The sequence below is a fragment of the Malaya genurostris genome, chromosome 2, assembly GCF_030247185.1.
Source record: "Malaya genurostris strain Urasoe2022 chromosome 2, Malgen_1.1, whole genome shotgun sequence".
Taxonomy (NCBI): domain Eukaryota; kingdom Metazoa; phylum Arthropoda; class Insecta; order Diptera; family Culicidae; genus Malaya; species Malaya genurostris.
Window position 1 is genome coordinate 213,147,981 of NC_080571.1, and position 144,179 is coordinate 213,292,159.

Here is a 144,179-nt window from a genome sequence, read left to right on the forward strand (position 1 = left end):
GGGAACCAGGAGCACCATGTCCATCTTTATGGGTACCAATCCCAAAGAGCTTAAGTTCCTGAATCCAACAGTGCTAAAATTACTTCAATCGGTTGAAAAATGCTCAACTTACAGCGATTTAAAAAAATGGGTACCCGGGTACCCATTCGGGTGGTTAAAGGTGTTTTTTTTTTCGAGTGCACAACGGTTAATGAATCATCGTTGAAAATGTTTCATTTTTGACGCTTGAATACGTCGGTCTTAGAACACGTAAGTTTGTTTGGTCATCAACCAATGAATCCCGTAAATTAGATGACTGGCCAGTTCTAACAAACTCGATAAAGTTTCACCTATAAAATACAATCTAAAAATTACAATGTCATGTACCATTCGAATCAGATCGTCGAGATAGCATAATGTTTCTCTGTGAGTATGTACACTCTTAGAAAAAATGAAATTTACGCTTGACGTAAATTCAAACATGCCATACTTTCTTCGGTGATGACACAATATTACATCTACTAACATGTAAAAATAAACTTGTTTATATCGATATTAAACGACTTTATATCGATGTAAGCTTAAGCTACATTAACTGTGAAGTTACTGATATGACTTATCTTTACATGTTTTTAATCGTGAATGTAAGTGAATCGCGACACTCCAGTGTGTACACACCAAAAAAAAATGAATAGTACAGGCGACATAATTCCTCATATGATGTAATTCATAAAGACCTAATTTGACAAATGACAGAAAATTTCATTTGAAATGATTTAATATTAGATTATCATGAATTTTACTTGTTTTCAACTGTAACTTGCATTTTGCTTTCAGGTACTACTATATGCATTTAAATACACCTTTTACCAGCCAAGCAGATGTGTGCTTCTGTGGCTCGGTCGGTTAACAAACGTACTTTGTGATGCAATGATTCTCGGTTCAAGTCGCGCGTCGGTTTCCATCAGTATAATTTTTTTTCATTTCAATGAATTTCATGTTACGGAAATTAAGACACAATATTGAACACATGTGAACTGAGACGCTCCATTTATGTGCATCTAATAAGATGTAAAATCACAGGGTTTTTTCGAAGTGTGTATCTTATTAGATGTAAAATCACAAGTATTTCTCAACCTGTGTACGCCACTGTGAAACTACAGCGCAGTCGGGTTGAGTAAAAAATGCTATATCGGCGTCATGAACAGGATCATCTATTTAGATGCCAGCAGTAAAAACTTTGTCACATTACAGCCAAACTGAAAGCTATTTACACGACCAGCTGTACCCAGAAAGCTATGAGAATTTATTTTGAAAATTAACGAACCGCCTCCGATTGCACCTGCTCGGGTAGTCGCCGGGATGCGGAGATTTAGCGACCGATAAGCATGTTCGTGCCGGTTACAAATCAGTCAGTCGTCTCTTAACGGTCTAGCGGCCTAGTTGTCGGCTGTAAACATTTCACCCGCTTCGAATAAAAATAAACATCGCGATTTTTTTTTCTAGAGTCAAAAAGCTTGAGAAAACAACAATACAAGGTCTCGCATGAATATTAGTATCATTGAATTCGATTTGCACGCGCGCGAATATTCGTCCTTGATGGATACTGGATACAACAATCCATGCTCGTCGCCCCGAAGGTGAGGCTGTGCAGCATCATCAACATCGCCATCATCATCATCATCACCATCATCATCGCCATCATCGACGTCGTCGTCGTCGTCGTCGTCGTTTGTGACAAGCACCGCACAGGATCCCCGTGAGAAGGTTCGACTTGAAAACAGGAGATACGTGCTGACCGTGCTACTAGGAGGACACACTTTTCACGATCTCTGCTGCGGAAAAGCAGAAAACTTGACCCATTGGAAAAGTGCAGTTTAAATAGTGTTCCAAGTGTGACATGTTGTGTATTCCGTGAAGATAACAGTGCTCTACAAGAGTTCGATAAAATTTACTTCGGAGGAGCAGTGTATCTGCAGGAAAAATGATGCTGAAGAAAAATCTTCTCTGCTGGTTGCTCCTGTCAGCCATATTGGTTAAAACGGGTGAGCCTTTTTTCGTCAATATCGGAAGTGGTGTAATGGGGGGAACTGGTGATGGGCGGTACAGCATCGTGGTGAGCAGTGGATGCTTCCGTGTAGCCTTTTTTGTGGTAGAATGGGATGTTTATGTTCAGTTCGTGTCTGATTCGGACTCGGTACCATGTGATGCGCGAACAAGGCAGACTTTCAGGCGCTCCAGGTCGTGTCGGACAGCTGATTTTGAAATGTTTACGTTTCAGCCATGGTATTGCAGAATCAAGGATGTGGGAAAGGCCAACATTGCACCATTTGATGATGACTGATGCCTGAAGTATTTCACTGTCATCGTCTGGTACCCTATCGTGCATAAACCGGCGACCGACGGTAATAATGCGCTTGAGCATTGAGGAAAGTGTGAATAACTTGGACTCGGCCGTAGCAGAGCTGGTAGAACGGAAAATATGTCACTGTGCAACTCTTCAATAAACTCTAGTTCTTGTTAGCTGGCGTCCTTGCACGTGATTTGAAAGTGGAGCGCGTGAAAGTGAAAATTCTAGGAAGTAGTGTTTATAATTTACACTTAGTTGATGCTGTTGAATAATTTATGCTTGTTTTTGTATGAGAAGATGAGAAAATGAATAATGTATGATGCAGTTTTTATTTTATATGAAAACCTAGTTAATTGCATAATCGCACACTCAGTCAATATTTGCTTGTACATGCTTGAACAACAGGAAAAGATGTGTTTTTTTTATGTAATGTTTTTTGTTCGATATGGTACACTGACCGGTTGTCGCAATCAAATTCTCAACCTTCAGAAGGTAGAAAATTGAACAAGCTTTCGGATTCACGATAGAAAATTCGAGCCGCTATCACTGCAAATTTGTATTTGTCAATTGCAATAGAACTTTTTTCAATTATTGATACACAACTCTTCTAATATCTGTTCTATCACCCCCATAGCGAATATTTCTTTGTTTTGTGTGAACCAAACAAAAAAGAAACAAGTGATACCAATACTTAAAGTTCTTCTGACAAATTGTGAATTCGAATCGGGTTGTTGCGCCTTTCTATCTATTCATGCGATGTTTAACTGACTCTTATAAAATGCAAGTGAAGAAAATATTTCACAATAGTTTTGAGAACCGCAAAAATCTGCATTCCAAAGCATATCAACCTAGATGAGGTGAAAAGTTATCTTCCCGGAAGTGAACGAAATGTTTCTTTCAGCTCGAATACACTTATTCCAGTGAATTTCCAATTTTATGATCCCATCCGAAAAACAATTTTCCGGAAGGACCGTGAAATACCTGTCCGCGGTATCGATGGAATCCTCGCGCGAATAGTTTTTTTTTTCTATTGATGAGTCATCTTTTGAAGCTGGAGAATAGATAATAGTCCGAGAGAGCGAAATCGGTCGAATAAATTAGTTGGGGAAGTCTTGTGATGGTAAATGTTTTTTTTCCAAGTGAATTTGTTCTGCAGCAAATTCAATCTTCGATCACCCCACTCGTCATTTATGTTTTTGCTTTTCTTATATAGAATTAATATGGAATCACTGTAGAGCCTGTGAATTAAGAAGCGCAAGACCGAGTGTCATATAGCATACGAATCAGTTCATAGACATCACAAAATTTGTGTGAGTGTGTGTGTGTATCTATGTGTTTGCTTATGTGGAACAAATACGTATTCGATGCCCTCGGAGATAGTTTAACCGATTTTTTTTTAAACTTAAGTTCGTATGAAAGATCTTATGGTCCTATAGAAAGCTATTGATTTTGATCTGAATCCGGCTTCTGGGTTCGGAATCACAGGATAAATAATAGGAAAACTTCAGTTTTGAAAGCTCTGAAAACAGAAAAATCAAATCCTGTGAACTAGACATACACCCTCATTCTTGTTTACGGCCGTATGCGATACGTTCGAAAGTATAGCAAATTCGTATTCCCGTTTACGTTCGAATCAACCACACTTTTAAACATCGTACATGCATAAAAACAACGCCCATCCAACTTTAAATTATCAGTTCTGGTACAGATTTGAGTTGTAAAAGAAAATCTTAGATATCATTTGTTATTTGACTTGTTTTTTTCACTGATTTTGTATCATCATGTTTGCTTACGTTCGTATCGACCATACGACGAACACATGCTTTCGAACGAATGCGAACAAGCCATTCTTGTTTTCACTCGAACGTTTACGTACGCGATTCCTGTGCAAAAGAAGGGTCGGTAGCGCAGGTAGTTTTTTAAGGAAGATTCCAAGCATCAAGGAAGTGACGAATGCTACATAATAAATAAATATCGTACTCAGGACCAATTTTATTCAAGTCGGTAAATGATATTTTCAAATTAAACTTCGTGCAAAGTAAAAAAAAGCATTTGAAATAGCAGTCCGATCAGTAGTATCTGCGAAAAATATGTTGCATTTTTCTTGCAATTTTGTCATGTTTTCGATAGCCTACATATTTATTTCATTGGTAAATTCATGCATTTAATATAAAATAAAGCATGTTTACCCATGGCGTATTTTCCATAAAGTACTTAATAGATGCAAAATTGATGCGTAAAAACTTTGAACCTCGCATATATTCAAAGGCTCCCCACAAAAAAACAGCATTTTACTATACTGCTATGCTTTCTAAATGATTTATGCAAAACACAAATTTATGATTTGATTACAAATCACCTTTAGATTCGAAAACAATTTTGTTTGAGATCGGTTAAACTTTTTTCAATGTGTTCGAACGGTTGATTCGCAACATTAAACTGACGAATCGAAACCACGGCATTTCGTCTATTCGTCCGTAAACGGGAATGGGACATTTCGTTCGTACGAATGATGTTCGAATACACGTTTCGTTTGAAACTAAAATGGCATACATTCTAGCGTTTCGCATATGGTTAATCACATGAATTGGACTGATTACATCAAGGCTTAGCATTTATTTTAAGAAGTTTACTGATATTTGAATATTTGTGGCAAACGAGTCGCGTTCGAATTCATTCGAGTGAAAACAAGAATGACTTATTCGTATTCGTTCGAAAGTACCCGTTCGTCGTATTGCGGATACGGACGTAAACAAGAATGAGGGTGATAGAATCCTTTAATTTTATGGGTTTAAAACTTAAAAAACATTATTTATAACGACGACGCATAAACAGTGAAAATTGTTCTAAATTTGACTCATAATTTTTAAATTTGCCATATAACACTTGCTATGTTGTTACTGGCACAACGAACTTTATTGTTTTTATTCAAGGGTCAATGAGAAATATTTTGAATAACTCCACAGTAATTTTTACGATTTAATAATTTTAGAGATATGGTATCACAATCCCAGAAAACTGACGCACTCAATATGTTCCCTGGCGTGTTATATTGGATGCAGAACTCATAAACAAATTCACTAAAGCCAAACATGCTTCCAAAGTGCACTCGCGTTATACGTTTGGTGCGGTACTCAGTGACACAATAATTTTGTTATTTGAATAATCTCGTCGTATACGTTTGGTACTAATCCTTGTGGCATCTGCTAGTTCGCACACCTTCTTTTCCACTATACCAACACAATTTCATGGAGCCATTTTTGATATTGTCTTGATTGACTCCGTTGGATTTCATTGGTAGTGGAGTATCGCAACCAATATTTCACATTATAATCTAAAAGAATACTAGCTAATAATCCTATAATATCCACATTATCTATCAAGCTTTGTTAATCTTTTTTGACGTACGACTACGTCTTTCTTTAGTATGTTCACCTGGGTGAATTTTCAAAATTTCACAACACGAAAGTGTAACGAAATTACTCCAGATTTGTTTCCTTAATAACTTTTTTTCCTGTTTGAGTATATTCTCTAATTTTTTCGCGAAACGAATGGAAAAAGATGTAAGATTGTTGTTAATATCACGTTTATTACGAAAACATTGAAAAAATAGGTCCAAACACGGAAAAATAAAATTAACCGAATCTATAAATGGACCCTGTTGCACGTTTGCTAGCTTCAGTCTATGATAATCCAGAGACACATCGAGTGCGCAGGCTGCCATTTACGCGAAGACAGTGGAACTACACCCAGCATTAATCAATTGGTGCTTCTGTCAATAGTGAATATAAGGTTCCGTTCCTCAAGTCTGAATGCAGAAAAAAACATATAATTATTTTTTTTTAATTTTAACATCTGCTGTTGGACATACGCAGTTTCGCTTCAAATAAAAGTCCAGCTTCTGGTCGTTTGCAATGGAGGAAAAGAGAACGAAAAGTGGAAAACGAAGGGGAACACTATACAAAATCAGCCGTTCTAATAGCTCTAAATGTTATCTAAAGAATTATTAAGGATACCTTCTTTGCAAATCAAAGATAAAAATCATCAGTTTAGTGCAAATCTAGAATATTTGATAAGTGGTGCACTTTTTGCTGTGCGAAATTCATACCAAACAAACGCCAGCATACGGCATATAAATATCGTAGATAATACTACCTTCTGAAAGCCTGAAATGAATCACGCAAATACGTCATTCAGCGTGCGAGTAACAGAAAAAAATACTTTCAATCGGCCCAAAAAATGAACAATGATAATCTGAAACGAAGTATTCGACCTTAAAATTCTATACGTTGGTATTTTTGTAGCCGTTAGAACCGCTCTTTTGATCTGTTGATCTATTATGTCCATTGTTAGGATCTATCATGGTCACAATGTTATCGACAGTTCTAAGGACCATAAATGATAGTGTTATAATCCGCAATTACGGTCAAATCATTTAGTTGGAAACCATTTTAAGTATCTTTTCATAGAATCAAGTAAAGAGTTATTTGGATTTCCTCATATCCATTAATTTGATTTTATAAAATCGATTTTCAACCAGAATAAGTGTCGTTACTAATCCATACGACGTCAAAACTTCATGGGTGCCACGACTCGGTCTGGAACGTTAGCGCTATAGAAAAGGGCACACAAGCATGTGGCAGATTTACTTTGTACGCCGTTCGCCATTTGTTCGAAATTTTTTAGTGGAAATAATAGTCAACTGTGTTGAAAGTTTGAGAAATGGTCACCTTCGGTTCTTTTCAAAATCCAAAGTATTTCACAAAGAACTAATAAAATTTTACTTGAAAAGGATGATGAATGATGTTATTGAACTATTTTAAGACTGTTTAGCAGTATCTTCGAGGTGTGTTTTCTTTATTAGCAAAACTTTTATTTCATTCACTGTAGAACGACTATTGTAGCCATAGAAATTCATGGCGAACGAACTGGTGAGCTGAGCTGAACTTCTGAAATGCGCTAAGATAAAGTAGACCTGTACCGGAAGTTCGTTGCTGACTGGACGAGTAAAAATTCTCAATAAACAACTGCGCGTTCTCATTACTTACCCGCAATAATTGAAGAATATTTGGTTCATTCTTCATTGTTTTGTCTTTCTCGTATAGAAAGGCTATATAATCGCTGTGAAAACCGACATTTGAATCGAATTTCTTATATCATTCGACACAGCTCGACGAACTGAGCAAATGTCTGTGTGTGCGTGACAAATATTGTTACTTTTCTCGGAGATGACTGAATCGATCTTTTTCAAACTTAGATTCAAATGAAAGGTATCATGGTCTCACACAAAGTTTCTGAATTTCATTTGGATCAGACTTTCGGTTCCGGAATTACAGGATGATAAAGACTGTCCCAGAAAGTATGGACGCACTTTGATTTCACTGTAAATAATTCACAAATGTTAGATATTCAAATTTTATTCGATATACTGATAATATTAGACTACAAAAACAAAATATTATTCTCAACATTTGCTACTTAGCCATTGTAGATTAGCTGGCGCACCTTCTTGCCATCGTTCCTCATTAAATTCCGTACAGACTTCTTGGCGACAAGTTTTGACACTTTTTCCAATCTTTTTCGAACTGTTGAATGGTTTCGGCTGCCGAGACATCTTTCCTAAGATGTGCCTTCGTTTATGCCCAAAATCCCTCAATTGGTCGAAGTTGTGGGCAATTTGGTGGATTTATGTCTTTTGGGACGAAAGTGACATTTTTGGTAGTATACAATTCTACCGTTGATTTCGAGTAGTGGCAAGAAGAAAGATCCGGTCAGAAGACAACATGATCCTTGTGGCTTCGAATCATGGGTAGAAGTCGTTTTTGTAAACATTCCTGGATGTATATTTCGCTGTTCATGGAAGCAGTGGTGATGAAGGGTTTCGAAATCTTACCGCAACTACAAATTGCTTGCCAGACCATAGCTTGCTTACCAAATTTTTCGACTTCAATCGATGGCTCGGACTGGTTTAACACTTGCCCTTCTCGCACCGTATAATATTGTGGTCCCGGCAAGAATTTGTAATCGAGTTTCACGTTGGTTTCGTGGTCCATGATTGTGCAGCTCAAATTTCCAGCAAGAATCGTATTGTACAGCTTTCGAACCCTCGGCCTGATCGATGCTTCTTGTTTCGGACTACGTTTTGGTTGTTTCTGCTTCTTATAGGTTCGAAGATTCAAACGTTTTTCTTTTTTTTTAAATAACTATTTATTGGAATATGAGTTTACATTAAATTATGAATACTTAAAATTGGGTGTTCAGCCACAAGTGGTGACTTTTCAGCCCTATTATATACATGATTTGGCTATTACCATGAGGACATCATTTGCTTCCGCAATTCTGAGATTTTTGTGTAGGGAAATTTCTAAACCTACTTGTATTGTGTAATTGGGAAAAGGAATTTATATACTAACTTACTAACTAATACAGAGAGCGAATCGAAAATTCAATTGAAGATTGCATCGATTTTGTCGGAATTCAAACGTTCTTTAGCACGAAGAACATTTGACTTCGAAGTGCCCACTTTTTTGGCCACATCCCGAACTAAAACCTCCTTCTTTTTCTCGAACGCCTTCAGTATACGTTTATCCAACTGAGGGTTAGCAGGACCTTTTTTCGACCTGTTTCGGTTTATCCTCACCGAACTTCCTAATTGCATTTCGCACGGCTTATTCCCTTACTCCTTCCATTTGTGCTATCTTTCTCAGTGACAGTCCGCGTTCTGTACACCATTTGTACACAATTTTTCGACGTTGTTCTGCTGAAAGTCCACGCATTTCGAAACAAACTAATGGAAACGAATAAACAACTGCACAAGTGGTTAGAGAAGAGTGTAAACAACAGGACGCAGCCATACAAATTGACAGATTCTGAACCATTGCGAAATGGCAGCGGTTTTTACTTGCGTCCATACTTTCTGGGACAGTCTTTATGCATTAAAAAAGTGAAAATAATGTCTCATTTTTCTTGGAGATGGCTCAACCTATTTTCACAAATTTAGATTCAAGGTAGGGTGCTTAGCATTAGCGTTGGAGGCTGCCCATGTGTTGCTACTCCGTTCTTGATCAGAACCAATTAAGCATGCAAAATGTTTTTCTGAAACAACTTGCTTGGGAATATCACATAGTTTCACATTTTGTTAACTGTATTGATTCCTGCAGGCAGATCAATATCGACGCCGCAGAATGCAGATCTACTTGGGAAGGAAGGATTGTTAGTTCAATGCATGTTGCTACTACAAACCGAGATATCCAACGTTCGGTTCCGGAAGAACCGAAGAATAGTAATCAAATGTGTAATGGAGCTAAGTTCATTTTCTCACATGTTTACTAACTTAAATTGAAATGTAGTGTATCAATATAGTAGTATTAGGTACAGAAATCATCAAAACAATTTCCTAAACTTTTTCAAATTGTAGAATTTCTGCTGTAATGTATAGGAGAAAATGAAAATGAGAAAGGCATTATTACACCACTAGGTGGGTTGAAACAGGTTTTTGTTTTGGTCTTGGTTTTGGTCTTATTGCCTTTGTTGGTTGTGTTGGAGTCAGTGCAGTAAAATTTCATTTCCGAATCAAATTGTTTGATGAAAATGAAATTTCTGACCTTTTATTGTCAGTATATTCCAAAACGTTCAATTGACTTTTGTTGTCATTCTTAAATAAGATCCACTGTAAGGATTAATTGTCAATTGGGTTTTGCACGAACATTGCACAACCCCACGTGATTCACTGAATGATTTGTTTACGTGTTCAGTAGCTGTAATATTTCAACTTTTTATGTCATTTGTACTGTAGTTGCAAAAGGCTTGGTTAGACAAATTTCAATTGATTTTGGTTGAAGGTGTTTTTCAGAAGTTTCCATACAAAGCTTGCCATATTAAGAAACCTGCTAGGGAGTGTATCGAAAATAAGCTATCCTCAAAATTTTCTTTCAAATTATTATAATAAACGATATTTTATTCAAACTAAAAATTGATTCTTTATTGTACGAGGTTAAACTTGAGCATAATGAAAACCGGATGAAATTTAAGTTATTCCTTCACGAAAAATTTTTCGAACTTTTCGTCGAACGCTCTCCATCAAGTTCCGGACAAGTGTTGCATCGCATTTTTTGGACACTTGAGCCTCGCATCGCATTTTTTGAACTCCTGCATGTTCCCAGCTGCCTGACCAGTCTTCTTGAAGACCCTCTTCACGATTGCCCAGTAACGTTCGATGGGTCGAAGCTGAGAGCAATTTGGTGGATTGATATTTTTCTCAACGAGATTTATACCCTTTTCCGCAAGCAAATTGAGAGTGGTTTTGACATACTGGTGTACTATGCTTTTTATATAAAGGCAGCAATCTCTTCTGGAAACACTCAGATCGATAGATTTCTGCACTTTTAGTTCCGGTAGTGTAAAAAATGGTTGACTTCAAACCACAGGAACATATTGCTTGCCATACCAGTACATTTCGACCGAATTTCTCCACTTGAATCGACCTGTCCGCATCGCTCACATCCTCCCCAATGACGACAGTAAAGTATTGTGGACCGGGAAGGGTTTTTGAGTCCTCCTTTGCATAAGTCTCATCGTCCATCAAAACGCATGCATCCGGACACTGAAAAAAGGCGCGAATACAATTTCCGGGCCCTTGTTGTTGTTCGCTTCTTCTGTTCTACACTTTGTTTCGAGATAGGTCTTCAGGCGATTTCGCCTCTTGATACGCTGGATCAGCCAAACGCCAGAAATTTATGAAAACGAAAATGTGTTTGATCCAGAATAAATAATGAAGCAATCGACTTGATAACTCGCATTTGCAACACACGTACGTTATTTTGGATCGAAAACGTATTGAAAAACGTTCTTATGATTTACTGTAGGGCGAACCCCGCATCGATTGTGATTAATCCTAATTGCGGAATCATCATATTGTTTTGTTCTGAATTTAAATTAAATTGCTATTTTTTTCGTTAAAAGACTGTTACGGATAAATGGTTCTATCGAAATTATGGTTTAGTTTACTTTTCAACCATATGCGAATACTACAGCACTGTATTTGACCATTTATGAGAATGCCTAATTCCGTACTTAGAGTGCATATCTGGTTTTGATTTCTCTACCGTTTCGTTTTCGACTCGTCAGTGCATAACAGTTTATGTTGAACTGTTATATCACGTAGATGTAGATTAGGGAGTTTTCACTTGGCATTTTTTGCCTTTCTCATATAGAAAAGGTATACAATCACTGCGAAAAGCGATTATTGAACTGAGGCCCGGTGGGCCTACTCGCATGATAATCCGGGTTGGTGGTTCAATGCGTAGAACGCGTGTCTTACAAGACAGTTGACAGATGTTCAATCTCCGACCTTGAAGTATTCTTTGAATCGACTGCGAAGTCTGTTGAAACAGAAAGACCAAATTCCACAAAAGGAATGTAATGCCAAGAGGTCGACTTTAGCAAACAAGCAAACTATAGTATAATAAGGGTACGATAAAATGCACATTTTGAAAAATATTGAATTTCTCAAGCAGTATGCATTGGGTGTTTTATTATGATGGGGTGGTTTATACTTCTTAACCCTTAATCCGTAAGCATGAAATTCATTTTGAATCAAATGTCGAATCCTTTCTAACGTTGAACGTCAGAAGATGAAAACTTACAATTTTTTACTCAAAAGGCGTTTATAATGCGTGTTTGATGGGCATGACGTTTAATTCGAATAAAAAACAACAAAAACAAAAACTACGTAGAAATGGTAATAAAGTGTTTCGTTTTGCTATTATCACATGACAAATTAAATTTTTTGTGTAAAAATATATCCAACCTAAATCAGCACACGATATTTTCTCTCTACAGTTCACATCGTTTATGCAGATCCCACGACAATCTCAGCACGTAGATCAAGGGAAAATCTAAAATCAAAACTCGAACGACTAGAGACGTTACGCTGCGATGTAGATCAACACAACCTTTCAAGCACGACGGGGAAAATCGCAGACAATGAGTCTGCCAGTCTACGGAACAAATCGGTTAACCATGTTCGAAGCGGATACAACCGGTATGACAAGGTGGCACGACTCGGTGCTCCTCTCGTCAAAAGTGCGTACTATCGGAGCTTGCGCTTCCACGATCGTAGACGATGCCTCCGCGTCTAGTCGTATCGAGACTAGTTGGAGCCGAAATAATGCATCTCAACGTCTTCGAGGATGAGTTCGTACCCCGCATGATCGCAACCGTCTGCCGGAATGCAACAAAGTGCACGACCGGTAACCAAAAATAAACCTTTCGTTCGTTTTCACGTTCTGGCAACCGGCCGTATAGTCATCGTGAGTTGTTGTCAGCTCAGGTCCTCCCGACTACCCGAGCGGTGACAATTTATGCGAGGCGAGGAAAAATCCCTCTAGTTCAGCTGCACAACAACGTGTTCGCGAAGCCAGACACCGCGACTAGACAAATTTGGCGCGTCGAAAAGTTATAAATTTAAATTTAAAATGCGGTTACACCGTTCGGGAAATACCCGCCGGAATGTCTGGAACGGTGACATATTTAGTATCGAGGATATTATCGGAAGAGGAATTAGCATGGTATCAGTCACGATTTGCGATGTGTTACAAACGTATTGAATAGGATTTGGCCATCTGTTTGTACAAAAAAAGTAAAATTTTGAACATTTATGGCTAGTCTAAATAATAAAGCCTAAAGTCGTTTTTGGTGATGGCTCAGATGCTTTGATGGCAATTCATCGAAAAGGCAAGAGTTTTCCCATTTTCGTATCTGTCAACATTGATAATTTTAATGATTACGAAAGATCAGATTGAAAATATTAACATTTCTATCAACTGTCCGAATGAGATATAGTTTTGATTTCGTTTGAGCACCTGTTTGTGAAAATTCTTTTTCATTATCTCGGAGAAATCGAAGTGAATTCAGTTATTTTTTTAGTTCTTACCAATCATTTCCAGGGACCTTTCATTTGAATGTTAGTTTCCATTTTTATCACATCCAACCTCAGTGCTCCGGAAATCGATGTCAGATTCATACATAGTTCAATAGCAAGGTATGGAGCTATGTGTCCTTGTATATAAATATTATTATTATTATTATTATTATTATTATTATTATTATTATTATTATTATTATTATTATTATTATTATTATTATTATTATTATTATTATTATTATTATTATTATTATTATTATTATTATTATTATTATTATTATTATTAATATTAATATTATTACTATTATTATTATTATTATTATTATATCATGGTAATACCTAGTTATGGTAATTTCCCCAGGAGGTATAAATCTAAGCTTGCGATAATCGGTTAATTGTTTTTTTACTCAGTTACTCCCGAACCGAAAGTCGGATCTGATAAATATTCGAACTTAATAGCAGAAAATGGAACCTTTCAATTAAATTAAGGTTTATAAAAATTTGTGCAGCGTTCTCTGAGAGCGAGAAATTGGTGTGTACTTCTTTGAATTTAATTGCACATTTTGATCCGTTAATCCGAAACCGATGATCAGATCAGATAAATTGGTGTTAAAGCGCACATGATTGATTGAAATTTATTTTACGTTTTACCTTCGACTCACCAGTGCATTAGCAGATTATGTTGGACTGCTAATGCCACCTCGCGAATCAACATAATCCGCTAAGCAGGCGTAAAGTCATTGTTATTTGCAACGCACTTGTTTGCACCGACGCACAGTGTTTCGAATCAATAAAAACGTGGACATAAATCAGTAGCTGCCAAACCGTTCTTTTAATGCATATAGTTGCTTTTAAGATTTTTTTACAAATATATACAGCGTAATTTGATACTATCCCTCAATTGTTCATGGCCTACTTTGACAAAAAATATAACCATAACTTTTTTTTCTTCTACAAAGTTTTAGAACTATTGAAAATGATTTACTTTGTCAAATATACCAAAAGGTCGCACCGTTTCGGATATACAAAGCGTTTTCATGACAACCCCCATCAGTTTTTTTATTCATAACTTGTCTCGAGTTACTTTTTTATGCATACTTTGTTTGGAATAATTGAAGAAAATAAAAAATCCCATATTTTTGTTGAAGGTAGTGCATAGGTTTGTTGTTTCCTTGCAAAGTTAAACATCAGTTTACCTTTTTTTACATATGATAAAACCTTACACCGAAGCGAAATATGCATCTTTATGCAGCTGATTATTACAAAATTTATAGGAAAAGATATGCTCAATAACCTTAAAAAAATCCTAAGTGGAACTCGATGGAACTTTTTTAGGCCTTTTTAAAGTTAGTTTTAGTTATTGAATTATGAGAACCCCCTTAAAACTAGTTTTCTAATCATAACTTGTTTCAAATTAGTTTTACTTTATTTGGAATGATTGTAGAAAAATGATTGTAATGCATAGATTTATTCTTTTCTGGAAAAGTTATACGTCATTTTACCTATTTTTACCTAGGAAACCTTGTACTGAAGCGAAATATGCAATTTAATGCAGCAAACTTTCACAACACTTTCAAAGACTGGCCCAGAAAGTATGGTTCAGAATCTGTCAATTTGTATGACTGCGTCCTGTTGTTTACACTCTTCTCTAACAACTGGTGCAGTTGTTTATTCGTTTTCATTAGTTTGTTTCGAAATGCGTGGACTTTTGGCAGAGCAATGTCGAAAAATTGTGTACAAATGGTGCACAGAAGACGGACTGTCACTAAGAAAGATAGCAAACATGGAAGGAGTAAGTGAAAAAGTCGTGCGAAATGCAAATGGGTCGAAAAAAGGTCCTGCTAACCCTCAGTTGGATAAACGTAAACTGAATACGTTCGAGCAAAAGAAGGAGGTTTCAGTTCGGGATGTGGCCGAAAAAGGGCACTTCGAAGTCAAATGTTCTTCGTGCTAAAGAACGTTTGAATCTTCGAACCTAGTGTTAGACCAGTCCGAGACATGAATCCACCAAATTGAAGAATTTTGGGCATTAACGAAGGCACATCTTAGGAAACATGTCTCGGCAGCCGAAACCATTCAACAGTTCGAAAAAGATTGGAAAAAGTGTCAAAACTTGTCGCCAAGAAGTCTGTACGGAATTTAATGAGAAAAGTTCGCAAGAAGGTGCGCCAGCTAGTCTACAATGACTAAGTAGCAAATGTTGAGAATAATATTTTGTTGTTGTAGTCTAATATTATCAGTATATCGAATAAAATTCGAATATCTAACACTTGTGAATTATTCACAGCGAAATCAAAGTGCGTCCATACTTTCTGGGATAGTCTTTATAGGAAAATATATGCCTAATCCAATTTATTTTCCTATGAGAATATCCTGAGTACTATTCGTGTGACTCATTTTCACTGTGGCCATGCTGAAACCATGAATGGTTAAGAAACGGAGGGCGTCGCGCGTCTACTAATTTTGTAACTCGCTTTTGCAGTGAGCGTAGAACTGTGCAATTCGCTCCTGAACTATTCCAGTGAATCGAATCTTTGAAGTGAGCTCACAGCTCTTTTTTAAAGAACCGCAGCTCACCAGTTCACCGCACTGGTAAGCAGGGATGCCAGGTTCACAGATTAATCTGTGTTTCACAGATTTTCAACCTTTCAACAGATTTCTGAAAATAGTCACAGATTTACACAGATTCTGAAATCGATCATAGATTTTAAAAATTGATTACAGCTTAGCACAAAAAATTACAGAGTGGTAGGAAATTGTGAGAGTTTTTGGATGTCACTGATTTTTGAAAAAATGACCTGGCATCCCTGCTGGTAAGGTGAAAACAAGCTACGAGCTGAACGGATCTTCGGCTCTTGAAAAGCGCGTTATAAATGAGAAGAAATGTGTACATGAGCTTTTGTTCGTTCTTCCAAATGTTTATCTATCCTTCTTTAACAGATTGAATAAGCCATTGTCAATAAGAAATCTTACCTCTCACTCAGTGGGCTAAGGTACATTCAGGGATACCACTTTTATAGATATTTTCAAATATGACATAATAAAAATTCGCAGACAAGTTAGTTCGCATAGCATTGTTCTTTGTGCATCAATGATTTCGATCATGCATATGAAAGAAAAAGTAAGAAGTAAGTAAGAAAAACGGCGGAGGAAGGAGTAAGAAAAACGGCGCAAAAAAACGGCACTCGAGACAAACCTTCAGTTCAATCCAATTTATTTTCACTATGGCCATGCTGATGAGCTGATGAGCTGATACATTGAATCAATTCCCTTTAGTGAGCTGATCGGTTCGGAGCTGCTCACCGGTATGAGCTGCTTCGCACATCTCTAAGTGAGCGTCGCACGATCAACATATCGTCTTAAAAAACGTGTTGCTTCGTGATAACTCAATTTATTTACACTTTTGTAAATTGAATCTCTTCGTAAAGGTTTATAGTTTTATAATACTTTTTCATATTTAGTTTGGAAAACATTTTTCCATTTTTTTAACATGTGTTGAAATTTTGATAATTTTTCGGATTTTCAATATTTAAAACTAACTTTGAAAAGGCCTAAAAAATGCATCGAGTTTCACTTAGATATTTTCTAATATTGTTAATTGTCAAAAAGTAAACAAAATAATTGAGCTTGTTTATTCGTATTTATGCGCACTTTGTAGTAGATACTTAGGTAATAGAGGTAGATTCTACGTAGATAAAACCAAACAAAACCGACTTTAAAATAAAGTGAATATATCTCAAAAAATATTTTTTTACATTATTTATATCTTCAGCAAAAATACTTCAAATGTTTTTTTTTCTTCAAAATGAGATAGAGAAAAATCTTGTAAAACTTTTTCGAAGACACGTTAGCTCTTAAAAATCAGTGAAAGTCAGTACTGACTTTTGACCGCCTTTTTCCAGTTTTGGACCACTGTGCGACGTGCGACGTGCGTATCTTTCGGCACGTCGGAAAAGGCATTTCAATAAGGTATGCTTGTAGTGCGCTGGGTAAAACGTTCTGCGGAGGAGAAAATGAATGAAACGATCAATTTTTGCACGCTAAATCGAAACTGTTGTTTAAGCATTATGAGGACGAATACGCGTCAAATTCTCTTCTTTGATTTAAGAAGGAAGTAAGGGATAATTTGAATCAAAAAACACTTTTTTGTAATTTTTTACGGAGACACAGCTTAAGCAAATTTATTCAAACCTTTGTTACATTATAAAGCATCATTTGAAGAATATTTAGTTAAATTTCCATATATTAATACTGTAGTAACAGAGTATATTCCAAAACCTCTTTTGAAAATCAGGTTTCGCGGTGAACACGATAACTCGGCGTAGAATTATCTGAAATCAAAAATGTTCTTAATTTTACTTAAAGTACGAGTTATTTCTTCCTCCTCCGTCGTTCTCAAATTATTAATTTGATTTTTTAACAGTTCGTGGCATATTTAAGCAAAAAAAAAACGCTATGCTAAATTTTCAGCCAATTTCGTGGTGCAAAACTACCATAATATGAAAATGGAAAAAAAATCAAAAACGTTGGGGAGGCATTTTATACCAAGAAAGTATGTTCGAAGTTTGAAAAGAATCGTATACAGTATATTTTACAGGATCGTGTTAACGGACTTCGAAAAATTGGTTTTCAGAAAAACGCGTTTAAATATTTTTCCTCAAAAAGTGTACGAAAAATATTTTTGATAACTTACACTCAATTTTGACACAATATTATTGAAATGTTAAACTTCAAGAAAATGTCAACAAAACGATTTTCCGAAACTGTTTCATCTCATATTCCTTAAAATTTAAACATCTATTGGTGTTCATATTTCTGATGGTATGGATCAACAGTTATATTGATACGTTAAGTGTAACAAGAGATATTTATCATTGCCGTTTCAACCTTCCGAGCGAACGGACGTGCTTTGTGTTTACTGCGAAAAAAACCAGTGCCGTGTGTGATAACGTGACCGGACGATCAAAACTAGATTATATCGCTATTGTGTAATAGACAATAGTGCTTTTTTCTGTGAGAGGTTTTTTGTACATTATACACTGAAGCAGTGCATTGTTGTGAGCGGACGATCGAAACAGTACCGTTAGCCGGTGATTGTTTGATCGATCAAGGCCAGATTTCAGTGGCCATTGTGATTATACTGTGCGGATTATAAGTGAGTGTGCTTTTTCCTCTCGGAGGTTTTTTGCACACCCTCGAAGCGGCGATACGCCGATCGACGAGGGCTTGGCCTTGGTGGCCCCCGTTGGATTAAAAGTTAAGTACTATTATTTTGTATATTTTTTTTTCTTCTTCATTCGACCGTTCATTCCCCCCCCCTCCGAATCATTTATTTCTGCGCGGAGGTAGCTCCGCGACATGTCAAATTCGAATCCCGACCCCTCCGTTCTCGATGATCAGATGGAGACTTCTGTTGGCAGCAGTAAGTCTCGCATAAAGAGTTATCCCGATGGGCTTGCACTCTCGGCCGGGCCTTACTCGGTTTATTTCCGGACCAAGGCTAAAGAAAAAAAATTGAATGTTTTGAAAATATCGCGGGATCTGTCCTCGCGATACAATACTATAAAAAGTATTGATAAAATACGCCCAGATAAGCTCAGGGTTCTGCTCACCAGCTCAAAGCAGGCTAATGAGCTCGTTCAAAATGATCATTTTACGCGGGAGTACCGCGTCTACGTGCCAGCTCGCGAAGTAGAAATCGACGGTGTGGTCACCGATTCGAGTTTGACTTGCGAGGACGTTCTTAAGTACGGGGCGGGTTGTTTTAAAGACCCCTCACTTAAGAATGTCAAGATACTGGATTGCAAGCGATTGCATTCAGTATCGATCGCCGGGGATGGAACAAAGTCCTATCCCCAATCAGACTCTTATCGAGTGACCTTCGCCGGTTCTGCTTTGCCCAACTACATCCTCTTGGACCGGGTTCGTTTGCCTGTTCGCCTATTCGTACCCCGAGTAATGAACTGTACTAATTGCAAACAATTGGGGCATACAGCTTCTCATTGCTGCAATAAGCCCCGGTGTGCTAACTGTGGGGAGGCTCATGCGGATGGCTCTTGCGGTAAGAATGCTGAAAAGTGTCTCTACTGCAAGGAGGGTCCGCATGACCTAATGGCATGTCCTGCGTATAAGCTGCGAGGAGATCGGATGAAGCGTTCCCTGAAGGAACACTCCAAGCGTTCCTTTGCCGAGATGCTTAAGAGTGCCACCCCTCCTAAACTGACAACGAACCCATATGCCTGCTTGTCAACTGACGAGAGCGATTCTGACGACCCTTTGGAAGGTCCATCATCGGCGGTCCCTCATAGCTGTAGGAAAAGAATAAATAAATCCTCTCATAAGCTACCTAGTAAGGGTTCGAAGGTGTCTTCCGAAGGGCTTCGAAAAGTTACAGCTAACGGGAATCGGGACACAACACCGAAGCAAAAAGCTCCTGGTCTCGGAAAACTCAATTCCCACGACTTCCCGGGACTATAAAATCCCCAAGCGTCCCTGAAAATCTACCAGAGAACCAACTAGGTGCTGGACTTATCAAGTTCTCTGATGTTGTGGACTGGATTTTTACAACTTTCAATATTTCAGACCCTCTTAGAAGCATTTTAATTGCTTTCATGCCAACAGTAAAAACATATTTGAAGCAGTTGACTGCAAATTGGCCCCTTATCTCAGCGATTGTATCCTTCGATGGCTAAATCATCCACCGAGGTCACGGATCTAATCACTGTTTTACAGTGGAATTGCAGAAGTATCATCCCAAAAATAGATTCTTTTAAATTTCTAGTAAATAATCTGAAATGTGACGCATTTGCATTGTGCGAAACTTGGCTAACTTCTGAAATATCCTTAAACTTCCACGATTTTAACATTATTCGCCTGGATCGAGATGATCCCTATGGAGGAGTACTTTTAGGGATCAAAAAGTGCTATTCTTTTTATCGAATTAACCTCCCCTCGATACCAGGTATTGAAGTTGTCGCATGTCATGTTACAATCAAAGGTAAGGACCTTTGTATTGCTTCCATCTACATTCCCCCTAGAGCCTTGGTTGGGCATCGGCGGCTCAGTAATATCATAGAGCTCCTTCCCGCACCGACGTTGGTTTTAGGAGACTTTAACTCACACGGTACGGGATGGGGTTGTCTTCACGACGATAACAGATCAGCTATGATCCATGATATTTGCGACAACTTCAATATGACAATCTTGAATACGGGAGAAATGACACGGATTCCTGCACCACCAGCAAGACCAAGTGCGCTGGATTTATCCCTTTGCTCGACATCGCTACGGTTGGATTGCACGTGGGAGGTAATTCCTGATCCCCACGGTAGCGACCATCTACCGATCGTAATATCAATCACCAGCGGCTCAAAACCATCGAAGACAATCAATGTTTCGTATGACCTCACACGAAATATTGATTGGAATAACTATGCGACCGTGATATCTGAGAAACTTGAAAGAACTCAACAACTTCCTCCGGAGGAAGAGTACACGTTTTTGGCTGGCTTGATTCTCGACACCGCGACTCAAGCTCAGACGAAACGTGTACCCGGCGCGAAAACTAACATCCGTCCTCCCAACCCGTGGTGGGACAAAGAGTGCACAAATTTAAACGCGGAGAGAGCCTCCGCGTATAAAGTATTTAGAAAAAATGGAACACCTGATAATTACCGGAATTACGCGGCGTTAGACGTTAAAACTAAGAACTTGATTAGAGCTAAGAAACGCGGTTACTGGCGTCGGTTCGTAGACGGCCTAACAAAAGAAACATCTATGAGCACTCTTTGGAACACAGCCCGACGAATGCGCAATCATAACACAACGAATGAAAGCGAAGAATATTCTAACCGCTGGATATTCGATTTCGCTAAAAAAGTATGTCCAGACTCTGTTCCGGAACAGAAGATCACCCGCGCCGCGACACCAAATACAAACGAAACACCGTTTTCGATGGTAGAGCTCTCACTTGCGCTCTTGTCATGTAACAATAAAGCCCCGGGATTAGACAGAATAAAATTCAACTTGTTGAAAAATCTGCCTGACCCCGCCTAAAGGCGCTTGCTGAGTTTATTCAATAAGTTCCTTGAGGACAACATTGTTCCACATGACTGGAGACAAGTGAAAGTGATATCCATTCAAAAACCAGGAAAACCAGCCTCCGATCACAATTCGTATCGGCCGATTGCTATGCTTTCCTGTATCCGGAAATTGTTCGAAAAAATGATTCTGTTTCGTCTAGACAATTGGGTCGAGACTAATGGCTTACTTTCAGATACACAATTTGGTTTCCGCAGGGGCAAAGAAACGAACGATTGTCTTGCGTTGCTCTCAACCGAAATTCAAATGGCATTTGCTCGTAAGGAACAAATGGCGTCAGTTTTCCTAGACATCAAGGGGGCTTTTGACTCAGTTTCTATAAATATCCTATCTGAGAAGTTGCATCAGCATGGTCTTTCACCAATTTTGAATAACTTTTTGTACAATCTATTGTCAGAGAAATACATGTATTTCGCGCATGGTGATTTGTCGACAATACGATTCAGTTACATGGGTCTTCCTCAGGGCTCATGCTTAAGCCCCCTTTTATACAATTTTTACGTAAACGACATCGATAAATGTATCAACACATCTTGCACGCTGAGACAACTTGCCGACGACAGCGTTGTGTCCATTATAGGACCCAAAGCTGGCGATCTGCAAGGGCCGTTACAAGATACTCTTGCCAGCTTATCCACATGGGCTCTTCAAATGGGTATCGAGTTCTCTACGGAGAAAACTGAGCTGGTTGTATTTTCAAGGAAGCGAGAACTAGCACAACTACAGCTTCAACTAGGGGGTGAAAACATAGCTCAGGTCTTCACATTCAAATATCTCGGGGTCTGGTTCGACTCCAAAGGCACCTGGGGATGTCACATTAGGTATCTGAAACAAAAATGCCAGCAGAGAATCAATTTTCTTCGTACAATAACCGGAACTTGGTGGGGTGCCCACCCAGGAGACCTGATCAGGCTGTACCAAACAACGATATTGTCCGTTATGGAATATGGATGCTTCTGCTTCCGATCCGCCGCGAACACCCATTTCATTAAGCTGGAAAGAATTCAGTATCGTTGTTTGCGTATTGCCTTGGGTTGCATGCAATCAACTCATACGATGAGTCTTGAAGTGTTGGCGGGCGTCTTACCGTTGAAAAACCGGTTCTGGGATCTCTCATATCGCTTGCTCATTCGATGCGACATTTTGAATCCTCTGGTGATTGAAAACTTCGAAAGGTTAGTTGAGCTTAATTCTCAAACCCGTTTTATGTCCTTGTATTTTGATTACATGGCTCAGAATATTAATCCTTCTTCGTTTGCTTCCAACCGTGCTCATTTCTTGGATACTTCTGATTCTACTGTGTTTTTCGACACATCCATGAGAGAAGAGATTCGTGGAATTCCGGAACACGTACGCCCTCGAGTGGCCCCTAATATATTTTATAATAAATTTAGAACAGTCAACTGTGAAAAGGTATTTTACACTGATGGATCAAACATCGACAGGTCCACAGGCTTCGGCATCTTCAATCAAAACATCACCGCTTCTTACAAACTCAGTGATCCGGCTTCAGTTTACGTCGCAGAATTAGCTGCTATTCAGTACACCCTCGAGATCATTGAAACATTGCCCAAAGACCATTACGTCATTGTCACGGACAGTCTAAGTTCAATAGAAGCTCTCCGGGCAATGAAGCCAGGAAAGTATCCCCCATATTTCCTGGGGAAAATACGGGAACACTTGCGAACTTTATCTGAACGGTCTTATTCAATATCGTTAGTCTGGGTCCCTTCGCATTGTTCCATTCCGGGCAATGAAAAGGCAGACTCATTGGCTAAAGTGGGCGCATTAGAAGGTGATATTTATGAAAGACCAATCTGCTTCAATGAATTTTTCAGTATCTCTCGTCAGAAAACTCTCGAAAGTTGGCAAACTTCATGGAGCAATGACGAACTGGGACGATGGCTACACTCCATTATCCCTAAGGTATCGACGAAACCTTGGTTCAAGGGGATGAACGTGAGTCGTGATTTCATTCGCGTTATGTCACGACTCATGTCAAATCACTATACATTCAACGCACATCTCCGGCGTATCGGGATCGTGGAGAACGGGCTCTGCACCTGTGGCGACGGTTATCAGGACATCGAGCATGTCGTGTGGTCGTGCGTAGAGTATCGCGACGCCAGATCGGAGCTATTGGAATCCCTCAGGGCCCGAGGTAGACCGACTGAGGTTCCGGTTCGGGATGTGTTGGCGAGTCGGGATAGTTCATATATGCTTCTGATATACCAGTTCCTCAAACACATTAATATACAAGTGTAATCTGTTACATCTTGCTTAGAAAGTTCCTCCTATTTATCGACGTTATTTCAACTGTGGCTAAGAATTATTTTCACCTGCAGGTTCGACACTAACTTCCGCCGATTACCCCGAGTCCTCTTCTGTCCACCATCTTCATCGCAACTAACAAGATCTTTTTGCTGTCACTAACCTTCTCGCTTCCCCCCTCCCCGTCTCTTCTCCATCTCGATGTCAACTAATTAGATCTCTGTCGTTCTTAGTCATTTCGTTCCCATATCCCCATTTTACTTCGTTTTCCGCAATATTTACTTCTCTATATTTTTCGTTATATTTACATCACCATCATCGCCCACGGAAGGTCGCTCTAGTCATGCGGGCCACCCGCCGGGTATTCGTAGCCTGGGGGTGTTTCCCGCGGACCCACACGGACCGAGGGATGCGGCCAACGTCATCTGGAAGACTCATGATATATTCCATCCACCGGCCGGTGCCGATCGCCAGCTGAAGGTTGGATCTGCCAAAGTCGACCACTGCGACCCCAATACAACATTATCCAATCATACTATCCTAGTTTTAAATTAGTCGTTAATAAAATTAGAAAAAGTCCTTGGCACCTTAGAGCTAAAGCAGTGTGCCTTAAAAATAATTATATTATTGAATAAAAAAAAAAAAAAAAGAGATATTTATGTATGTATGTCTGTGTATGTTTGTATGTGTGAAGCCACCATCAGTTCAAGGCATTACCAGTCTATGCGGGTAGACTTACAGTAGATCCGAATTAGATTATCAGATAGCTTTCATATAACCGTTGTTAAGAAGGCCAAAATGGATTTTGTGGACCCGGCGCCTTCCAGCAAGAACATCCAGCCATATAATGAAGAATATCGCTATAGCAGCTTAAAGGCACCTAATGGTTTGTTTGTTAGATGGGTGCGTCTTATTCATTTCAGACCTTCAGGGAGAAACACAAAGCTTCCCCCACGTGACTAAGGTTGGCAATCCACTGCATCACCCAGTCATTCACTAGTAAGATACCCTGATGCACTCCTTGCCCCTCCCCGTTAACGATATATTTGAGCATAATACAATGTAATATAATATAATATAATATAATATAATAAAATATAATATAATATAATATAATATAATATAATATAATATAATATAATATAATATAATATAATATAATATAATATAATATAATATAATATAATATAATATAATATAATATAATATAATATAATATAATATAATATAATATAATATTATATAATATAATATAATATAATATGATATAACATAACAGAAGATAATATATGAAATAATATGCTATGATACAATGTATAACAGTTGAAGTCGCAGTGTAAGTTAGGCTCTTCTTTCGTCGCAGTACTGCAGGAAATATAATATTTATTTTTTAACACTCCGAATACCAAGGGGATAAAAAAGTGGGAACGCTAATTTTGACTGACTATATCTTAGCCATTTTTGGATCGATTTCAAAACTTTTTTTACCATTAGGAAGATAAATTCATTCGAAATAAAATCCATTTGAAACGAAGGAAAACCGAATATTTTATTCAAAGTTATTATAAAAAGTTCAAACTAGAGTGCCTATAACCAGAGTGACGACATCTCATCCGTAATTTTGGCAACAATTCAAAACATTCCATTAGCTCTACATTGAATTGACAGGTCGTTTGCTCGTTTGGAACTGGGAGCTGTCATTCGAAACGAACAGCTGTCGCCACTCTGATTATAGTCACTCTAGTTCAAACTAAAGTCTGTTGAAAAAAGTGGGAACGCTTATTTTGTCTGGTCATATATCAGCTGTTAGAAGTCCGATTTTGAAAATTTGTTTATCATCAGACAGATACGTCAATCACAACATAAATGGAACAGAAAATTTTTCAATTACACTTTGTTAATGAAAGTTATGATCAAAAACGTAACCAAAAGTCCAAGCATAAATTATCGAAAACTTCGTATTTTCGACAAAACTCTAAATTCAAAGCGACGACATATGCATTTTTATATATCAATAGATTGCATTGGACATTAGCTATATGTTTCAGAAGAAATCAATTTAAATTTCACTGAAAATGTCTAAAAAAATTCGATATGTTCACAGAAAGTTTAGAATATTAGAAGTATTCGGAGAATGCTAAATACAACTAAGCATTTTTGTAAACCAATCGATTGAACTTAATACCAGCTAGATTGTACGAGAAAAAATAGTTCTCAAATGGGTGTTCGTTTTGATGTACGTAAATTTACCTGTTTCTGATCTCAATCGATTGATGAACACAAAAGCTTGGATGTTTTCTTTGCATTCCTCGTTAAGTTCCAATTACTGTTAAGATTTGAAAATGTAAGTAAAAATATCGAGTTTTTATTAGATTTTTGGTATATATAACACATGGATGGAAACAATATTTTTTTTGCAAAATTTTTTTTTATTCATCAACATAATCACCTTTTAGGGTTATACAATGGTTCCAACGTTTTTCCAATTTTTCAATACCATGTTTATAAAAAAATTTATCTTTCGCTTCAAAATAAGCTTCAGTTTCAGCGATGACCTCCTCATTTGAGCCCAATCTTTTTCCCTGGAGCATTTTTTTAAGATCACCGAAGAGCCAGTAGTCACTGGGGGCTAAATCTGGCAAGTATGGGGGGTGGGGAAGCAGATCAAAGCCCAATTCGTTCAATTTCGCCATTGTTTTCATCGACTTGTGGCAGGGTGCATTGTCTTGATGAAAAAGGATTTTTTTCCCTGCATGTGCGGTCGTTTTTTTGCGATTTCCTCCTTCAAACGCACCAGTAAGTCAATATAATAATCACTGTTGATCGATTTACCTTTTACGAGGTAGTCAATAAAATTAACGCCATGCGTATCCCAAAAAACTGACGCCATGATTTGCTAGCTGACTGCTGCGTTTTCGGACGCTTCGGACGGCTTTCGCCAGCTGTGCGCTACTCAGATGACTGCCGCTTCGACTCAGGAGTGTAGTGATGTATCCATGTTTCGTCCATGGTCACGTAACGACGCAAGAAATCTTTTTTGTTGCGAGTAAATAGCGATAAACTGCTTTCTGAATCATCGACTCGTTGCTGTTTTTGTTCCGTCGAAAGCAATCGCGGCACCCACTTGGAAAAAACTTTTTTCATGCTCAATTTTTCATGAACGATAGTAAATACACTTTCATATGATATCTGTGTCATCTCGGCAATCTCACGAAGCTTCGCTTTACGATCTTTCATTATAATTTTTGTCACTTCACTCACATTTTCCGGTACGACCACGTTTAAACTCGGCGAACCACCGACAAATCGTTGCTTTTGATGGACAAAAGTCCGGATAACATTTTTCAATCCATTGTTTCGCTTGCACGGTGTTTTACCCATTAAAAACAATGTTTTATCAAAACACGAAACTCGGTTTTTTCCATTTTTTAAACAAACTACAAAACGACTTTACTCCAACCTCGATAACTCAGCTGTTTCTGGTCGGATCGACTTAAAATTTTGACCCGTTTCAAGCAAAGGTTAGTACTCTAGAAAGACGTGATTACTGGTTTACTACGAGTGCCATCTCTGCTTTAGTCTCGGGACTTATTGATCCATGTGTTAGAATCATTTTATTCTACAAATTTTGGCTAATATCAAATTCAATCTACATAAAAGATCATGTATGTTTGTTTCACATTTTCCAATACATTAAATTCAAAAACTGACACGAAAATGTAGATTTTTTGAGATTGTGATGTAAATGTAGGATTTTACTCCTGAAATTTTACACTTTACTAAGTTCATTGAGTTGGTAAGCAAGATTTCTTAGACGTGCACTTACGTATAATCCACGTAAGTGCCTACTACTTCTACAATTTTGAAAACTTCTGTGAAAATTTCGATATTTTTGAGATTTTTGGTTAATATATAACATAAATTATTGATTTTTTTGCTAAAAGTAAATTTATTCGGTTGGTACACGAACATTCTTGAATACGTGCTTAGCTGAGTCACAAAAAATTTCCAGATTCAAAATTTTCTGTAAAAATACAAAATTTCATTCTTCGAATAAAAAAATTTCTGTGAAAATATCGTATTATAAATATCGATACATTTTCAGTAAAGTCCTAAAACATATAGCTGATGTCAAATGCAATCTATTCGTATATAAAAAAGCATATGTCGTCGTTTTGAATTTAGAGATTTGTCGAAAATACGAAGTTTTCGATAATTTATGTTTGAACTTTTGGTTACGTTTTTGATCATAACTTTCATTAACAAAGTGTAATTGAAAAATTTTCTGTTCCATTTATGTTGTGATTGACGTATCCGTCTAATGATAATGACCAGACAAAGTAAGCGTTCCCACTTTTTTCAACAGACTTTAGTTTGAACTTTTTATAATAACTTTGAATAGAATATTCGGTTTTCCATCGTTTTAAATGGATTTTATTTCGAATGAATTTATCTTTCTAATGGTAGAAACAGTTTTGAAATCGGCCCAAAATGGCTAAGGTATAGTCAGTCAAAATTAGCGTTCCCACTTTTCATAATAATAATAATAATAATAATAATAATAATAATAATAATAATAATAATAATAATAATAATAATAATGATAATAATAATAATAATAATAATAATAATAATAATAATAATAATAATAATAATAATAATAATAATAATAATAATAATAATAATAATAATAATAATAATAATAATAATAATAATAATAATAATAATAATAATAATAATAATAATAATAGTAATAATATTAATAATAATAACAACAATATCTAGTACAATGTAATATAATTCAATTCAATATATAACAAATAATGCAACAAACAACAGAACCACATGTTGCAATATGCTATGATGAATATTGCATTCTAGGATGGGCTTCAAACTACAAGCCATTTCGCATCCTCTCATTATAACGCTACTAACGCATAAGGCGATAGCACCCAGTCGACGCCGTTCTATTGACCAAATGTCATCATAGACGCTCGGGGAGGCATGAGATAGGAACTTGTGAGGACTTAGTTATCTCACCATTTGAGGACTAAGTGTAACAATAAATATTTATGATCAAAAACTCACCATTCTCTCTGAGAGCAACCTTTGAAACCATGAAACATATCTTCTTTTCTTTTTTACCAAAATAAGTTGGTGTAGATGGATTGAATCCAATACCTAATTATACTCGGTTGAAGCATTTGTATGTTTCCTTTTTCTTGAAGGTTTGTTTGTCGTCCAGATTAGGCATAAGTGAGTTTAACACCAAAAGTTGATTTTTATATACTATGTATATAAACAAGACAGCCAATTTTTTAAATAGGCCCTACTTTTCTGTAGATGACACGGTTGTAATGTAAACATATTGTTTTGGCTGCGACACTACTTGTTCGAGAAAAAATAATCTTACCACAGTGCGATTTTTGTATAAATAAATCGAAAATCTCGACGGCTGCTAAATTAGATCATCGCTCCCGCCATAATACTAGTACACACCCTACTCATCACCGATTGGTTGATTCGAATCGTGCTGTTTGTTCACAATACGTTAATGTCTTGTATCTGCCCTCGGTCCTTCACCGCCACAGCCTACTGCATTCCAACATCGGTTGCTACCGAGACGGATGACGACAACGACTCTGAGTGGGACGAAGAAGACGAATCGTCCGAAGCAGATGACGACGGGCGGGTCTACAAGAATCCAAGGAATTCGCCCTCGACCGAGTGTCCACGAGACGAGGAGCAGGCCACACTTTTGGTAAGGAATTTATTGCAGTTTGTTTCATTGCAGTTCCATTAGGGTGGTAAATGGTAAAATCGATACAGTGTGAAAGTAAGATCGTGTCTGAGATTTCTGTTTTCTAAATCAAACGAAAAATAGAATTTCACTGAATTCAATCACTTGTATCGTTTAACCACCCTAATACAAAATGAATGATTTAAACACAAATATTTTAATCTGTACTTTCGTTTGTTTCAGGGACAAAAATGTCTGAGGAAATGTTCATCAGACGAAGACTGCAAGAGTAAGAAAAAGAAATGCCTGTGCGATGGTGCATGCGGAATGTCTTGCATCAAGCCGGATCGCGAGTGTCCCGCATTGGATCAGCCACCGACGGGGGCCGTCACCGTGTCTGGCAATCACTTCGGATCACGTGCTGTCTATACCTGTCCCCATGGGTACCATGTGGTGGGACTGCAAAGCCGGTTGTGCCAAGCGGATGGAACATGGGCTGGAAGTGAACCGATTTGCAAACAGAATAGTTAGTTTTTTTAATGTTCATTTAAAATATTGGATACCAACTCGTTCCTATCATTCCAGTCTATTGTCTTCAGCCACCGATTATCGAACATGCGCGCCACTCGGCCCTTCCAGAACAGGCAACCTTCGATTTGGACTCGACCGTTCAGTACCATTGCCATAATGGCTATGCCACTGCAGGGTTTCCACGAGCGAAGTGTTTGGCTGTAGATGGCCAGGCCAGCTGGTATGGTCCGGACATTTCCTGTGAACGTACGTTGCTAGAGTTTGCATTTATCGAACGAACAGTAGTAACTTAGCTCCATCTGTGATTTTAGCTCGTTCCTGTGGTCAACCACCGGATCCAGCTCACGGGTGGCATTCCGGTGAAAGCTACACATTTGGTGGGAAAGTTACGTACCACTGCGGTGATGGATATGAGCTAGTCGGCAAAGCTGAACGGTACTGCCAAGCAGACGGATCGTGGACCCCAAAGGAACTGCCGACTTGTGTTTGTGAGTATTATTCTACGCAAAATTCTCTCCTTAATCTTTTTCTAAAAGAGGTTGAATGATGAGGCATATTCATGCTGGAATACGATGAAATACGATATGGAATACGATATGTAACTCTCCGGGTACGATCCCTGTGCTTCGAAACGCTAAATCTTGATGTTATTGCACAAAATGTTGGTAATACATGACTAATATTTCAATGTTTCAATATAATAAATTATTGAAATATGCTCTAAATGGGACTGATATGCGGGTACTGGAGTTGAAATTTTCTCACTTTTTTCCAGAACGAATTCACAATTTCTATTGAATTTTCTGAAATTATATTAAGGATAGCGTATTCATTAATTAATATGCAAAGCCGTGGTGTTACATTTCTTATGTTGAATTTGGCATTTTGTTTTAACAGACTTCGCAAGCTGATTCAAAGCGTACATAACCTTTGCATGGATGGTACGACGACACTAAGAATCCTTCCAGATCGGGGCTCGAACATTCGATAACTGGCTTGTAAGACCAGCACCCTATGCATTGAACCACCAACCCAGATATTCATCTATTCATTTTTCAAGCTAACTCAAAAATGACGAAATCAATATGGGAATGATCTGCGAGAATGGGCAGTGAATCAGAATCTCAAATAATTTTCGATTATAGGGGATTCGGTTGCCGGCATCCCACTGTAACTTTTGACAGAAAACAGATTGCGTCATTCCGACAAATGTCATCTGTGTTAAATAGTAGCACGTTCATTTTGTGCCGAATGCCAAAGCAATCAGACGCTTGTACTTTTTGCTGTGCTTAAAACAAATTTTAATTGCGTGAAAATCAACATAAAAGTTTTTTATGACTTTTTTTATAGTATCATAAATTGAAAAGCATCAATCAAAAAGGTGAGTGGATTGAATATTTATGAAAAATCGGTGAAATCGATCTATTTCGTGATTTAATACCGGATGCTATCAACACTCTCGCTACCAAAGTTTTCTTTCGTCATTTTTAAAATGTCTACCGATTTCGGTTACCGGCAGCCCTAAATCGCGAAAAATTGTCATTGATATGCAGAGATGCCAAGTATGCAAATTTGTCTGTAAATTATCAAACTTCTTAGGTAACATCAGACCCTGTCAGCTTGAAGCGATATCAATCTTCAGTTCACCAACGCCATCGCACGGCATCACATTCAACATATCATGTCAATTGTATGAGTGCGCAGTGCTGCTGTTTTGGCGCGCACGAATTTGACATTTCTCTCCCCTACTTCTATGTACGAGATTCGATGCGGACTCGCCTGAGGGCACCATGCATGCAAAAAAGGATGTTGCCAATGATTTGTTCGGGAAATGTGAGAGCTGGATATCTTGTTAATATGATGTCTTTGGTAACATGTAAACCTTTTTTCGTCTAAAGACTTTTTAGAGACTTTTGAAACTTCGATTGTTTGCAGGCATTCGTCAGAAATTACAGACTTTTGAAATTTGGCGCAATCTTTTCGATTTTCTAGCTAAAATTATTGTATTACCTGGCATCTCGGGTGATATGCACGTGGACAACTTGACGGCTTCAATACATCCGTCATATAAGTAAAAACTTTGGTTCTCTGGTTCTGTTAGCCATGGCGACTTCAAACAAATCGTCCAAGTCAAGGAAAATGAGCTTTAATGTACTGATTAATGCCATTAAACGTTGCTTAGGGGCTGTCCATAAAAGACGTCACGCCGCAAGGGGGAGGGGGATGTTTCATAAAACGTGTCCTTTTGTGACAGGGGGAAGGGGAGGAGGTTTTTAGAATGTGACGTCCAATATTTTCAATGAGCGCGTTTTTGAAATACCTAATTATATTACTGCTTTGCCCTATTTCCTGAAAAAATCTCCACAATAAACGTTTACATTGTATAGGAAAGCGTGTATTTGTTGATGTAAAAGCTTCTTCTTGTAAATTCGGAAATGAATGATGCAGAAAATCATTTCTGTCGTGATCAGCAATAGTGCACGGAGGATAAATTAGCGAAATTAATAAATTTTGCCTAATATGAGTAAATAAGAAAAAGATGCCTTCAAACGGTTTAACTTAAGTTATGCACTGACAATTTTTTCAGTAATTTGATTTTCTATCACTTATAATAGTATATCATAAGAATTTCTCTTATATGATTCTGATGCAGTTTATTCAATTGTACTCCATTTGAAAAAGGGCGGGAGATTAACGATTTCAGACGTAGATCATGTCATGTCTTATCTTGATCATATGTGATTTCCCTCCACCAACATCAAAGCTTTTCGAATCATCCAATGATTGAACTTACATAAATCAAGAATAATTTAAGCTCAAAATCACTACCCATTGTGTGACGGAAGATCAGTACCGATATTGATCGATGTGATTTAAAATTCACTGATCAACTAATCTTGAAAAGATTCTTCGGCAATGATCTCGTTTTGATGAGGTTTTGGTCTTTATTTTCTCAGCCCAGTATGCTATTCTAAGGAAATATTATTCTTTACCTAAAACAATAATATATCTGTGTACTGTACCCCTAGGAGGAATAAAACAGATGATTTAAATGTTTCATCAATTCCAACCAAATACTTTTGTTAATTTGTATAATTGATTTTGTAGTTTTAGGGATATTTTTTAATCTAATGACAGCATGTAATAAATCTATTTTTCCCTCATATTTGTATGATTTATCATACATATTGAGACGAATTTTTTTAATTTTGAATTCGTGACATGTGACATAGGGGTGTGGGGGGCCTTTGCTTCTGTGACAAAGGGGGGATGGGGAGTCAAAAATCGTCAAAAAAGCGTGACGTCTTTTATGGACAGCCCCTTAGTGGATAAGAAGCCAATAAACTCGACTGTAGCTACGTATTCAATCCCGCGAAGCCGGTGGATGATCGGCCAAATCAACTCAAAGGCGCCACCATCCAAATCATTGGCTAAGCGAGCCAAGACGAAGTCACCATCAATGAAGACTTTTGTCCAAAAAGCCTCCGAAAAGAATGAATTCCGTTTTTGCTTTGAATAATGACAGTTTTTACTTATACTTTTCCATTTTTATAGAAATTTCTTGGGGTGCGAACCGGTAAACGAATTCCTATTTTGAAATGGCCCAAAATTTATCGCTTTACTAAATTGATAATAAAGATTTTTCAATCGATTGAATTAACTTAGTTTTTTATTCAGTTGTTAGCTAGGGACTTTAGCTTCCCATTGATGTAGGTATGTTTGCATAATGTGCACTTAGTCAGAAGTTATAAGCTTAAAAGAAAAGGGTGCCGGTAACCGAACACTCTCCCTTTACTAAGAAGCAATCGCGAAGATTTTTTAACATTCCCCACGCAAAATGGATTTATTGCATATACGGAAGATTTATTTATTTCATAATAATTGTTAGTGATTCGAGATTTACCTGCAAAAGTAACTGCGTTATGATTGAATGCATAATTTTCATGCAGAAGAACCAGTTTACTAAAGCTATTTCTATTACTTTTTGCATACCATTTACAGCATTATACGAATCGTGTAAAATGAAAGATTTTTTTTTCAAATTCCAAGCAAGATTGCTTCAATGTCTTGAATAACGTGTCCAAGGTCTCACCGAAGAAACCGTAGATTCTAAGGTCACATATGGAAAGAATGACAGGTTCAAAGGTCACTCGAACATCTGATCTTGTTATACTTCTTCGTCATGCAATTCTAAAAAATATCCCGCATCCAGTATGTGTATTCTGTTTCGCTATTTGCGACCGTATGAAAGTACTCTATTGAACTGCCTCATTTTTGTTGATTTGTTAAGATGTAAATCACGACAAACCAGTCTGGCTTTTATCAGTACCTAACGGAAAACAGATTGAAAAAAATTAAGAATTAATAATTGATGAGAGTAAAATTATCCTAAAAGACTTGGCATTACATATCTATTGTGGAATTTGGCCTTTCTGTTGCAACAGACTTCGTAGTCGATTCTTGGCGTACAGAATCATTGCATGACTAGTACTACGATCCTGTTGACTCTAATACCGTTTTCGTTTTTGAACCTACACGCGGGCGACTCTGACTCCGAGTAAAACGAACACGTGTTACGCGTCCTAAACAACAACTCATAGAAAAAAGAAAAAAATAAACAAACTCGCATGTACATCGTGGTGCGACCCGAGAAAATTTTCTGAGCGAAACTCCGCGATTGGAGTCCGATCTAGAGCGACCCCAGGTTGCTAAAACAAACATCTCAAAAGTTGTTTGAGCGACTCTGGGTCAGCTCTCGGGCTGCTCTGATCAATTAACGAAAACGGTATAAGAATCCATTCAGGTCGAGATCCGAACATACTACAACTGGCTTGTAAGACCAACATCCGTTTACCAAATGAACTATTATGGCCACAACTCAAAAAGCAACTCAATTGAAAACAATTCTAACAAGGTAACACTTAACGCACGCAGTCTTTAATCTAACTCATCATATTTTCCACATTCGGTAATGATATGTAAAATATTTGGAATTTTTTTCTGGAAACATTCCAATTCAGTGTTTTATCAATTTTTTCGCCTTTGTTATTTTGAAAAGTTATACAAGAATGTGCATTTAATTTTCTCCGAGATGGCTGGATCGATTTTCACAAACTTAAATTCAAATGAAAGGTCTGATGATCCCATGGCTTGCTATTAAATTTTATTCAGATCGAACTTCTGGTTCGGGAGAAACGCACTCGATTTTCTCAGAGGCCGCTCACAGATTTTTTTAACATAGATATAAATGAATATATTATTTACTATATACTCCCATATCTTGCTATTTAATTTCATCCGGATCCTACTTCCGGTTTTGAAATAATGAGCTAAAATGTGCAAAAAATTGAAACAACTGTGCATTCGATTTTCTCAGAGACTGCTCGACCAATTTTTACATGCTTAGGTTCATATAAAAGATCTTCAACTCCTGTAGAACCGTCTCGAATTTTAATCAGATATGGATTCCACTTCCGAAACTACAGGGTTTTCAAATTTCTAGAGTTTTATACATGACAATTTTTTCAATTGTGCAGATCTTAAGTTAGTGACTAAACACATTCATATAGGGATTTTCATTTCCGCTTCCTAAAGCACCAGAGAAATTCCGGAAATAATTCCAATTTCAAAGAATCGGCTAGACCGATTTTCACTAACTTAGATTTGAATGAATGGTGTTTTAGTCCCAAACGCTGATGTAGAATTGTATTGGGCTTCCGGTTTCCGTTTTCGGAATTACAGGGTGAAATGTGCATGTAATTGTGACCCGTCATTCTGAGAAACGTTGCCTAAAACGGAAAAACTCTTTTAAATTTGGCTCAAAACTGCTTAAATTTGTTGTTCATGTTAGTCGCTGGCCAAACGAAGTGATTTCGGATATACCGATTCCTAGTTTCCGGTTTCAGAAGTTCCGGAAGTAGTGGTCAAATCAGCTCTTTTAAATTTGGCTTGAAGCTGCTTCAATTTGTAGTTAATGATAGTCGCTGACCAATCGAAACAAATCCGGATATACCGGTTTCAGTTGTAGGTTTCAAAAGTTCCGGAAGTAACGGTCAAAAACCCAAAGACTCTCTTTATGTTCTCAGAAACGGCTAAATCAATATCAACAAACTTGGACTTAAATGAAAGGTTTTACGGTCTCATAGACTGATATTGACTTTTGTTTGGATGCGACATCCGGTGTATAAGATTTTAAAACGTAAAAAAGCGACAATACAATAAACCGAATAATTTTTCTAAGTTTGGCTCAGAAATGTTGATAAATTGAGAAAATTATGCCAGTTTATGCCCAAATAAACTTTTTTGTTCTAACATTTAGGGGTTTTTTGGTTTGTGCAAAAAAAGCACATATTTTGTTTCAAGTTTCTTTGCGTTTCGCCTTCGGCTCGTCAGTGCTTAAAGCAGTTCAAATTGAACTGTCATCTCCGCCTAGTAGTTCAATTTGAACCGCTAAGCAAAGCCTACAAAAGTTGTTTATATTCATGATTCAAAGTAAAGCTGAAAGCTGGATTCTCGAAAATCCGAGACGACATAATCTAATGATACTATTCTAGTTTTAAGTTAGTCGTTAATTAAGATTAGAAAATACCTTTGGCATCTTAGAGCTTAAGCAGTGTGCCTAAAAATATATTACATTATTGAATAAAAAAAACATGTTACATGAAAAAGGACCACTAGCTGGATTTAAACAAGTTTATCTATCTATATATATATTAAAATGCAGAGATCATTCTTTGTAGTCGCATCACTTAAGAACGGATGTACGGATTTACATGATTCTTTTTTTGTTTGATCAGTTTATACCTCCACCGGGTTTGTACATAAAAAAAATTAGAGAAATCCACCGGAAAAGTGGGAAAAATCCATAAAGTTGTTTTGTATGGAAAATGGAATTTTCCGTTGAAAAAGTCGCCTATGCTTGCTAGATCATCGGAAGGTGTTTGGCGTTGCTTAATGTTGTTAAAGTTGCTTAATGCCGTTTTTCATTGAAAAACACTGATGGCGTGGACTGCTCTGATTTTGCACTTTTGAGCAGAAATTCAGTATTCTGACGGTGTTTTATTGCCATTTCTGCTCGAAAGTGCAAAACCAGAGCAATCCATCAGTGTTTTTCAATGAAAAACGCCATAAGTGTTTGGCTGTCGAAGGAACGAATACTAGATCGTTGAAATAATCTTTTGGCGCGCAACGAGTTGTTTTGTGTGAAGTTTTCACATGCATACTTGATTCATATGATTCGTCATTCCGAGCCACGTGCTTAACTGCGTATTAACATTATTGCTTGCCGAATAATTTAATGATGGAACGCATATGAGTGTTCTAGCTATATCGTAAACAGGATCAAAAGTTCTGATATTGTTTTCCAGCAGATGCATTGTGATTAATGTTGGCCATCGTAGGCGTGAGTTGAACAAATCACATTATAGAACGATTAAAGATAGGATTCTGCTGTTTAAATAATGAGAGCAAACAAAGTGGTTTCCCTTGCATTTAGCATCCTGAAGTGCGTTCAATTGCATCGGGTAAATTCTGGTGGATTGGAATCCATTAGTTGTGAGATTTTATGCATTGACTCGAACGATAAGCTCCTCATGTTCACTTCGCTATAACAGCAGAATTGCACGTTATTTTCATACAAAACTTTCTGATATAGATTCTCAGTACCGAACTCCACCATTCGTTAATTGTATTTTGGGGTACTAAACGAAATGATGTGGTGTCGACTAATGCGACGACTATTGATACAACTATTAAACGAATGCAGTGTTCATGTAAAAGTTTATGGATACAATATTTAAAGGAACTTTAACTTGAACTTTCGAATGTCCAAGAATTATTCATTTTATCTTTCGATTTTTTAACAATATCAAACTAACTAGAGATTGTGAGAGGATACAGAATATGAAAAAAGCCATAGTACTCAAGGAAGAGTAAGGATTTGAAGATAAAGTGCGGAGAAGTTCGACGTAACAAGGTTCATTTAAGTGAGCAAAAGGTTTCTCGCATCTAAACTTTTACCTTCGAACTAAGCAATGCGAATCATCCGAGTCTCTGATATTTCAGTAATTTACTAAATAATTACTGACTGATCAGAAGTCATAAATTAAAAGTAAGAAAAAATTTTTATCGCTAAATTGTTAACGAATAATGGTTCCTGTGATTGTCACGCTACGAACATTCATCAAACACGACTAAATAATATCATCAGTGACGAACTACAAGTCGCGAGGGCAGCTTTTGTGAATTTGCGGAATCAATTTAAAGTAGTTATCTTTGTTATTTTTGCTTCACTTTTTATCCCATATGTCGAAACCATTAGTTTGAGAGAGATCTACAATCGTTGTTCGATGCACTGACTCAAAAGATGATATGATGACATTAACAGCATAAGACCTTTGACAATTTTACTGGCCGAAAATATAAATTCAAAAAAAAATCGGGCGAAACGAAGTTCGACGGGTCAGCTAGTATTTAATAAAATGATAATTTGAGCTTTCGAATGTTCAATAATTTCTCATTTCATCACTAAATTGTTAATCGAAAATTGATCCTGTGATTGTCATGCTACGAACATTCATCAAACAAGATTAAGTAATATCATCAGACTAGCGGTGAAGCAGCTAATGGACAACCGCTCAAAACAGGTTTATTCCTTCCGATAATCCAGTATTATTTACCATTAAATATTTTAACGTCTTCAGTCTACAATTAAACCTTACAATGATAAACAACAAGTCGCTTTTGGAAATTTACGGAATCAATTTCAAGTATTCATCTTGGTCATCTCTGCTCCATATGTCAAAACAATTAGTCTAATGTTCTACAAACAATCTCCGCGAAACAGCCATTGTTAAAAAACGCAATGGCAGTTTTCTCCACTATTGCTTGATGAATCGAAGAAAACATCAGTTTATTCAGAAAAAATGTGCCAAATAAATTTATATTTCTGTTTTGGATTTCTGCCCGAAGACAGCGAAGAAAACTGCTTTTGCGTTTTGCAACAATGGCTGTTTTCCTGAAAAGGTAAATTGCTCCATAAGAGAAATCATCAATCTCTGTTCAATGCACTGACTCAAAGGATAAGATGACGATGGGTGCATCCACTTAATTTTTCCGTAACAAAATCTTTTCACATGTTCATAATAATTTTGTATGATATTTTTTTTTCGGGCCGAAGTTAATGTGTTGGATACGAATTCGTCGCAATTCTTTTATTTTAGGCTAAATAATCAGTGAAATAATGGAATAAAACATTTCCGTTTGACAATTCTGCTGTCAGGGAAGATAAATTTAACAAAAAAATTCAAGCGAGACGAAGTTCGACGGGTCAGCTAGTTATTATTATTATTTGGCGGTTCAATGCATAAGGCCATCGTCCAAGTACCATGCGCGCGGGTGGTTTTAGGAAATTTTCGATGGAAATTTAGAAAAAATTGATAAAACCAAAAACATACAGACCTTTGAAATACTTTTATCTATCTACAGGGTGAAAATGGCTGGAAAATTCGAAGGATTTTCCGAGTCTTATCGAAAATAGCACTGAAAAAATGAGCTTTTTTAGTAATTTTTCAAAATTATTTGAAAAAATAATTCGATGGAATGAAATTTTTTTTTTCAAAACAACCTTATGCTGGCAACAAGGATCACATTCGGAAACATTTTTGGAAAACCTTTTCATGCTTTTCATGGAAAATCAATGAATTTCATATAACCGATTTCGTGGAAATTTTTGAATCTATGGATTATCTATGAAAAGCGTGAAAAGGTTTTCCAAAAATGTGTCCGAATGTAATCTTTGTATCCACCAGATAATTGTGAAAGATCACAAAAACACTCATTTTTCAGAGCTATTTTTGATAAGATTCGGAAAATCTTCCGAATTTTCCAGCTATTTTCACCCTGTAGATAGATAAAGTATTTCAAAGGTCTGTATGTTTTTGGTTTTGGCAAATTTTTCAAAATTTCCATCGCAAATTTCCTAAAACCACCCGCGCGCATGGTACTTGGACGATGGCCATAATCAGTTATCGTATGTTCGAGCCTCGATCTGGAAGGGATCTTAGTGTGAGTAGGACCGTATCACCACCCATGCAATGGTTCTGTACGTTATGAATCGGCTGCGAAGTCTGTTGAAACATAAGGTAAAATTCCCCAAAAGGAATGTAATACCAAGACTTTTACTTTGGCTGTATTTAGTGCCGCCTTTTAACTTTTTGATTGTTTACCATGCGGACTTAATATTTAAAAGCAGCTTCTTCGTTATGAGCAACATATTCTCGTAAAGTTTTTATGTGCCATGTCAGCATTTCTTATGACACCTTAATCGCCCCTCTCAACTTGCTTAAAAGTTGTAATATTGTTTTAGGTTGATCGTCACCTAAAGTTAACGAAAAAGCTCTATCGTTACCAAGTAAACGTTTTCCGTCTTTTGCTTAAATGCTTTCTCTAATGATCATTCAACCTCTTTGTTCAACTGTTACTGTTGTTATTATGTTCATTTCATATGTTCGTATGTTTTCCCCTTCAAGCCGCACCAACTATCGAGTAATTGAGTAACCTGTTTAGAACTAAAAGACACTACTTTCGCTCCGAGCGAGAACCAATCCTAAATGTTAGGGGCTTCAAATGCATTGTTGTGACGCTTGGGCAAACAAAGATACTATGCAGTGAATTTGTAGACAAATCTAGATATTTAACAAAGTAATTCAGGTGTTGTGAATCTAATGAGTAGAGAAAACTTTTCGCATTCCACTAGCTAAGAATGATATATACAATGAATCTAGATATTCACTATTCTGCTCGATCGAGTCCTTAGAAATGTTACAGAAGAAAACTGTAGTGTAGCATTTGAAATTTGGAAATGAAAAAATATGTCGGTTTTCTAACGTGCTACCGTATTATCTATTCAGTAGAGCAAACAGAAAAAATGTACGCAAATGTGACATTGATTAGTGTAATAAATTCATTGCCGCAATCTCTAATACTTGTTTCATTTTCATTTTGTTTTCCGTCGGCTCGTCTTTTATTGGCACATCATGTTCGACTGAGAGTTTCATGAGCAACAGTCACTAAACGAAATAAAACTACTAAAAAAAAAACAAAATGCAATCAATGAGAAGAAGAATGCAAAATGAATAACGTTGGCGAGTATTAGCGATTAGCGGTGGTGAAGATTGGTTGATTAGTCAAGTGGGAAGTATTGCTGTACTGGTTAGGATTCCTTACGCGACTCGGTTGCAGTGGTGTTGGCTTTCTTTTACCGATCGGAGCTTTACGGGATTCTGCTCTTTCCATTTTGCAATCTTCTTCTCTATATGTTTGTTTTCGGTTTGACGTTTTTTGAAGTATCACAATCCTTATATGCGCCGAATCCAATTTATTCCACCTGTAATCGTTGGCGTCTTTTTGAAAATAACGAGTAAATTTAAAAGGTTGATAAATCTGACTGGCAAACTATAATATGTATATGTATATGGCATCATTTATAATATGTATATGTTGAGGTGTGTCTAATGACCATATTTCAATGATACTTGTTTAATCTATTCGGTACAAAAATAAATGTTTTGACGTTGTCTGCACTCGGCTTCTAGTCTGATTTTTATCGTACGAAGCTCTCTGATATTCCAAATCGAACCAATACTTCCGCTGGTTGCCAGTAGGATATTTAACACATCTGTGGTTAGCCCGAATAGAAATAGTTTAGAATGCTCAACGCCCCAAATTCATAAATTAGTTGAATTTGCGAGCAGTTTTCTGTGGGCTTTTGTATGTTCAAACTAAAGTAACATTTTTTTTGTTGACTTATCATTCATTGCTATTCATCTATGCGGGCTGTGAAATCTGCAGCCACAAAGAGTATGGCGACAAAAGTTTTCGATTTAAATCGATGTCTCGGACTGGTTAAATCCTTTCCATTTTCGTTCCGTACAATATGGTGGCTCTTCATCATTCAGTAATAGCCGAGAAGGTTGTGTATAGAAGCGTACAGTTTAATAACGCTGGTTGGTTTACACGCGTTAAATACGACAACGGTTGAACTACAGGTAGAGACCTGTTGGCAGCAGCCGTTAAAACGTATAGTCGTGCTGCATAAGAGAGCCCTAGTGCTGGGCCAAGCTGGTGAAGGAAACAACAAAGGGCGTTTCCCAAACTCTACCCAGGCCGCAATATACAGCCACAAGTGCTGAGCAGGAGAGTGCAAAGGCACATCGAAGAGGAAGAGTGCAAAGGCACATAGAAGCAGGAGAGTGCAAAGGCACACCGGTGCGAAGGCACTTCGGTGCAGAAGCATATCGGTGCGGAGCACTAGGAAGAAGGAGACAAGACAACTCGGTCTTTCCACTGCCATACAACACGCAGGTATACACCGGTGACCTGCGCTGGTTACAGCTGGCGAAGACGAAAGCAAATCGGAATTCGAGTGGTGCTGGATGTCAGGTAGCAGTAGCATCACATCCAACAATCAGCATCCAACAAGAACATCTAGAGCAACGAGGATCTACACGGCAGTGCAACGGAGATAGACAACAATTTCAAGGTAGAAGTTTTTTCTTTTCCTTTTGATTGAGTACTGTGTAGTGTTGGTTTCAAATTTTATTTTAAAGTTTAGTTAAAAATTTTAATGTAATGGATGAATCCATGGACGTAAATCCTAGCATGAATCCGATACCCCCACGAACGAAAAAATATCAGGAGAGCTCTTCTGGGCCTTGGATAGTCTTTTTTAGACGTATATCAAAGCCATTAAACATTTTTCAAATTAATAAAGGTTTGACATCACGATACTCTTCAATCAAAGAGATCATAAAAGTAAATAACGATAAAATTCGTGTTGTGGTAAATAATTTGAAACACGCGAATGATATTGTCTCTTCGGAACATTTCAATAAAGAGTATAAAGTTTACATACCCTCCAAAGATGTCGAAATTGACGGTGTTGTTACCGAAGCGAGTCTTTCGGTAGATGATTCACTCAAGCATGGTGTTGGTCGTTTCAAGAACTCTATGCTTGAGGGTGTGAAAATACTGGAGTGCAAACAACTGTACTCAGTAGTTCATGAAGAGGAAAAAAAAGTTTATCGCCCATCAGACTCGTTTCGAGTGACATTTGCCGGGTCTGCGTTGCCGTCCCATGTCTATGTCGATAAAATTCGCCTCCCTGTTCGGCTTTTTGTTCCAAATGTAATGAATTGTACGAACTGCAAAAAATTCGGCCACACAGCTACTTACTGTAGTAATAAACCAAAATGTATTAAGTGTGAAGGGCCTCATAAAGATAATGATTGCAACAAGGAAATTGAAAAATGTATTTATTGTGGGAATAGTCCTCATGATGATATTTCAGTATGCACTGCATTTAAAGTGCACAAAGACAAAATTAAGCTTTCTTTAAAAGCACGGTCTAAGCGCACATATGCAGAAATGCTTAAAACGGTCATTGATGTCCCCCCTTTGGAAACCGAAAACGGGTTTTCAAATCTAGAGGAACCAGAGGACTCTGACTCTGACGAAAATAGTGAAGGTAATTCGTTTATCACTACCCAAGGGTCAGTTAAGAGAAAGAAGTCTTCCTCCAAATTACCAAGAAAGACACCTAAAATTTCATCTTCAAAAAAAGATCCCCGTGTTAAACAAAAAAAGTCAAAACCAAAGACTGTGCCTCCTGGTTTGTCAAATTCACAAACCAATCCAGGATCTAGTACAGAAAAAGATAATAATCCAGTGGGCTCCATTTCACAGCCACCAACAGGATTACTGAAGTTTTCGGAAATTGTTGAATGGATTTTCTCAGCATTCAATATATCTGAACCCTTAAAGACCCTCATAATGGCATTCCTTCCAATAGCTAGAACCTTTTTGAAGCAGTTATCAGCTCAATGGCCAATTGTCTCAGGTTTTGTATCTTTTGATGGATAATTTATCACCCGTCGCAAATGATACAATCACTGTCCTGCAGTGGAATTGTCGAAGCATCATGCCAAAACTTGATTCATTTAAAATATTATTGCATAGTCAAAAATGTGATGTATTTGCTTTATGCGAAACATGGCTTACTTCAAACATAGCTTTAAATTTTAATGATTTTAACATTATACGTCTCGATAGAGACTCTCCGTATGGTGGAGTGCTTTTGGGAATTAAGAAATGCTATTCCTTTTATAGATTAAACATCCCTTCAACTTCTAGTATAGAAGTTGTTGCTTGCCAAATAAACATTAAAGGCAAAGATGTTTGCATAGCTTCGGTTTATATTCCTCCAAAAGCACAAGTTGGACAGCAACAGCTTAATGAAATGGTTGAAGCCCTTCCTGCACCACGATTGATTCTGGGGGATTTAAATTCGCACGGTATTATGTGGGGTTCCGTTTACAATGATAGCAGATCATCTTTAATACAAAACATTTGTGACAATTTTAGCATGACGGTATTAAATATGGGTAGCATGACACGGATCCCAAGACCTCCGGCACGCCCAAGTGCATTAGATCTATCTCTTTGCTCAACATCAATTCGACTAGATTGCACCTGGAAAATACTGCCTGATTTACACGGTAGCGATCATCTACCAATCATCATCTCAATTAGCAGTAGCAATTGCATTGCTACTTCCGCTAGTATTCCATATGATTTGACAAAAAATATCGACTGGATTAAATACCAAAGTAGTATCTCTAGTATTTTGAATTCAATGGAAGAGCTCCCTCCACTTGAAGAATATGACTTCCTCATTTGTTCGATTCTGGAAGCAGCAGAACAATCCCAAACTAAACGCTTTCCTGGGCCAACGATTAACAGAAGGCCTCCCAACCCCTGGTGGGACAAAGAGTGCTCAGAGGCTAAACTCGCAAAACAAAATGCTTGCAAGACGTTTCTAAAACGGGGAGGAGGAACTCCTCAGAATTTTGAAAAACTTATGGTTTTAGAAACCAAGTACAAGAGCATACTTCGAGCCAAAAAATGTAGCTATTGGAGACATTTTGTCGAAGGTTTGTCAAGAGATACCTCAATGAGCACTCTTTGGAACACGGCCAGACGAATGAGGAATCGTAACGTGGGCAATGAGAGTGATGAATACTCGAACCGATGGATATTTGACTTTGCTAGGAAAGTTTGCCCAGATTCTGTTCCTACGCAGAGCATTATACGGGAATCTCCTCCAAATAATGGTTTTATTAATAACCCATTTTCAATTATGGAATTTTCTATAGCACTCTTGTCTTGTAACAATAACGCTCCAGGGTTGGACAGAATTAAATTCAACTTGGTGAAGAATCTGCCCAACCTCGCAAAAAGACGTTTGTTGGAATTGTTCAACAAGTTTCTTGAGCAAAATATTGTTCCACCTGACTGGAGACAAGTGAAAGTTATCGCCATTCAAAAACCGGGGAAACCAGCTTCCAATCACAACTCATATAGACCCATTGCGATGTTGTCCTGCATCAGAAAATTGTTCGAAAAAATTATTCTACGACGTCTCGACACTTGGGTCGAGACGAACGGTTTGTTGTCAGATACTCAGTTTGGCTTCCGTAGAAATAAAGGGACGAATGATTGCCTTGCATTACTTTCGTCTGACATCCAAATTGCCTTCGCTCAAAAGCAACAAATGGCATCTGTATTTTTAGACATTAAAGGAGCATTTGATTCAGTTTCCATTGATGTTCTTTCAGACAAGCTTCACCAAAATGGACTCCCAGCGGTTATAAATAATTATTTGCACAACCTTTTGTCAGAGAAACACATGCATTTTTCACATGGCGATTTGGCAACACTCAGAAATAGTTACATGGGTCTCCCGCAAGGCTCATGCCTCAGTCCGCTCCTCTATAATTTTTACGTAAATGACATTGACAGCTGTCTAGTAACCCCATGCACACTAAGACAATTGGCAGATGATGGCGTGGTTTCAGTTACTGGACCCAAAGCTATTGATCTGCATAAATCATTGCAAGATACCTTAGATAACTTGTCCGATTGGGCTGTTCATCTTGGTATCGAATTCTCTGCGGAGAAAACAGAGTTAGTCGTCTTTTCAAGAAAGCATGATCCCGCGCAGCTTCAGCTTCATATGATGGGAAGAATGATCCAACAGGTTTTAACTTTTAAATACCTCGGGGTGTGGTTCGATTCCAAATGCACGTGGGGAGGACACATTAGGTTTCTGATAACAAAATGCCAACAAAGAGTAAATTTTCTTCGAACAATAACAGGATCTTGGTGGGGTGCTCATCCGGAAGATCTAATAAAATTGTATCAGACAACGATACTTTCAGTGATGGAATATGGATGCGTTTGCTTTCGTTCCGCTGCAAACTCTCATATTATCAAACTGGAGCGAATTCAGTATCGTTGTTTGCGAATTGCTTTAGGGTGCATGCATTCGACACATACAATGAGTCTTGAAGTTCTGGCGGGAGTTCTTCCATTAAAAGATCGATTTTGGGAGCTTTCATCACGCCTGCTAATAAGATGTGAGGTGCTGAATCCCATGGTAATTAATAATTTCGAACGACTAGTCGAGCTTCGATCTCAAACAAAATTCATGACAGTATATTTTAACCATATGTCACAGGAAATCAACCCTTCAAGATATATTCCTATCCGTGTCAGCCTCCTAAATGTCCCTGACTCAACTTTATTTTTCGATACATCCATGCAGCGCGAAGTGCGTGGAATCCCGGATCATCTACGTTCGACGGAAATCCCAAAAATATTTTCAAGTAAGTTCAGGCATATTGACTCTGAGAAAATGTTTTACACGGACGGATCGCGAATTGAAGAAGCGACAGGGTTTGGTATGTTCAACAATAATGTTTCGGCCTCATTTAGGCTTCAAGAACCTGCATCTGTTTATATAGCAGAGCTAGCAGCAGTTCATTATAGTTTGAGTGTAATCGTCACATTAATTCCAAACCATTATTTCCTCTTCACAGATAGTCTGAGTGCAATTGAAGCCATTCGCTCAAACATGACTGGCAAGACTGAACCGTTTTTCCTGGGCAAAATAAAACAGTGCCTGAACGACATATTGAACAATAATTATCTAATCACTATAGTCTGGGTCCCGGCTCATTGCTCCATTCCTGGCAATGAAAGAGCCGATATTTTAGCCAAACGTGGTGCTATTGAGGGTGAAATTTATGAGAGACCAATTGCTTTCAACGAATTCTATAGCTCGTCTCGCCAAAGAACACTTGCCAGCTGGCAAGCTTCTTGGGATAAAGATGATCTGGGTCGGTGGATGCACTCAATTATTCCGAAAATATCGACAAAGGCATGGTTCAGGGGACTGGATGTGAGTAGAGATTTCATTCGTGTGATGTCCAGACTCATGTCCAATCACTACACGTTAGATGCACATCTCCTTCGAATTGGGCTCTCCGAGACTAATCATTGTGCTTGTGGCGAAGGTTATCGAGATATTGATCATGTCGTTTGGACATGCGTGGAGTATCGTGATGTCAGATCTCAACTAATAAATTCTTTGCGTACCCAAGGTAGACTATCCAATATCCCAGTTCGAGACATTCTTGCTTGTCGTGACCTTTCATACATGAAACTTATTTATCATTTCATAAAGAAAACTGGAGTTTCAATTTAATAAAGGCCCCTTTCAAGACTTAGTTCTGATCCCAGCTGCGTCCATGAGTTCAACCAATAGCTAAATTAGAATAAAAATAATGTAATGATACAAACAAACTCGAAACAGTTTATGAAATTATTAACAAAATGTCTGAAAATAACAGCTTATTTTATAATTTATAGAAGTTAATCGTTTGGTTCAAATAATATTTCCGAGTAGATTTCATAATTAATGACGAGTTACCTAAGATGATATTTAAGTAATAAGAGAATATGTTTTAATAAATGCAAAACGTTGTGACTATGTTAGAATTAAATTAGGATAAGAATATTATGTAAAAGTGATGCTACGGCGAAGAAAAACTTATATAAACTGCCTTAAGAAATAAACGTATTTATGAAAAAAAAATATGGTGGCTCCAGCAAGAATTTGTTAACGGATTTCACGTAGGTTGTGTCATCCATGATTCTGATGTTTGAATTTCCAGAAAGCATATCGCATCGTACAACTTTCGAACTCTGAGCCTAATCGATGCTTCTTAGGAATGCATTCTGACTACATCTGTTTCTTATAGGTACAAAAATTCAGCGTTCTTTAGAACGCAGAACATTTGATTTCGAAGAACCAACTTTTTTGACAACTTTTCGCACTGAAATTTTCTTCTTCTGTTTGAACGGTTTTCGCACACGTTTTTGCAAATGGGGGTTAGCAGAATCTTTTAACAGATATCCGGTTTATATTCAAAGTTGTCATCTTTTTTGAACTTGCTGTTTGCTCTTCGCACGACTTTTAAGACTAATTCACGTAAAATGCCTCGAGCGTGCGTACTTGAAAATCTCTCATATCTTAGCTCACAATTCGATATATTCGTGTTGTCACTTCTAGACTATCAGGAATCAGAATCAGAACAAATTGGCTCAAATGGCACGTTCCCCTTGATATTTGGAGATTTGTGCCTTGCCATCAATTTGTTTTTAGCATAATTTTCCCGATATATAAGAGGGAAGGATTGAAAGGAAATTGTAAGGGTTGGACTAGGAGGATGGGAAAAATTGACGACACAAAAACACATAAAAGCAAAAGTAAATTCTGCACCCCTAAGGGATGCCGAACAATCTGCTGAGGATCACATTTAGTGGAAGCAGAAGTAAATTCTGAACCTCTACGAGGTCCCGAACAGTCTGCTGTTAATAAAACCTCCAACCCCCGAGAGGATTTAGAGATCTTACAAAAGCGACACCATTCTGCACTCCCGGAAGAATGCAGAACGATTCGCAGTATGTAAGAGCAGAAGTAAACTCGGTACCCCCAAAGGATGCCAAACAATCTGCTAAACCTTATTTAAGGTGAATACAGAAGGGATTCATTCACTCCAGGAAGAACGATGAACCCTTCTGACTATAGCTCCTTACCACATTGGGTGAGAAACGAGAGAATATTCTTCAATTTTAGCTCCGCATACACAGACTCAACCATGTATGGAGAACCAAAAACCCGGATACGTAGCTGTGTCAATGCGGGACAATTACATATCAGATGATATGAAGTACCATAATCGCATTCACACAAATCACACGAATAATACTCAGCACGTTGAATAGTAGCCATGTGATAATTGAGTTTGCAATGTCCAGTCAGAGCTCTGATTAGAATACTGCAATGATGCTTGGAGAAATGCAGTAGACACTTTGACATTTTCAGATTTAAATCTGGTAGAAATGCTTTTGTCTGAGCGCAAGTTTGCAAGCTGCGCCAGTAGCTGGCATGTTTGGATGCAGCCCAAGAACGAATCTTGTGCTTTATCCAACTAGTTGAAAGTGGTAAAGTTGGTTCAGGACCAACGAAATCATTCGTTGCACCAGCTCTAGCCAACTCATCAGCCCATTCATTTCCAGTAATACCAGAATGGCCGGGTACCCATAAGAAGTAAACAGCATTTGAAATGATGAGGTCTTCAATTTGAGTTCGACATGCGATCACTAGATTCGACCGTGAGTCATTCGAACTGAGTGCTTTTAAGGCTGCCTGACTGTTGGAACAAAAATAAATTCGTTTACCACAGATCCTCTGCTGAAGTGCCGATTGTACTCCACACAGAATCGCGTAGATTTCTGCTTGGAACACAGTACAGTATCTACCAAGTGAATGAGACTGCTCCAGCCTCATTTCACGACAGTAGACACCAGCACCAGCACGACCATTCAACAGAGAACCGTCCGTATAACAAACTATGTGTTCATCAAGTTGTCGTTCCAGACAACCAGACAACCATTCCTCACGAAGAGGATAGCTCACATTGAATGTTTTGAAAGGAAAACTGCATGTGAGAGTTAGGTCACTAGGAGCGAGTAAATACTCATCCCACGTAACCATTTGAGACCACAAGCGAGTGGGGCTAGTAGCATAGTTTATAGGGTTACTGTTCCAAAGCCCTGTAACCTTAAGACGGTATGCACAAGATAATGCTTCTTGTTTTAGGAACACATGTAGTGGTTTAATGCACAGTAGCGCCTCTAGAGCAGCAGTAGGAGTTGTCGTGAATGCTCCTGTCATCGCCATTAGGACCATCCTTTGGAGATGATTTAGCTTTGACTGAACTGTCGCGACTTCTCCTTTCTGCCACCATACAAGACATCCATATGCTAAAATTGGTCTAACAATAGTTGTGTAGATCCAATGAATATATCTGGGTTTGAGTCCCCATGATTTTCCAAAAGCTCGTCTGCATTGGCCGAAAGCCATGCAAGCTCTTTTAATTCTGAAGTCAATGTGAGCAGACCAATTCAGTTTTGAGTCAAGAATAACCCCGACGTATTTAGCTTGTTCGACCACAGCCACATCTGAACCAAAGAACTGCAACGGACGAGCTCCTGTGATTATCCCACGATGAGTGAAAAGCACCATTGATGTTTTGCCCGGATTTATAGATAATCCAACCTGACAACACCATTGTTCAACAGATCGCAGGGCTTGCTGCATTAAATCGAAGAGAGTGTTAATGCTTATACCGGTCATCAATATATGATAATCGTCGGCAAAACCATAAGTCGGAAATCCAAGGTTATTAAGTTTCCTTAACAAACCATCAGCGACTAGGTTCCATAAAAGTGGGGATAGTACACCACCTTGAGGACACCCACAAACACTCAGTTTTCTAATCTCTGCTTGCCGAAGCGATGAACAAAGAAGTCGATTGCTAAGCATTGCGTGTATCCAATTTGTGATACTTGAAGATATGCCATGACCAAGGGCTGCTTCCAGAATTGAATTGAAAGACACGTTATCAAAAGCACCTTCAATATCTAGGAAAAGAGTTCGTGCTCGCATCTCAGCCAACGCAGTCGAAAATCGTTTGCGGTCGAAGCAAAAGAAACAAAGACAAACAGTGCAGTGAACAATAGAGTGTACGGAATGGTCAAATACGATTTAACAAAGCCTAAAACTTGGCCAACAAGGCCAAATTCAATTTGTATAGATTTCAAGCGTTGCAAAGTTAGACCAGCAGCAAATGAAATTGAAATCTTACTTAAAGAACGAATGCATCTAGACGCTAATAATGTAACTGAGATTCAATTCAACAAGGCGTCTAACTGTGTGTACATTATGTTTAAACGTGAAAGCGATGCAATTGCATTCGCTTCGGTTAACAACGAGGTGCACAGCGTTGAGTGTGACAACATTAAATACAAAATTCCTGTGCACATGGTGGACAATGCCATACAAGTACGCGTGCATGACCTTCCCCCGCAGTCCACCGATGAGTATGTTCGGGAAAGTATGTCGCAGTACGGTGAAGTTCTTTCCATCGAAAGGGAAGTATGGCAGAATTTTTTTCCGGGTATCCGGAATGGCGTGCGAGAGGTACGTATGCAACTACGTAAAGCAATTCCATCTTACATCATTTGTAATCAAGACGGGAAACATCCGTGTAAAACGCTGATTACGTATGAAAATCAACTGGTTACATGTCAGTTTTGTGAACAACCTGCACACTACGGTAAACCTTGCACTGAAACTGCGAAAAGAACATCTTCAACAAAAGACAAGGTCAACCGTTCAACAACGAAAACTAGTGAGCGTAGTACTCCTGTTTCACCATCAAACCAACCAACAACTGCAACCAATGTACAACAAGGCGCTCCTACAGCAACTAGCAACGAGCTCAAGACTGCGAACAACAAGGAAAACGAAAAGAAGACGGAAATCAACAACAAAACAACCGATGCGGCAATGGAGGACGAGACGAGCCACGAACAAAGTGCCCCTCAACCCTCGCGGAAGGGAAATGGAAGCTCTTCTCCTCCTAGAAAAAGAGTGACAACGAGATCCACTTCGAAAAATTATTTATTTAAAAAATCGGCTAATTCGGCCACGTAAAGCTTGTACGCAAATAGGCCTGAATAAAAAACATCTTTTAAATAAAAAAAAAAATATCTAGGAAAACTCCCAAGCAAGATTGCTTTTGTGAGAAAGCTTTTTCAATGTTGTACACAACATCATGTAACAGGGTTGTAGTGGACTTTCCACGTTGGTAAGCATGTTGCATTCCATGTAGCGGATGCACACCCAAACTAACATTCCTGATATAGTGATCTACTATGCGAATCTACTGTTTTAAGAAGAAATGAGCTTAGACTGATAGGCCTGAAACTCTTCGCTTCCTCATAAGTGTCGCGACCGCCTTTGGGAATAAATTTGACAATTATTTCCTGCCAAGCTCTTTGAATATATCCTGTCGCAAGACTAAAAGTAAGTATTTTTTTCAAAACATGTTTGAAATGTTCATACCCTTTCTGCAGTAACACTGGGAAAACTCCATCCTTTCCAGGAGACTTGTAAGGAGCAAAACTCTCAACTGCCCATTTGACCGATTCAATCGTCACAACGCTTCGAGCAAGGGCCCAAGAATCGTAACTACCTGAAAAAGTCTCGGGAAGAGCTGTCGGTGATGGATCCATACATCCTGGAAAGTGAGTGTTAAAAAGATAGTGAAGTACATCACCTTCATCAGACAAGTGTTCACCATCTGAAGTTCTTAAGAAACTGACATTAAAGTCCTTAGACTTCGAAAGTAACTTATTTAATCTGCTAGCCTCGTTGGGACTAGAGACATTTGTGCAGAGGCTTTACCAACCACTTCGCTCAGACGATCGAAGAGCATTTTTGTAAGCCCTTCGAGCCGACACGAATGCCTCCGACCCATCTCTGCGTCGGTGGTTCCAAGCTCTTCTGCATAGTTTCCTTAGTCTAGCAAGTTCAGCATTCCACCAAGGAGTTCCTCTAGTAGCTCGCACAATCCGAAGTGGACAAGCCTCTTCATATGCTGCAACTATGAGTGAGTTTGTCTCGTCGACAACATTTTCCAAATCATTTGGTGTTTCAATTGTTGGTTGGTACCCGTAAAATCTAGTCGCCAAGCCCTCTTCATAGAGGTCCCAGTTTGTAGATTTGGGATTACGATATGTGATAATATCAAATTTAACGTTTGAATGATCAAAGAAGATGTACTTATGATCAGACAACGAAGGTTCGAGCTCATCGGAGACGAGCCAATTCACCAACTCATGCGCAATTCTATCAGAGCAGAGAGTTACGTCCAAAACCTCCTCTCTTCCAGCTCTCGCAAAAGTTGGACGGTTTCCTTCATTGACTATGTGCAGGTTTGTACTGCTCACAAATTCCATCATATCAGAGCCCCTCAAATTTATATCTGTGCTGCCCCAAATGATATGGTGAGCATTTATGTCACTGCCAATTACAAGCGGTAAATCACTTTTGCAGCAGTATGATACAACCTTTTTGAAGTCATCGCTTGGCGAAGGTTGGTTATGCGGCAAATATGCCGAACAATAAACATATTTCCTGTCTATGCTATCAGTAGTCATACCAACTGTGACAGCACAAATATCCCGAGTTGTGAGCTCCGATATGAGAGAAACATCGAGAGCACTATTTGTAAGTATGCATGCTCGAGGCATTTCACGTGGATTAGTCATACCGGTCTTGTTGAAGGCAACAAAGACTGGGTTTAACAATTTTCCAACGTAGAAGTTTCCCTTTTGGAAATATGGTTCTTGAACCAAAGCTAAAGAAGCTTTACCTTCTTGCAGAAGTCTGGATAGATTCATAGTTGCTGTACGTTTATGCTGGAGATTGATTTGTGCCACTCTAACCATTATCAATTAAAGTAACGAACACTCCACCTCCAGCACTTACCGTACAACAACTACAAGAAACCAAATATATTGGCTTATAATCGCCTATAGCGAACCATGTAAGGATTTTTTTAAATGTTTTAATCATTTAAATCCCACGAGTTGCGAAGAAAGAAGTCGTCCACTGTGCCACAGCTTCGCTTAACACAGTAAGGGAAAATCCCAAGATATTCCGTTCACGACTGCATTGTTTAACCTCCTGCAGCCATTCAGTCATCGGCACGGAAATACACCTTGACTTAGGAATTCCTATTTTTGTGGCCTTTTACGACATGGAACAGGAAACCAGTGGATCAATTCTTGGTAAAAAATAATTCCGCCGGATGCCACACGGCTTACCTGTTTGGTGGACTTATACCACCGGTACAGGTGGACCGTAGCGTTATTCTTAGCCAGTTGGGAAACCGCTACCGACACTACACGGCTATCTAGGCTGCTCAGAGAGGGAAATTGACATTGATGGTCAACTTCCATGGATGGCCGAGCAGCCGGAAACTTTTTTGAACTTGCTGTTTGCTCTTCGCACGACTTTTAAGACTAATTCACGTAAAATGCCTCGAGCGTGCATACTTGAAAATCTCTCATACCTTAGCTCACAGTTCGATTTATTCGTTTTGTCACTTCTAGACTAACTATTGATAGCAGTGATGGTTATTGGTCATCATAATTGTTGCTTAGCCAACCTTCGTCGAGCCGAGACTTCACTAATTGACTAATGAACTGTTCAACTCAAATGGGTTTGTTCCCACTCTAATTGTCTATTTAGATATTGCCTCCGATGGACACAATAATAGTAAATAAATTAAAATAAAATGTAAATGTAAAGTGATGTAAATTATTATTTGGGGTAGCTCAGATATAAACTTGAGAGGCTATGAACTGATAGAGTTTGTGAGCAGGACAATAGTCAATGCATGAGATTGATTAGCTTATATGAAATCTGTAAGAGAGAAGGTTTTGGATGTTTTTTGGACTCTCTGCTCTGAAAGAATTCTTCATGAGTTGGTAAATAAGTACATCTTTTACGATCATTTGGTGTTTCCTTCGTCAGATATCGTGTTTCTAAATCAACAAACCTATATGAAGGGGACTTCGTGACTATGTTTTTCGGATACCTTCCAATAATTGAGTCATCATTTGATTTAAGTGATGTTGTTGATGAGACAAACTTACTTATAGTTGCAGCACATGGCTAGGCTTGTGGGAGGAATGCTGAGCTTGATAGATTGAGGAAATTATGCAGAACAGCTTGAAGTCACCTAGGCAGAGATAGATCAGAGACGTTCGCGTCAGGGCTTATAAGAGTGCCCTTCGATCATTAGGGCATTGAAAAGCTTTCAAATGGGGGACGGGTATAGCGTAATGGGTAAGTCGATGCCTTTCATGCAGCCCGGTTATAATTGAAACGGTTTCACATAGATATATATTGTTCGCACCATTAAACAAGGTCATAATTATTTTATTTATTCAAGTGGGGCTATAGTTTTCAGAGCTTTAAACTATGTTCATATTCGATGGAGTTTCCACTTGTTGCAATTGCGGCCTCCATGCGATTCCGGAACGTACACACCAAAAAAATTTGAATATTACAGGTGACTTAATTCCTCATACGATGTAATTCATAAAGACCTAATTTTTCGAATAACGGAAAATTTCATTTGTAATGACTTAATGTTAGAATAGCTTGAATTTTACTGGTTTCGACTGTAACTTGCATTCTGCTAGCAGATGCGCCTGTATGAATTTAAATGCACCTTTTACCAACCTAGCTGATGCATGCTTCTGTGGCTCAGTCAATTAACAGACGTACTTGCGATCCAATGATTCTCGGCTCAAGTCGCGGCGGTTGCTATCAGTATTCTTTTTTTATTTCAACGAATTTCATGCATGGAGTTTTAGACACGATAATTAATGTTCTTCCACGTGAATTTGCGTGAACAGCGACGCTCCATTTATGTGCATCTTATAAGATGTAAAATCACAGGAATTTTTTTAAGTGTGTACGGCATGTCCTAATGATGTAGCCTTTATCCGTTTATTTTCAGATACGGTTAAATTTGTTTTGGTTTGCTGTACTCGGGTGGCATTTAAGACAAGCCTTGACCTCCATGACGCGTCCAGCGGATTAAGATCGTGGCAAGGGCTGGATGGTGGCTACGAGAGCAGGTCATTTCGCAGAAAGCCATTTCGCCGAACGGGTCATTTCGCAGGAAAGGTCATTTTTTACGAAAGGCCTCTTGCATACAAACCTCTAACGAGGTCGGATAGCATACGAATCATCTGCCCTCAGTTATCGGAATATACCGCAAACAATTGTCTGATAGGTACACTAATAAAGTCAACAAGTTTTTTTGGGATTTCAGTTCTGAGGATCATGAACAAACCTACAAAAAATATTCAAGTATCTGGATAATTTCAGAAGTACGATTGTAAATCAACAAAACGGGAGTAAACATAATCATTTTTCATTTGTCTTTCTTTATCAATTCCAATCATGATATTAGGACTAATGAAGAATTCGGCGAAATTACCCTTTCGGTGAAATGACTTTCGGCAAAATGACTCTTTCGGCGAAATGACTCTTTCGGAGAAATGGCATTCGGCGAAATGGCTTTCGGTGAAATGGTTTTCGGTAGAATGGCTTTCGGCGAAATGACCCTGATCCGGTTGCTACATATCCTTTGCCCAGAACGGCAGATGCTTTCCAAGTGCGACTCGAGGTGTGGCATCGAGTCTGATTTAGTTGGAATACAACATTTGGCTTTGAGCCGTACTGTTCTTTGGATCCACAGAAGAGCAAACTTAGTTAAAATTTCGATATACACCTTTGTGCCACCAATCCCAATGCGATTACACTAGCAGAGAAGTTCAAGATTTTCTTTCATCGCTCGACTGGTAGCTTCTGAATGCGGTTGGTAATCATGAGAGTCTATTACCATGCTCTCGGCATCGACCCGAAACCTTCCTTTACGATCCATGCCGTAAAGTCACTGATCTCAAGTTCCTACGCCATTTACCTCATTTAACACACAGGATTCCCCAGAATATTTCTTCTAATGGCAGCGGAACCCAAGTTGATATTCGTGAACCTTTTATTTTTTAAGACACTTTTCACGGTCTACCGGGACACTCTCATCAAGCAAAGCCTTGGTATTACATTCCAGTAGTGGAATTTGACCAAACTTTCAGAGATTGCATCAAATATATTATTTAGTTTTTTTCCATGTTTTATTCAATTTCAATACCATATCCGATGGCACAAACCTTCTTTTTAACACTACTCATAAGGTCTTGTACAACGTTTGAACCAACATTTTGTTGCTCGGAAATCAATGTTTTCTTCATATCTACCTCTGATTTTGTTTCCTTAGGATGTTTCAGAAGTGCCTGGTTCATGATGGACTCTTCTATTGGCTACAGTTCCGGTGCGTTTAAGTTTTACGGTACGAAGTTATCTCTGTACCAATCGAAAACATCTTTCGAGTAATGGCACGAGGCTAAATTCGCGTTGCACGATTGTGTGACCTTACAAGTGGAAGTAGATACCTTCGGAGACCGTGCCTTCTGTTCGTACCGTTTGTCTCAAATGGAGTGCTTCGCTTTCCACATGAACAAAGTGATTGCCAAATCATGTATTTTTGGCAAATTTGGACCTCTTATACCTTATGATCAAAAAAGAACCGGAATTTTCATTTTAAAATTCCCGCGCTTGTCCTATCGGTAAACTTTTACTCTCTACGTTGGCAACACTTTTATACACATTCTGTCAAATTTTGATGCATATCGTACGATTAGTTTTTGTTTGGCGTCTATACAAAGAAGTTGAAAAATTTTCGTGTGGCGATTTTTATAATGGATGAAAATTTAGAACAACAGCTCGCCTTCGAAGCGCCATTCGGTCGATTGTTGTGCGATTTCGACGTCATATACATAGATCCACACCTCATCACCAGTTATGATGCATTCGATGAATGTGGGGTCACTATCTGCATTGGAAATCATCTTTTTGGCCACATCAACACGACGCTGTTTTTGAATGAAATTCAGCTTTTTTGGCACCAGCCGAGAAGCGACGCGTTTCAAACCCAAAACATCAGTTCAAATGTGTTCGGCTGATTCATAAGAGATGCCCAACAACACAGCAATCTCTTTAATCGGTACAGAACGATTTTGCAACACGATTTGCTTCGCCGATTCAATGTTTTCTTCAGTAACAGATGTTGTTGGGCGGCCAGCGATCTCATCATGATCCAAGCTTGTACGACCACCTTTGAAGCGTTTATACCACTCGTATACCTGTGTTTTTCCTAGACACGATTCACCAAAGGCCTTTTCTAACATTTTCAACGTTTCGGAACACTTAAATCCATTTGCAACACAAAATTTGATGCACGCACGTTGTTTTTTTCATCCATTATAAAAATCACCACACGAAAATTTTTCAACTTCTTTGTATAGACGCCAAACAAAAACTAATCGTACGATATGCGTCAAAATTTGACAGAATGTGTATAAAAGTGTTGCCAACGTTGAGAGAATAAAAGTTTACCGATTGGACAAGCGCGGGAATTTTAAAATGAAAATTCCGGTTCTTTTTTGATCATAAGGTATGTTCTAATGTCTTCCGGAACATCAAACTAATTATGGACAGTGAAAAACAGGGGTCGCGGAAGGTGCTGGAATTCTGCTTTTATGGGCGTCTCGGCATCAGCGTTGCCAGGTTATTTTTTCAAAAATCTGGCGAAAATCAAAAATTTATCTGGAATTGTCTGGGTCTACTATATACAAGAAAATTTTTGCCGGGCTTCATTTTCAGTGAGTAAAAAAAAAACAAAAAAAAGGTCTCCCTACCTATCGTATAGAGGAAAAAACCGTAAAGATCTAACGAGATCTGACAAAATCTAGGAAAATTTGAAAAATCTGGGAAAATTTGAAAAATCTGGCAAAAGATCTGGTTAGTTTGAGTGTCTGGCGAAACGAGAAAAATCTGGCATTTCCCAGACAAATCTGGCAACCTGGCAACGCTGCTCGGCATCCATAATGAGACTTTGCGGTTTTGTCAACATCTTTGTGTGGAGCTTCCGTGCCTGTGATTTTCTTGCCATATTCTGTCTTTCATTACGATTCGGTGTCTTTTAAACTTTCCTTACCGTAGACCGATATCGGTCGCCATTGATGGTAACAGCTCGTTCCTCCTGGTCTTCCAATGAATACGGCTCGAAGATACCGCTAGCCCACAAATCACATCAGATAGTCACGTTTTCGGCATGCAGAAATCGCTGGTGTTATTCGTGTGAATATTCGAAGTCTTAGTGCTTACAGTTTTGATAGATCTTCATCTAAAAAGATCGTCGAAAGCCATATTTTTTTCAAGCAGGTAATTAATAAACTTCCCATGCTGCTGATGATCTGCCGGCTTCATTGTTTTGTGTCTGAGATCAGTTTCCCCAAAACGTTCCTTTTCGTAGTCCATCCTCTTTAGGCAGATTATGTTCACGCATACTTCCGTAAAAAATTTAAATGGTTTAAATTCGAGTTTCTGTAGGTGAAAATCCATGGTTAAATTTGCCAAACCTTTGACAGTCCGATGTGTGAACAAACAGACAGCTCTCACAAGTGGTAAGTCTAATATAGTTATTCGAAAAAAAACAACAGATGGAGAATTTAAAATTTGCTACTTGTACCCTTCGACATTATGTGGGCATGTTGCCCATGGCTTAATATTTTTACAAAACATTTATACATGACAAGGTTCAACTGGAAAATTCCTTTCAGTGGTCACATCTGTACAGTGTCCATCCCCGGAGAATCCTCGCAACGGCAAGGCTATCTATACCAGCACCTCGTACAATTCGGTGGTCAGTTACGAATGCCGTTATGGGTATACTCTGGTAGGCGAGAGCTCTCGCCGTTGTGGAGCAGACAAGCGTTGGACCGGAGCACTTCCAGCGTGTAAAGGTTGTTCGATCCTTCTAGTCTGTTTCCTATGATCCCTAGTAATGAAATCAATTTTTGAATTCCAGAAATAAACTGTGGTCATCCGGGAACCTTGTATAACGGCTGGTTAGAAAACATCGAAAGCGGAACCGGACTCGGAGCAAGTATTATATTCCGATGTCATCCGGAAATGTTACTCGTTGGCAACACTTCCTCGGTATGTCAGATAGATGGACGGTGGCGATACCCTCTTCCACAGTGTCTGGCGCCGTGTGTTGTTCCTTCTATTTCCCAGGGTCAGGTGATACCCATCGAATTCGATGTTGACGTGAACGCAACGACGATTGTTCCTACCAGCGGAAGTAGTTCGAAGGTAAAGCACGGAACAGTGCTGGAAGTTATTTGCGATGAACACTACGAGTTTCCGTTCTCGTCATTATCACCACCCACATGTAACAATGGCACGTGGAGTGTTATTCCACGATGTGCTCCCGCACGGTGCAAGACTATGCCAAAGCCTCCTAAGTTTGGAATGGTGCTAGCTCCCAAGACAGAACATGGAATGAGGGCAAGATTTAAATGTAAAGATGGATACAACCTAACGGCTCCGGGCGGTAAAGAGCTAACAAATCCAAACGACTATGTACTGATTTGTTCGTTCGGAAACTGGACCGGTGAAACTCCTCTGTGTCAGGAGGTCTATTGTGCTTTTCCTGGATATATTCCAAACGGTAAAGTGTTGCTAGTAGGAAATATGGGACTATATGATTACAGACCGTACGTCAGAAAGGTAATCAACAATAAACAGATCATGTATGAATGTGATAAAGGGTACGTTATAGACACCGGGCCACCGGGTGCAACCTGTATTGGAGGCAAATGGAGCCCCAGAGAACTTCCGGCTTGTATCCCTGGCCAGCATCCCAGATTACGTTGGACTAGACGCCGTCGATCGATTGATTTGAGGCTTCGATTCAGTCGGTCCAATCATCTTAAGCAACACTATCGGTATTTAAAACGCAAACTCGATGAACACAATGAGTACAATAGGATGTACCCGATGCTGCAGCATGAAAGAGCAAAACGAGACCTAGCCTCTTACAGAGGTCAGATGCCTCATAAACGGCACTACAACTTCGACGATTTTCAGCATTATAGAGCAAAACGAAGCATTGAAGCAAATCGAAATGCTTTCCTAAGAAATGCATTCAAAACGGTTGTAATTCGGGAACGTCGAGAATTAACGGATGTGGAAAAAGCATACAACAAATATTACGAAAGGATCAAGGCCAAATACAGAAATTACGTACAGAACCTGTTGGGCTATAACAAAATGCGCCCTTTGCAGAAGAATCACAAGGTCCACGTGCAGGATGGAAGATGGTACACCACCGATCCAGAATCCGTGTCGAGAAACCGAGTAGTTCACAAAGCAAGGATCGGTGCCAATGACTTCGAGGATGAATCAACCACTAAAGAGCCGAGAGTTGTTAAAGCTAAAGTAAACAAATCCCGCGTGAAGCCTAACACTCCGGCGCCTATTGCTGTTCCCGATATAAATGAAAAGTCAACGTACAAATACGATTTCTACGACATTTCGGAAGGCAACCATTCGAGTCACCTTACGGAGAATGATATCTATTCGAACTATTTCCCACCTCCTCTGACTGGCAGATATCACACGAACTGGCAGTTTGCCTCCGAATTGGGTCCCAAGATACAGGGTCGTTCAGAGGACAACAATCGTTTCTACGTGCCGCTCCATCATAACCGTTCGGAGAAAAATCCTATTTCGACTGCTGCCCTTATGCAACAACTTCATTCACAAATCATCCGTAGAAAGCGTGATACCAAAGAGGTGTCAGTTTTATCAACGGAAGATACCAGACAAAAAGGACAGAGGAATAACCGGAAAAATGCTGGCGGCGTCGTGAACCAGACAGATGCTACCGGTGTAGAAGGGATAGACCCTGCCAAGAAAGCAAAGTTTAAGGGACCCTGTGAAGCACTGGCTAGCGAGAGTTATGCGCAACTGGAGATTGTGCGACCGGGTAAAGATCCTAATGAGACTTTTGGGCCGGGAACAATTGTTCGGGTTATCTGCGGAAAAGGCTATACATCGAATATGGTCAGTCCGAACGCAACATCGAAATGTGTACGAGGAAGGTGGAAGCCAATCAAACCCACTTGTAATATGAGTTAGTATATTTTGTAGCAGTTCATTTCTTTTCAATGTTTGGCAATTCCAGTTTAGAATCCGTTTCAGAGCCTTGCTTCGTGCCATCGACGGAACATGGAAAGTATTATGCAGCTCCAATCGACCAAACCACAATGGACGCAGTGAAACCAACAACAGCCGCACTTACGCCGATGGAAACGATTGAAAATGGGTTAATGATCAGTTTCCAGTGTGATCCTGGGTTTAATACGCAGGGTCCTTCGAACCTCCGTTGTTGGAATGGTGAATGGGCTTCAAGTACTCTTCCCGAGTGCTTACCTGCTCCTTGCGTCCTTCCACATATCATGCACACCATGTATCAAGGAGGTTATAGACCAGGGCTGACCATAGCTCATGGAAGCTCAGTTATGATACAGTGTGAGAGCGGCATGGGAAATCTGGCACCAGTTCAAATGGGTGAGAACAATGAATTATCTAAAACTAATCGTTGTATACAACGCTCTGTTCACTCGTAGACTGTGCGCTCGGATCAATCACCCCCGAAACTATCAACTGTGGTTATGTGGCATCGCGTAAGTCTCGTGACGATGACAGTAGCTCAGTCATCGTGCTCGATGGCGGCAATGTAACATCGTCGGAAGATGAAAACGACGGCAGGGACTGTGGACCACCGGGCAAAATCCACGGTTCGTTGGTGTATAAAAATGGTGAACAAATCGATGACAGCGAGGAAGGCTTTCATTCCGGAACGGAGATTACATTTGACTGCATTGCCAGTATCACGGGGGAACAGACCACTTGGAAGATTATTTGTGAAGACGGGCAGTGGATTGGACGGTCAATGACTTGCGGTAAGAAATATCATGGATCGAGGGAGTCTGTAATTTTATTTGCATAATTAATCTGTTCTATTTGCAGACGATGATGATCCACTATTCCATCGAATTCCTTCGGCCAATGGATCTTGCGTTTTCCGAAACAACGAACCACACGTTGTTAGTTTTTACAACGACCTTGAGATAAGAGAAGATATAGTGGAATTTCCACCAGCAACAACCATCATATCTAGGTAAGTTATTAGTCATATTCTGCTCCGACCGTGATGCTGATTTCCCCCGAGAGAACATTGGTTTTGTGGTACCACTTGTTGGTGTCAAGGACAACTGAAATATAATCTAATGAGTTATTTCATCTCATAATCTAATGAGGTATACTTACTGGTATCTCCGGTCTGAACAACCACCGACATGAAGTTACAGCTGTAGTAGCATTCCGGTGGGGGTGCTAAAATCCATTCTTTAGCTCCTTTCAGTTGGGACTGCCATGATGGTAAACGAACGTTATCTACCTGTTGGAAGAATCAGTGATCAGTGTTGATGACGTATTTAAGTTTAAATGACCCAATTCAGATGTTGTTAGTTGGTTTGTGAAATATGATATGTTCTTTATGATCAACACTATTAATCCAGTCATCATATTGTTCTGGGCTCTCGAGACTCGGAAATATGTGCACATAACAGTGCACAGAGGAGAAAAAAGAGTACAAAAAGCGACCCTGTGCAATAATTTTACAGAAAACCAAGCAAATATTTTCAAAGTAATTTTCATACGCATAATTGTCTTCAGGATTGATTGATGATAGAGATGCCTAATTTACTATCATGTATGATTTGCTGTGATTTATTTCTTTCTCTGACTTTATTCGCTGACCGATTGTAAAAATTGTATGCAGGTATTTGGACATATGCATAACTCCAACGAATGAATTTCTCTTAAGTAGAACGATCACAAAGAACTGCATTCAGTTTTACCCTAAATCATCTTCTCACATAAACTGACAGAATGAAAACTTTACTGATTTAGTGTTTTAGTCGATTTCGGCTAACTTATACCATTTTCGTTTATTGATAAGGGCAGCCCGAGAGCTGACCTAGAGACGGTGATTGCCAAAAATTTCACAGAAGCTGCTATATTGCTATCTATATTGTATACAACATTTTCAATCCGGTAGAAGATGCTACAAGAACTCGAGTCTCTCAATGCATGAACCGCGAGAGATTTTTCTACATTCCTTCGCTCCACTTCATACTCTGAGTATTTCACGGCCCTTAAAAAAATTACAGTCTGATAATGATCGTTGCTGTGTGGAATTTCCCAAGAGAGAATCGCAAGTTGACAATTATTGCAGAAAATCGAATCGATGATTCAACTTGATGATTCTCATACTAAGTTGAAATATTTCAAAACCCTTGTGTGGAGCATTCACATACATTTTCATAGACACAACTTATACAAAGAATATATGCACATAGTTAGAATAAGCGGCAATAGTAACATGATTCTATCGCAATTATCAACTGCCTGTATAGAATCGGATCGCGAAACGAGAATAAGCGACCGTTTGTTGCTTCAGAGAAGATCCCCACAGCAGCGTGCTAACCTTTGATTCTCAGAAATGTCATCGAGAGAAATTCGCTCTCGCACTGGTGTCAATTCTATGTTAAATGAGCCATGCCGGGTTTTTGTTGTTGCGATGATCTCCAACTCTCTTTGATGGCGCTGATTCAATCGTTGAAGAGTTGCCAGTGCACGTTCTTTGATACGATAAAAGCCATCCTTGCCTAGAGTCGCCCAAACAACTTTCAAGATGTTTGCTTTAGTAACCTGGGGTCGCTCTAGATCGGACTCCAATAGCGTAGTTTCACTCTGAAATTTTTTTCGGGTCGCACCACGACATCCATGTGAGTTTGTTTAGTTTTTCTTTTTTATGATTACATACAATGCCAACTACGACCTATCGAAATTGATCCATCATACATGGAAAACTCTAGCGATCCAAGTTCAATGACTGTAGGAATGACTGTACTGCATCCTATAACCCGTTTCCCATTTGTTTTCATAATTATTATCTTAAATTAAACCACAGGAAACAGATATGCAGGCTCGCATATGAACTGTTTGTAATATTTGCTCATTCAGCGTGGCGAATACCTGTAGATGTCACCGCGATCGACACTATTAAGAGTGCAGCATTCGTATCCCGGTGCTATTTCGGGTGCTACATTTACTTCACGCAAAATTTTTGTTTTGCTGTTGGGTAAAATGACAAGTTTATTTTCATTTTATTTCGATTGAACCGAAGTGTGATTTAAACTGCATGGAAATAAATTTGTATCTTACAGTTTTGGAAATTATATGAGAAGTGTTAAAACTGTTTAAGTTAGAATATTTCTATAACAGGCAGCAGAACTTTGTTATCGTTCCGGAACGTAGTAAAACGTTTTGAAAGATCGCGGCGAAGGTGGCAGTAGTGAGCTATTTATTTCAAATATATAGCAAATTTGAAATTAACACAGGATTTTGAAAAAAATGAATTGTTTGAGCCTCTATATCTGTTATCTGTGGATAAACTTTCTTTCACATTACGAAAGGGAGCTGATTGCCACAAAAAAAAAAGAAACCAAAATCGATCTACATAACGTATTAAATCTCAAGAAAGCAGATCACAGATAGTGATCACACACGAATCATGTTGTACCGTTTTACCTCAATCTCTCGCTGAAGATTTGTACGTAATATGGATCAATTTTGTTGGTCGAATTTGACCTTTTCAGGACTGTAGTTAACAATGTATCTTTAAACTCATCTAAAGGAAAAAATGAAGGAAAGCGGCTGTGATGTTCTGAGTTATGTGATATCTACAATGACAGTGACTGTGTTGACAGGAAAGCGGTCTAAACGAGGGTAAGAGGAGGATAGTGTCGAGGTTTAAGGCGAGTGCTCGAAGATGGATATGAATATCTGTTATTAGGAGAACTAGGAAAATTAGGAAAATTATTGGTGAAAATGAAACTATCCGTAATCTACTTTTTAGGGTTTTATACGTAACGTGAAATGATAGAGATGGTGGAATACAACGGTTTCTGAAGTTGCCAATTAGCAGGAATCAATACGGAATACGACTGTTAGTATTTCATTTCCAAATAAGCCTTTGCTAACACATGGATCAATAAGTCCCGAGACTAACAATTTTTTTGCAAAAATTTTTTTTATTCATCAACATAATCACCTTTTAGGGTGATACAATGGTTCCAACGTTTTTCCAATTTTTCAATACCATGTTTATAAAAAAAATTATCTTTCGCTTCAAAATAAGCTTCAGTTTCAGCGATGACCTCCTCATTTGAGCCAAATCTTTTTCCCTGGAGCATTTTTTTAAGATCAGCAAAGAGCCAGTAGTCACTGGGGGCTAAATCTGGCGAGTATGGGGGGTGAGGAAGCAGATCAAAGCCCAATTCGTTCAATTTCGCCATTGTTTTCATCGACTTGTGGCAGGGTGCATTGTCTTGATGAAAAAGGATTTTTTTTCTCTGCATGTGCGGTCGTTTGCGATTTCCTCCTTCAAACGCACCAGTAAGTCAATATAATAATCACTGTTGATTGATTTACCTTTTTCGAGGTAGTCAATGAAAATCACGCCATGCGTATACCAAAAAACTGACGCCATGACTTTGCCAGCTGACTGCTGCGTTTTCGGACGGCTTTCGCCAGCTGTGCGCCACTCAGATGACTGCCGCTTCGACTCTGGAGTGTAGTTATGTATCCATGTTTCGTCCATGGTCACGTAACGACGCAAGAAATCTTTTTTGTTGCGAGTAAATAGCGATAAACTGCTTTCTGAATCATCGACTCGTTGCTGTTTTTGTTCCGTCGAAAGCAATCGCGGCACCCACTTGGAAAAAAACCTTTTTCATGCTCAATTTTTCATGAAGGATAGTAAATACACTGCCATATGATATCTGTGTCATCTCAGCAATCTCACGGAGCTTCACTTTACGATCTTTCATTATAATTTTTGTCACTTCACTCACATTTTCCGGTGTAACGGCTTCCACAGGTCTACCCGAGCGTTCCACGTCATTTGTGTCGGTACGACCACGTTTAAACTCAGCGAACCACCGACAAATCATTGTTTTTGATGGACAAGAGTCCGGATAACATTTTTCAATCCATTGTTTCGCTTGCACGGTGTTTGTACCCATTAAAAAACAATGTTTTATCAAAACACGACACTCGATTTTTTACATTTTTCAAACAAACTACAAAACGACTTTACTCCAACCTCGATAACTCAGCTGTTTCTAGTCGGATCGACTTAAAATTTTGACCCGTTTCAAGCAAAGCAAGGCTGAACCGATTTCGACAAACTTAGATTTAAATGAAAGGTCTCGTGGTCCCATACGGAATTCCTGAATTTCATCCGGATCCGACTTCCGATTCCGGAGGGATAGGGTAAAGTGTGTTCAATATTGTACACCGTCACTTAAACAGGCGAAACAAAACACGTAAAAAAATTTCTAAACTGGTCTCAAAACTACACAAATCGATAGTCATTATCAGTAGGCAACTAAACAAACCGATTCCGGCTATCCTGGTTTCCGGTATCCGGTTCCGGAAGTACCGGAAATAGTGGTCATATATACCAAAATGGATCCCGCTCACTTTTCTCAGTGATGGTTTGACCGATTTCCACAAACTTAGATTCAAATGAAAGGTCTTCCGGTCCCATACGGAATTCCTGAGTTTCATCAGGATCCGAATTCCGGTTCCGGAGTTATAAGGTAAAATGTTTTCAATATTGTACACCGTCACTTAAACCGGCGAAAAAAAATACTTAAAAAAAATTCTAAACTGGTCTCAAAACTACACAAATCGATAGTCATTATCAGTAGGCAACTAAACAAACCGATTCAGGCTATCCTGGTTTCCGGTATCCGGTTCCGGAAGTACCGGAAATAGTGGTCATATATACCAAAATGGATCACGCTCACTTTTCTCAGTGATGGTTTGACCGATTTCCACAAACTTAGATTCAAATGAAAGGTCTTCCGGTCCCATACGGAATTCCTGAATTTCATCCGAATCAGACTTCCGGTTCCGGAGTTATCTCTTGGTTTCTTTCAAAAATCGAAGAAAAAACTTTTGAATGGAATACCACAATATTATACATGAGAAAGGCATCATTACACCACTAGGTGGATTAAAACAGGTTTTTATAAAAATCATTAATCTCGAGATCAAGCTAATTTTTGACGCCCAGATATTAGATGAACTGTTAGTTCTTAGCTGGAGTAATGTTTACGACCTCAAATTCGATTACTGTATTAGTTTTAGTGCAAAAGAACAAATCGTTATTTATTTTCGTACTTAGTTGTAGCTGAAACCTTCCATTATCATGTTACCAATCTTGCTAGACTTGGTTTAATTTTTATTCATATTAATCCGTGCAACATCTTCTACACAATTTGGATCAGAGATATCCGGCGTGGCTGAACGTTTACTCAACATTTAACTAATTCAAAAAACCTAGCTTTAACTCCGAGAAAACGAGGCAATTACAGACTTGTATGCGAGAGACCGCCACTTCCGAAGGCGGGTAGGAGGCCAGTTCAGCTTTTTTCGAGGTAGTTTTGAACAATAGCGCTTTACGAAATTAGAGGTGATCCCTTATTAGGTGGCTCCCTTATATACATTAGAGCGGTAAAAAACAACGTGTTTTGTCGGCTACGTCACTTATACAATCATATCTCCGGAACCAAAAGTCACAGCCATTTGATCTTTGAACTTGATCAATGACCCGACAGTACTTTTCAAACGATTAAAATAAGTTTGTTAAAATCGGTTCAGCCATCTCTGAGAAAATTAAGCGCGTATAAATATCGTCGAAAAGTGCACACACATCCACACACATCCACACACACACACACACACACACACACACACACACACACACACACACACACACACACACACACACACACACACACACACACACACACACACACACACACACACACACACACACACACACACACACACACACACACAGACAGATATTTTCGGATCTCGTCGAACTGAGTCGAATGGTATATAACACTATGGATCTCCGAGGCTCCGTTCAAAAGTCGGTTTTTTCAACAATTCTAATACCTTTCTATAGAGAAAGTCAAAAAGCGTAGATTTTTACCTCCTAATTTATGCTAGGTGCACATACCCATTTTCAACTTGATTTTACGTTATTTCTTTGGCTCATCAGTGCGTAGCAGTTTATGTTTAACTACCGCCAGGTTACGCTAGCAGTTCAACATAAACTGCTACGCACTGATGGGTCGAAGACGAAGCGTTAAATCAATTTCATTTGAAGATTTTGAGAACGATTAGGTCAAACGTGTCTGTCGGATTATAACGTCGCCAACAAATGAATGCTAGCCAAAGGACCGCCAAAAAGATCCATCTGCGAGAACGATTTCGTTCTTTCCAGGTCAGTAAACAAGACACTGTAACCGAAACTAGAAGCCAAAAGACGTTCTTGGAGGCATGTACAATGAGGTTCTTTTGAAATACGCAGGACACGTATCGTTCGTGAAGATGGATTATGGGCATCTTTGCGTACAAAAGTTCCATAGTCATTGTTGATCTGATGAACTCATGAACTTATGATCTGGTAAGGCATTTGCAGCTGCGGACAAATAACCCAAATTTTCGCGAAAATCTATGCCATGTATTTGTTTTTACGTATCGTCTTCAACTCATCGGTGTGTTAGCAGTTTATATTGAACTGAAAACTAGACCCAGCGGTTCAATATAAACCGCTGAGCATACGTGAAGTTGAAAAACAATCTTTCCTATTGCACCGAAGTCTGCAATATTTAAACTGACATCTCGGACGAAACAAATTTCGGTCTGTTGATCGTACAGATTATGGTCATTCATTTGAAAAGTTGAAAAAATCTTCTAAATTTATGCTAAGCACATAACCATTTTGATTTGTTTTTACGTTTCGTTTTTGACTCATTGCACTAATGAGCAGTTTATATTGAACTGTTAACTTTGTAAATATTTCCAAATGCACAAGCAGAAGTACCCGACAAATCGTATTCTTCCCTACATTCAAGCTTACATGGGACCTGTAAGGCTTTGGTCCAATTAATCAAGTTATTCAGCGGATAGCTAGGTGAATTATTTTGAAAATGACAGTAATTTACCTTACTGCCATCAATTTCATCCATTTGAGAAATGATGTGCAATTGTTAAACAGAAGTTTAAGAAGAGTGAAAAGGTGACAAAGGTGGAGAGATTGTGCAACAAAATGGCTGCTCGGGTTAGCCAAAAGAGTGTACAAAATATGACGGGTGGTATTCGAAGAAAAACTCGAAACTTCAAGTTCTGAGATAAATGAGTTTTGTTGCTTCCAGATATTAAATGACACAAGCTACGGTCAGTCAAGGACGAGGTGTTTATCAAATCCCACTACGATTGTTGGGTTGCTACACATTATTTGTTTATTTGTTTATTTAGGGCAGAGAAAAACCCGGTGGAGTTAGTTTCTGTCCAACTTGCTCTCAAACAGGCATAAAACCTCCCCTTTCTTTGCATCAACAGATTGCAAACTTCCAAATGGTACATTTCACTTAAACATAGTATTTCTAAACTAACTGAAACTAAAACGAATTAGATAGTAATCCTAGGAACAATTTTTTGACAACGTTTCGTGATAGATTGACGTAGAATGAATTGGAATGAATATTCAGCACATGCTGGCAAAAGGCTTAGTATAGAGATCCTAAGAAAAGAATAGTTTCTAAGATTGCGGCGATGGATATCAATTTGTAAAAGCTGTAAGAGCTCGAAGCAGTCTATTCTTGATTGGAGGTGATCTGCCATAAAAGTAGCCTTGCTGACATCGCGATGAACAGATAACAAATCGAGATCAATCAGTTTGTATCTGGCATGGTAACTTGGAAGGTTCCAAGGGTTTCTTCAAAGAAGCCGACTCAAAGCAAATCGAACAAATTTTCGTTGCTTCAGTGCGTTGGATATCGTTTTGGAAGTACGGTGACCAGATAACCGAGTATTCAAGCGAAGACCGAACTAAGGTACAATCTAACGCTTTCAAGCAATGTACATTATCGAATTCTTTAGTAACGCGGAAAATTAGTCCTAGTAGCTTGGCTTTGGAGATAGTAACTTAGAGACCATGAGGACACCAAGGTCCTTCACAGACGATGTACTTTTCAAAACAATTTGTGAAATATTATAGTCGGAACTGCCTACAGACTGTTTGCGACTAAAAGAGATTACGGAGCATTTGGAGGCGTTCAAAATCATTCTGTTGATATTACACCAATTAGTCAAATTGTTCAACTGCTCTTGTAGGAACTTTGCGTCGGCTGTGGGTTTAATGACATGAAATAATTTGAAGTCATCGGCGAACGAGAGTTTTATGCACTTGATCGAAAAATTTAGATCGTGGATATAAAGTAAAAATAAGAACGGTCTAAGATGACTTCCTTGAGGAACTCCAGAGGTAACAGAGAATGGTAGGGTTGTACAGTCTCCTATTTTCACTATCATTTCACGACCAGTTAGATATGAGTGAAGACAATTCAGAAATTATCCGTTAAATCCTAGTCTATTTAACTTTGAGATTGTTATGTGATTATTATTCTTGTCGAACGCAGCGGAGAAATCGGTGTAGCTAGAATCTACTTGTGGTCGTGATTGTAACGAACGTATGATAAAGAAAGTATTGGTTACTAAATTTGTTGACGTCGAAGGATAGGGCATGAAACCATGTTGAGTGTCAGCTATATAGTTAGAGCAAGTATGTGTTATGAAATCCAGAGCTTAAATTTCAAACCGCTTCGATACGGCACACAAAGCTGCTATTCCGCGGTAGTTGGATACTGTACACTTGTGTCTTTTTTGCCTTTCTCATATAGAAAGCTTATGCAATCACTGTGAAAACCGACTTTGAAGCGAGACCCAAAGGCCGAGTGCCATATACCATTCGACTCAGTTCGTCGAGAACGCAAAATGTCTGTGTGTATGTGCGTAAGTGTGTATGTCACGTTTTTTTTGTACTTTTCTCGAAGATGGCTGGACCGATTTTCACAAACTTAGATTCAAATGAAAGATATGGCAAGAAATTCTTGAATATTATTTGGATCCGACTTCCGGTTCTGGTATTATGGGGTAAAATGTGCAAAAAATGTTGAAATAAACGCACAAACTTTCCTCGACGATGGCTAAACCGATTTTCACAAACTTATATTCAAATTAAAGCTTTTATGATCCCATACAAAATTTCTGAGTTTTGTTTGCATCTGACTTTCAGTTTCGGAGTTATGGGGTAAATGTGACAAAAAATCAAAATAGATGTACTAATTTTTCTCAGAGATGGCGTGACTTGTTTCCAAAAACTTGGATTCGAATGAAAGATCTAGTGGTTCCATACAATATTCCTGAATATTATTTGAATCCGACTTCCGGTCCCGGTATTATGGGGTAAAATGCGCCAAAAAATGTGAAAATAAATGCACAAATTATACTTGATTTCGACTGGCGTGATAATCGTGGAGACGGCTGTCTCAGTCTTATAATACAAACGAATGTTGTTTACTGTCCGACGTTTCGGCCTTTGATGTAGGCCTTTTTCAAGGAAAATATGATCTATCGTTTATAGTCAAAATATGTCGATGTCTGACGCTACGTTGTCTGGTCAATTTAAGAACATGCTTTAAGATATATTGACTGCCTAACAAATATTTTGTTTGCATACATTACGTACAGTGTCACAACTCAAACTTTTCTCGAAGATGGCTAAACCGATTTTCACATACTCACATATATTCGAATGAAAGTTCTTATAGTCCCATACAAAATTCTTGAGTTTAGCTTGGATCTAACTTCCGGTTTCGGAGTTATGGGGTAAAATGTGTACTTATTTTTCTCAGAGATGGCGTGACCGATTTTCTAAAATTTAGATTCAAATGAATGCACTCATGATCCTTCACAAAACTTCCGAATTTAATTTGTATCAAATTTCCGGCTCCGAAATTATAAGGTGATTAGGGTAAAATTCCAATTTAAAATTACTTACTCGCTTTTCGCAGAGATGACGTGACCGATTTCCACAAATTTTGATTCAAATGAATGGTTATATGGTCTCACATAAAACTTCTAAATTTCATTTTGATCCGACTTTCGGCTCCGAAATTATAGAGTAAAGATTGTAAAAAATTTTATACCTACGTAATGGTATAAAGAGGCGAAACAAAGAATGAAAAAAAAATTTAAAACTACCCTCAAAACTACTCCATTTGATAGTCATTATCAATAGATGACCAAACAAACTGATTTCGGCTATCCTGGTTTCCAGTATACGATTCCGGAGGCACAGGAAATAGTGATCATATTATCTCAAATGGATCTAACTTACTTTTCTCAGTGATGATTTGACCAATTTTCACAAACTTGAAAAAGGCATCACTACACCACTAGGTGGATTAAAACAGGTCTTTACAAACTGAAAACACATAGGATTTCTTCCAGATTTCAGGAAAAGTTCCTGAACGTAAGGAGCAGTTGAATATAATGGATAGTGGAACCAATAAACTGTCAGAGCAGGTTTTTATTACCACACATGGGATACCATCGGGCTCAGCACTAGATGATGTTTGGTTCACACTTCATATGAACTTTGAAATTTATGCAACGATTTGTCGAATAGTAGATTGGGATTGACAACAAAATCTGAGTATTACAGCCGATTCATCATTGTATAAGACAATTGCATGGACCTAACACTAAGAATCCTGACACTACAAATCCTTCCAGTTCGGGACGCGAGCACGGGAATTTGATAATTCACTGGAGAAATGTTTAATTCTTTTATCCAATTTTCATTTCCTGAATGAAGGAGGAACTTCAATTTTTTTTTACTGATACTGTGAAGATTTTTAGTCTCGGCCGGTAGCGGTGTTTGTTGAAACTAAAGGTTAGCCACGCATACGTGTTTTCCATAACTATAAATTTAAGCCATTCTACTTTTTCTAATAGCACTGCGTCTGAATTGAATATTTTAGCTCTTGAAAATGCATAACGATGCCAGAGGCAATTCTCAATAATGCACAAGAACACGGTTACTTACATGCATGTGTGCTCCCAGCCCAGTTCCTCCCATGAAAACCCAGTCCACGGCATTGTTCTCCGAAGATTTCGGCAGAAAGTACGGTCTGCCATAGTGCTGTCGCAACTTTTTCAGTATCACCGGATCACAGTTACTCCACCCGAAGTACCACGGTTCGGTTCCTATCTCGTAACGGACTCGTGCTTCGTCTAAGCTAAACGCCTCGAAGATGTTGTGGAAATTTGTTTGGTAGGGGAAAAACTGACACTTGGCCGCTCCCTTCCTCCGGCCATATGTTTGATAGATTTCTTTAAAAAACCAATAATCGAAATACTCCGTTGCAGTCCAATTTACAGTGGCATCAGTAACAATGACCGGTCCACCCGAATAAGCGTACTTCCGTTCGAACTCATCCGGATCTACGTTTGCGATGCGGGGAACATTTCGTATATCTTTGCAGAATTGGCAGCTTTCCGGTGGACGGAAAACTTTCTGCAGTTGGTTAGGCATTTCAAGGATGCACTGCATTCGGACGAAAAATGAAATTGAATCGGAATTAAAATTTGACCATGTAAATATGCAGAAGTTGCTCATTTACATCTTCATTTGTAAATAGATGGCTGAAATGGTGCTTTCCGAGAGCGAAAACGAGCAGCATCAGAATGAGTTTATACTTTTGTATTCCACGATAGCGCAAATAGTCGCGTTGCAGTTCTTGGTGCCGGGAAACAGAGGGCAAACAATTTATCTCGACACCACTTGCGTTGAAATTAATTAAAAAATTCTTCACTTTTTTTTCGAGTTCATCCATGGTACTGATGACTGTTTCTGTATTTGCGGTGAAAACGCTTTCCCTCTATCGGTTGAAGTGGTAGAGCGACGCGGCACCGAAGGACAATATGTCTGCACTTGTGGGCGTTTTTGTATTGACTGATCGAAACATTTTAAAGCCAGGATTCGCATTGATTGCATTACCTCCGGTGGTGCACACTGGAAGTAAGACACACATTTTTCACAGCAAGGCCGGGCGTTATTTTGACTATGTTATTTCTTCAGCTCTTGTAGTTAGCAGGTGTAGTTGAGTTCCTAATATTCAAATTAAAAAAAAATAGTTATAATTAGAGGTAATAACGCTTTGATTGATCTTGGTATGCTATAAATGAAAATTCAGAGACCTGGTTGAGCATACTACTGTAATATATCTTATGAAGTTGATAAGGGTGAGCTATTTATTTTAAAAAAATTCAAAGTTCTTTACCTAGCGAATGATGGATAGAAAAAGAGATAGTTCAATAAATGTGTGTAATTAGATGTGTAGATGTGTAGTATTTCAGTAAGGAGACCATATAATGTTTACGTGCGGTACGCTGGATCATGAAAACATAGAACCGGGGACTTTTCTTTATATTTTGTTAAGTGAAAATATTAATGACAATCTTTCGGGGTTTAACATTTTTTCGTGACACACAACCGTTTTTATACTTTATGTTTCGTCTTCGACTCGTCAGTGCAGACAGTGTATGTTAAAATGTTATGCTCGGAGCAGTACAATATAAACCACTACCGCTTTTGGCCTACATCTACACACTTCACTATCGGAATCGGAGTGGTATTCAGCTACACAAAAATATACTTATCAATATTACAATTTATGCATCTTCTTACAAAAATCTGTACGGCTAGCAAGCCGAAACTTGGTTTCGCCCGAGATGTCAGTTTTGAAATTACACTTAGGTGTAATATCAAAAATGTGTTTTGCGAATAGCATTTACTTTACGTCTGCCTAGCGGGTTATGTTGAACCACCAGTTCAGCACAAAATGCTACGCACTGATGAGTCCAAGACGAAACGTCAGTTCAAGTAAAATTGGTTATGTGCACCTAGCATAAATTGGGGGGCAAAACCCTTTTGCCTCTTAAGCTTACCATACTTATCAATATTTGCATCAATTGAAATCAGAAGATCATTCTCTTTCGCATTCACTGTTGTGATAGTTGTAGTATTTGGGAAAGCATTTACATTTGAGGAACTACTAGCGTCATCATCTTCCATATGCATTACACTGCCCATTCTCGCATATCAGTCCCATATCGATTTTCGCCAATATTGAGTTACCTTGAGGAATGAAATCTATCTTCAATATACTCTCAGAAATTGCAATAAAAGTTGATGGTTTGTTCAGTAAAGTGTGAAAAAAATATCGACACCTGTCTGTCCCATATGCAAAGTATGTACCCGCATATCAGTCCCATTCAGTGCTAATTTAAAAAAATTCAGTTGTTGCAATATTGGAATAGCAAAGGTTTATTACCGATATTTCATGTAAAAATACCATAATTTAGCATTAGGTAGCAAGATAAATAAAAAAAAAATCGGAAATAAAATTTTAATCGTCTTTTTCTCGACATGCCGATTTTTCATATGGGACTGATATGCAAGTATGGGCAGTACAGGAGTTATAAATTGTAGGTTATCGGCGTTTTTCGGCGAAGAATAAATAAACACTAATGCCAGTTTGTCCGGACGTTTTGAGCTACTTTTGGCTTTCACTCATCTTCTGCGGACACTAAAATTTATATATTTTCATCATTTCATCGTCCAAAGTTGAAAACTTATTTGCAAAACACATAACAAGATTTACTGTACAAATGCTCTGGTAGGCCATGGATATGCCAGCTACTCTATAGAGAATTTATCTTTCACATGAATTAATTTATTAAGACGCGTAATATGAGTGCTAATTAGATAGTACTATGAAATACGATTTCTGTAATGTAATGAGATTTTTTGGTGTTTGTGAAGAACATCAAAATTTGACAGATCAGGAGGAAACTAAAACAATGCGGGACTTCAGTCTAATTTCCATGAGTGCAGATGCAGAGTCTCATAACCATAAGTGCATATCGTAACATAAATATATTCATCTTCAACATTGTGTTAATTTTTCCAATAAGAAACTCGGGCTTATCTTTTCAATAGCCGGAGTAGCAGATAGTGAATTGATTTATATTACCCACAAGCTACCAGGTCATTTCGGGCACCTGCAATGTGTGAAAAAGTTGGATGTTTTAGCGTAATTACTGAACATTCAAAAGAAGACAGTCAGAACTGTTTTTGAGTTTAACTTAAGATTCGTTCTGTGACTTAAACTTTTTTTTCCATTGTTACGAATCTATCGAGAAGAATCTGTATACTGATACCTTAAAACCATTATTTATAAGATCTGCTGTCCTGTTCAATACATTGGTACAAATGATAATACGAGTACTGGTACACTGACTGCTTATTTTCGCTTCACTTCAACAAAAGTATTGCACTCTTTGCACATTGATTCTCTGGTCTCTCATCGCGATTCGTTGATTGTAGGGTGAGTATTCGCCAAAATGATGTTGTTGCTTGATGTGAATGCTTTACACACTTCGAAAAAACCTTGTGATTTACATCTTACAAGATGTACATAAATGGAGCGTCGCATTTCACGTAAATATACGTTCAACAAATTGACATGAAATTCAATGAAATAAAAGAAAGGTACTGACAGCGAGAGCGGTGACTTGATCCGAGAATCATTGGATCGCAAAGTACGTTCATTAATCGACTGAGCCATGGAAGCACGCATCAGCTTTTTTACACATAAATTCAAGCAGTTGCACTTGCTAGTCGAATAGAAATAACATTCGGAACCAGTAAAATTCAGACTCATCCAACATCATAACAAATGGAATTCTCCGTCATTTGACAAATTAAGTCTTAATGAATTACATAATATGTGGGATTAGATCACCTGTAAAATTCAAAATTTATGTGTGTGAGTATATTAAAATGAATTCATTGTTCATTATCAAGTTAAAGAGTTAAAGAAAACTATATTTTTCGAGACGAAGTTCGATGGGTCAGCTAGTATAATATAGATTGTGTGTTCACTTGAACCATTGTAAAAACCTTTTTAAATAAATATCACATACTATTAGATTCAGTTTGATGAAACTGAAGACATTTTGTCAGACACACAATAGAACAAATTATGCAAAAATAAAGAACGTAAAATTGTTTTTCCCAACTATTACTATCCATTCGTGTGATTGATTTTTTATCATTGTAAACCCAGATGAGCTCGGGATGTTTGCTGATAGTTCTTCTGAACTGAATATAAAACCAGATGTTCCGGTCGAAGAAATATATTTTTTCGTCTTCTGTCGCCTTTTGTTTACAGTACCTTCCGGGAGTTACTCATCACTGTTCATTTTTGTATGTAAATTACGTACCTGTAGAAATAATGCGTTATTTTTAACATTAGAGACAAACAATTCCTCGTTTGAGCAGGAAGTTTACTTTTAGTTTGGAATTTGCTCAACTCTAGCTCGCAATAAACAAACTGCACGAATCAGCGATGCCAGATTGTTGTTGTGCTATTTCCGTAGATGAACATTTTCCCCAGAAATTCAACCGGTGTCAAGCGCGAAACTTACAAGACGAATTATTAAACTAATTTTGTGTGTGAGTGTTCATCGCATGACAGTTTCACTCATATCAAATTTTATGGTTTTAAGCAGAGATGTCCATCTCTTCTGTGTGACGAAGAGCAAGTATAATTTCTCCCCTCGCACTGACAACATTAACGAGAGCTCTTCTGTTTCACACATATACACCACTGTTATATAAGGTGTGCACGCATCATGAGAGTGAGTGTTTATTTTATTTCAACTCTAGCACTGGATCACACGAAATTGCTAGAGCAGAGCTCTGAAATTCTCTGAGGTGGATGAAAATATTTTCTCCGAAGTGTGCACGCCGGTGAGGACTCTGGTGTACGGTTCGCATAAGAGAAGCGTGGGCCACGCATATTCAGCCAAAACTCAATTTATCGTTAAAATTTAGTTTTTCCTTGCTGCGTGAAGGATTGTCATAACAAGGCCATCGTTGCCTTCTATAAATTTAAAAATTAAATCACAGAAGTGTTTGCTCACAAGCACGCACCAGTGGGCATTGGTGAGCATTGAATTTATCACATCATGTCAATTGTATGGACGCGCAGTGCTGCTATTTTGGCGCGCAAGAATTTGACATTTTTCTCCCCTACTTCCAGAGATGGCATTTCACTAGAGTGATACACCAGGGCGTAGGTTTCCATTATACACTGCGGATACATTTGCTCCGCTCCACACAAAGAGGAAAGCGCACTTCTTCTCAGTGTCCAGACAGACAGACTTTGAGTGCATGCTTGTGTTGAAAGAAGCTGGTGCGAGAGAATAACATTCTCTTCGCACGAATCGCTCTCACTCGCCTAAATACACCCAAGGGATCACTGGCGCGTGATGGTGAGCGAACACTTCTGTGAACTTCAATTAATAGAGAGTAGATCTGGCCTTGCTATGAAAAATTTGCAATGAAAACTGAAAATTTAACGATAAATTGTTTTATTTTGCTGATTTTGCGTGCCCCACGCTTCTTTTACGCAAACCATACACCAGAGTGCTCACCGGCGTGTACACCTCTGTAAAAGTATCTGCATCCACCTCAGAGAATTTATTAGCTAATGGTCTAGGACTTTGGCGCGATTTAGTGGAGGAGGTAAAAGGAAATAAACAAACGCACTCATGATGCGTGCACAGTGGTGTATATAGGTGAAAGAGAAGTTGTCAGTGCGAGGGGATAAATTTTGCTTGGTCTTCGTCACACAGAGGAGATGGACATTTCTGCCTACTTCTATGTACGAGATTCGATGCGGACTCGCCAGAGGGCGCCTTGCTCGCAAAAAATTATGTTGCCAATGGTTTGTTTGGGAAATGTGAGAGCTGAATATCTGGTTAATATGATGTCTTTGTTTAACCACAAGCACATACTCAAATTCTGTCCATTCGACACTGAGAAGAAGTGAGCTTTCCTTTTTGTGTGATGTTCGCTTCTTCCATCCCCTGTGTAGACAAGAATCTCACACCAGCGTGTATCACTCTGGTGAAATGCCATCATTGGTTTTAAGGTGCATTTATGATACGTTTGTTTAGGGATACAGGATTTTTTCCTTCATTGTTTGAAAGTAATTAGCATTAGGGAAATTGATTTGATTTTCTACCGCAACATTCACTGACATCAAATAAAAATAGAAAAATATGAAAGGCTTTTCAAACTAATTTTCGAAACACTAGTACTATTTTTTATGCAACGAAGCTGATTTTTACCAACAAGGTGATGAATTACCAAATTTTGTTTGTAAATCATGCCGCCTTTTGCCAAATCCGCATAAATTTTAACTCCTTGTGCATCCGCCTATTCACGATGTAAATAGGAGCGCATAAATTTTCAACAGTGAGCCTCAAAATAGTAAATAAATCTAAGATATTGTAAAACGGCAAGGTACACACATGAAGCTTGTTTAAGATAGAATTGGAACAAAGACAGTTGCCTGTATTTCAGTTATTTATTATTGAATTCAAGATCTTTTTTTATACAAATTTTAAGAATTTTAAGAATTTTAAGAAAAAATACAGATAAAATTATTCGTCACGGTTTCGAAGGAATTCTCGAATTTTTTCTATAACACGGCTCATTAGGCGGCGCACACCTTCTTCGTTCATCGTTTTAGCTATCTTATTCCACCAGGTCGTCATCTGATTGATGTCTTTGACAACCTTTCCCTTTGCCTTGATTCTCCTCTTCATGATTGCACAATATTTCTAAATAAGGCGGAATTGAGGGCAGTTGGGTGGGTTAAGGGTTTTCGGAACAAACTCGACCCCTTTCTCTGCATACCATTCTTGAACGACTTTGCTGTTATGACAGCTTGCCAAATCTGGCTCAAACATTACGGGATGGTCGTGAGAATGAACGGCAAAATTCGTTTTTGGAGACATTCTTTTTGGTATAGTTCCGATGTCATTCGTTTTTTGCCACAGCTTCAAATGCCATGCCAAATCATAAATTTTCTTGCAAATTTGTCGGCAAAAACAAATTTAAATTTGGCTGGAACATCCTCCCGATCCGTTGCCAAGTAAAATTTTTGACCTGGGATTTGCCCGAAGTCAGCCTTGACATAGGTTTCATCGTCCATCAAAAGACACCCGTCGAACTTGGTCAGCACCTGGTCATATAGTTTCCGAGCACGAATTTTGACCCCACTATTCTGTTTTATGGTGCGATTTGGCTGTTTGCTGGCTCTCGATACGACTTGATTCCTTCCCGGAGTCGAGTTCTCCTCACGGTACTATGGGCAGCACCGAATTTTCTGGCCAAATCACGGTCCGACAGATTAGGATTACTCTTAATCGTCTTCAAAATTTTACCACGCAGTTTCCGGTCGACAGTTCCACTCCGACGATTGGCTTGAGGCTTTCGAATCGTCGTCAATGTTTCCTTATACCGTTTGATAACGCGCCATACGGTATTTCTGGGCAATTTCAGCTGTTTAGCTAGCCTAGATGCAGACCACAATGGATTTTCCAAATAACTGCACAATTTTTTCCCTTCTTTCGGCTTCCATGTTGATTGTTTACAGAGTACAGTCGATTTTCGGAATGTCAAAAATCATACGTGAAACTGACAAAATTTCACACACGCGGGTGCAAGTTCTTGGCAAATCCGTCCACCAGGAGCGCCACAATATGAGCAAAAGTTTGTTCCAATTGAAGCAAGTTTTATTCCAGAAAAATGCTATCAACGTAACATATTATTCATTACGAAATTTTCATGAAAAGGATTATATTTAACATAAAACTGATTTTAAAACCTTCTTGAATTTGAAATCATTTTGAAATAGATTTGACATAGGTTTGGTGCTTCATTTTGCTTCATAAATCTTATGAAAAATGGTCTATTACGCTGGAATATAATCTTATAATGGCTGTTGAAAAGTTAATCACAAATTCCTAATTATATCTTCGATAGCTTGTAGAAAAAAACGATGTTGTTGGATTAAGTACGTCAAAAGATTATCGCGATAAAGTTCTGCCCATTCTTGTACAGGGTAAATTTTGGAAAGGCGCCTCATAGTAAAGTAAGGCATATTCACGACAAAAAGAAGAAGAAGAAGAACACCTACCAGAGAATTGAAAAAAAGTTATTCATCGGACCACCGTCTCCGATAAGTGGTTTTTTCAGTAGAAAATAAAATATTGATTGGCATATGGTTAGAGTTTGAAGGGCGACCTCTAAAAGGATTGTTTTGGGGAAAAGACACTTTGGGTGCTCATTTACATTAGAAGGACCTCAGGAGCTCCTGTAATCTGATAACAAATCGTGTTCTACCGTATTCTAGCTTCATGTTTTGATAGATTCAGTTTCATTTACTTTACATCGATGTATATCTTTTGTTGATTAACTCATAGTTGTGTATCCGGTAGTAGTATTGATTAAATTATCAATATTTTCAAAAGTACATCCAACTTTCCTGGATAAATTTTCCAGGAAACACTCCCACTGTGCAGATCCTAGCTATTCCCCTACCCCTACTGCTCCGAACCCGTTATCAGTGCAGCCCACCATTGAACGCTTTGCCGCTTTTCCTAATACGCCTGTTTATCAACCGTTAACCAGCCTGGTGGAAGGTTGCCTGATTGGCGAATGGGACCGACTGTTCAATATGTATTTTACTTTTCCTTTACGAAGGAGAAGGATTGCACAATCAGCAAAATCGGTCATATTTTTTGTGTACATCATGTTTTAATCATAAGCTCTGAAGTATTCTTTTGTTTTTGGATCGTAAAATGTAGTGTAGTTCGTTCTTTTTACACTGACTAATTCTAGTTTAAAATTTTTATCTTTAACTGAAATTACTGCGCTGTAAATCTTATGCTAATTAAATGTACTTTTCAACGGTATAAATCAGGCGCGTACACAGGGGGGGGGTTTTAGGGGTTCAAACAAAAAAAAAACAAAAAATTATAACCCATGGGAAACATTGTGATATAAATTGTACATGTGTTGATTTATCACCATGTTCTAAAACCCCCCCCGAAAATTTTCTCTGGCTACGCGCCTGGTATAAATACATATATTTTTCTTCATTCGTTAGTTTCAATTATCACAGAAGTTAGCAAAGAGCGGTGGTTTTCCATACACCCGTGGACGTAGGAGAAAGGCTCTGCAGTTCCGCTAGGTTTGCGCCAGCGACGACCCAAAGCTATATGTTCCACAGCTTCGCTTTTCTCGGTGAAGCATGAGTGCTTTTCAAATTTTTATTTGCTCTAGGGAGGAAGATGTCATTGTTATTTTTCGTACTTTTATGAACAGAATCTTACAAGTGTTTGATGTGATCCAGCCTTTTGCTAACTCAAGTCAAATATGTGCTGACTGGGATTTCTTAACATAGATTAGATTCGCTTGATGGAATATTTTCCTTCGGATTTTTGTGAGGCATATTAAATTTGATAAATCTTTGACATTGTTTACTTTCAGATGCGTAGATATAGGAAAGTATGCAATGATCGGAACCAGCGTACGCACCTGCGTTCATTCAGAATGGACAGGACAAAAACCATCCTGTTTTGGATTGAATCAGGAAAATGACTACGCAAGTAGGATACCTATTATTATACAATGATTTGGGAAATTGAGCACTTGGTTATATTTTCTAGTGGAAAAATCACCCACAATTTTGATTCGTCACCAGAATGGACCGATTGCGCAGAGTAACGATGGAAAGTTAATCGTTTACCCGGGAACTACCGTACATTTGGAATGTTTGTGGATGAGGCGTTTCGGAAATCCGAAATGGAATGTGAGTCACGATTACAGGAAATATCCGGAGGGATGGAGTTCTGACGAGGGTCGGGATCCACAATTGGAGTATCGAATCAGTATTATGCATGCTGTAAAGGATGATTCCGGTATTTTCACCTGTGTAACCCCGGCCAGGCACACCCATTCGGTTGAAGTGATTGTCAAGGTTCGTCGGAATGTCTATTTAGAATCGAAGCATATAAATTCCAAGCGTTTCTTTTCTTCACTACACAGCCGGTACACTGTAACGAAATCCAAGTGCGTCGAGGTTTATCGGCAAGTACTACGGAAACGATGATGGGTACACGTGTCCTTTTTTCATGCACAAACGGAAATGCTTTGATCGGTACACCGGAAAGCACCTGCCTTCCAAGCGGAAATTGGAGTGCACCACTTCCAGTCTGCGAAAGTGTAGAATGTGGCGAAGTTCCCATTCAAGCGAGTATCAACGGATCTGCTCCTCGAGTGGCTATTCTTTCGCGTGAGGTTGGCGGACGTGCTGCTTTCTCCTGTCCGCCGGGTTATGGCCTGAGAGGACCCAGTGAGGCAATCTGTTTGCCCTCGGGTGAATGGGGTGCACCTTTTCCGACGTGTGTTGGTGGGTTGTTTTGTACTTTTGGTGATTCGGAAGCTGGCATTGTCTAAAGAAATTGTTAATTTTTTGTTTCCGCAGAGGTTCAATGTTTCCATCCGGGGGCACCGCAGAATGGATATGCCCAAGGAACGCCGCCATACAGGGCGGGAGATGTGGTGCAGTTCAATTGCAATCCGGAGTACATGATGCAAGGTCAACCGATCATTGCCTGTCAGGATAACGGACGATGGTCCGGAGGTTTACCTCAATGTGAGTATAGAAATTCAGCTTAATGTAATGAAATTATTTTGATATATTAATAATTCTAATTCTAAGAAAAGACGTGTAAATTTATGATATATTACAAGTGATGTAATTTTTTTGGAATGCCCATTGGGATGTATTGTCCTTATTGTTTTTGTTCATATGCGTGCTGCCAATCACGTTACTTTGAGACTGTAGTGTAATGTTTTAGATATAATCTATCCTACTTAACTTAAGTTCTGTCCAGTTAGAATCCGGAATCACTTATTGTTCTTGTAAAGCGGTTTGTTTACCTATGCACCCACTTTCTGTGATATACATTTCATGGTGCTTCGTGAAGTGCGTCAAAAGTTATTCCAGATGGAAGTCGAGAGGAGAGAAAAAAATCTGCACACCCACTATGATAATTAAACGTGGTCCGCAATAACACTCGCTAAAACGTTGAAAATCTCCAAATCTCCAATCGTGTATGATGTGCTCAAACCTTTCAGAGAACCAAAGAGCGTGGATCGAGTATCTCAAGGTGAGCGTAGTAGTGGAACATATGACCACAAGTTGAAACCAGGAGGTATTAAGAACCTCCGTTAAGTGTTCGTGACGAATAAGACGATGGATTCGAAGTTGTACAAAGAAGAATGCCTCAAAAACCGCGTATTACCTTTCATTAAAGCCCATAGAAATCTTTGCAAGTTTCACACACAGCCGGGAAGTCATCCAGTGAAACAGAAGCAATATAGGGAGTTTAGAGGAATGGGGGAAAAATTGGCTCGAAGGTTCTATAAGACGGTCAACAGCATGCAAAGAATGGATGCGCCCGTATCAGCTATGATCAACGATCGAGACGGAAATCTGTTAAAGGATCACTCATCAATGGCTGCCAGGTGAAAGGAGCACTTCGAGCAACTATTAAACGAACCATCGATAGACGAGAGCACAAATAAACACGAAATACGAGAAACGAAATACGAGCTTAAAAATGGGAAGGCCACTGGGAAGGACGGGATTTCGGCCGAACTTCCTAAAGTTGAAAACGAGCAGCTGGACTATGCACTTCACTAAGTGATCGAAATGAGAGGAAATGCCTTCGGACTGGCTGGTTGGTCTCATATGCTCTATCTACAAAATGGGTTACCAACTTGATTATAAACACTATCGAGGCATAACACTCCTTAATATCGCCTACAAGGTACATATTAGAGCTCTATTCAGTAGACTGCCTCCATTGGCAGAATCCTTTGTCGGGGAATACCAATGCGGGTTTCGTGTAGGACGTTCATCGTCGGACCAGATGTTCACCTTGTGACAAATTCTCGATAAGTTTCTGGAGTACAACTTGCGGACTCATCATCTGTTTGTAGATTTCAAAGCAACGTATAACTCAGTGAAACGAAACAAATTGATGCAGATCATGTTAGGACATCCCTCTCAGCAGGCGGTTTTATTTTGTTGGTAGTTGAGCGCTTGTTGAACGACATACTGCACAAAATGTTCTTTCAGTTTGCTGAAACGGTTTGTTGTTTAACTTAAGTTTACGTCTCGTTTTCGACTCATCAGTGCGTCAGCAGATTATGTTGAACTGCTGACGCAAACCCCCGGATCAACATAATCCGCTGAGCAGACGTAAAGTTAATGCTATTTGCAAGACACTTTTTTATTACACAAGAAGTGTAACGTCTAAACTGACGACTCGAACGAAACAAGTTGTTTCGTTTGTTGTTGTTTTCTCTCTTACAAAAATAGTGTGAAAATTAGGTGTCACCTTCATATTGCAAGAAGTTTTGTTGTTATTCTACGTGAAGTAGGAGTACTGTACAGGTATGTAGTGTTAGTTTAAAAAAAAGTCGAGAAAACTTCGAAAATTGTCTAGTAAAACAAGTCCCAGGCGGCTCCAACTTCTCATATTAAAAATGGCTCATCAATGAACCTCTGTCTGTCGGGTTTGTTGAACCAAAAAAATGGCATTCGGTTCAACTGTCTGTTTCAAAATCGGTAAACGAAGGTCCCGTGTTGGCCTCCCGTTGAACGATTGATTGTACATTCATTGGTCCAATGATCCACCGTATTGGACCAATGAAGGACCACCGTTGAACGTTTTTTTTCTAAGAGGGATGGCTTTCCGTCAGTGTTTCCAATACAATGAAAAGTATCCGCGATACTCAGGAACTTAAGTTCTACCTACATATCAATAAACAATTCATTGCAACAACTAGAAATATATGAAAAAGGTAGATTCGCAGCATGGATCTAAGGCAAGGGACTGTAGTAAGGCTTATCGATTGGAATTGATTTAAGTCCAGTTTTGAAAATTGTGTTTTCCATTTCAGGTTGATATAACTGTTTAAAGATTTTAACACTCTTCATATTGTAATTCCGAACCCGAATTGATATTGAATTGGGATTGAGATGAAATTCAGAAGTTTTATATGGAATCATAAGAGCTTTTATTTGAACCTAAGTTTGTGAGAATCGGTTCAGCCATCGCTGAGGAAAGTGAAAATGTTATAGGGCTGAAAAGTCACCACTTGTGGCTGAGCACCCAATTTAAATCCTAATAGTTTAATTTTAACTCATATTCCAATAAATAATTATTTAAAAAAAAAGTGAAAATGTTATATGAAAGAACAATTTTTGCACTCATCACCCTTTAATTCTGGAACCGAAGGACGGATTCTAATAAAACTTAGGAATTTTCCATAAGACTCTAATACCTTGCATTTGAATCTGAATGTGAGAAAATCGGTTCAGCCCTCTGCGAGCAAAGTTAGTGCATATTTTGTTTATTTTTGCCTTTCTCATATAGAAAGGTTATGCGATCGCTTGAAATTCCGACTAGTAAAAAGTATCATATATCATTCGACTCAGGTCGTAGAGCTGAGCAATGTCTGTGTGTGTATGTATGTTTGTGTGTATGTGTCAAATAATCTCACTAGGTTTTTTCGGAGATGACTGAACCGAATACGGGACTCCTGAATTTCATCCAGATCCGACTTCCGGAGCTATAAGGTAAAGTGTGTTAAATATTGTACACCGTCACTTAAAGCGGCGAAACAAAAAAAAAGCGTAAAAAAATTTCTAAACTGGACTCAAAACTACACAAATCAATAGCCATCATCAGTGGGTAGCCAAACAAACCGATTCCGGTTATCCTGGTTTCCGGTTTTTGATTACCGACGGGAGATAATAGTCATATACCCAAAAATGGATCTTACTCACTTTTCTCAGAGATTGCAGAACTGATATTCCCAATCATATGGTGAAATGATTGGTCTTATGGTCCGACCAAAAATTAATGCGTATTTTCGAATTCAACAAAAATTTACACCGTCGCACAGTGGTCCATTACATTTGAAGTATTTTTGCTGAAGATATAAATGATGTTAAGGGCTGAGGACACTACCGTAAAGTGGTAGGTTTTTTGCTATTTTCCCGTTTCAAATGAAATTTTCTTGGAAACGGTGCAGAATATAGAAAAACCCACCTGACAATGTCTTCGAAATTTAGTTGAGAATATTCTGTGAAATTTTCAGAATGATTCATTGAGTTGAGCGGTCGTGTTGTATTTTTTTCTGACTGAAGAACTGCTGAAAATTGGAACATACCTCTACTTGTTCATCGAATATCTCGGCTTTGAAGGCTTGTATCATAAATCTACCGTGACAAAGTCTAGATTATTTAGTTTAGATGCGATTAGTACATAAAAACATATATGTTATCGCGATAAAAATAAAGTCTTGTATTTTTCTGTGAAACAAAGTCAGTTTCAATGCATCCACCATTTTTTTTCGCTTTGGTTTCCTGATAGCATTCTGAAAAAGGAGAGAGAAATAAAATTGGGTCGACAAGGCTGCCAAACACACAGACATTCAATCTTTGTGAAAGTTGAATATTTTTTCATTGTTCATTGGAATCATGTAATCATGTAATCATGTAATGTCCAACCCATACGATAGATTAATGTGATAAAACTTCTCATCAAAATAATAAAATGTATGCTGGCAACCCGGTACAGTTTGCTCATATACGAGAGAGTACAAGAGATATACGATGCGCAAAGGGAATTGAGCGAGCCACGTGGTCGATTTAAAACTCAACACGTGGCCCTGTGTCCTCAGACCTTAAAACTGTTTTTTTGGATTTATCTACGTAGAATCTACCTCTATTACTTAAGTATCTACTACAAAGTTTTAGATAGCATTTAAAGGAGTTTTCCCAATACTTTTCACAACCTAATCAATTAATTAGATTATCAATGTTACCTAATAAATCATTACAATATGTCACTTAGTCGCATTGCATTCGATCAATCAGTATCAGTCACGCTATCGTCCAAGTTTACGGTGTCGCTAATTGCTTGCTCTGTATTTTCTTGTTCTGTTGTAAGTTCGAGCATATCAATTGCTTCCAGTGACAATTTCTTTCCAGCTTTCAAATTAATATAGTGTATAACAAGATAATAATGTATATAGATTATTACTATACATGCTATGCATGTATGCAAATATATGAAAAATATTACTATCTGGTTTTCGAGGAGGAGTGAAACCAGCAACCCATACACAACCTGACAGAAATGAATCTGTTTCATATGTGTTCCACTGGATTCAGGGCGGCGCTAGTGTACCCGAACAATACGGGTGCAATGAATTACGAAACAAAAAAATTACAAGAGAAACCAGTACTTCATTACGTTATTTAAGGTCACTGTGTATGCGTCCAGCAATATATTTAAAAGGAGCGTAATTTTCATATTCTGACTCACAATATTGCGAATTTTTCTAACAGCGCTGCATAGCAACAAACTCATCAATAACACACGTCATAAATCTCCCAACATGCGTATTTTGTAATCTTTCTATCTTTTAATTCACTCTGCCCAACGTCTTCTCTTTGGTTCAAAAAGATTAATAGTAATTGATAGAGTTAGAAATGAAGTTTTTTTTTAATGTGGTGTGTGACTAATGAATACCTATGTTAACATATTTAGTCGTATCCATGAAAACACAAGGAATTAGTAGCCATTTGTAGGAGTATTTGTTATCATTGGATGATCTTCTAACGACTCGGATAAAGATAAGGGAACCATAGATTTAATCTTGGTTTGCAAATTAGTAGTATTGTTCTTCAAGATTCAGTAGAATACATTACTTCACGTTAATTATTTATTTAAATGTGACGAACTACTTTTAAACCTTCTATTGATGAAAAGAGAAAAAATATACTTACACCAAACCATAGTAACTTATCATCATAATTATTTTGTTAATGTCAAGAAGCAACACGATTTTTAAGACGAGATGTTGATCGTGCGACGTTCACTGCAAAAGTGAGTTACAGGAATAGCAGACGTGTGACGCCCTCCGTTTCTTAACCATTCATAGTTTCAGCATGGCCATAGTGAAAATGAGTCACTAGAATAGTACTCAAGATATTCTCATTGGAGAATAAATTGGATTTGGAATATATTTTTCTATGAATATTGTAAAAATTTGCTGCATTAAGTTGCATATTTCGCTTCGACATAAGGTTTCCTAGATAAAAAACGTGCTTAATCGACCTAGCAGTGAGATGATACCTTTTTTATCAATCCGCATGTGTTTTTTGCATGAATATTCTTCGGTGTTTCAGTTTTCATGACATTATTTAAATGACCGTCGTTTTAAGCTGCAATTTGACATTTTAATCACTCATTACTCTATCTAAAAGTGGGACAATCGATTAAACATTCCATGATATGTCGAAGTAAATTCCACTTTAGAGTTTACGGTAATTTAAGGTACTTCCAGAGCCGGTATTCAGGAACCAGCATAATCCAAAGCGATTCGTATGGCCATAAATAATTTCGACGAATAAATTGCAATATTTTTGAGTCCAACTTGAAAGCTTTTCGGGATTGTCATCTTCTATATCGTTTAGAATTTGAAAACTTCATCCTCCTACAATTCCAGACACCAGGAAGTCAGAATTGGATAAAATTGGATTTATTTTAATTTGAATTTTTGTGTTTGTAATTCGATTTGGCTTTTTTTGAGAAAACGATTGAGCTTTGAGAAACGATTCGATACTGGAACCGAAATTCGAAATTCGGTGTAGCCGAAGTCAGACAAATTCACCTGAGTAGCTGTATAGTTTACATTTGTTTCAAAATGTTTGAAAATCAATGTAGACATCTTTGAGGAATCGTAATTTTTGGGTGCCTTCCGAAACGAGAACTGAATACAACCAAAAATGAAATAAGTTTATTTGTTTATCGACTATCCAAATCTGCAAACCCGATAAACCTGATCAATTTATGTGAAACAGACATTTTTTACTAATCACCATGTATCTCGGAAACCGGAAGTTGGATCTGACTGAAAAACAAGATGGTTTATAGAATCTTGAAACTTTTCATTTGAATCTTAGATAATTCTTAGATTTCATTCGAATCTTAGATCGGCCATCTACGAGAAAAATGAGTTACACAGTTTTAATTTCGTTTCACATATTATCCTGTAGTTCCGGAACCAGAGGTCTCGGAACCAAACATAATTCAGGAACCTTGTTTGGGAGCATATGACTTTTCATATAAATCTGAGTTTGTAGAAAACGGTTGAGTCATCTCCGAGAAAATTGAGTGAAATTATTTGTCACACACGCATTTACTGATCTCGACGAACTGATTCGAATGGTATATGGCTGTTATGTACTTCCAGCATTTATTGCTGTAAGTAGCTTAAATCAATATAATTATTAATTTGCTTTCAACTCGAAAATTCTACCATTATCTGGTTTACATATGGCATACTCGAATGATTATGTTGCCAAAAACGAATCGTGCTAAAATCGGTCCGAGGCAAAATATCATGCTGTACACAGTCTTTTGGGTACTTAGAAACAAATGTATGTGACAGTATAAAAAATCGTGTTTTATGTTGCTCCCAAGCATTTCTTTGCCAGACAGCGCTCAAAACTTCTACTGCTGGAATAGAGAAAAAAGTCGCTTACACAAAAATTTCGATATCTCCGTTCAAAATGGACGGATTTTAACAATCTATGGCTTGTTGGATAGGTATTACCGTGCGGAATCTAAGTCTGAAAATATATTCTGTTTTCAAGGTCAATTGTGACAGATACTGTCAAAAAACTGAAAATTTCCACATAAAACTTCTAATAACTCAAAAAGTAAACATCCGATCTCAAAACCATTCAATAGCGTTCAGGGTGACGGGAAGATCTTGCATTTGCGATTAGTTTGAATAAAATCGGTCCAGCCATCTCTGAGATCTCGACCTCTTAGTTGACAACACACATACAGACACACACACGGACATTTGCTCAGTTCGTCGAGCTGAATCGATTGGTATATAACATTCGGCCCTTCGGGCCTCGGAAAATTTTTCTAAAGTTTGAGCGAATTCTATACCTATTATTTATATTAATAGAAAAAGATAAAAAGGTAAAATAATGTATAACTTTTCCAGAAATAAAACCTATGCATTACCTTCTACAAAATTATGGGATTTTATATTTTCTACAATTATTCCAAACAAAGTTTGCATAAAAAATAACTCGAAACAAGTTATGATTAGAAAACTAGTTTTAATGGGGTTGCCATAATTCAATAACTAAAACTTACTTTGAAAAGGCCTAAAAAAAGTTCCGTCGAGTTCTACTTAGATTTTTTTTATAGTATTGGGCATACTATCAATTTTGTAAAAATCCGCTGCATAAAGTTGCATATTTCGCTTCGGTGCTAGGTTTTTTCATAGGTAAAAAAGGTAAAATGTTGTATAACTTTGACAGGAAAGAACAAACCTATTGGTACCTTCAACAAAAATATGGGTTTTTTTATAATTATTCCAAACAAAGTATGCATAACGAAATAACTCGAGACAAGTTATGAATAAAAAGCTGATTTTGAGGGGGTTACCATAAAAACGCTTTGTATATCCGAAACGGTGCGACCTAGACTTTTGGTATGTTTGACAAAGAAAATTATTTTCAATAGTTCTAAAATTTTGTGTAAGAAAAAAAATTGTCTATCTCTTTAGAAAAAAAAGTTATGGTTACATTTTTTCCAAAGTAGGCCATGAATAATTAGGGATATAATGAATTTACGCGGTATATATTTGTAAATAATTTCTTGAAAGCAACTATATGCATATACTGTTACATACAATTGTTTCTAAGTACCAAAAAGACTGTATACAGCATCTTTTTTCATGCCATTTTGCTTCGGACCGATTTTAGCACGATTCGTTTTTGGCAACATAATCGTTCGAGTATGACATGTAAACTAGATGATGACAGCATTTTCAAGTTGAAAGTAATTCCATAATTATTTTGATTTAAACTATTTACAGTCATAAATGCTGGAAGAACATAACTCCCATATACCATTCGACTCAGTTCGTCGAGATCAGCAAATGCGTGTATGACAAAAAATTTTACTCAATTTTCTCAGAGATGGCTAAACCGTTTTCTACAAACAAAGATTTATATGAAAAGTAATATACTCTCAAACAAGGTTCCTGAATTACGTTTGGATCCTACTTCTGATTGCGGAACCACAGGATGATATGTGAAGCGAAATTAAAATAATGCCACTCATTTCTCTCGTAGATGGCTGAACCGATCTATGATTCAAAAGAAATCTAAGAACCATCTATGATTCAAATGAGAGGTTTTAAAATCCTATAAAAACATTTTTCTTTTGTCGTGAATACGACTTACTTTACTATGGGGCGCCTTTTCAAAATTTACCCTCTGAGAGAGTGATAAGTTTTTGATCGTGAATATCTCATGTTATATCTAATGAATCAACATAATTCTTGCTACACGCCATCAGAAATATGATCACAATTTTATAATAAAATTTTCAGTTGTGTGACATATTCTCAAATAGTTCAAAATTAAACTTTTCTGAAATGTTTGGTATAAACGAGTATCAAAGAAGATAATTCATAAGGCGCGTTTGCCTTTCTCGTATTTTGAAAGCTCATAGCTCAGTGATCTGTAGAAGGATTTATATAATCTAACTACCAATAGAATCCAAAATTTTCAACTAGAACGTGGATTGCAACAACATTGAAGTTTTTCAATAGTACACTACTGAAAAACCTGTTTGATTTAACCCTTTCTGCTTTCATACAAGAGCATTCATATAAAAGTTGAGTGGTTCATTTTTCCTACCATTTGCTGAGCAACTGTTCCCGAAACAAGACACATGAGAGCAACATCGAGGACCTGTCGTCTCACTGCTTCCCGATCTGAATGCACGAGACACCGTCAGCACAATGACACCGAAAATCGGTAGAAAGGCCTAAAAAGTTCAGCAAGGCCCATTGCCGAAGCAAGACACACACGAGAACCATCTCAGATCTCAGTATTTCCTACCAAAAGATTCATCACGATGAAAGTTAAATTAATTTGCACCATCACTAACACATTCAATTACGAACGGCAATGCGAAAGCGAATGTGATGATTTTGAACACATCTTTATACTAGTATACAAATATGACGTGCGAAACAGAGTTGAACAAATTGAACAAATGAAAGAGATGAACAAATTGTTAGAACAAATGTTTCCACTTGATTTGCGCATTCTACTTTCCAGGCGTATCAGAACTGGCTAAACTTAAAGCAATCCTAAAAATTTCTTTACCACAGTGATGTGGTCGTCCTGAAAAGGACGGGGTTTTCAACTCGTCGTTATGGATGGCCAGCTGCAGATGGCGAGGGATGATTTTCGTTTTCTTGTTGTCACGGGCGGTGTTACCGGCCAATTACAACACTTCGGCAGCCAAGTACTCCATCCCTGCCGCCAGATAGACCGGTGCACCGGCTCTGTGTAGTTTCCCTTCCGGAGCAGACGATGGATTTTGCCAACTGGGAACTGCAGACCAGCACGGTTCGAGCGGGACTTTGCCTTGCCCTTAATTGTTCCTCCTGTGTGCGTGTTTCTGCGTAAAAATTCCACAAGATGCTGTTAACAGCTCGACAGCCATTTCAGTATTACTGGCTGCTGCTCTTTTTTTTTTTTGCATAAATATCTGTTTATTAATCTTATTTTTGTGTATTACATCAACATTTTACAGTACAAGTGTTTTGACCCTTTGGCCTTTCATCTTTGTTGTTCATACGATTCGTTATTAATATTAGGTGTTTTAGTTACTCTTGTTTTACATACTAATGTTTAATCACAATATTTATTTTAATTATTTATAAAATGTCTACCTACTTATAACTATCCCTAACCTAATACGTACAAATTTTGAATTATTTGTATTTCAGAGATTGAGCACCTCTCTTCAAATTTCGTGCAGTATTGTTCGAATTTTTGTTCTAGTATATCCAGTGAGGCCATCTCATGTACTTCACTAGTCCTTGTCCAAGGGGGTAGATTTAGAATCATCTTTAAGATCTTACTTTGAATGCGTTGAAGCCTAAGTTTGTGTGTTCGTGCACAACCCCGCCAAACAGGGACTGCGTATTCAATTGCGGGGTAGATGATTTGTTTATAGACAGCCATCTGATTCTTCAGGCATAGTTTAGATGTTCTACAAATCAGCGGATACAGAGACCTAATGAGTATGCTGCATTTTTGAACGATTTTGTCAACATGTGACCTGAATATCAGATGTCTGTCAAAGGTGAGTCCTAGATAGATAACTTCATCGGACCATTGAATGACCTCATCACCGAATCATATTCTGCATTCGTCTGATGGAACAAGTTTTGGAGATCTTGAATGTGGAAACAAGATGACCTGAGTTTTTGCTGCATTGATCACAATTTTCCAGCTTGTAAAATATTCCGTTAAAGCGTCCAGACCTGTCTGTAGTTTATTTTTCAGAGCATTAATGACACGACCTTTGTAAAGAATGGCAGTATCATCAGCAAATTGTGACAGAACACCACCACCTGGAAGAGGTGGGATGTCTGATGTGAAAATGTTGTATAGGATGGGACCTAGGATACTTCCCTGGGGTACACCAGCAGGAATAGTAAATCTTTCTGAAAGTGCATTATTCAGAGAAACCTGGAATGCTCTATCTGCAAGATAATTTTTGATAATTTTAATAAGATACATGGGAAAATTATACCGATGCAGTTTGAACACCAGTCCATCGTGCCACACATTATCGAATGCCTTTTCAATATCCAATATTGCCATGGCAATCGTTTTGGACACTGATTTGTTTTGCTGGATGACGTTGTTAACCCTTGTGAGCTGGTGGATGGTGGATCTTCCTTTCCGGAACCCAAACTGTTCTTCCAGAAATATATCCTGTTCATCTGCAAAAGCAAGAATTCGCCTTTGTATTGACTTTTCAAACAGCTTGGATAGGGCAGAGAGTAAGCTGATGGGCCGATAGCTCTTGGAAAAGGAAGGATCTTTCCCCGGTTTCAAAACTGGGATAACTTTAGCTAACTTCCACATTGAAGGGAAGTAACCAAGCTCCCAGCACCTGTTAAAAAGTTTAGCTAAGAAGACAAATGAGCGAATACTCAAATGTTTCAGCTCAATGTTGAATGTGTTGTCGAAACCGGGGGCCTTCATATTTTTGGTTTTTTTCACAAAAGCCATCAGCTCATTCGCAGTGACTCTACTTTCCTCAGGAACCAAGCTGTCTGATTGGTCAACCTCAGCTACGCTATCAGCAACGGCTCTTTCATATGGACTAACAATGTTGAGTCCTAAATTGTGAGAACACACAAACTGCTGGCCTAGCGCATTTGCCTTCTCTACTGGTGTGATTAAAGGTATTCCTTCAGCTGCGTCCTGGGGTGGCAGCAAAGGAGGAATAGGCTTCGGTTTTTTCTTAAGCACCTTCGCTAAGGACCAGAAGGGCTTTGAATGTGGGAGAATTTCTCGAAGCTTTTGCTGGAAGTTCCTGTTGCGAAGCTCAGATATCCTTTCCTGGATTATCCTAGTTAAGTTGTTATAAGTAGTCTTCCTATCTAGGATGCCAGTTCGTTGATACTGCCTCCGGTAGATATTCCGAAGTCGGATGAGTTTCTTGGTGACACTGTCGATTTGAAGAGAGGAACTCGGCATATGTTGTACTGGAACCGTCCTATCACGAGCGACTGTGATTGAATGCTGGAAGGAATATAGGGCCGCATCGATTTCCATCGGGGAATCAAGTGGCAAATCGATATTAATAAGTTGGTCGGCGATTTGTTGAAATTGGACCCAATCGGTGCGATAATAGTTCCTCCGTGGTTGAATAGGCACTGTTTCTGGTGAAGATCCCAACGTCAATATTACTGGAAAGTGGTCAGAAGAGAGCTCGTTGAAGACAACCGGAGAGCTGTCTATGGCGATGTTGCTGATGAATATATCCAAAATGGAATAAACTCCCGATCTGGAAAGTCGCGTTGGTTGGTCCGGAGCGAGGATGTTGTACTGTCCAGCTTCGTAATCTTCGGCAAGTACGAATCCGATTCTGTCTTTTGTTTCCTCACAGCTCATGCCGTGCGTTCAGGTCCCCAGCAATGATGAATTTGTTCTGTCGTCGAGTGAGCATAGCCAGATCTCGCTTCAATGATGCACACGTACCATCTCGAAGATTGGTTTGTTTGGGGCAGTACGCTGCAATGATGATGATGGGTCCCATCGTCGTTGTAATCTCAATTCCGATGGCTTCTATGAGTTGCAATTTAAAGGCTGACAGAAGCCTGTGCTGAATGGATCGTTTAATGGCAATGGCAACTCCCCCTCCTCTGGTAGTTGCCCTGTCGAGCCTGTGAATCCTGTAATTGGAAATAAAAATAGAAATTTCAGGTTTAAGATGAGTTTCAGTTAAAATAGCAATATCGGCATTCTTCTCTTGAAGAAAGTCGGACAATTCAGCAGTTTTGCTCCTGAGTGAGCAAGCATTCCAATTTACTATAACCAACTCATTATATTGCATATTCGATGATGAATTTGCCTAAGGCGTTGATTTGATCTAACCGCGTTCTGCAGTTTCGTAGTTTTGTTGTCATTGTTTCAAAAATGACGATCAGTTGTTCAGCAGAAAATAAATCACCAGAGTCATCCTTTGCTTGTGGTTGATTATTGCCCCATCCAGGAGGGATTTTTGAGGAAGATTCTTTTTGTGATCCAACAGCTGAACCATTTGGATTGCTGCGAGGAAGTGGCGGCAAATTCGGAATATCCCTCTTCGGTGGGAGCCGTGGGAAAATAACTTCATCCTTCTGTGGAACATTCTTGCGCGTTGATTGTTTGCGGGACGCCTGTTGTCGAATTTTTGTGAACTCAGCACGTTTGGGACACGATTTGCTAGTAGATGGATGGTCGCCACACAGTTCACACATTTTACAGCGATGTCATCTAGTAGGCAATCGTTGGTATTGTGTGGTTCGGCACATTTCCCGCACCGACTTTTCATGTGGCAATTCCTCGCTCCATGGCCGTAGTTCAAACAGTTCGAGCACTGTGTGACATCCCGATGTACCGGTTTATACTTTTGCCATTCGATGATTATGTGAAATAACGATTTAATCGTTTTCAGTTGACTCATGGTGATGGAGCCCTTCTCCAGATGAATCAGGTACAGTTGATCTCTAAACTTTTTGTCCGTATTATGGCGCTTCATTTTAAATACCATCAAAGGCTTTAGTCCAGCCTCCGACAGTGCCTGCTTTAGTTCGGCTTCCATCATGTCGGGTAGTCCTCGAAGTACAACCTTCATAGGTTTGTTGGCGGCAATATCGTGTGTGAAGTATTCCGCTTTTGTCTGCTTCAGATAGCATTCCACTCCTTTGTAGTGGTTCAAAGCCGGAACAGTTATTTTGTAGCCTTCAGTACATAAACGGATTGTTGCCTGTAGTCCTTTGCTGATCAGTATGTTGAAATCCGAGCGTAGAGTTGGTGGGAAGCCCTTCAGGTAGAAAGGCGGCATTTTTTCCTTCTTCTGCAGTTCCTCTCCTTCCTATTGGTTTTTACTCAGCAAACGGTCGTTTACCTGTACATCACTTGGCTTCAGACGCTTAGCATCCTTTGGATCCTTCTCGGATCTATGGCGGTTTTTACCCATAGCTTGGGTAGGTAGACAACTGCGAATAAAAAATAAAACAAAATCGAAATTAGTCGTAGTAGGTTATTCATCTATCCACATCGAGTGTTAGATGACGAATTGGCTGCTGCTCTACTAACTCTCTCTTTTATATCGTTTCACTGTTTCCCGTTCAGCGTACAGGAAAGGAATTCTAACAAAGGGGCTGTCCATACACCGTTGCCAGTAGCAGGTATAAAATGAAATGTGATGTGAGAAATAGCGTCATTTAAGTTAAAGCAGCTACTCTGAACGTACGAGACACCGTCAGCACGATGGCACCGAAAACCGGTAGAAAGGCAGATTTGTACCGTCACTAACACATTCAATTACGAACGGCAATGCGAAAGCGAAAGTGATGATGTTGAACACATCTTTATACTAGTATGGGGTCGTGTGAAAATATGCCATGCGAAACAGGGTTGCCATATTTACAGGTTAATCTGTATTATTATTATTATTATTATTATTAATATTATTATTATTATTATTACTATCATTATTATTATTAGAATGACTCTTGCATACCGAAGATCGTCGATACATTTCAGACCAGGCCTTTGCAATTGTCTCATACTGAAATTTCGAGAAGAATCAGATATCTTCGAACTTCATAGCTTCAATAAAAATAAACTACAAAATTGTCGTACCTAGCCTCCTATATTAGCAAATTAAAAAATAAATTGTTTCAAGTTTGGAATATATAGTAGTAGAATAGCAGCTGTTTAATGTAACTAATCTTTACTTTAATGTAGGTGCATCGATTCAAACTCTATTAGTGAAAAAGAGCTTTGCACAATAATGAAAAGCTTGCACAATTCATACAATCAATTAACTAACTGATATTCGGAAAAGTGGTGGGAGCGTGTCAGTTTTTTCGTATTCACAACATCCAGTTATGTCTCTGACATTACCCACCCGCCTTTTTTTAGTTTAAGGCCATCGTCCAAGTACCATGCGCGCGGGTAACTTTAAGGAAATTTTCGATGAAAATTTTGAAAAATTTGCCAAAACCAAAAACATACAGACCTTTGAAAAACTTTTATCTATCTGCAGGACAAAGATGAGTGAGTGTTTGTGTGACCGTTCACAATTATTACACACATTCAAACTGAAGCGGATTTTCTTCAGTTCACTTAAAAATTGATCTTTTTCTGTGGAAAACTTAGAAAGCTTTACAAAACTAACATCATTCTGTTTATAAATTGAACTAGCATCGTTGCAAAATCACTTTTTATATCATTTAGTACTTCCAAATCATCAAAATACATTCATTGATTTTCCACGAAAAGCGTTAAAAGCTTTTCCAAAAATGTGTCTGAATGTAATCCTTGTAGCCAGCACAATGTTTGAATTTTCCAGCTATTTTCATTCTGCGGATATATAAGGTCCCATACAAAATTGGTGAATTTTATCCGATTCTGGAATTACATATAATGAGTTTTTAAAATTCATACCGATATAGAAGATGTAAATTGTTCGGCGTAATAATTTATGGCCATTCGAATCATTTTGGGTTATGTTAGTTCATGAATACCGGCTCTGGAAGTACCATAAATAATGACGAAAAACTCTAAAGTGGAACTTACTTCGACATCTCATGGAATGTTCAATCGATTGTCACACGTTAAGATTGAAATTCGATACGATTCGATGCGATTCGACATTACAAGGTAATGAGTATTTAAAATCTCAATTTGCCGTTTAAAACGACGATAATTACAATAATGTCATGAGAACTAAAACACCGTACAATATTCATGAGAAAAGACATGCGGATAAAAAAAGGTATCATCTCACTGCTAGGTGGTTAATCCACGCTTTTATTGATTCGAACCACTGTGCGTCGTTCAGAATACAATGGCATAATCTTAAAAAAACTTTAAAGTATGAATAAAAGCTAGTAGAGGTTGTGCGTCATGCTAGTTGATGGTCATACGAACCAACATCGATTGTACCAATTCTCGGGCTCCGGTGCCGGAAGTACCTACAATAGTTTCATTCAGTAGGTTATACTAATTAATGCAAAAACAATCCCTTGGTTTCTTCCAAGAAACGAGGAGAATCATTTTGAATAGAATACCACAGTATTATACATGAGAATATGATGGATATGATGGAAGTCGTCATTACACCACTAGGGGGATTAAAACAGGTTTTTACTCATTTATCTCATAATTTCAGAACCGTAAGTCGGATTCGGGTAAAATCAGGAATTTTGTATGGGACCAAAAGATCTTTCATTTGATTTTATGTTTGTGAAAATCGGTTCAAGTATCTATGAGAAAAGTTAGTACACAGAAACGTTACATACACACAAACACACAGACATTTTGCGTACTCGATGAAATGAAATGAATGTTATATGACACTCTGTCCTTCTAGTCTTGGTTCAAAAGGCAACAAAAAAATTTTTTTTTGCGGGGCATAGTTTGACGAGTTTGGGAGTAGTTAAATAAATCAATAAATGATTATTATTCTAGTAGAATGAAAGACTGACCATTCGAAACGATTCTCTCTTTCTCTTTTTTTGTCAGGTGTCCAGGCGTGCTCGTATCCGGGAACGGCAATCAGTGGTCGGATGTCGTCGGTCAAATTTTACTATTCGATCGGTGAAAGCATCACGTTCACCTGCGATGCCGGTCTGGAGCTGCGAGGGGCCAAAATGCTCAAGTGTCTGAAGAATGGCAAGTGGTCTAACGCCATTCCCACCTGTGTCAACCCGGACGCCGTGAACGTGCGAAGTGATGCCAAAGGTATCTTCAAGCGAGACAATTAGGTACGGCTCATAAATACACACCCCAAATATGCAACCACACAACAGCAAACACACACACTCACATATATACACACACGCGCCGAAGTGGTTTCTATCCTGTAATGGTACCTTTGGGAGATATATACATACGTTAGTGAAACCACACTCTAACTAGGCGGTAGCTGTAGGCGTTCCAGGCAGCCTGGATCAATCAAGTTTTAATGAGAACATGAATTAAACATATTGACTGTTAAAAGTTAACTGCAGAAATGGCACATCAGAGATAGCATATGTAATAATAATATTAACAATAGCGATACGAGGATAAAGTTTGGGTACTCATACCTCTGAAAAAAAAAATGCAAGTAGCAGCTGTAAAGTTTTATTTGCTTCCGAGCACGCTAGGTTTCATTTGCTTGTTGGCTTTCCGTGCAAAAACCGTTATGAATGGGAGGAAAAATCAATTACTGCGATGTTGAATCTATGATTATAGCAATCGTGTTAGTGTTAACAAATGAGACCGCAGATAAAGGCAGTGTTGTAAATGTAAATTGATTCTGTTTTATAGGCCGGAAAATATTAGCATCCCGTTGTCGTAATGCCTGTTTGCTGTCGAAGTGTGACGTAGTATCCTTCCTTCCAGAACGACATGAATGATAACTCCTAATTACCCGGTACGGTGGGATAGAATTGAGAGGCAAGTCGTAATTCAGCCGAAGCTGGGAATGTTTTGTGATTTAGATTCCGGAAAATGTACATCTCACCGTACCAAATGAGGGAAGATGGCGTTCGGAGGGTGGGTAATTAATTGATATGCGTAATTACTTTTCACATGCATTTTGAATGCATACGAATTAAACGGGGTTGCTATTTTGAATATAAATAATAACTGAAAGTGGGAACGAAAATCAAAATGGTGTACTTAGCAGTGTTCGCGAGATCGTGTTTATTTTTGTGCAAATTTTTCCGCTTAGATTAGTTATGATGAACAAACCCCGTTACTGTAAATATATAGGATTGAGTGTAATTTATTTATTTATTTATCATTAAACTACTATCGCTGTCAGAACTGAAACATATTGAAATAAAAAATCTCTGATATTGTTGCTTGTATGTAAAACAATGCGATTCCTGTAGTCAGCGTAATTTTCGACTGTTCCACAAAACACAAACACACACACAAACACACAAACATAATCATTGTGAATGCTCAAATATATCTAAATTGACTAGAAACAAGCTTGTTTGAATTGTAAAACCCTTCCCCTACAGCAAATTAAACTGTCAAATCCTGTTTTACGTCGACTGTGCAATCGACTAATTTTCCAAGATTTAAAGGGTCTCATAAAATTTTGAGCTTCATGTGTTGTCAATGAACAACTCGTAAGAGTAAAAATTCGTCGGTTCCCTGTTCAATGATCTCACTTTTGCATGTGACGTTTTTCAGTACCTAGGATGGAAAGACTGCTTGCTCTAATCGGAACTTCAGTGAAGTGTAAAAATAATTGCCTTGGGAAAATTTGCTTTACTGTACACTCAAACGGGGTCGAGATTGTCAATCCTAGTGGAAAAATATGTGACCCAGATGATTTTACTGTACGTACGGAGATTCGGGTAGAAGTTTAGGAAGTCTGAGTATGATGAAGATTTCTCATCATCGTGCTGTCGTTGCAGTATCCGGGAATGGGAAAGACTAGCAGTGACGAGGGCGATTTTTATAGTATTTACGAGTTTTGCTATTTATGAACACGTGAATATATAGACAACATGCGACTACCATTTATGTTTTGTCCCTATACAGTTGACAGTTCAAGTTAAATTATTTATGAGATAAACATCTTCGTGAAAGCATAGTACAATAGCGCTGTTTGTTACCCACATATTTTACCTTAATAAGGGGTCCAGCATAAAAAACGAATTCTTAGGAGTTTGTGAAAAGTCAACGTAGGCTAACAAAAGTAAATGCAAATTTCGCTGCAGTTTTTCATAATCAAATTGGTTCGAGAAACTGAAATCCGCTATTATTTTGGCTTCCCCTATTTAGACAGCATTTTTTTCTGTGTGCGAAGGTTAAGTTGAAAAGTTAAAGAAGGGAAGAATTTTGTATGTGCCTTGGTTATTCTTGCCAAGAGCTAGAGCATGGATACTGTACAATGTCGGGACGGTGTGACGGCGACGCTTTTTCTGTGAAAGGATTTATCGGTAATGTGAGCACAAGCAGGATCAGTAGCAGCCGCAGCATCAAGCTGTAAAATATTGCTATTGTTTGCTGTCAGTAGGTTCACTTGCGAGTCTAAGGACTCGCAAAACACAAAACATAGGAGCGAGGAAATCAGCTCACGTAACATCTCAATGAAACATGCTGAAGCACTCTAAGTATTTTTGCACGGTATCAAACACCTCAACTAATCCGAAAATTTTTTATTTGCACTGTCTAAATATGCCGGTACAGCTGATGATCTGATGACGCGGGAAAACCCAGAACTGTGGTAAAATGTTGTAAAATGCTTCTAAATGCATTAATATATTTTCTTCGAGAATACGGGAATTTTTAGTGATTCTGGCAGAAGCAATTAAAAATTGATTGATAAAAATGCTGTTTTCAGAGCGCCAATTTTCTCCGTTTTTTTAATTTGCCTCAGACATAATGCCCCAGCAGCCGTATAAAATGTCTCACAACAAATCAGTGGTATGTATCTCAAAACAAAAGACATTATGTTTCGAAACTATGATGCATTATACTCATTGAAATGTCAAAATAGAAAAAGGAGCAGGGAAAGGTAAATAATTTAAGTTAGTTTGAGCTCTCATCATTTGTAATTCCGGAACTAATATTAGAATCCGGTTAAAATTCACGAAATTTGTAAATTGCCATAATACAACAATAAGAGCATTCATTTGAATCTTAGTTTATGAGAATCAGCTCAGCCATCTCTGAGAAATCGGAGTGAGCTCCGGTACTTCCGAAACCGAAAACTGGGAACCGGTATAACTGAAGTGAGGTTGATTAGACATTTGCCAACAAGCTAAATAATTTATAAACATTTTCAAGAAAATGGCAGTTCTTTACATAGTTATTTCTGAAAAAAAAAAACACTCCTTAAATCAAAGTTTTTACATTAATCACCCTGTTATTCTAGAACCGGAATTCGTATAATGGTGAAATTCAGGAATTTGGTATGGTATTTCAATTATTTTTATTTGATTCTATGCTTGTGAAAGTTAAGTCAACAACTCTTGGCTCATGTTAAAGTCATTGATCAAGTTCGATGATCAAATGGCTATCGCTTATGGTTTCGGAGATACAATGGTATAAGTGACGTAACCGGCCTAGCGTATTTTTTTCAACGCGCATTTTTTTTAGAGATAGCTAAACCAATTTAAAAAAAACTGTAGCTCATTTGAAAGCTACTCTAAGGTCATTCATTGAGTTCGATGTTTAAATGGATGACACTACTGGTTCGTAAGCGCTGGACCATGCTTTTCTAAACTATCCGAATCAATCTGAATGAATTTGTATCAAGATTGGGCCCAAATTCATATCCAATATTATCTGAATAGAAAAAAGAATTCCTGGGCATCCTGCTCCAGGTAATTTGGGTCATTTCATCTCCATGAACATAAGGTGAGTATTTATTTATTTATTTATTTATTTGTAGCAGGAAAGAGTCCGATTGAGATGAAATATAACAATCTCTCACTCTAGCAGGACGCACGATGAATGTCAAAATTGACCAATTGTAGGAGATCAGGACTGAAGATAACCTTGCAAACGTTCCTACGAACAGACAGCGGATCTAGCTCAACAAGCCGACAGCGATCGTTGTAACAAGGAAGGTTGAATGGAGTGCTAATCTAATGAGTTTGCGTTGAACAACTTCGACACGATCAATGTGGATTTGATAATGAGGTGACCAATCAATAGCTGCGTAATCTAAGGTTAATCGTACTAGAGCACAATAAAAAGTCTTCAGGCAGTGTATATTGGTAAAGTTCTTAGTGATCCGAGATATGAAGCCTAAGAGCAAATTCAGCAGCTGCAAGATTCATATGAGTGGTCTATAATGTAAATGAAACTGAAACAAACGTATCCCCAGCAATCCGTTTTAGTTTTATTTATTCGACCAGTTCTACTGTCAAATTTAAAACTGGTATACATTGCCGTTCTATTTTTTCTATATTTGAAACACAGATAAAACGCTGCTGAGGCTGCCAGTTTATTTTGTTATAATTTCTAGATTTAAATTTTAAAACTGACATAAATTATGCATCTAGAACTAGAACACTCCTGAATATGCCCTAAGGGCTTGGAAGCTTTCGAAATTACGTAATCAACGTGATTCTTGAAATCTAATTTTGATCGAGAATAACGCCTAAGTCCTTTACCGAGGATTCATGTATGAGGACATTTTTCAAGAGATGTTAGTCCTATGCAGTTAATGAGCGTTTTCGGGAGAAAGATTTAACAGAACATTTGGAGGCGTTTGGTACCATCCTGTCATTGTGGCACCATTTGGTGATGATATAGTTTGAAGTCATCAGCAAACGAGAGTTTGAAACATTTCACGGAGAAGTTGAGATCATTGAGGTAGAGTAAAAATATGAACGGTCCTAAAAGACTTCCTGTAGGTACTCCAGAGCTAACAGTAAAAGTAACTGTTGTGCAGTTTCCTACATTCACCGACATCTCGCGACCAGTGAGATATGAATGCATTCAATTCAATAAAGCGCCACTAAAGCCCAGTCTGTCGAGCTTAGCAATTGTTATTTGATGATTAATTTTATCAAATACCGCTGAGAAATCTGTTTAGATAGCATGTAGATGCGACATGGTAACATTGAAGATTATTCTATTTAATTTGCAAATATATCGTTTGTATCAGAAAAAAATGACACAGAAATTAACTGGTTAATTTATTTTTCCAGATATTACTCATCCATAGCTACCAGAATTTTATGAAAATATCTTGTTTTGATGAACTTTCAGTTTCATTACAATTGGTAACTTATGAGGAAAGCGTGAGATGCGTTGTACCTCATCTATCTTTATGATAACCATTGCTGCAGTCGTGTCAAAATTATTATTATTATTATTATATCGTTTATTTATCCCCGGTGTGTCAAAATTATGCCAATTTGTGGCGTGTGAGTAGCTCGGATTTTTGCAATGCTGAAGCAAAACTTTGACGCATTACTTCTCTTGCTTCACTCATCTTCGAATGTGCTAGTTTGTTTTGAAGCATGATGAAAAGGAAAATGTGTCAAGTTGATAATTTTTTTATCGCAACACCCTTTATAAGACTCTTGATTCGTAGTCTTAGATCCTGGCACTGGCATTTGTAATTGTCTATTATACTTATTAATTGACTGCGAAATCTGTTATAAGAGAAGGCCAACTTCCGCATCCATATGTAGTGTACAGAGCACTATCTGATTTATTTGGAGACATTGCACAATGACCCGAAACGGGTAATTAGCGAGACAAAAATATTTTCGTTATTAAATATTATTTTTTTATAGTTGGCCTCTTCACAAAAGTTCAGAGTTTGGAAAAATCTTGAGATTTTACATATTATAAGAAGCACATAAATGGAGCGTCGTATTTCACACAAATTTTCATTCAAGAACATGTAAAATTATGTGATTTGAAAATTACATGACTTGAATTCGAACGAAATAAAAAACAAAAGATCGTTAGCAGCAGCGCGACTTGAACCGAGAAATATTAGATCACAAGCACATCGGTTACTCAACTGAACCACAGAGCTCATATCTGTTCATTGAATAATTGATGCATATAAATCCATACAGTGGCACTTGGTAGCCGAGTGCAAATTTCAGTCGGAGTGTGTAAAATTCTGTACGAGTGGAATATTGCGTCATTTGAAAAATTTAGTAGTTGTGAATTGTATCGTTTGTAGCATTCTGTCACCTGTAAAATTCATATTTTTTCTGCGTAGTTTGTAATCAAATGGCGCATCTTATGATGTAAGAAGTCAATAGAGTGGTTCATGTTTGGATTGAAATCTGGTTTTGGCAGTTAACAGTTATATAACTTTTTCTTTTTTTTGTAAGGTAATTTGAACACTGTTTTAAATGAATTAAAAAATAACACCCTCTTGAATTTTTCTTTAAACTTTCCTTATTTATAACCTTTCAGAAACCGTATAAGATATTTTTTTTATCGATCTGACATCTGATGAGAATTGATAATTGAAGGTTAACTAAGTTTTTATGAAAAACAATAATATCTTTTGAATGGTTACTTAAATTGAAAAGAAATAGTTGAGCAAAATTGTGCGCAATAATTTCCTCAACAACTCTGTGCCAGACAATTATCTAATAAAACTGCTCACGAAAAAGTTAGAACAATAAAGTGATTTTTCAAGAGCCACGCTACTTGCATTCCGAGAATTTGAAGTAACTGGACCAAACGAAGAGCTAGGAAGATGGCTTTTTCAGCATAGTTGATCAAAATAATTTGTAGATTCAAGATTTCAAACCAACTTTCGTGAAGACACCAACTACAAAAACATAATAACATATAACGTAAATATTTTTGTCTCGCTAATTTCCCGTTTCGGACCACTGTGCGTTGTCATTTCAAATAATGTAATTTTCATACAGTACACTTTGCATAGATATAAGGAGTGTATCGAAAAGTAGTTAGCAACATTGATTATAGAATAAAAAAGCGACAAAAACATATTTTGACATCAGTTTTCGATATATAGTAGAAAAATTATATTTTTATGCATTTCACTGATTATATTGAAGAAAATCTTAGATTCTGTGAAACGCTCGCACTTTGGACTTGACATTCTTCATTAAATTCTGCACAGTTACTTTTGTGAACGGAATTGGCTTAGTGGGCTGAAGCCAAATCCAGTCAGAAGAGAGGAGGAGCCTTATGCTTTCTTTACAGTGGCAGCATTCTTTTCTTCAAACATTCTTTCTCGTACTCCTTGGCATTAATTGTGCCCTTCGTGAAGAAAATTGACGACCGCAAACCACAGGTACAAATTGTTTGCCAGACCAACACCTTCTACCCAAATTTTTCCATCGCCACCGTGGTGTCAGCGTCGTCCAGGTCCTGGTACACCGATTTCGTATAATATTGCGGTCCGGGCAGCGCTCGATAGTCTTCCTTGGCGTAGGGTTCGCCGTCGATCAGGATGCATCCGTCTTTATTCTGTAGAATCCGGTTATACAGTTTTCGCGCTCTTGTTTTGGCCTGAACTTGCTGTACCAGGGACTTTTTCGGCACCTTCTGTTTCTTGTACGTTTTTAGGGAGTTCCGAACTTTGATCCGTTGAATCATCCCGATGCTGGTGTTGAACTGCTTGGCCAAATCTCGCGTCGACGCCGATGGGTTTTTCCTGATGTACTCAACCACTTTTAAGTACCGGCCGGGCTGGCTGGAACCCGTTTTCCTACCGGGTCGGGGCAAATCCCTTATGGAAAGGGTCTTACCGAACTTCTCAATAATATTTTTGACACTGGTGTGGTGCACTTTCTCCCGTTTTGCAATTTAGTTGTACGTGACACCACTTTGTGAGCACCAAGTGTGCAGAATTTTTTTTCGCGTTTCCGGATCAATTCGACTCATCATTGAAACGATAAATCGTACCGAAACCAATCGATTGCGCAGCTGTTATTGACATGTAAACAAACATGTCACCGCAAAACACGCTGCAAAAAATTAAGCCATTTCAGAGTAATAACTGTTTGAATGTTGCTAACTGCTTATCGATACACTCCTTAACTGTTAATGATATGTATAATTTAGAGTAAAGCTGTATTGAGAGCATGCAAATGAATTGAAAATGTAGCAAATCGTACAGATGAAGGTCAGATGACTGTTAAACAGTCATTCGCGTTATTATGGCTCAAAACCTTGATCATATAAATTGCAATAAATCAGTCTCATTGCGGAATACAATGAGCTTTTATTTAGATTATACTGAAGTTGACAATAGATAACTTTCCCTAAGTTTCGAGTGGTGTTGCAGCAGGTTATGCCAAACTTAGAAAAATTTGTCCTACTGTATTGTACGCTGAGAATCTCATAAGTTTATCGAAAGGGAACGCCAAATTTTACCCTGGAATGCAATACTAAAAGTTTGCTTTTCTTTCATTCATCACATTGTTCGTGAGGAAAACCTAGTACACTTCTCGATACCATGTCATAAATAATACCGAGCAAGCAACTTTTTCCGTTCGACATCCACAACTAACTATGCTATTGTCCCGTTGACAACACTGAGCCGGGTGGTATTGCAACGATAAAAGCTTTACTAGTACGATATGCAAAACAATTTCTTGTAATTAATATAAAGCTGCTCAGTCACTCATATTCTTTTCATTCTTGTTTCCTGCCCTTTGCCAGGATACTATTTGTTGTTGCTCTTTCGGCTGTGCAACCCAGTTTCGAGGGCGAACACTGCACAACGGGTGCGATAACCCCGAACAGTTATGCCTCAGCTGTGGAGTGACTTTTGCAGTTTACCACCGGCTGGAACCTTCAAGGGAGAGAAAAGTCATTACAATAACGACTCGAGGGCTCCCGGTTCTCGACAAGTGCGAAAATATAAAACGGAGAGCACTCGCTAGGTATGTTCCTACAGTAATTACTGACTCTATCGTCGATTTATGTCCGCTCTAGCGTGGCTCTATTTACGATGTAACGATTCGGCCGACGACTTGCCGGTGATAGTGGGCTTTATGTGGAGATAAATTGTCCGCAAGAAATAGGACTAGTGAACGCGAAAAAATGAAAGGCTATCTCTTGCATCTAATGGTGCAATTATGCTTTTCTTTATAACGGTGGTTTAAGTATTTTTATTTAGAGTTCTTTTCATACCGCATCATTATCCTGTTTTTTTCTTAATCTTGAAAAAAGATTGTTTAGCATTTTGTGTGTGTCATTGCGTATGCATGCTACATTGTGAAGATTGCAGATCATTAATTCTAGAAAGGTGAATGCATTCGATACATTAGTGAGCAACGTTCGTTCTAGTTCTAGTGGCAGCAAAAACCTTTGGCATATGGGAATAGAAATAACCTCTCATGCATGCAATTAAAACTTCGAAGGCTATCAATTGGGCGTAATTCCAGAAATTAATAACATAAAAAGGAGATGAGCTTTGCAACTCGGAGTTATTTGATTGTTTGAATGATGAGCGATGAGATGCTCTAGAAACCTGTTTTAATCCACCTAGTGGTGTAATGATGCCTTTCTCATATTACTCATGACATCGTAAATATTACTGTGGAATTCGCTAAAACAACTGTTCATTGAATATAAATAGGACAATAGGAAAACTCTACAAATCTTGTTTACCCTGTAGTTCCAGAACCGGAAGTAATATCAACAACAAATTTAGGAATTCCGCATGAAATTGTAAGACTTTTCCTTTGAACCTATAAGTTTGTGGAAATCGATGTGGCCATCTTGAAAGAAAACGAGTGAGACCCTATTACAGTTTTTAATCACCATTTCCAATTCTTCCAAAACCGGATTCAGATGACCGGAATAGCCGAAGTTGGTTTGTTTTCCAGCACCAAATATGAACTACAAATTGGAACAGTTTTGAACCTAGTTAAACCTAGACGTACTATCTCATGCTTTAATTCGATTAAACCAATTACATGAAATCTAACAAACGAAGCGAACCTGCGTTTCTGTAACTTCTGCATATGTAAGTCAAGCTAAACAGCATGAATCAGCAGCATAAAACATGTAGTAGGATTATTACTTTTATTATTATTATTGACATCATTACACCACCGGCACGGTATTACTGCACTATTTATTGGCTGTGAAAATTACATATTTTTTTAAACAAATTTGAATTCAATGACATTCGTTTTTTCTTTCAATCGTACTTATCATAGAATAGCTACATTTTTTATCAACCGCAGCACCGTCTTTTACCAATATCACACACCATTAGCAGACATCCGTAGTCGTTTCGATTCCTTAATAGCGTGTACGAAACAGAACAAAGCACGCATCGTTCGTTTTGTGTTTTCTTCTTCTTTCGGTGTTGTACATATTGCCAATCTATATGGCGATTTGAAAACTTTGACACTCATCGCCCTGTAACTGCGGAACCGGAAGTCGGATCCGGATGAAATTTCACAGTATTTTTAAAGATAATATGAGCTTAAATTCAGAACTTCATGATTGTGAAAATCGGTTCAAGCATCGCAGAGAAATCGAAGTGAGTTCTATTTTTTGAGTTTTTCTTCACCACTTTCGGTGCTTCCGGAACAGGAAATTTATCATCATATATCACAATAAAATATTCGAAATTCTTATCTGATTAGACGTTCATTGTACATGATTTAAAGCGTTGTGAAATACACAGTGAATATAGATATTGACGTGATATACTTATAGCAGAATTAAATGGTAATAAAAAATTTCATCCTAGTGAAATTATTCTGTTCAAATACTTAATGACCCATCATGTTTCGGACGTTTCAAGTTGGCTGACACTTCAAGTTTCGTAAATATAGGAAAAGGGGGGACCAGTAGTGCGGAAATTAGTTTTTATGCCCACAAACTAACAAGCTCTGCAAACTAGAAGAATTTACCAGACTGTTTTATGGGATTTGTACCTGTTTTTAACCATCGTTTGTGGAAAACTACAAACGAAATTGGCAATTTTCCACTTTAGCTTTAGTTCCGGGACCGGAGGTCGGATCCGGATAAAATGTTCTACAATTTCTTTTAGAAAACTATAAAACCTTTCATTTGAATCTTAGATTGTAAAAATCGGTTGAACTGTTTCAGAGAAAAATGGGTGCACACTTTTTCTCTAATTTTCACATATTACCATGTAACTCTGGAACCGGAAGTCGGATCCAAATAAAATTCAATAGCAGGCTATGGGACTGTTAGTCCTTTTATTTGAATCAAAATTTGTGAAAATCGGGTGAGCCATCTCTAAAAAAAGTGAGTGCATATTTTTTCCATTTTTTGAGTACATATCATCCTATATCTCCGGAACCGGAAGTTGGATTGTGATGAAATTCAATAGCAGGCTATGGGACCATGAGACCTTTCATTTGAATCTTAGTTTGTGTTCAACCGTCTCCGAGAAAAGTGAGTGCATATTTTTGTTACATACATACACACATACACACACACGGACACACACACATACACACAGACATTTGCTCAGTTCATCGAGCTGAGTCGAATGGTATTCAGCCCTCCGGGCTTCGGTTAAAAAGTCGGTTTTCACTGTGATTGCATCGCCTTTCTATAAAAGAAAGGCAAAAAAATATGCACTGAAAAGGAAATTGAATGCTTTTTCAAGATTTGAATCTTAAAATCTTTTGAAAGGTACTAGTGGGCCATCGATCAAGCACGATGATCAAATGAATGTCACTGTTGTTTCCGGAGATATAATGGCATAAGAGACGTAACCGACAGAATGCGTTGTTGTTTTACCGTCCGATTTTCTCAGAGATGGTCGAACTGATTTCAACAAAATTTGGCTGGTTTGGAAACTACCATTTGTTCTTTAATGGTTGTCACTTACGGTTCCGGTGATACAATGGCATTAGAAAAGTAAACGTCAAAACTCATTACCTCCCAATATTCTTAGATATGAAGAATACAAATATATTTTAATATATCACAATAAAATATTCGAAATTCTTATCTGATTAGACGTTCATTGTACATGATTTAAAGCGTTGTGAAATACACAGTGAATATAGATATTGACGTGATATACTTATAGCAGAATTAAATGGTAATAAAAAATTTCATCCTAGTGAAATTATTCTGTTCAAATACTTAATGACCCATCATGTTTCGGACGTTTCAAGTTGGCTGACACTTCAAGTTTCGTAAATATAGGAAAAGGGGGGACCAGTAGTGCGGAAATTAGTTTTTATGCCCACAAACTAACAAGCTCTGCAAACTAGAAGAATTTACCAGACTGTTTTATGGGATTTGTACCTGTTTTTAACCATCGTTTGTGGAAAACTACTAACGAAATTGGCAATTTTCCACTTTAGCTTTAGTTCCGGGACCGGAGGTCGGATCCGGATAAAATGTTCTACAATTTCTTTTAGAAAACTATAAAACCTTTCATTTGAATCTTAGATTGTAAAAATCGGTTGAACTGTTTCAGAGAAAAATGGGTGCACACTTTTTCTCTAATTTTCACATATTACCATGTAACTCTGGAACCGGAAGTCGGATCCAAATAAAATTCAATAGCAGGCTATGGGACTGTTAGTCCTTTTATTTGAATCAAAATTTGTGAAAATCGGGTGAGCCATCTCTAAAAAAAGTGAGTGCATATTTTTTCCATTTTTTGGGTACATATCATCCTATATCTCCGGAACCGGAAGTTGGATTGTGATGAAATTCAATAGCAGGCTATGGGACCATGAGACCTTTCATTTGAATCTTAGTTTGTGTTCAACCGTCTCCGAGAAAAGTGGGTGCATATTTTTGTTACATACATACACACATACACACACACGGACACACACACATACACACAGACATTTGCTCAGTTCATCGAGCTGAGTCGAATGGTATTCAGCCCTCCGGGCTTCGGTTAAAAAGTCGGTTTTCACTGTGATTGCATCGCCTTTCTATAAAAGAAAGGCAAAAAAATATGCACTGAAAAGGAAATTGAATGCTTTTTCAAGATTTGAATCTTAAAATCTTTTGAAAGGTACTAGTGGGCCATTGATCAATCTCGATGATCAAATGAATGTCACTGTTGTTTCCGGAGATATAATGGCATAAGAGACGTAACCGACAGAATGCGTTGTTGTTTTACCGTCCGATTTTCTCAGAGATGGTCGAACTGATTTCAACAAAATTTGGCTGGTTTGGAAACTACCATTTGTTCTTTAATGGTTGTCACTTACGGTTCCGGTGATACAATGGCATTAGAAAAGTAAACGTCAAAACTCATTACCTCCCAATATTCTTAGATATGAAGAATACAAATATATTTTAATATATCACAATAAAATATTCGAAATTCTTATCTGATTAGACGTTCATTGTACATGATTTAAAGCGTTGTGAAATACACAGTGAATATACACACTAAGAAAAGTTTACATCTTTATAGATGCACATAAATGGAGCGTCGAGATTCACTTACATTCACGATTCAAAACATGTAAAGATAAGTCATATCAGTAACTTCACAGTTAATGTAGCTTAAGCTTACATCGATATAGACGCGAAGTTTATTTTTACATGTTAGTAGATGTAATATTGTGTCATCACCGAAGAAATTATGGCATGTTTGAATTTACGTCAAGCGTAAATTTCATTTTTTCTAAGAGTGTAGATATTGACGTGATATACTTATAGCAGAATTAAATGGTAATAAAAAATTTCATCCTAGTGAAATTATTCTGTTCAAATACTTAATGACCCATCATGTTTCGGACGTTTCAAGTTGGCTGACACTTCAAGTTTCGTAAATATAATCGTACTAGTGACGTAATCGGTTAATTTGGGTGTCTTTTAAGAGCTTGTTGATTTGAAATTTAAATAAAACACATGCCAAATTACGTATGTATGTGTGTATGTGATAAATAATGGCACTCAATTTTATCAGAAATGTCATTACCTATTTTCACAAACTAAGAATCAAATGAAAGGTCTTATGATCCCATAGTTTGCTATTGAATATTATTCCGATCCGATTCCGATCGAAAAATGAAAAATATTCACTCACTTCTCTAAGAAATGTATGAATCGATTTTCACAAATCTAAATTCCAACGAAATATCTTATTGTTTTTTAGTCTGATGTTGAATTTCATCTTCGACATTACTGGGTAATATGTGCAAATTTATGAGAACATTTGAACTCAATTATATCGGAAATTTTTGATTTGGAACACATCTTTATTAGGGGTGCAAATCAGAAACTCAAGAAAAACTACACGTAGAAATGTGGTCAGGTTTTAAACACTAACAGCTCAGTCTGTTTTGTATCAATTATTAATATTATTCCATCATTTGATAGGAAATATTTCTATTTTTCGATTTGAATGTATCAAGCCACGTATTTTCAATTATATATAATTGAAATTTTGATTAGTAGCGAGCAGTGTCCTATTTGGCTGCTAAAAATTTTTGGCATACCGGATTTCCCTGCCATAGACGACGATTTGGAAGGAGTAAGCGATGTATTAAAGAGAGAGCATCGCTCTGATTGGTCAATCGATGCAAAAGCGAAGCTGTTGGAAGCACGCGAATCTATAAATAGAAGCGAAATTAAAGCTATCGTTTCAGTCCTACTCCTAGCATGCTAGAGGTAGGTTGTTGCTAGACAGCAAAACAGAAACGTGCCATAAAACGATTTGAAGCTTTAAGGGCTGATGTCAGTTGTTAGCGTAAAACCGTGTCGCTCGCTGTGCGTATTACATTTCTTTTCATGCTCTCTCGTAAATGTGTAAAATGTCTCTCGATGTGGCCGGGTGGCTAAGAAAGTTTTGATATTTTCGGTTACAAGTTTGACTACATCACATAAAATCCAATAAAGCTACCGCTTGTTTGGCAGCCTTGATGAGCCGATTTTATTTCTCTCTCATGTTTCGTTACGTTACCAGGATACAAGAGCAGAAAAAAATGGTGCCGCCATAGAAACGTACTTACCATTACAAAAATAACATTCACTTATTTTTTATCGCGACATGCACTAATCGCATCTAAACTAAATTATCTAGACATTGGCAGGATAGATTTTTGATCCATGCTTTTGAAGGCGAGATATTCAATGAACAAGTTGAAAGTTGCCGTTTTCAGCTATGCAACTCTTCCTTTAGAAAAAAGACTTTCCCGACCGCTAAAGTCAAACAATCATTCTGAAATTTTTACAGAATAATCTAAACTAAATTTCTAAGGGATTGTCTGTTGGGTTTTTTTATATTCGTCACCGTTTCTGAGAAAATCAGATTTGAAGCGTGAAAAAAGTCCTTTAAAACGCTCTTCAAAACGCCCTAAAACACACTGGCCTCACCCCTTAATTGGTATACTCTGATCTTGTGTCATGCAAGCTCGGAATTCCATGTTATGCCGTTTCCCCATGAGAAATTGACTACTACCTCTGGATAAATTTTGAGTGCTTAAGATTAATTTCTAATTTATATTAGATGAACTCGATTGATAATGAGAAATAGTTTATCGCTTCAACCGAAATCGCAGAATGGTAGAAAAACTTAACGCTAAAAAACTGCTTGTATAAAAAACTTGAACACAAGCTTGGCGAAGAGAAGCTCAATTATCGAAATCGCAAGTATGTACAAAGATATAATTGCATATATTTGGGATAATGGTGTAATTTCGTCGGTCATAAAACAAATGCAAATCAAGACAAATGATGTTCGGTGTTGGTTCGGATTGATTGAACTTTTTGATTGTAGATCATTAGAAATTTTGGTTGCCTTGTTCCACATCAATGGCTTGAACAACCCCATGGGGCTGATCCCTGTAGTTTTTAACTGATTCTTAGCTGATATGCATGGAATGGAAGATCTTATAACTTTTCTTTTTAATAATATATTTAATAAGGCGCACTGCCTTAGCTCTAAGATGCCGAGGGAATTTCTTAACTGTACTTAAGACTAGGATAATTTCATTAATTATAACGTTGTTGTTTTTGGTTCACATAGCCGTATGCTGATAACCGAAGTTCTGAGGGATCCAGTCTAAAGTTGCTGGTCAACAGTTGCTGATGGGATGGCTATTAGATGGGGATTATCCAGATGACGTGCGTCGATGGTGGCCATATTATTTTATTCCTGTGGGTCCGCGGGAAAAACCTCCAGGCTACGAAGACCCGACGAGTGGCCCGCATGTTGGTTATCGACTGGAGCGACTATCCTTGGGCGATGATGGTGCTGTTGCCGAATAGAATGAAAGAAACAGACAAGTAAATGTTAGGAAAAACGGAAAGGAACAAGGGAACGGAATGACTATGGTGAAGAGACGGGAGAGGGGGAGCAAAAAAGTTAGTGACATCAAAAGGATCTTGTTAGTTCCGATGAAGATGGTAGACAGATACGGGATCGGGAGAATCGGGCGAATGTTTGTGCCGATCCTGTAGGTGAAGATTATTTCTAGCCACAGTTGAAACATCGTCGAGGATAGGAGGTACATTCTGAGCAATACATAATTGATTACACTTGCACGTTAATGTGTTTAAGATACTTATAAATAAGGAGCATATATGACCGTTCAACACTCGCCAACACATCCCGAACCGGAACCCTGGGCGATCTACCTCGGGCCCTACGGGATTCCAGCAGTCTCGACCTGGCGTCGCGATACTATACGCACGACCGCACGCCATTATTACACCACTAGGATTAAAAAAGGTTTTTTCATTAGGTTTAAATTTGTGAAAATTGGTTTTGCCATCTCGGAGTATATTTTCGTCACATACACATAAATAGACATTTTGCGATCTTGACTAAATTATAACATGACATATTCGCTGTGATTGTATAACCTTTTTATATGAGAAAGGCGAAAGGCTATTATAAGAGCTTTGTGTTTGGTAATCTGTGTCGTAAGTCGTAATGGTTAGGTTTTTTTCCAAGCAATGAACACTTATAAGAATTCTTAATTATTATTTCATGCGAATTGCGTTCTGTCTGCCTTTACAAAAAAAGTGTGGAAGCTGATATATGAGAATAATAACTTTCATAGTCTACGGATGATTACTGAAATATATATAACAAATCAATGATTTGATTTTAGTCTTTGTTAAGACGTAGAGCCGTCTCGAGCTATTTTTAATATGATCAGTATCTCACGGGGAAAACAGATTGGAAAATTAACATATGAACACAATGATGTAATGAAAACCGCGAAAATGTTACCGCAGAGACGAGACTCGAACCCGTAGCTAACTCCTAACCGGGGAAATTGTTTTACCAATTCAACTACCCTGCCATATGAAAACACATGAAGTGAAAGCCCAATTGACTAGACGAAACTAAGCATGCATCGCTGTACTTAGCTACCATGGTATTCACTTGCAACGATGTTAGCGCGACAGTAATATGGCATTATTTAAAATTTATTGGTTGTTTATATAAAAACGGTTGTTTCAACAGATAAACTATAAATTTGAACAATTTCCTACAGCTCCTGATATTGTTATAACTTCTTTACACTGTGCTACCGTTTTCTTCCATTCTGGAAAGGAAATGGGATTTAGTTTTCACCTGCCTTGTGTAGTCTCTGTAAAGAGTCTAAATATATGTAGGACATAATCATACACCGAATGTGTGGACCGTAAATGAAACGCGACACTCACAGCTGCACTTGACAGCGCGCTTTAGCAGGATTTCAAGTGCTTCTCTCCCGTCAACGAAACGTAGGTGTTGGATGCTGTAGTGCATCCCTTTGAATTATGATGCTTTCAGGGCAACTGCCAAGCCCATAGAGCTAATTTAACTGATCAACGGCTACAGCAGAGATTACTTGTTTTTCCAGGGTGGCTGTGAGTTGGTGCGGTAATGTTTTTCAATCTAAACTTTGATTTTGGGAGGCTTCACCAACTAATATGCCAAATCAGCCAAATGTTGATTAGTTGTGAAATTTATCACTTGGCAGTTTAGATAATGGCCGAACGATTTTGTCGAATTTCATGGAACGTTAGCCACCCTGTATCACCTGATAGAATATAGCGATAACTTCCTTCAATGCGTTCATGATAATCGACCGGTTCAGAGTGTCAAGCCTAATTTTATTGCATAGGGTAACGCGTTCATTTTCATTATGTTTCGGTTTAAAAAGTAGCGTCTTCTCTAAAACCATATGTGGACTGTATCGCAATTAGCCTATCTATATTTTCATCAATTGGGGGCAGGCACACTGTATCGATTGAGAATTGATTATGAAGCTGGCAACTCACCCAGGGTAATTTCGCAATGCCTAAAAGCGGCAATTCCTTCGGGATGAGGTTATCAAGTGATTCAATTAGACCTAATTGCTTAGCGGTTAGTGCATGGTGCCATTTTTATTCCTCATTAAAAATAGTTTCATAAGTGCACTTCTGCAGCTCGGTAATGATCTAATAAAAGTATAGGTTAATGTATGAATTATCTTTGTAGTATAAATAAAGCGATAAATGATAAATGCAAATGTTGGTGAAGATACTAAAAGCATGTGGATATTTAAAATAACGGCCTTTAGAATAATTGGTTATTTCTTATATGTGGATGTCGGTGTGTTGTTACTCCGTCAATGATTAGAATCGTTTGAGGGCGCAAAATGATATTTTGAAATGAAAAAACTGTTCTAATCCACCTAGTGGTGTAATGGTGCCTTTCTCATTACTATTTCACAAGAAATCAATTCAAGTTCCATATTGGACATTTTGAAATACTGTTTCCGGAACCAGAATCGGTAGACTGTCAAAGTTGCAGTACGTTTTTTGGGCCTTTGAATAGCTTTCAAGTTCGAATAGTTTTACAATCTGTTCAAAAAATTTCGTACTATTTTGTGTTGTCAATTATGTAAGGGGTAGACATTTTTGTTTTCCATTATCCTGTCTTTATCTCAGCACCGTATTTAACACAAATCACACACCGGTCACAGACATTCGTGCCTGTGCCGTGATACTGCATATTTAAACAGTTGAAAACTCGGAGTCATATGTGCTCGGTGCCGATCAACTCGCTTGTGTTATCAAAATCGAGCTTCGGTGCTGGTTTTCGTTTTCTTTATTTCGTTCACGAAATCGAACAGTGTGCTTTTTTCGTAAATGCGATGTTGTGTTTTCTTGTTCCGTATCACCGCATGTACGTACTGGGTCGCTTTAAAAGACGGTTTGAAATTTTGGACACTCATTACTTTGCAATTCTGGAACCGAGAGTCAGATCCGGATGAAATTTAGTAGTTATATATGGAGTCATACGACCATAAGCCATAGCTGAGAATAGTGAGTTCATCTTCTCGGATTTTCATCTCGGCGGGTATGTTAATAACAAAATTGTCGCATCGGAACGGAAAACCCGCACGTTATCATGGAGAAGCCGTGTAACTCGGTGACTATAATGTATAATAGAAATAGGCTCAAGATATGAAACACTACATTTTTCATCTCGAATATTGATATACGTTGACGAAAACGAGGTGATTGACGAATTCTTGTATTTGGGCTCTTTGGTAACCTGGTAAGACCGATGTTGGTTTTATGGCACCTTACCACCCCTGTGTAGTTGTTGATCTCTGTTTTTTTCGTGAACTGATCCCTTTTCACACTCAGGGCAACCCTGGTGTTGAGTGGAAGTGATCAGCCTCTTGGCTGCTCTTACAAAGTGTGTTTTTATAGTGGAATGTGTTAGATATTAGGTAAACCTGAATATTGCTGCCGTTGTGTCGAATATGTGTCAACCGTGGATAGGTGATTAGAGTGAACGGATGCAAACCTGATTCCAGTACTGGAACGGGGGATGATGTGATAACACAATGGAGTATTATTTCATTACATATTTCTCCAAATCAGAGATGCCAGATAAAAATTTAAAATTCTCGCCAGAGTGTGAATCCGAAAAAGATGTCTGCGGGCTTCAATTTCTTTATAAAGTGAAAAGCACGGAACGTCGCTGCAGGCCTTCGCTCAAAAGCAACAAATGGCATCTGTATTTTTAGACATTAAAGGGGCATTTGATTCAGTTTCCATTGATGTTCTTTCAGACAAGCTTCACCAAAATGGACTCCCAGCGGTTATAAATAATTATTTGCACAACCTTTTGTCAGAGAAACACATGCATTTTTCACATGGCGATTTGGCAACACTCAGAAATAGTTACATGGGTCTCCCGCAAGGCTCATGCCTCAGTCCGCTCCTCTATAATTTTTACGTAAATGACATTGACAGCTGTCTAGTAACCCCATGTACACTAAGACAATTGGCAGATGATGGCGTGGTTTCAGTTACTGGACCCAAAGCTATTGATCTGCATAAACCATTGCAAGATACCTTAGATAACTTGTCCGATTGGGCTGTTCATCTTGGTATCGAATTCTCTGCGGAGAAAACAGAGTTAGTCGTCTTTTCAAGAAAGCATGATCCCGCGCAGCTTCAGCTCCGTATGATGGGAAGAATGATCCAACAGGTTTTAACTTTTAAATACCTCGGGGTGTGGTTCGATTCCAAATGCACGTGGGGAGGACACATTAGGTTTCGGATAACAAAATGCCAACAAAGAGTAAATTTTCTTCGAACAATAACAGGATCTTGGTGGGGTGCTCATCCGGAAGATCTAATAAAATTGTATCAGACAACGATACTTTCAGTGATGGAATATGGATGCGTTTGCTTTCGTTCCGCTGCAAACTCTCATATTATCAAACTGGAGCGAATTCAGTATCGTTGTTTGCGAATTGCTTTAGGGTGCATGCATTCGACACATACAATGAGTCTTGAAGTTCTGGCGGGAGTTCTTCCATTAAAAGATCGATTTTGGGAGCTTTCATCACGCCTGCTAATAAGATGTGAGGTGCTGAATCCCATGGTAATTAATAATTTCGAACGACTAGTCGAGCTTCGATCTCAAACAAAATTCATGACAGTATATTTTAACCATATGTCACAGGAAATCAACCCTTCAAGATATATTCCTATCCGTGTCAGCCTCCTAAATGTCCCTGACTTAACTTTATTTTTCGATACATCCATGCAGCGCGAAGTGCGTGGAATCCCGGATCATCTACGTTCGACGGAAATCCCAAAAATATTTTCAAGTAAGTTCAGGCATATTGACTCTGAGAAAATGTTTTACATGGACGGATCGCGAATTGAAGAAGCGACAGGGTTTGGTATGTTCAACAATAATGTTTCGGCCTCATTTAGGCTTCAAGAACCTGCATCTGTTTATATAGCAGAGCTAGCAGCAGTTCAATATAGTTTGAGTGTAATCGTCACATTAATTCCAAACCATTATTTCCTCTTCACAGATAGTCTGAGTGCAATTGAAGCCATTCGCTCAAACATGACTGGCAAGACTGAACCGTTTTTCCTGGGCAAAATAAAACAGTGCCTGAACGACATATTGAACAATAATTATCTAATCACTATAGTCTGGGTCCCGGCTCATTGCTCCATTCCTGGCAATGAAAGAGCCGATATTTTAGCCAAACGTGGTGCTATTGAGGGTGAAATTTATGAGAGACCAATTGCTTTCAACGAATTCTATAGCTCGTCTCGCCAAAGAACACTTGCCAGCTGGCAAGCTTCTTGGGATAAAGATGATCTGGGTCGGTGGATGCACTCAATTATTCCGAAAATATCGACAAAGGCATGGTTCAGGGGACTGGATGTGAGTAGAGATTTCATTCGTGTGATGTCTAGACTCATGTCCAATTACTACACGTTAGATGCACATCTCCTTCGAATTGGGCTCTCCGAGACTAATCATTGTGCTTGTGGCGAAGGTTATCGAGATATTGATCATGTCGTTTGGACATGCGTGGAGTATCGTGATGTCAGATCTCAACTAATAAATTCTTTGCGTACCCAAGGTAGACTATCCAATATCCCAGTTCGAGACATTCTTGCTTGTCGTGACCTTTCATACATGAAACTTATTTATCATTTCATAAAGAAAACTGGAGTTTCAATTTAATAAAGGCCCCTTTCAAGACTTAGTTCTGATCCCAGCTGCGTCCATGAGTTCAACCAATAGCTAAATTAGAATAAAAATAATGTAATGATACAAACAAACTCGACTGTTTATGAAATTATTAACAAAATGTCTGAAAATAACAGCTTATTTTATAATTTATAGAAGTTAATCGTCTGGTTCAAATAATATTTCCGAGTAGATTTCATAATTAATGACGAGTTACCTAAGATGATATTTAAGTAATAAGAGAATATGTTTTAATAAATGCAAAACGTTGTGACTATGTTAGAATTAAATTAGGATAAGAATATTATGTAAAAGTGATGCTACGGCGAAGAAAAACTTATGTAAACTGCCTTAAGAAATAAACGTATTTATGAAAAAAAAAAAACGTCGCTGCAATTTCGAAACTCTGTGAATTTTGACGGGGGTCTGCGAAGGGCTCGATTTTCACAAGTCTGCAAAAATAATATCTGCAGCACTATATATGAAATCTGGCACCTCTTCTCCAGATATAGCTAACCAGTCGATATAGCACACAATGTGAACAAATCAACTCTCGATTGATTTTTCATTAGGGCGTATAAGCAAACGACAGTTTCTCTTTAATCACTCTCTCTTTCGATTATTGTGATGTGATTAAAAAGATTTTCTTTGATATCACTATTCTGTTTGAAAGGCGACAGTTTCGGGTATCATTTCATTCATCAGAGTTGAGTGATAAACGTGGAAACCGCTTGGTAAATAATAGAAGAGAAAGTAAACAAACAGAAACTGTTACTTGCTTATACGTCCTTTTGAAAACTTAACCGAGAACTGTAGTTTATAGTTCAGTGATGCCAGGTCAAATTTTGTTTAGGTCGGCAACCGAAGAAATACTTCAATTATTGCTTGTAGACTCGGTGAGCAAAAGGGGAAGAAAACAAAAACAATAAGAGAAAAAAACAATCAGATGAGTTTTAGGAGTTTGTTCATGATCTATAAAAGCAAGAAAAGAGGAAAGGCTCTAAATTCTGCAGAATGCCTACAGGGATTTCAAAAGTCTGCTGGAGTAAATCTGGCATCGAATCGTAGCTGTCAAATGAAAAAATTTGTTGTTTCAAAATATAATGATAAATATGGGAAGATAGGATCAGAGATGCCAGGCCTGCAGATTTGTCTGTAAATCTGCAGATTTGGGGTATAGTGCTGCAGACATTTTTTGTTGTGCAGACTTTTTCAGACTTTTGAAATTCTCGCAGACTTTCGTCAATATGTACCGACTTTTGAAATTTCCGCGACCTTTTTTTTTTTGCTCGCCAAGTCAGTTTTGCGTGTCATACTTTATAGAGAAATTGCTGCCAGCAAGACATACTTGCTGACTGCAGATTTTTTTTCATATTTACAGACCCTGTCTGCAGATATTTGAAATTTTTACCTGGCATCTCTGGATAGGATACTAGTACACTTCCGGTGAAACCCTCAACGAGTGAACACGTCGTATCGTGTTAGTGCGGTGAAAATTCGGGTATTTCGCGAGAAAGAAAGGATTTTCATCCGTACTTCGGTGACTCCACGTTGTCACATAGCGAGGGTTTCACTTGTAGTCCAGTGAAAAGAAAGTCCATTGGACTATAAACAAAAGCTAACTGGCAATATAGCTAAATCGCTGTGCCATCAATCGGCGCCATCTCAAGTGAGATGACACAGAAGTGAAGAAGAAGAAGAAGAAGAAGAAGAAGATAGAAACTGGATACTAGTATCGATAACTTTTCATTTATGTTGTTACAACGAGAAGGAACTATACATACTTTTTGGATTATAATCGTCCAATTTGCACACAGTGAATTTGCTGATCTAAACGTAATTTTTCTGGATATTTTTTTAATTATTCATGAACAATGAATAATCTTCCTTTGGTTGGAACGGTGCAAGTACCAATGGATAGTAGATAGTCCTATATAACTCTGTTTCTGGAATAAATATATCATCAATGGCTGGACTGGGATAATTCTACAATAACCTCATCCACTATTTCCCGATTCTGAATAGTCTAAATCATCTCTCTGTTTATAGTTTGTTCAATCATATCATTCCACGTAAAACTTGGACGACAGGACCTCAAACGGTATGCGAATGGAATGAGAGCACGAACGCCGTTGTACATGGCCAAACCACCGCATTTGCGTACTTTTTTGCAATCCGTTTCTTCTGTAGAAGTTGATTTACGGATTTAAAGTTTTTTGTATCACGACATAATTGGGCCATAGACAGCACAATCTGTTTCTCATATCCTCTCAACGATCCACGACTGTATTTAGTGAGAATAGCCACATGCGCTCTAAATAATATTATGGGGGTAGTGACGGTTTCATAAATTAATATTCCTACTTGCCAAGATGGACGATATTTTTTCAAAAAACTCATCGCTGCCACAAAAAATTTGACATCGTACTGTAGTTCGAGTGTCTAAGTTCTTGTAGTTATTGGTCGATCTATTCTTGGTGTAAAGTGCAGGCCGGCCCGCTACCTAGTTTTGGGTCGAAATCAACCCAAAACTAACTAAGTGGGGCTCTCGTAACGGAAATTATCTTTTGTTGAGATCGTATTGTTTACCAAAACATATCCGGATCTCGTTCCATCCCTACTAACACATCTCCTATCCCATGATGCTTGTAGAGATACAGTGGTACGCGCGGTCTCTAGAAACAACGAGTATCGGACTAACATTCCTTCCTTTTCCCCAGTAGCACAGTCTTTGGTCGTGGCCGGCGTCGTTATTGATCATTGAAAAGTTTGGAGTGAGTGGATATGCACAGCTTCATTTGTTTGGTTCGTTGTGCATTTCCACTTATTCGGCCAATCACGATGTGCAAGCACGGGCGATCAGCTCAGCTCAGCTCAACTGATTCCTTTCCACACTCGGTTTCGAGCGCTCGATAAACTGTTGTTTTCGACATCTTCAGCCAGTTCGAATTGGACCTATCCTGATTTTCCAGGTGTTGTACAATATTTTTCTTCTTTAAATATCCATTTGACGATACCAGGTAATCTCCATAGAAGTGCAAACAAATCACTCTTAAAGATTCCTAGCCGCCGACAATGATACCGGAATACAGTGACTAAATTTGAAATATTCCGGAATTATCTTTGATTAATCAATTTGATTGACGGTATTGGAAATCGTATTTCGTTAGTTGATACATATCGGAATATTGACACAATAAAATGAAACGGTGAATAATTCTTTTCTTAAATTTGCACTTTTTATAAATGAAAATTCTAATGAATATGATACAAGATTGGAATTGAAGTAGTGGCTGTTGGTCAAATTGACCCAAAAGATGATTTCACCCCTATGCTTGCGGATGAACGACAATATCTGCTTTTTGGTTTTGTTTTCAAGCAAATCGCTTGACGTGTCATGGCCTTCTCAGCAAACTTGGTGGAAAACACGAACTTGAAACTTTCTTGCACATATAAAATCTATATTACCTCATCGATACAATCGATTTTCGATGTAACGTTTGCATTGAATAATAGAGTTTTTTCGGATGGTGATAAAAGTAAGATAAGACAGATAGTTGCTTCTGTTAAAATTCGCATGGAAGGTAATTATATAAGCTTAGCTATAAAAAGTCCGGAACATTGGCCATGGCGGACGAAAGCGATTTTTGAGTTCTTTCTTCATTTTATTTATCAACTAGCTGAATTACCCGGAAATGTTTCGTGAAGGGAAGGCCGAAAAAAATTCTCGAAGTTGTCCAGCTAAGTGAAATACTTAGATTGTAGTGAAACATAACTTAGACGGCACCCCGATTTAACAATACTCTGTTCATGTTCAGATTGCGAATTACCAGTGTTCTATCTCAGATCTCAAAATAATCATAATTTTCATGGCGTTGTCGACAAATTGGGTCAGTTTTCTATTTGAACCCTTTTGTTAGAAACATTTAAAGCACCTTCTGTCTATAAATACCTTCTTAGTAACCTCCGAGTTTCATATGTATATGTGCTTGTAACGTACTTCCGTCCTTCCTCGTCACAATCGATCTACAATACCTTTGGCTTCCATGGATATAATCACTTGCTACTCCCTCCTCTTTATAAAAATTTTATGACATCATGAATTGTTCAAAATTCACCTGATAATGATTATTTTATAACGAAAGGTTGTTTAACATCATAACTACATTCGTACTATAGAATGATGTTTTTATATAATTTATTTTACCAAGGTTTTAACCATTTTGGTCGTTCATCGGAGAGGAAAACCTATAGAATAATGATTAAGTTAATACAAATGTTGTTGTAATCCTATTTCCATCACCTTGAGTCGACAGTTTTCTCAATTTACATAATAAAATGCACATTGGTTGTATGATTCCGTCAATTCAGATCAATGTTGAGAAAATTTATTCCCCCTTCCTCTTGTGAATATTTTTGTGAACCTCACTTAGTTGCTAAAGATATACTGTACTCGTAAAAAAACTTGGTGGCGATTCGTTTAGTTGTTTCGTAGTTATGCTGAAACTTAAATATACTCGCGTTCATAGACAGATAAAGATTATTATCCCTTAGCTCTTTGAATTTCCCGGCAAAATGGAACCAGATCCTTTGAAATTATTCAAAGAAAAAGAAGATCTTGAAATTCTTGCCACTCTCTTATTTTATAAAAAATGGGAGAAATAAATTTATTTTCAAAAATCTCTCCTTCTAGTCTAACTGTCGATTTTTTTCAAATTTCGTCATTGACCCCCTCCCCCCATGTTAAGGACACTTCCTACACACCTACCCCTGAAAATGTCTTAATGATGATTTCTGAAGATCTCTGAAGAGCAAAAAGCAGCTATACCAAGTGTGATAGCAATCCGTTCAGTAGTGTCGGAGCTATGCCGTTACATCCCCCTTTTTTAATGCACTTGCTACATTCACTCCCCATATCTATCATATCTAAGGTATGGATAATGTTTGCATGATCTTATGAATATTTTTTCTTGGCCCCTCCTGTTAATAATACTTGTTACGCTTCCTCCCCTATAAAAATACCTTTATGACTATTTCTGAAGAGCAAGAAATAACTGTATCAAATTTTATAGCAATTCGTGCAATAGTTCCGGAGTTATGCCATTACAAACATTGCACTCTTTTTTTAGAGGCACTTACTACACCCTCTCCTAACAGAGTATCCTTATAATCTTATCTAAGTTGTGCAAAAAGTGTCTTCAAAAAGTATCGATTCTCGTCAAATTAGATAATATTTTTAATGAACACCTTTGTTAAGGACACTTGCTACGCTCCCTCTCCCCATGCAATATTCTTATAACCATATCTGAAGAGCAAGAAGTGCATGTACCATGTACCAGGTACCAGGATTAATAGCAATCCGTTAAGTAGTTTTGAAGTTATGCCATTACAAACATTACACCCCCCTTTTTAAAGGCACTTACTGCATCCATCCCCCATTAAATTATATCTACGGTATGCAAAATGTTTCTAAGATCTTCAAAAAATATCGGTTTTCATCAAGTTATATGAATTTTTTCATGACCCCTCCTTGGTTATTATACTTGCTACGCTCCCTACCCCCATAAAAATACGCATATGACCATCTCTGAAGAGCTTGCTTACATGTACCAAGTTTGATAGCAATCCGTTCAATAATTCCGGAGTTATGCCATTACAAACATTACACCCCCCTTTTTAAAGGCACTTGCTACATCCACCCCCATGTAATCATATCTAATATTTGCAAAATGTTTCTATGGTGGTAAAAAAGTATCGATTCTCGTCAAATTAGACAAATTTTTTCATGAGCTCCCCCTGTTAAGAACACTTACTACGCTCCCTCCCCCGATAGAAATACGCTTATGACCATCTCAGAAGAGCAACAAGTATCTGTGCCAAGTTTGGTGGTGATCCGTTCAGTAGTTTCGGAATTATGCCATTACAAACATTACACCTCCCTATTTAAAGGCACTTGCTACATCAATCCCCCATATAGTCATGTCTAAGGTATGCAACATGGATCTACGGTCTTCAAAACGTATCGATTCTTGTCAAGTTATATCAATTTTTCCATGACACCTTTTTGTTTATGACACTTGCTACGCTCCCTCCCATATAAATATACCCCCTAAACCATCTCTGAAATACAAGAAGTACCTGTGTCAAGTTTGGTGGCAATCCGTTCAGTAGTTCCAAAGTTATCCCGTTACAAACATACAAACATACATTCATTTTTATATATATAGATTCCTTCTCAGATAGATGGAGTAGATCGCTTCAGGTTGGCCCAGAAATTATCGATGTAGCTGGGGAATGTTGGGCGGGTTCGCCGACCTGAGTACTACATCGATATTCAGCCACTCCATCTTCTCCAACGATAGCTTCGAGTAGTGGCCAAACACTAGATCCGACCAGAACACCACACCTTCGTATTTCTTAATATTTCTTGACTCAACTGACTCAACTTCCGCAGGCATTTCGTACTATACATTGCCCAGTTCTAGTCCGGAGCGAAAGAAGAGCGACTTTGACATACCCTTCTCGCTCATTGTCAGCCGCAGCAGTGCCTTCTTGGGGAATTTTGTGTGTGAAATGAACGGAGCTCACATCCTTCGTAGGGGAAGTAAAATACGACATGCCCTGCCAGTCGTTGCCATCCAGGTGAGATAGGTCTCGTCGTCCATCACGACTCGCCGGGAAAACTCAAGTTGACCATATTATTCAACCGTTGCCGCTGCGCCAAACCAGTGGAAGCGACTTTCTCTTCCTGACAAGTTATGTTCATGTTCGTCAGGTACCTTTTCAATATTTGGCACCGGCAATTTTTGTCCTTGTTTTTAAATGCAAACGTTATATCCGTCTATCTTGTCCACAAAACCCTTATTGTTGGTGGGTTTAGAAATCGGTTTCCTTGCATATTTTTTGTTCAAAATCACTTTTTCTTATCTCAACTTTTTCTTATCTTTACAAACAAAATAAATATCTCGTCTTCTAGATTGAATAGAGCAAATTTCTTGACACTAGACTGAAATTTAGAGATATGCATCTATTGAAATCAGCGGTATTTGTATGGTGCCAAGTTTGTTCAATGAAGCGAGTTTCCATTCACTACCATCCAAATAATGTCCGATTTCAGTCGCCAACTGAAACCAAGCGCCGTCGTGATGAATAACGTTTTGCCGTTTTTTTCTTCAATCCCTTCTTCAAATAAATTAGTTGTGTTCGATGCAATGGTCTTTCATCTGTGATGATGTTTAGAGAAGTACAAAGCAATGTGGCAAATAGCCAGTCGGTACAGTGTCATCATCGATGGTGAGTTGAAAATTTTATGTGCAAGAATTGCGACATCACCTCAAGGAAAAATTTTTCAAGTAAGCGCCTTCCTCTCACAGCGTGGAAAAATTTTGGTTTCTCTAAAAACCAAGCAAAATGGTTTAGTTCCAGTCGACTTACTTCCGATCACAAAACGTGACAGAAAACTCTCGGCTTTGAAGAGACATTCGCAAATCACGTAAAGGAAAATATACCACTGTTTAGCGTCTCTTTTTTTCTTGTCAAACAAAAATATTTTCAATTATAATTAGTCCCCCTTTGAGACCTCGAGGAAACATTTTCAATTATTAAATGAAATTATGCATACTTTTGACTAAACTCCTTTCATTGAAGTACGAATTCATAAACCTTTTTCTACGTGTTTGATGAACGACCCCAAAGTAACTAATCAAATTGGAAAAAGTTGTTGAGCGTGGCTCTACATAGCGGAAAACTATTTATAGCTTACAGCAGTTGTAGCGAATTTTACCGGGAGAGGAAAGAAAAATACACAGAATGAAGCGTAAGTTAAAAAAAATCAGGAAAACTATTGGTATAGTTAATGCCGTTGATTGCAATAGAAGGCAGCAATCTTTCCCATCGATCTGATGAAATGACTGATAATTACGAAGGCCAGAAAGCGGTAGCTGATTTCGAAAAGAAAAAAAAGTTTTTCCGCAAAATGCATCCGATAAAGCGAGTAGTGGAAAATTCTCAACTTGTTGCTAGTACAGCTCATAGGAAACTGTATGAACATAAAATGATTGGGACGGAAGGTAATTAAATGTTTTGCAACTTAATTGTCACGCTCTTTCAACTGCAAGGCTTTAACACTTTCTCTTTGTTATTGTAACGGGCAAAACACAATTCAGATTTCAGTCTCAAACGTAACAACAAACTATACTCTCGTATATTTATAAGCTTTTAGAATTAAATACTGCTCTTAAGGGCTGAGGCCAGTAGGTCGCGTATAACCATGTGCCTCCTTCTGCGTATTACATGTCTCTCCATGCTCTCTCGCAAATGTGCAAAATGACTCTCGATGGGCCGGGTGGCAAATAAAGTTTTGATATTTTCGGTTACAAGTTTGACTACATCACATAAAATCCAATAAAGCTACCGCTTGTTTGGCAGCCTTTCTGAGCTGATTTCATTTCTCTCTCATTTTGTTACGTTACCAGGAAACTGGAGCAGAAAGAATGGTGCAATCATAGAAATCGACTTACCTTCACAAAAATAACATTCACTTCATTTTTATCGAGACAACACCTATGTTTTATGCACTAATCGCATCTAAATTAAATTATCTAGAAATTATTGTCAGGATAGAGTTTTGATTAATGCCTTTGAAGGGAACAAGTTGAAAGTTGCCGTTTTCAGCTATGCAACTCTTCAATAGCCTTCTAAATCATCCTAAAACATACTGGCCTCAGATCTTAAGAATTAAAAACTGCTCTGAGTCAGTAGTACTATCAGCATTACCAGCCATCTTCTTTCAACATTAATTCAAATTAAACTGTGTTTTGATTATTTTTTTACATTCCTTTACGCTGGCAAAGTTTAAGGGAGATCCAATTTTTTGTCGAAAAAATGTTTTTATGCGACGAAGCTCATTTCTGGTTGAATATGTCAATCAGCAAAATTGTCGCATCTGGAATAAAGACCAGCCAGAACAATTGCAAGAGCTACCAATGCATCCCAAAAAAGTCACTATTTGGTGTGGATTATGGGCCGTTGGCGTTATCCGTGCCGCGACCTGCATTTTCATGAAATCATCTTTAAACATTAAATTATATTGATCGTTCTTTCGATTCCAATAGAGATTTAATCAAATTTCTCAAACTGTTTTGTTTTTTTTTCTTAAAAATCACTCTTTACTATTCGATGATATACCGACTGAAATGGCAGTTAGCTAAGTCAGGTCAGAACTTCACAGGACTTGTGTGATCGGATTAAAGGTAAAACTTTCTTTTGGAAACACTCCTCTGTAATCAGAGCTTGTTTTTTTTCCAATTTGACCGAGTATTTCCTTTAAGTTCTTCGAGATAAAATTTTATATCCGGAAGTTTTCTAAGATCCATTTTTACAAAAGTTTCATCGTTCATCAAAATACATCCATTATATTTTATCGAAACTTCTTTGTATAGTTTCCTGGAATGGTTTTCGGCATCAAAGTTTCGTTTTAGCGACCATTTGAAACGTTTGCAGCTACGGTTCGACTGAAATCCTCCTCACAACGAATTCGTCGGTACTATACGCCGAGCTGAATTCTGTCGACAGATCACGAACGGAGATCCCAGGATTCTGTCTAATTATCCTAACAACCTTAACTCGTAGTTTCCGGTCATAAATTTTACTTTTGCGATTCTTGTTATAATAAGTAGTGGCGCCACAGTGCTTTAAAAGAGTCGATCGAATATTATCTGAAGCAGTTCTTAGCAGAAGGATTATAGATGTTATGATATTAACGATGGTTGGTACAATATCTACAAGCAAGTGGTTATGTTCCTTTAGATAGGATTTTATCTTTTCGAAAGAATGATAAAGCAAAAAAAGCTTGATATAATGCGGTGTCGTCAATCATTTGAAAGAAAACGAATTTCATTACTTATTATTGTGAAATTTCAAATTGATTTTCAAATCTGCTAAAATTCTCGAAATAAAACCAAGACTGAAACAACATTGTTTAAAAAATTAATTCGACATGGCGACATAGATCCAGAAAGTTTAATGAAGCCGGTTTATTTTGTATATTTTGAATTTAAATGAAATCACTGCAATGGGTCTTCAATACCCTTTTTTAACTTTTTTATATCATTTATTTTACCCCGGCTTTAGTAATTTTGGTCGTTCAATACCCTCTTACTTGAAGGAGAAGCAATAACTTTTACCAACCTGGCTTGGGGAGTTAATAGCTCACTAATCTCGCCTTCGTCAATTGATTAGCAATTGTTGTTCTTGGAAGCAGCGCTGTAAGTGTGTTTTTGTTTCTCATATAAGATGACAGAGTCGATTTTTAGATTTCATTCTTCGGATTCCGATCAAAAAATAGAATCAAAAATTTTGTCAATGGAGATGAGAGTTTGTAATATATCGAACCATCATTTAGAATGCAAATTACGGAAAAAATCATATAATCTGGATTGAAGACTAATGCAATTTGCAGGTAATGTTAGTTGTAATATGGCACTGGATTCCGGTTTCGGAAGAACCTGAAAAAGTGGAGTTTACATCGGTTGCTCAGATATGGCCTAATCGATCCGAGAACTGTGGCGAAATCTGAACACTCCTAAATACTTATATCTCTGGAAATATTTCCTCAACGCGTAAGATATTTCGCATGTCTGTTCATTGTGTATAATCAGTTTTGGAGGATACTACAAGCTTTTAGTTCGAAGATGGTGTCGAAAGAAGAGCAAGTGCGAAAAGCAATTGTGTGCCGTCGCAATGAAAATTCGGATCTGTCACTGAGAAAACTCACAAAAAAGTTTTGTTTTTCTGCAAGCACTGTGCTTAAATCTTTTGGTACACGTTTGGCACGTTTCGATGCACAGCCAAGGAGGTTGGGAGCGGAACAAAAACCAACCATCAGAAGGAACCGAAGTTGAAGCAGAAGGAAGCCGAAGAAACTACACAAGTAGAAATTAGAACTTGTTAACATTGGCATGTTTCACAATTGCTACTTTGTTGGATATGTAAGACAAGTGAAACTAACTCAGAAACCTGAAAGGATTATGTTCCAGATCGGTTTTATTAACTGACTGTATAATATGTTCATTTGAACAGTTTCATATCCAGTTTCTCTCAACAAATATAACTGCTGTGAAACATATCAAACACGTAACTTGTTGCACATCATACAAGCAAAGTGCGCTTTTTCAATCACACAATCGTTGCGAGAATAGTTAAGAAATACAATACAAGAACAATGTTTGCTAGTTGAGTAGGGTTTTCGGTACGTATTGCAGCTAGAAAAATAAAAATTTATCCAACTTTCGTGCATAGTTTCGAGCACCGTCAAGGTATTAAGTCGTTCGAGGCGAAAACTGTACCGTAATGATAAACATAATGTGACTGTTATAACATGGGCTTGCAAGTTGTCTCGTGAATACAAAGTTGTCCTGTGTGATAATGGACGATGAAACTTCGGTGCTGGAAAACTTAAGCAGCTTCCCGGACTGTCTTTGTATACTGTCATACTACGGAATGACGTCCAAAAAAAATGTTTGGTTCGGCAGGCAATATGCAGCTGTGGTCAAGCAAGCTAAAGCTTCATCACTAAAGGAATGGCAAACAAGGTAAATATACCGTGCAGAATGCCTAAAGATACGTATGGTACTTACGTACCCATGACTCGTTATTATGGTTTACTTGACATCTTGTCACTATGCCAAAGATGTTTTGGAATAATATAAAACAAATGAAGTTCGTGTTGTTCCGAAAGAGACGAATCCACCTAACGGCCCGGAGTTACGACCTATCGAGCGATATTGGGCTCTCGTGAAGATCTCAACTCAACGTTGATCTATCTCAACTAAATCAGCAAGCTACAACTATAGAAAAATTTCGAAAATCTTAAACAGAAGCAGCTAAATTGGTTGAAGAGAAGTCTGTACAGACTCTTATGGCTGGAGTAAACTCAAAAGTTCGTAATTTTTTAATTCAGCCCAATTGCAAAGTCTTGGCATTACATTCCTTCTGTGGAATTTGGCTTTTTTGTTTTAACAGACTTCACAGCCGATTCATAGTGTACAGGATCATTGCATGGCTAGTACTACAATCCTACTGACACTAAAAATCCTTCCAGGTCGGGGCTCGAATATACGATCACTGGCTTGTAAGACCCGCGTTCTATGCCGTTCTATGCCGATTGAACCGCCAACCTGGGCATTTTATTCAGCCCAATTAAGTAGCTGTAGTTATTTTTTCAGATGACTGCATAATTAAATGAATAAAATGAATGATTGAACTATCAGCAAGTTTGTTTTATTCCAAATTCAATTTGTCCAGATTTTGTCGCGAACAAGCCTTATAGTCACAATTTTGGAAGCTATATAATAAAGGTGGCAAAATTCACACAAATAAATAATTAACACAAACGATTATCGATATGGATCAGGGTCATTTCGCCGAAAGCCGTTTCGCCGAAAGCCATTTCGCCGAAAGGGTTATCTCGCCGAAAGGGCCACTTCGCCAAATGTCATTTCGCCAATTTCCATTTTGGCGATTGCCATTTCTCCGAAAGCCATTTCGCCGAATGCCATTTCTCCGAAAGCCATTTCGTCGATTGCCATTTCGCCGAATCCTGAAATCGTTTTAAAATCGTAAATAGAATGATTTAAAATAAAGAGAAATGAAATATTTGATTATTAATTTTTTGTTGACCCACAATTGTACTTCTTGAATAAAGATTGTTTCTTGCACTCTTGAATAAAGATTGACTCATGACCTCAGAACGGAGTTCCCAAGAAAACTTGTTGACTATTAGCTACTAAGCATCAAAGCAATTGCATAGGTGTATCTACCAGGCATGTATGTTATATTTTCTGTTGTGTTCTGTTTCAAGTGAAAATGAATAAATATCTAATGCGGCTACGCCACATCGTTTTGGTTCATGTGCTGTCCGACCTCGCTACCGCTCTTTCGGACCTAACTGAAGCAAAGAAACCTAACTTTGAGTAGACCGGGCAAACGAGGCAGTTACAGGTTTGTATGCAAGAGGCCGCCGCTTCCGAAATGACTTTTTCGACGAAATGACCTATCTATTCGGCGAAACGACTTTCGGCGGAATGGCATTCGTCGAAACGACCTGTTTTTTGTAGCAATATATAAGGTTTCTGAAGAACGAAAGAACGGTTCAGCGGATCTATTTTTTTCGCTAACTATCAAATACTGGACCGCACTTCGCAATGAACTGTTTTGTCCTCATCAGTCGGTGTTGAACAGTCGTTCGCACCGCACGCGTATAGCTCTTGGCTCCTGGAATTTTTTTTCTGGCTACCTAGAGTTTCATTGATTCAAGGCTTCAGTCTTTTTCAAGGCTACCTGAATCACTAACTAAGTGACTAAGTGATACAAAGAGTGATATTAGAGTGACTAAGTGATACAAAGAGTGATATTAGAGTGACTAAGAAATTAATCAGCCTTTTCTAAGGCTAGCTAGGAGTCTAATCGAAGACTAATTTAGCCTAGTTAATTTAATTTAAAAATTTCAAAAATGCCTGCGTCCAACCGGAAAGGCAACAAGCCTAAGGCTAAAAATAATTCAATACGGAATAAATCACAATCCGTTATTCAACATTTTTCTAATAACATTCACGATCTTATAGAATCTGAATGTAAAAATAAAAGACAACGGACGGATTTCCCTTCCGTTGATCCTATGCCGTCTAACAATATTTACGAGATTCTTCCTGAATCCGATTGTAGCGACATAGAAGAAAATTCTTCAAAAATTCCCAAAATGGACGCTTGTCGTTCTGGGAAGAAACATCAATCTATGCCACCAGTGACGGTGATGATTTCCGACTTCAAAGCATTCCGTACTGAGCTTTCTACTTTTCTCCCGGAAGTAAAAGTCTCATTTCAAATCGGACGAAGAGGAGAATGTCGAGTCTTGGTGGATGGATTGGAAGATTACGAAAGTCTTATTCGATATTTGTCCGAAAAACTTCATAAATTTTATTCATATGATATAAAATCAGACAGACCCTTCAAGGCTGTCTTGAAAGGATTATCAAATGATCAAAGTATTGATGAAATTAAAAATGAACTAAAAGAATTGCTTGGTTTTGCCCCTTCCCAAGTAATACTTATGAAAAAAAGAGCGAATGGTACTTCTAAACCACGCTCTGGAATTTCCCATGAACTTTACCTAATACACTTCAATCGAAGTGATGTAAACAATTTGAAAACTTTAGAAAAAGTACGTTTCATTTCCCACATTAAAATTCATTGGGAACATTATAAACGGCATAATCGTATTGCAAACTTAACGCAATGTCGTCGTTGCCAAGGCTTCGGTCATGGAACCAAAAATTGTCATATGGATATACGGTGTTTGAATTGTGGTAAATCGCATTCGAAAGACGCTTGTCCAATGAATGAAACCACTGATAAATTTTCATGTTCAAATTGCAATGGAAATCATAAATCCAATTATTTGAAATGTCCTGTCAGGGAAAAAATTTTAAACGCTCGTTCGCTTAGACAACAAGTCAAATCAACGACCTTAAATTTACAGAACATACCTGAAAATTCTTCTAAGGCACCTGCCAATTCGTCTTCTAACGAAAACAATTTATTGACAGGTAGATCGACCTCGTCATCATCTTCTTCTAATGTCAGTTATGCTGGTATATTAGGTAGAAATCTATCTCCTATTTCTTCTAATGTAAATAATCAAAACACAGGACCGCCTCGCAGTTCTTCTTCTAACGAAAACAATTTATTAATAGGTAGACCGGCCAAATCATCTTCTTCTAATGGCAGTCTACCTACAAATATTCCTTCAATGCCATTCGCTTCTTTAAATGAAGTCGATTTAGGCGATATAACTGAAAATAAAATGATCTACCTACAAGATCAACTTTTTCAAATGATCATCCAAATGAATTCGACTTCATCACTTTTTGAAGCATTTCAAATCGGATGGAAATTTGCAAATAATATTATAATGAATTTAAAATTTAACAGTGATGTTAAATAATTATTTGAATATTTTAAATTGGAATGCTCGATCTTTGAAATCGAGTGAAGATGAATTTTATAATTTTCTCAAAGTTCACAAAATTCATATTGCCATTGTGACAGAAACTTTTCTTAAACCAAATGTAAAATTGAAAAGTAATCCACATTATGTGGTTCATCGATTTGACAGGTTTACTGGAATTGGTGGTGGAGTTGCCATTTTTGTCCAACGGCAAATTAAACATCGAATTTTACCTTCTTTCAATACTAAAGTTATTGAAAGCTTGGGAATCGAAGTTGAAACCATTCATGGAATTTATTTCATCGCTGGAGCATATTTGCCATTCCAATGCACCGGCGAACAATTAAATTTCTTTAAAGGCGATTTGCAAAAACTTACAAGATATCGATCGAAATTTTTCGTAATAGGGGACTTAAATGCTAAGCATGTCCAGTGGAATTGTAGGCAAAATAACAGTAATGGTAAAATACTTCATAATCAACTCTCAGCTGGTTACTTTACAGTTCTTCATCCCAGTAATCCTACTTGTTTCTCTTCCGTGAAAAACCCGTCTACAATTGATCTGGTTCTAACAGATCAAAGTCACATTTGTAGTGAACCGATTACTCATGCTGATTTTGACTCAGATCATCTTCCTGTAACATTCAGACTTTCCAACGAAGCTATAATTAATCCAATTAGTTCTATTTTCAACTATCATAGAGCAAATTGGTTGGATTACAGATCTCACATTGAAAATCATGTGGATCATGAAACTATTTTAGAAAATTCTGCGGATATCGACACAGCAATTGATAATTTGAATCATTATATTATCGAAGCTAGAAATCTTTCAGTTCCCAAAGCTCAAACTAAATTAAATTCTCCTATCATCGATGACAATCTTCAACTGCTCATTCGGTTGAAGAATGTTCGTCGACGACAATATCAACGTTCTCGTGATCCTGCTATGAAAAACATAGTTAAGGATTTACAAAAAGAAATTAAACATAGATTTACTCTTTTGCGAAATGAAAATTTCGCTAAAGAAGTTGAACAAATTAAACCATATTCTAAACCTTTCTGGAAACTTTCTAAGGTTCTTAAGAAACCTCAGAAACCTATTCCTGCTCTCAAGGAAGGAAATCAAATACTTCTTACAAATGGCGAAAAAGCTCAAAAACTTGCTCAGCAGTTCGAGAGTGTCCACAATTTTAATTTGAACGTTGTGAGTCCTATTGAAAATGAAGTCTCACTGAAATATGATCATATTTCAACCCAAGTGTTATCACACGATGACATTATTGAGACGAATTTTGATGAAATTAAATCAATTATTAGAAAACTTAAAAACATGAAGGCTCCTGGTAATGATGGAATTTTTAATATTCTTATTAAAAATCTTCCCGATGTTGCCTTGAGACTCCTGGTTAAAATTTTCAACAAGTGTTTTTCATTAGCTTACTTCCCAAAAAGATGGAAAAACGCTAAAGTAATTCCTATCCTAAAACCTGATAAAAACCCAGCAGAAACATCAAGTTATCGCCCAATTAGCTTACTTTCTTCTATCAGTAAACTTTTTGAAAAAATTATCTTGTTAAGAATGATGACTCATATAAATGAGAATTCAATTTTTTTACCAGAGCAGTTTGGATTTCGTCATGAACATTCAACTACTCATCAACTTGTCAGAGTAACGAACATGATAAAATCAAATAAATCTTCTGGGTTATCCACTGGAGTTGCTCTTCTAGACATAGAAAAAGCATTCGACAGTGTTTGGCACAAAGGTTTAATAGCAAAAATGTCTGATTTCCAGTTTCCTATTTATTTGATCAAAATGATTCAAAATTATTTAACTGATCGTACTCTTCAGGTTAGCTATCAGAATTGTAAATCTGAATTGCTACCCGTACGAGCCGGTGTTCCGCAGGGTTCGAGTGTAGCTCCAATCTTGTATAATATTTTCACTTCTGATCTTCCAAATCTACCCGTTGGTTGTCAGAAATCGCTATTCTGTGACGACACAAGTCTGTTAGCCACAGGTAGAAATCTAAGAGTGATCTGCAGTCGCCTACAAAGAAGTTTAAATATTTTCAGTGATTATCTGTCAAAATGGAAAATTAAACCAAATGCAGCAAAAACGCAATTAATTATCTTTCCTCACAAGCCAAGAGCTTCTTTTCTTAAACCAAACAATAATCACATTCTCAAATTGAATGGCTTGGAATTGACATGGTCTGATCAAGCTAAATACTTAGGTTTAACGTATGACAAAAAACTCACTTTCAAGGATCACATTGAAGGAATCCAGGCAAAGTGTAATAAATATATTAAATGTTTATATCCTCTTATAAACAGAAATTCTAAGCTCTGTCTAAAAAACAAATTGTTAATTTATAAACAAATTTTCAGACCAGCCATGCTTTATGCGGTACCAATTTGGTCAAGCTGTTGTTCCACCAGGAAGAAAACGCTTCAAAGGATTCAGAATAAAATTCTGAAAATGATTCTGAAGCGTCCTCCCTGGTTTAGTACAAATGAGTTACACAGACTCACAAATATAGAACCATTAGATGTAATGTCACATAATATTATAAGCAAATTCCGACAAAAATCGATGCAATCTTCAATTGAATCGATTCGCTCTCTGTATTAGTTAGTAAGTTAGTATATAAGTTCCTTTTCCCCATTACACAATACAAGTAGGTTTAGAATTTTCCCTACACAAAAATCTCAGAATTGCGGAAGCAAATAATGTCTTCATGGTAATAACCAAATCATATATATATATATAACAGGGCTGAAAAGTCACCACTTGTGGCTGAACACCCAATTTAAATCTTAATAATTTAATTTTAACTCATATTCCAATAAATAGTTATTTAAAAAAAAAAAAAAAAAAAAACTGTTTTGTCCGTCTCCATTAAACATGGCATTGTTATGTTCAATGTATTAGGCTTAATTATTTTCCACCACGAATTCGACTAGTCACGCTTCGTACTTGGTAAAGAACATTATGTATATGACATTATCAGATTTGTTCACCTGCGGTTCCTGTACCATGTTTATGCCGAGGCACATTTTTGGTGACGCAACCGGCACTGCTGGTGCCTTTTGTTCTTTAGGTTTGCTCATTTAACTCGTCCTATTGTTCACTATACTGTATTGTACTTAGTTTCGTTTGCAGAGTCCGTAGCGACACATCTGTTTTGATCAAGGAATGAAAGCGAACTGAGTTCAATGTACACCCAAACCTCCATTTACGTAACTTATATATGTATATATGTATCAACATACGTACGCATGTGTGAAAATATGTGTACTTCTTAATACATATAAATATTGGTCAAGTAAAAGCGATCATTTATATGTATAAATATATACACATATATGCAGATGGGTGAGTGTGTAAGCATACATACATACATATATAAGGTTCGTAAATGGAGGTTTGGGTGTATTCATTTCAGTTTACATGCATCGGTTAAATTTTGAGCGCAATGTCCCGAAAACTATTCAACCGGTTGATTCCAAATTTTCAAGTGTTGTTTCAAATTGCTTTAGCTAGTTCGTGAACAAAGGATGCTGTCAAAAAGTCAATTTTTGCCTGATTGGTAAAAGTTTTTCTAAAACAATCAATATTTGCATATTCATTTTGCACTTAACACATAACTTTTAATTCATTGAAATGAAATCATTTTTACACTTTTTAGAGTAAATAAAAGGTTGCATTTCTTTTCTCGAGCTCGAATATATATAACTACTTAAGCATTTCCAAAGCACCCATCATGGATCAACTGGTTTCTAAAAGACTGAGTTCAGGACAGTTTGATGGCCTGGTGTCTATTGACACAATATACATAGAATTAGTCGCATGCCACTTCAGCGCGGTATGGCGTGAAGCCAAAACAGACCAAAACAAATACAGTTTTGAAAACAGCTACCAGCGAAAAATCACCCTTTATAAATGTCTCACCCGTTATGATACCTTTGGCCACTATTGGTTGAATCCATTAGTCACGTTCTGTGTATTTTGCCTTCCAATTCAGGTACTTCGAAGTGAATTGTCCGAATTCTGGTTTGATGCTGATCTTTCTATTACCGAAATTTTGTTCGCTGATTTGTGCAGAGTTTCCGAGGGAGCGTTTTGGTAACAGTCAGCTAATGTTTTCTTAATTTGGGAAAACCAATTTCTCTTGTTTTGCCTTTCTCATATAGAAAGGTTATGCAATCACTGTGAAAACCGACTTTTGAACCGAGGCCCCGAGGGCCGAGTGTCATATACCATTCGACTCAGTTTGTCTAGTACGCAAAATATCTGTGTGTGTATGTGTGTGTGTATGTGTGTATGTGTGTATGTAACGTTTTTTTGCACTAACTTTTCTCGGAGATGGCTGAACCGATTTCCACAAACTTAGATTCAAATGAAAGGTCTTGTGGTCCCATACAAAATTCCTGAATATTATTTGGATCCGACTTCCGGATCCGGAAATATAGGGTAAGGTGTGTTAAAAATTTTATACCATCACTGAAAAGAGCGAAAAACCGTAAAAAGTTTTCTAAATCGACCTCAAATCTTTTCCAATTGATAGTTTTTATCAGTAGACGGTCAAACAAATCTATTTTGCTTATTCTTTTAAGAATCGAAGAAAAATATTTTTGAATACCACAGTATTATATATGATGGTATGATTGATATGAGAAAGGCATCATTACACCACTAGGTGGATTAAAACAGGTTTTTTTGTTTGCATTGATTCCAGTACACCGAAGCCTCCATTTACGAACTGAACGGGGGTTCGTAAAAAGAAGTAGTTCGAAAACAAAAATTACGTTATTTGAGATTTGGTTCGTAAAAAAAGTTCACGTATTTGGAATTTACTTGTTTGTGTAATGAATGTGGAAACCGCGCATCATATGGCTATTTTCGGAACGGATGTGAAGAGTAAGTGCAAGTAAATGATGTTTGGGCTCCGCTTCCGGCTAATTGAGATTGCTTAAAACCCCTTACAATATGAGTATCTTCGGAACGGAATTGATGAGAAGATGTCGGAAAACGATGTTTGATGTGGTTCTTAAATCCAAGATGGCGACTTCCGGTTTCTTGATATTCCTTGAGAACTCTGACAGTATGGGTACTTTCGGAACGAGATTAAAAAGTAGATGTCGGAAAACGATATTCAAGGTGGTCTTGAAATTCAAGATGGCGACTTCCGGTTTGGTGATATTCCTTGAAAACCCTTACAGTATGGGTACTTTTGGAACGAGAATAAAAAGTAGATGTTGGAAAACGATGTTTAAGGTGGTCCTGAAATTCAAGATGGCGACTTCCGATTTGTGGATATTCCTTGAAAACCCTTACCGGAACGAGATTAAAAAGTAGATGTCGGAAAACGATATTTGAGGTGGTTCTGAAATGCAAAACAATGACTTCCGGTTTATTAGTCTTTCTTGAAAGTTTTGTCGTATTCCTTTAACTTGGTATTCCTTGGAAACACTATACCGGAAATCACATCATTGAATTGTTCCGGAAATTTCTTCGTTTTAAGGGTTTTTAAGGCGTATCGATAAACCGGAGGATGTTATATTGGAATTCGTGACGACACCAAACATAGTTTTGGGGCATCTGTTTATTAAATACTTACCAAAAATGCCCATATTGCAAAAGTTTTCAAGGAATAACGATAAACCGGAAGTCGCCGGTCTTGAACTTCAGTACCACCTCAAACATCGTTTTCCGACATCTACTCATCAATCCCCTTCCGAAAATACCCACATTATAGGGGTTTTCAAAGAATATCAATCAACCGGAAGTTGCCACCTTGGATTTCCAAAATACCTCAACCACCATTTTCCGGAATCTACTCTTTAAACCCGTTCCAAAAATATCCATATTGTAGTAGTTTCCATGGAATATAAATGAGTCGAAATTTGCTTTCGATGTATACTAAAAGCTCTTTTTACGATGTAGGTTCGTAAAAAAAGTTTACGTTATTTGGGATTTGGTTCGTAAAGAGAGTTATGTAAAAAGAGGTAACGTTTAAAAAGTGTTCGTAAACGGAGGTTTGGGTGTATTCTTCTAGCTCTTGACTAGTGGTCCACTGTCAGCCGTTTTTGGAATTCATCAACTTTTTCCAAGGCGAAATGCGACAAATTCAGAATGATTGCTATAAACAAAAATCTTTTGCCATCCGATTCCTGATGATTTTCTTACATCCTGACTAGGGTTTTTCTGTCAAACAATAGATATCGATTCATCGTTTATCTCTGATATTGCTCCAAATATCAGGAGCTATCTCTTACATTTTCAATAGCGAAATTAAGGCAACGTTTGCTCTCATATTTGAATAAGTAAAATGAAACCAAACACATCGATTGCATTTCAATGAGTTCAATCGG

General features: G+C 37.9%; 3 protein-coding genes across 4 annotated transcripts; 2 read left to right on the top strand and 1 right to left on the bottom strand.

The window, feature by feature from the left end:
- The first annotated feature begins 1,614 nt into the window (after positions 1–1,614).
- Positions 1,615–102,380, top strand: LOC131427452 (sushi, von Willebrand factor type A, EGF and pentraxin domain-containing protein 1). 2 transcript variants are annotated; one of them, XM_058590651.1, is made up of 15 exons: positions 1,615–2,024; positions 29,216–29,385; positions 29,608–29,890; positions 29,950–30,141; positions 30,207–30,383; positions 59,473–59,655; positions 59,721–61,832; positions 61,901–62,269; positions 62,329–62,664; positions 62,732–62,882; positions 83,175–83,293; positions 83,354–83,664; positions 83,733–84,096; positions 84,172–84,342; positions 100,921–102,380. In XM_058590651.1, exons 1-15 carry the CDS (start codon positions 1,964–1,966, stop codon positions 101,160–101,162), a joined length of 5,241 nt encoding a protein of 1,746 aa, XP_058446634.1. In that variant the 5' UTR covers positions 1,615–1,963; the 3' UTR covers positions 101,163–102,380. The 2 variants fall into 2 exon arrangements, with proteins under 2 accessions (XP_058446634.1, XP_058446633.1); XM_058590650.1 differs by having other exon boundaries at positions 1,618–2,024; positions 61,889–62,269.
- Positions 47,564–53,666, top strand: LOC131427453 (uncharacterized). Its single transcript, XM_058590652.1, has 2 exons — positions 47,564–52,231; positions 52,311–53,666. The coding sequence occupies exon 1, from the start codon at positions 50,894–50,896 to the stop codon at positions 51,857–51,859; it is 966 nt and encodes a 321-aa protein (XP_058446635.1). The 5' UTR covers positions 47,564–50,893; the 3' UTR covers positions 51,860–52,231; positions 52,311–53,666.
- Positions 62,840–74,704, bottom strand: LOC131427454 (uncharacterized). The gene is made up of 4 exons (XM_058590653.1): positions 74,383–74,704; positions 73,806–74,306; positions 63,032–63,161; positions 62,840–62,976 (listed from the first exon to the last, which is right to left on the bottom strand). Exons 1-4 carry the CDS (start codon positions 74,593–74,595, stop codon positions 62,891–62,893), a joined length of 930 nt encoding a protein of 309 aa, XP_058446636.1. The 5' UTR covers positions 74,596–74,704; the 3' UTR covers positions 62,840–62,890.
- Positions 102,381–144,179: the final 41,799 nt, after the last annotated feature.

Excerpts from the sequence above, each read along its gene's own strand:
- LOC131427452 (XM_058590650.1), top strand. The coding sequence starts at position 1,964 with ATGATGCTGAAGAAAAATCTTCTCTGCTGGTTGCTCCTGTCAGCCATA. Across the intron at positions 2,025-29,215 it reads AGCCATATTGGTTAAAACGG|CCTACTGCATTCCAACATCG; the intron begins GTGAGCCTTTTT and ends TCACCGCCACAG. Across the intron at positions 59,656-59,720 it reads AGCACTTCCAGCGTGTAAAG|AAATAAACTGTGGTCATCCG; the intron begins GTTGTTCGATCC and ends TTTGAATTCCAG.
- LOC131427453 (XM_058590652.1), top strand. The coding sequence starts at position 50,894 with ATGGTCAAATACGATTTAACAAAGCCTAAAACTTGGCCAACAAGGCCA.
- LOC131427454 (XM_058590653.1), bottom strand. The coding sequence starts at position 74,595 with ATGGATGAACTCGAAAAAAAAGTGAAGAATTTTTTAATTAATTTCAAC. Across the intron at positions 74,307-74,382 it reads ATCTATTTACAAATGAAGAT|TGCATCCTTGAAATGCCTAA; the intron begins GTAAATGAGCAA and ends GTCCGAATGCAG. Across the intron at positions 63,162-73,805 it reads GGCTGGGAGCACACATGCAT|GTAGATAACGTTCGTTTACC; the intron begins GTAAGTAACCGT and ends TTCTTCCAACAG.